We start from the raw sequence: 144,179 nt of genomic DNA, 5'->3' as shown, positions 1-144,179 counted from the left end.
TCATTAATAACACATTATCCTCTTAAAATCTTACATGAATTAAATAAATTATATGAAAAATAGACATAAGTTATAAAATATTACAATGTGTTAAAAACAAATCATTATGATAAATTATTGAGTAAATAAGAAATCAATAAAAAAACTCAAGCAATTAATAAACATGTATAATAAGTATATTCAAACTTTAATTTATCAAAATTATAAGAATATGAAAAGATTAAATGAAATATAAGCACCTTCTTTAGATCGAATCAGCCCCTAAAACTTTGTATTATCATATTTACTTGGTTAATAAAGTATATTCATGTACAATAAACATGTAAGTTTATTATACATGTTTATTAATTGCAATACTTAGTAAACAAGGAAAATAAGTATATTCATGTATAATAAATAAATATTAAAAATAACTTTAATTTATCAAAAATTATAAGAATATTAAAATATTGAAATCATCCTAATCTTTTATAGCTTTATAATACATTTTCCTTAGAAACCTTGTAACAAATTAAAAATATAAGCATAATTACCATAAAGTTACAAATAATTAAAACAAAATCATCATTTATTAATAAAAAACCTATTACATAAACAATTCACTTAAAAGAAAATTAATATATAACTATAATAATTATCCATAAATAATAAATAATAAATAAAATTAAAAAGAACCCTAATAGAATATATATTAGAAAGATTAAAAATAATCCAGTTTATTCAAACATGAAACTGGTCGGCTCACATTCTTGACAGTTCAACCTAAAACCCTATTTATCAACACATTTCTCTCTCTCCTTTGTAAATCAAGTCCTGATGATGAGTCTTGGTCTAGACTCGAAACGTCGACAAAGAAAAATGAAAACTGTGGATTATCCGAGTTTAGATTCTAAAAAACCGAACCACAGAAATCTGCAATCTATTATCAGTATCATCATCCTTGTCCTAAATTTTTGGCTTAGTCATAGCCATAGCCATGCTCTCAATGCTTTTATATTCAACTACTAAGGAACAAAACTTCTTCATGGGCTCAGTTCATGAGTTCCCTTTGGCTCTAACTACCATCTCACAAACTTTTGTTTCACTCTTTGCTTTTCTCCATCACTGCCTCAAGACAAGTCCCTTTTTTATGAATTACAATCTTCTTGACTACCTCTGCCTCAAGACAAGTCCTTTTTTATGAATTATTATCTTTTTGACTACCTTTACCACTAAGACCAAAGTTTTTATCAAGTGTGCACTAACTTAAATCGGTGGTTTTGTGCACTAGGAAGCTTCTCTTAGTAACTAACCACTTATTCATTTCCTTTAGTGTGTTCTTTCTCGTCACATGTGGTTTTCGAATTACCATGAACATTCATTACACCAACGATCTTTAGAGCACGACTAGTTTTTTAATGGGGGTGTACTTGCTTTGATCAAACTTACATTATCATTGGCTTAGGTACATACAATTTCAACTTTTACTTTAAGCAGTTAAACAACATGTCAGCGAGACCATTTTTTTTTATCATTACAAAGAAAACATTTTTCAAGGACCATTCCTTAGGGATCTCATTTTCCTAGATTTATTGCATCTAAATGGGACTTTGTTCTTTACCTTGCTTTGCTTCCTTCTTCATTCTCCACACTTTAATTGCTTCATTGTGCTTGTCATTTGCTTCTTTTGATCATGTCTAAGAGTCCACATTTTTCTCTCTTTGTATTCTTCCGTCATATCAGTCCAAATTTTCTCTCTTGATGAGTATTCTTCTTTTTCATATCATCTCTTTATCTTAGCTACGATCTTTTCATTCACCTAGAATTGTGGAATCACATGCATAAAAATGTTGCTTAATGGGTTAAGTAAAGTCCAATAAAAAAAAATACAACCTTGGCTTGGAACTTAATTAACTATAAGTGAGAATGTTATACCTCTTCTGGAGTTGTCTATAAGTGAGAATTTTTTAAGTTTTAGGCTAATTCTTAGCTTAGAGTTTTAGACGAATTCTTAGTTGGAATTAGGTGAAAAATTTGTGGTCAATTTTTTATTTTGTGCTATTTACACTGGTTTTTAATTGCATATATAGATGCAGCGCCTTCAAAAACTCTTTAAACACTTCTATTGTGAAGAGTTCACTCATCAAACTTGTGATTACAATGAATCCCTACTTCTAAACAAACTAAATCAGATAAACAATAAAACTTTTCAGAACAAACTTGACATTAACTTATTTAACTTATAAAATTCAAAATACATTTTTTTTAAATTACTAAATTCATTTATACCTTCCAAAATTTATTTTAAATAAAAAAAATCAATATCATACTCATTTCATCTATAAAATTAAATTATAGGCTACAAAAAATATGGTACAAAGATTCACTAGTTTTCAATAGTCTTTCATCTATTGAAAAAATTAAAGAAAACATATTTCTCGAAGCAAACAATCTGAGAGGGGAGAGCCTAACCGAAATATTTAATCTGCCACGTGAATATCTAGGATTTTGACAAAAATATAAGAATATGATAAAAGAAATGCATATTTAATTACCTTACTTTTCATATACTTTTCGTGGAATTGCAAGTGCATATTTATTTACTTTATTTTAACCTACTTTTATTGGTGCCACTTGCTTACACGGACAAGACTGAGGTTAATTAAAATAAAGGCTTTGAAATAGTCATTGGTCCTTACCATGTGCGTCATCGGTGACGGTCCTTTGCGCGGAATCTGCATTTCATGGCGCAACATCATTTTACATATATAGAGGAAGTAAAGAACAAAAGGAAATATGTTAAAAAATCTTCGACGAAGTCAATTTTATTATTTAATTAAATTATTTTTATGTTTTTTATTGTTATATAAATTTTATATAAAATAGGGGGCACAATAAATATTTTATAATTATAAAATTTGTCTCAATTATTTCTATAATCTTTTCTATTAAATCTTTATCTCTATTATTTTGTATTTTTCTTCCTTTCTCTTTCTATAATTCGTCCATATCTTTACCAATAATGATATTATGTAGATTTCTAGAATTAATTTATATCATACTAAGGATATTATTTAGATTTATTTATGATTATATCTAAAAGTTCTGAGTTCTTTTTGGCTCTAACTATTAACACACAAACTTTGTTTCACTTTCATTAGGGGAATTTTGAGGTCTAAAATGGGTTTCCTAAGGAAATTAAAAAGTAATAGTGGAAATAATAAAATAAGATTAGATTACATCATCAAATTTTAGAGGAAAAAAAAATGTTTTTGACTCGTATTTTCAACTCATCTCCTTATAGGTTTACTCAAATTTCGAGTGACAGCACTTGTTGGATGCATAATTTGATTCCTCATACAAGGAGTACCTATGTTGCATACTTTCAATGGACCCTATTACATGAAAAATGAGAAATACATGAAAAACATGATTGCAATCACGTTTTTCATGTAGATCTCATTTTTCATGTAGCAGACTCCATTGAAAGTATGCAACATGGGTACTCCTTGGATGATGAATTAAATTTTACATCAAACGAGTACTCCTGCTCGAAATTTGTGTAAAACCTTATGGAGATAAGTTTAAAATACAAGTTGAAAAAATAGTTTTATTATTTTATTATTTTTACTTTTTTACTCCAAAAATGGTGAATCACCCCATGGTTGACATCATCATCTTGAATCTTATTGGTTCTTATAAAGTTTATTTTGATTGTACATTTTTCTTAAGAGGCCCATTTTAGACCTCTAAATTCTCCTAATGTTTCTTTGCTCAATCGAGACAAGTTTTTTTTTATGAATTATCTTCTTGACTACCTTTACCACTAAGATCAAAGATTTTATCAAGTGTGGACTATTTAAATCAGTGGTTTTGTGCACTATGAAGCTTGTCTTCGTCACTAGCCACACCTTCATTTTCTTTAGTGGGTTATTTCTAGTCATACGTGGTTTTTGGGTTCCCATAAACCTTCATTACGCTAATGCTAATGATTTTTTGAGCACCTCTAGTTTTTTTTAACGTGGGTACCCTTTCTTTTATTAAGATTACATTATCATTGACACAGGTACATACAATATCAACATTTACATTAAGCTAATCTAGACTTTATACAACATGTGAGCAAGACCATTTTCTTTTCATCATTACAAAAAAGTCATTTTTCAAGTACCATTCTTTAGGGATGTCATTTTCGGTGATTTATTGCATTTAAATGGGGCTTTATTATTTACCTTGCTTTGCTTCCTTCTTCATCGTCTACACTTTGATTAATTTATTGTGCCCCACATTTGCTTCTTTTGATCATGTCTATAAGTCTACATTTTGTTCTCTTTGTATTCTTCTTTCATCTTGCTCCTAATTGTTTCTCTTCATCAATATTAGTGGGATGAACAAAGTCCAAAACAAAAATATAACCTTGGAATGGAACTTAATTAACTAACATCATGATTTGGCATAACTCAAACTTGAATTGACAATTGATTTTATCTTCATTTACTTTGACTCCACACACTTAACTGGTTTCCAACTCTCATTTGACTTGTGGGATGAATAAAGTCCAAAACAAAAATATAACCTTGGTATGGAATTTAATTAACTAACATCATGATTTGGCATAACTCAAACTTGAATTGAGGATGAATAAAGTCCAAAACAAAAATATAACGTTGGTTTGGAACTTAATTAACTAACATCATGATTTGGCATAACTCAAACTTGAATTGACAATTGATTTTATCTTCGTTTACTTTGACTCCACACACTTAACTGGATTTCAACTCTCATTTGACTTGATATAATTTATTAGCTTGATCTTACACTCTTCTTTGTACAACAAATAAATAATTTCTGTGCAATTAATATTTTACTTAAATTTAATTAAATATCCCAACTTAATTAGACTTTAAATCAATTTATAAAAAAATAACTTTTGTCTAACTTAAAAAATTAAAAATAAAAACCAAAAAAAAATATAAATCCTTTATAAAACTTTGATTTAAAAAAAACAACTTTATTATGCTCCCATTTTACTTTTAGATACCCTACTTTTATATATATATGTTTCCATTTTATTTTTTATTTTTCGATACCCTACTTTTATATATATATAAAAGAATGATACTAAATTTTTAGATAAGAATTTTGCCATCTTTACATCTTACTTTCATAACTTATCCTTTAACCAATTTTTATAGGTTATCCATGTTTGAAGCACTCAAACATCAATTTTTCCTTTAATGTTTGAACCTTAATGCCATATTGTAATTCATTTTATACATAATATTTATTGCTTGTGGCAACTTCTTTACCTCTCACATCAATTCTACTTTTGGTGCAATACTAAAATAAATTTAATTACCAACTTTGACCTTTCTGTGATATTTTTATTTTTCTCAAATTGTTGAACATCCCATGAATGATGAAAATTTGTCAATTAATAACATCAATTTTCAGTTTTCACTTTAAATTTTCATCTTGATTTTTATTCTCAGAAGTATTATCTTGGCTTCTTCTTACCTTTTATTCTCAAAAGTTATCTTGGATTCATTAATAACATTAAATGTCTTGCTATCCATAAATAAATTTATACGTTCCACATGCATTATTTTAGAAGTCCAAGCACGCCATGCACATGAAACCCAACTCTTCTCTGCAATAAACCGCAACCACAGGCATTTTTTTTAATTCAAATTCATTGAAAGAGAATTAGATATACTCACAGGTCTTCAATTTGCATATATTTTTCCTGCCACCATGAGTTCTTCAATTCCACTTCAAGGAAATACCTACAACTACTGCATTTTTCAGCCACAACTTGGATTTGCTTCATTTATGACCACAAATTGGTTTTGATTCCACGAACATGATTTTCTCATGTAGAAGTGCAGGCTTGATCTTTCCATGTTTTATCCATTGTTCTCAATTTTTGTTGAATCACATCCTTCGGCCTTGAAAATCGGTCACTCACTCGGAAACAATATTTCTTGTAACTTGTTGTAGTCGTTACAACAGCCCTAAAATTTCAGCCTACTCAAAATTTTGGAGAACTCCATACTTAACTGCCTATCATACTTTGCTTTGTTGAATTTTCCACGACATATGGGAATCTGGCTTGGGTCTTAGAATCTCTGACACAAGCTCACTCAAATGCCACAACAAGCTACTTTGCACAATGGAATCTACACACATTAGTGAATCAACTAGTTCACATGACAATTTTTAACTTTTCAAACCCACTACATGTTATATTACAAACTAGAATACAATAGCCTTACGGCTCCCATAGCAGGGATCATGGCCCTTACATACAACCCCGATACAAGGGTACAACTAAGGCTTGGTGTCTATCACTTTGACAACCGAACTACCTTGAACAAGACACACTTAATCTACTTGCTAATGTGGTACCCCACAACCCTTTCAATCCATGTGTCTTGAACACATCTGGCGAGTCCTCTTGGCTCCCATTTTTCAAATATGCAATATGCTTCTATCAATGAACACTACTCCTTCAGGTCACTAATCTTTGGCCCAATGTAAACTTCCCTTTAGTTGGTCTTTTTTCCATCAAATATCCCAACACATAGGGTCTTCAACCTTCCCACTACTGTCATTCTTGATGTTCCAATAATTATCATATTTGGGGCTTGGAGGTTGCCCTCTTACCATTAAAGTTTACCTCTTGCAACTAACTGATCTAGGGCATAGGATCTATTCCACTCGGATGCCCTAATTCCTTCAAAGATCAACCTTCAAGGCTTTAAGGTATCCTCCATCTAACTGTCATGGTTTCCTTCTCCAAGCACTGTCATTAGGACTTGAAGCGAGCCACTATAGTCCTCCAACCTTATGCACTTTGGTTGCTCCACAAATCTACCTTCTTGCACTGCTCCCTACACTGCATCCTACACTATTCACAACTTTGTTTGTCAACAATTATCACTTCCCACTTGTAAACCTTCTAGTCACCTTAAATTGTTCATCTTAGGGCTTACATATTTTCCCTACCTTTGTGACACATAGTTTCTCATGCCACTGTCCTTAGGTCTTGCATATCTGCCTAATTACACTCAGAACCTTGATTGATCTAGGTCTCCATAAATTAAGTTCTCAATTATGCAAATTGCATTTATCTTCTGTTGTTCATAATCTATTAACAAACCTCCATAACCAATAGTTTATAATAGCACAGTCAACCCTCCTTTCTTCTGTGTTCCCACTATTGTTGTGGCCTCTTGTATCACTTATACATTTGCATTATACAAACTTAGGGAACATATCTGAGGGTGATTATGTGCATGGAAAGCAACCCCATTTATGGCATCAACGACCATTGTTCAAACCCTTGAACAACTCCTCCATCTTCTTAGCAATCTTCTCCATGACCAACCCTCTTCTAGCAGATCCACGTGACCCTAAAAACCATGACCAATATACCAATAACTCTAGATAATATGTGACCTCACTTTTAGACTTGATTCTGGTCATACTAGCCCACGTAAGCCACTCTTCCTGTTGGACTAAGGTTTGAGGACACTCGACCCTCCTGGTCACAAAAATTTTAGGCCTTAAGACCTTCTACCATGCACATTAGGGCTTGTATCCCTCTACCTGTAATTTGGACAAAGATTTAGGCCTTACATCCCCTCTACTTTACAATGACAAGATGCATCGTACAACAAATCTTCAGAGAATACACAAATGTTATGGTTGAAGAATATCTCCATAAGAGAAGGCATACTTGGATAGAAACCCTCTTCCTGGTTGTGTATCTCCTTGAAAATTATTCCCTTAGGCCTCTTTCCACTTAGACCTCAGGAATTTTAGTTTTCTTTCTAATTTCCTTTTAGATTTTAAACCCCAACTTGGGTCTAAAACCCCTCTACCTGGGTTCTTTTCCCACAAACCCAACTCCTATGCTTGTGGCGTACCTCCTAAGCTACACAATTCAACATTCCCTCTTAGCGAGGGAGGTACTTCCATTACTTGGAAGTAACCATCATCATCGGTGACACTAGCCCCTCTGGCATTCATCATTACAGCATACCCTGTAGAATGGATCACACTATCTCAATAGTGTCCCTACCTCATCAGAACTTTAAGATATCAAACTTCAATAGGGATGATCCCTCAGAAGCTAGAGTCCCTCTCAATCTACACGATCTCCACTGGCTCAACCTGCTTCCATTGTGCACACTCAGATCCAGTGGCCCTTCAAAGTAACTCTGATACCATGTTGATTTTTCCATGGCATATATGAATATGTTTTGGGTCTTAATCTCTGACACAAACTCACTCAATTGCCACAAAAAGCTACTTTGCATAGTGGAATCAACACACATTAGTGGATCAACTAGTGCACATGACAATTTTTAACTTTTCAAACATACTACATGTTTTAACCAAATAGAATACAATAGTCTTAGGGCTTCCATACTAGGGATCATGGCCTATACATACAACCCTAATACAAGGATACAACTAGAGCTTAGTGTCTATCACTTTGACAACCAACCTACCCTAAATAAGACACATTTGACCTAGTTGTTGATGTGGAACCCCACCAAACTTTCATTCCACATGTCTTAAACACGTCTGGTAGGTCCTCTTGTCTCCCATTCTGTAGCTATGCAAACTACCTCCATCAATGAACACAACTCCTTTAGGTAATTTATATTTGGCCCAATGTAATCTACCCTCTAGCTGGTATTTTGTATAGCGTCTTCAACCTTCCCACCACCGTCATTCTTGTTGCTCCAATAATGATCAAAATTAGGGCTTGGAAGATGCCCTCTTACCACTAAAATTTCCCTCCTACAACTCAGTGATCTAGGGCATAGAATCTAGTCCACTTAGTTGCCCTGCTTCTTTCAAGGATCAACCTTCAAGGCTTTAAGGTATCTTCCCTCTAACAATCTTGTTGTCCTTCTTCGGGGATTTTCCCTAGGGCTTGAAGCAAGCCACTGTAGTCCTCCAACCTTATACACTTTGGCTGATCCACAAATCTACCTTCTTGCATTGCTTCCTACATTGCATCCTGCATTGTTCACAAATTCATTTGTGAATAGTTCTCACTGTCCACTTGTAAGCCTTATAGTCACTCTAGAGTGTTGATCTTAGGGCTTAAATATCTTCTCTACCTCTATGACATATAGTTTCTCTTATCATTATCCTCAGGGCTTGTAGATATTCCCAACTACAGTCAGAATCTTGACTGATATAGGGCTCCATAAATTCATATCTCAGTTCTGCAGTTTCTCCCTCAAATTGCACTAATCCACTATTGTGCATAGTATATTAACGAAACTCCATAGCCAACAATTTCTCCTAAATCAATTACCCTCCATTCTATCATCTTCCCAATGTAGTTGCAACCTCTTGTATCACTTATAGATTTTTTCTATATCATCCTTAGGGAACAAATCTAAGGGTGATTTGTGCATGGAAAGCAACCCTATCTAGGGCATCAACAACTATTGTTCAAACCATTGAACAACTCCTCCATCCTCTTAGAAATATTCTCCACAACCATACCTCTTTTTACATCTCCACACAACCATAAAAGCCATGGCCAATATACCATCAAATCTGGAAAATCAGTGGCCTGTGTTTTAGACCTCATTCTCATCATACTAGCCCACATAGGCCGCCTTTCCTGCTGCGCTGAGGTTTGAGGACACTCGGCCCTCTTGGATGCAAAAATTCTAGGCCTTAAGACATTCTAGCATGCACTTTAGCATTTGCATCCCTCATCCTACAATCTCGACAAATATCTAGGCCTTATGGCCCCTCTACTTTCTAATGATAGGATGCATCATACAACAGATCTTCATAGAATACACAACTGCTAGGCTTGAAGAATATATCCATAAAAGTAGGCATACTTGGATAGAAAAATTATTCCTAGTTGCGAATCTCCTTGAAAATTCTTCCCTTATGCCTATTTAAATAGCCCTTTCTAGGCCTCTTATGAACCCTCTAGATATTAGGGGTTTTTTCCACTTAGACCTCAGAAAATTTTATTTTTCTTTTAATTTTCCTTTTAGAGTTTAAACCCACACTTGGGTCGAAAACCTCTCTACTTGGGTTCTTCGCCCACAAACCCTTTTTGTGACCAAACTCCTCACAAACCCAACTCCCAAGCTACACAATTCAACATGCCTATGGTCTCCCAGGGTCTCATCCCTCGTTTGACCAATCTAGGTTTTCCCTATGACCTAGTGAGTTCAGTTGAAAAATAGGGCAGTGTGACTTTGGATGATTTTGTGAATGTTGTGGAAAAATGCTCAATAGAAGGCCTAAAAATTCCAACTGTTTCTAAGAATGGTGAAGAGGAGAATCTCAAGGAAGATAATTTGGAAGGTAGAAACTAACGACCTCAAGAGAATTGTGAAAGACTTGGGGGTGAAGAGAATCAAAGGAATAAAAGAAATTTGTGGAATGATAACAAAAGCTCAATCTCTGATTCAAAAAGTGATGAAGAAGACAACAACAATATGGCCACAGATCAATGACAACCTCTGGTCTGGATGGCACATTCTATTTTGGATATCCAAGGTATTCTTCATGACTTTCCCATCACCTAGAAAAGCATCTTCCCAAGTATGACCCAGACAAAGGGACTGTCGTTAAAGATCATATTAGCAATTTCTATCTTTCATTACAAATGATGAGGGTGCAACATGACGATGTTGCATGCATATTGCTTCCACACACCTTGGAGAATAAGGACACTACTTGGTATCATGCCATACATGTAGCATCTATACAAATTTGGGATGAGTTTTGGAAGGCCTTTCTTAATAAATTTGATGAAGAGAAGACACCTGCCATGCTCCTTTCAGAACTAAATTCGCTAAAGATGGAGAAGAAAAAAAAGTTCAAATATTTCAATCAACATTTCACTATTGTATTTAACAAGTTCACAACTAATGTTGCTCCCCATGATTCTATTAGGATTGATTATTATACTAAAGTGCGTTCCCGAGTTATTGCTATGTTCGTGAAGAGGGAAGAGAAAGAAACATTTTTGGAGAAATTCGTAGAGGCTCTCATGGTTGAAAAGGATTTAATATTCATAGGAGCACATGAACATGAAGCACGAGATGATTCAAAAACTACTAGTAAGAAATCTCAAGCCTCATCCATTAAATTTAATGATAAAGATACCTTTGATTTTGAAGCTTTGGCGAAGTCTCTTAAGCAGTTTACTAATGAAGTGTCTGAATTGAAGAGGATAACAAGTGAAATATCTTCTGCCAACAAACCTTTCAAGACCTTTTTCAAGAAAAGTGGAAATCTGTTGGCTAAATCAACCAAAAGCTCAAATGTGAATATTAATGTTGAAGAAGTGGGCATGGAAAATTACTGCACATTCCACCAAGATGCTCATTTAGGGAAGATGTGCCCATAGTGGGTGCATATTATGATTGCAATGGTGAAATTTTTTCTTGATGACTAGACAATTAAAGGTGGGGCCAAGCAAATGAAGGAATATGAAGAAGAAGCCTCACCTCCCAAAGGCAATGTTGGCTCATCTGTGATGGATTTTGAATTCATTAGAGATGGTGAGGTTCAATCCATTCAAGAAGCTCTAGTTGGTGAGAATCCTCTTGATAAAATTATAAAGACATAGTTAAAGTAATAAAGGACCAGTGGCAAAACCCACCTTGGAGGACAAGAAGGAAGCACAGTTGAGAAGGATTGTACCTCCAAAAGACCCTGTTCAGACTACAACATCCAAAACTTCGACCAGGAAGTCTTCAAATAATGCGTTAGAAAATAATAAGTGTAAGCCAAATTCTCCTAATGTTGATACCAAAACTACTTATCCAATGAACTCACCTCATTTGTCTAAGGATGAAAGTGTATCTTCTGTTATTGGTTATAATATCGTTGAGAATATGAAGAAGTCTCGAGCGAATATCTCCCTCTATGAGCTGGCCAAGCTATCTGGGCAAAGGGAAATCATTTTCAATACTTTCATGCCCATTTCTTCTACCAAAAAAACCTCTACCTCTCCTAAGGCTACTTCCTCTTGTCAGTCTAAAATTTTGGTAAATCTTGAATCAATTGTTAATGTTGCGAATGCTAATTCAAGATCTTCAACTCCTCCTTCCCTACTAATGTTTTAGATTATAATGTGCATAATTGTCTTGTTGACTCTGATGCATCCACCAACGTGATGCCTTTATCAATTTATAAGAAACTTAATGTTGAACCAGAGAAGACAAGTGTGAATATCATCAAACATGATAGATATCATGTTAGAGTTGTGGGGGGATTGAACAACGTACTAATCAGACTATCTTCAGACTTGAGAATACATGAGTTCATAGATATTGTGCTTGTGAATATTCCTAAAGTAAATGGGATTTTACTAAGAAAATACTAGTGTTTCAAGCTTCAAGGGTATTTCACCACAGAGTGGTTCCATTTATGGCTCCCTTATAAGGGAAAGAAAAACCAAATTAGAGTCAATAATGAGCCATACATGAAGCATACAGTTACTGATCTTGAAGTGCCTAATGAACCAATCAACATGATCACTCAAGTTGAACTAGGGAACTTCTTTTTATAACTTGATATTGGTTGTTACCAAGACATGCCATCACCAACCCATTAGATATGTAGTTGGAACTCCTTCCTTTCCCTCTAGCTGATGGTAATGAACTTTACTATATATGTAAACAATTTTAGTTTAGATTCTAGTTTTACTGACATCTGGACATCATACTATGATGGATCCAAAAATCAAGATGGAGCTGGCACAGGATGTATCTTGATGGACCCCAAAAAAACTAAATTTTTAATTTCCTATTGTTTGGAATTCCAATGTAGTAACAACACTACAGAGTATGAGGTGTTGATTCTTATACTAAAGAAAGCCATTAACTTGAAGGTGGATTTTCTAAATGTAATTGGTGACTTTGAGATCATTAGAAGACATGTGTGCAATACTATCCATTGTCTTTCACCTCATTTTAAAAATGACCAACAAGAGGTATGGTGGTTAATTTCTGCATTTAAAGATTTTTGTATCAAATTAGTTCTAATAATCAATAATGTCACAACTAATACATTGGCTAACCCTATTGCTAGTTTTATGCCACTTAGGGGGGACCTTTATATTGAAATAGTTTATAATCTTGTTGTCATGGATACCATAACTAATTTTTGTGTTTTCAATAATGATCAAGAGATCTTAGACTCCCTTTCCAATGCATATGTTTTCAAAGACACGACTATAAACAAAGACAAACATGATAAAGCCTTGTAGGAGGGACGAGACGCATGGATGGTAAACACAATGCCAAAAGTTGTTGTTTGTCTTGAAAAGTTGTTTGACTTACACAACTAGTTTTGAGGACCCCCAAACATAAAGGCTCAGAGTTCCACATTGTTGCATGAGCAAATAAATCTTGGAATGGAGGCAAATCCCAACTTTATCAATCTCAGTACTTGTTGCTTCCTTGAAGAGAGAAAATATTTCACTGAGTTATTCAAGAAATATCGATACGCTTTCACCTAGACATATGAAGACCTAATTGTGTACGATACTCGTACTATCTAGAATGTTATCCTAATAAAGGATGGGGTCAAGCCTTCTCAGCAAAAGTTGAGGAAAGTGCATCCAATGGTGGAACCTTTCATATAGAAAGAATCGAAGAAGTTGTTGGATGCACAGATCATTTTCAAAGTCAGACATTCCTCATGGGTCTTTAATCTCGTTCTTATTAGGAAGAAGGCCATAGAGATTTGTTTTTGTGTTGAATTCTGAAATCTTGACCAAGAATTGAATAAAGACAACTACCTAGTCCCCTCCGTGGAGTAGATTCTTTAAACTGTTTATAGATTTGAGATTTTCTCTCTGCTCGATGGTTTTTCTGGTTACAACCAGGTACTGGTTGTTGAACCAGATAGATTGAAGAGTACGTTCATAACAAAATGTGGGACTTTTACATTTAGATGTATGCCTTTTGGTATTATAAGCCCCAGAGCCACTTCCCAAAGGCAAATGGACATCATGTTCAAAGGGCTAATCGGTCATAGCATGGTGGTCCATGTTGATGATGTGACAATATTCTCAAAGAAGAGATCAAATCATCTATGTTATCTGAAGTATATTTTTGAGCATTATAGAAAATATGGCATATCACTCAACCGTAAGAGGAGCATATTTTTCATCTCCGTAGGGAATATTTTAGGACACATCATAGTAAAGAGTGGTACTACCATGGACCCTGAGCCATTAGGGGATTTTTCAGGTCTAAAATGGGCCTCCTAAGGAAATTATAAAATAATAGTGGAAATAATAAAATAAGATTAGATTACATCATCAATCTTTAGAGGAAAAAAAGAAAAAACTACTTTTTGAACTCATATTTTCAACTTTTCTCCCTATGGGTTTACTCAAATTTCGAGCAGAAACACTCGTTGGATGAAAAATTTGATTCCTCATCCAAGGAGTACCCATGTTTCATTCTTTCGATGGATCCTACTACACGAAAAATGAGAAATAGATGAAAATGTGATTACAATCACCTGTTTTCATGTATTTCTCAATTTTCATATAGCAGGGTCCATCGAAAGTATGAAACATGGCTACTCCTTGGATGATGAATCAAATTTTGCATCCAATGAGTACTCTCACTCGAGATTTGAGTAAAACCTTAGGGAGATAAGTTAAAAATACGAGTTGAAAAAGTAGTTTTATTATTTTATTATTTTTTATTATTTTTACTTTTTAACTCCAGAAATGGTTAATCATCCCCCATTGTTGACATCATCATCTTGAATCCTATTGGTTCTTATAAAGTTTATTTTTGTTGTACATTTTTCTTAGGAGGCCCATTTTAGACCTCAAAAGTCCCCTAATGAAGTCAATGCTATCATGTAGAAATCGTATCCAAATCGAAAGAAGGTGATGCAATCATTTTTGGGTAAGATTAATTTTATGTGCAAGTTCATTTCTAATTATGCCCAAATCATGAAGCCACTACAGAATATGATCAAGAAGGATATGGAATTTCAATGGAATCAAGAAGAAAAGGAGTTTTTTTCACATATCAAGCAAGCTATAGCAAAATCTCCTCTCTTTACAACCTTGGTTTTAACAAATATTTCATGCTATATGCATTTGCTTTAGATTTTTCATTGGCGGTCATTTTAACACAAAAGGATGTCCAAGGTAATGAACAACCTAGATATTTTATGAGTATTGGCTTGTAAGGACTAGAGGTGAATTATCCCAATATGGACAAGCAAGCATATGTTGTGTACAAGGCTGTCAAACACTTCAGGCCTTATATTCTGAAAAATCATGTCATAGTGTTTGTATGCCATCCTGTTGTAAGATCATTGTTTGTGTAGTAGGAGATGGGTGAACACAAGGCTAATTAGATGACATGCGTGCAAGAGTATGATCTGCAATTCAAACCAGCTCACACAGTCAAGGGACATGGCTTATGAAAGCTTTTTGATGAATCTTTTGATCAACTAGAAGAAGAAATGTTGGGGAGGGAGAAAAATATTGAGATGTATCAAAAAAATACAGTACCAATAGCCAACACATCATCATCTTGGTATGTCGATCTGAGGAAATATCTGGAACAAAGTGCTTTTCCTTCTACCTTTTCTACGAAGTAGAAAAGGGACATTAGACTTAAGGCCTCTTCTTATCAAATGATCCATGGAAATTTGATTCGTAAACATCATAACAACGTGTCGCTAAAGTGTTTGGAATCTACTGACGCCAAAAAGGTTTTGAAGGAACTAAATGACAGATCAATAGTTGAACACTATGTTGGTGATAAATTGACACACAAGATTATTAGAGCAAGATATTATTGACCTACATTATTTAGGGACGCTCACGCATATGTGCAAAAATTCTCAATCTGTCAAAGATGTGATGGAAGAGAGTCACGATTAACCATGCCTCTATAGCCTATTGCGGTAGAAGAACCTTTTCAATAGTGGGGCCTAGACATTATCGGGGAGATAACTCCACACTCCTCAAACAAGCATAAGTATATCCTCACAAATACAAACTATTTCACAAGGTGGGGTTGAAGCTCTGCCACGTAGATAAGTCAACAATGATGTGGTAATTCATTTTCTCAATCAGAACATCAAAACCAGGTACGACATTCCTATATCCCTCGTATTTGATAATACAACTTACTTTTCATCATTAAATTTATATGATTTCATTTTGGAGAATGAAATTGTATTGAGCCATGCTATGAACTACTATCTCCAAGGAAATGGCTTAGTCGAGTCTACCAATAAGAACCTCATTCATATTGTTAATAAAATGCTTATTTCACAACATAAAAACTTGCATAACACTCTAACTAATGCTCTATGAGATTATCGGGTCACCCCTAAACTGTCTCTTGGAACTTCCCCTTACTTCCTTGTGTACATGAAAAATGCCATCCTACCACCCAACCTATACCTACCCGCTTTACAATTGTCTCAAGAGTCTCGTGGTAGGTCATTCCCTAGCATACAAAGCAGGATCGACACCCTTCTTAAACTTGAGGAATAAAGACAAAAGGCTCGTGAAAAGTTTTCCCCACACCAAAACTCTAAATCAAGATATGGTTCAACAAGAAATATGCATGAAACAAGGAATTTAATATGGGTGATACTGCCCTAAGATGGGACAAAGCCCATAAGGACAAGGGAAAACACACCAAGTTTCAAGCTCTATGGATTGGTCGATTTCATATCAAATAAAAAATTGGCCAACATTCCTATTTTCTCCAAACCCTAGATGGGAACACTAAATCATTTCCCGTAAATGACCAAGACCTCAAATTCTAATTCACTTAGAAACTCCTGCGGCTATTCACATATCTTTGTACAAATTTATTTCTTGTCATTTCCATTTCATGCATTTTATTTCTTGTCTTATTTTAGTTTCTTGTCTTTTCTTTGTGAATTTTATTTTCAATCTCCCTAAAGGCCCCTGTACATAAATAAAGGCCTTGTATATGAATAAATATCTCTGGAGCATCATTAATAATCCAAATGTGTTGCAAGAACTATGGTAGTTGTTTGATCATTGGCTAGTTGTTGATCTCTTTCTCCTATTTGACCTTGAGCACCTTTACAAGTAAAATATATCCATAAGAAAAATATGGACTAGAATTATGGGGAACCATAATTTTCTGGAATTCCATTTATCCTTAATAACATCTTTACTACTTGAGTTGGCTTCTAGATTCAAATTTTATTATCAATGACTTGACCTAGTGCTTAGAGAAGGGTTAAGGAGAAAACTTATAGTGAGAAAACTCTTTTAAAAAAAATCATTAAATTCATTGATAACAAGGAACAACCTTTCTTTCCCATAAAATAATTTGGGATCCATCATCCGCCTTGACGCAATGAACGCCTAATGAATAATGCTAAAGTGAATGCCAAAGTAAAACTAATTAAATAAATGGTAAAGGATTGAGAAAGGCTTCCTGTGTATAGAAGCAATGCAAGCGACTTCTTTGGGGTACTGAACAGGCTTGTCGGAAACAAAGCAACACTTATGATTCTTTGAGTGACTCCGCTACAAGGAAAAGACCTTCTAGCATAGTTTTTTCTAGAAGCCCCTATAAAAATAGCCCAAACATCCGTTTGTAGTGGAAGTCACTAGCGAAGGTGGGAGGGTAGATGTTTTAGTCGATGTTTTATTGATGTTAATCATCACAGCCTCTAGGCATGGAGGAAGTTGTAGGCTTGCCTTGCTACAAGAATTTAGAAACTAAATAAAATCTCTAGGCTTGCCGTAGTAATGGTTAGTGATTCTCCTATTATGGGAATGGTTCTGAGTTTGTCAAATTTATTTTGGGAGTAGTTCTAAGTTTTTCAATGCTCTTATTCCTATAGATAACACTCTTTAGGCATGAAGGAAGCTCTAGGAGGATTTTCAACTAAAAAAAGTGACGGTTGGTTCCTTTTCTAGTTAAGATGTTGATTTGGTCTAATTATTGTAGTTTGAATTAAATTAAAGCCTTAAATCTTGAAAATATAAAGTCTCCATTTAAAGTATAACAAGGTTGGAGACACTCACAGACATCCTAGGTTTGGATTCCGAAGACATGGTAATTTTTCAAGTTGTTTGGCTACTGAAAGTACCCTTAGGTCTATTCTTAGACCTAGTTATAAAGTGCACTACCTTACTATTGTTTGAATTAAATTAAATCCTTAAATATTGAAAGTTGTGAAATCTCCCTCTAAAGTCTTACAAGGTTGGAGACACTCATAGGAATCTAGGTTTGGATTGGGAAGACATGGTAATTTTGAAAGTTGTTTTCCCGATGAGGGTAGCCTTAGATGTGTTCTTGGACATAGTTATAAAGTGCACTGCCTAGAAAAATAAGTTTTTGCTGTAATCCAGTTAATTTTATTATACAATGTCCCTTTATATGGATTTGGAGCACTAAGTCATAGGCCTGCAATAGGATTAAGTTATAATTTGTTACAAGGTTAAAATATATCAAATTTAAATCCTATTGTATTTAATATATCAAATTTAAAGTCTATGGTTAGGCCAGAGGTCTATGTTGTCATGTAGATGTTCAAACTTACAGAGAATTGAGTTGGTCCATCATATCATTTCCTAGATGATTTAGTGTAACCCAACTACACTCATATGTATAAAAAACCCTTGCAAACAAATATATGGGTGTGAGAAAAATGCTTACCAAAAATTTTACTTCCAATAAATTACACATGCTTTATGAATAGATGGTAGCCAAAAAGAATTTGTAAGGAAAATTTGCCAAATTTTTTCACTCTCATTAGACTTGATCTCTCATCAATGGGTTGTAAAAAAATACAAAAAATACATAATGGTTAGTTAAATATTTTTATGTTACTTTTGTTGTTGATGTTTTTGAAGAGCATCACAACTACAAACTTATTGTACTTTATTTCCATTTGATGATGTCATAGTTGATGAAGGGAAGGATAATGTGAGTTTAAGAAAATCTGAAAGATGGATGAAGTATCTTGGGCATTTGAATGCTAAGTAGGTAAGTAGGTTATAGAGAAACATAGTGATTATGAAAATGTTACAAGGAAAAACAATTGATTTTCTTTTTTATAGAGATTTCCTCTTCAAATGAAACTGAGAGAAATGACAAAGATCACTACATGTTCTAAAAACGATGATGATCTTCATCTTATTCACTAGAAATCTAGATTGGTTTCATGTCTCAACAAATATGACAAGTACTGGAAGAAAGGGAAGCATAAATGAGTTTCTATGTCTATTTTTTCCATTCCAAGTTTGTCACTGATAGCTAGTTGAGAATATTAGAGAGGTTGGTGAGGTACGCTTGCCATAACAATGGATCATGATTTACTGTTTCATGTTCTATATCACATCCTTCATATGCACCTTGTTGCTATGGTAATATTGCTCTTGTTTGTTGTTTTTTGTATTTTTGAACATATGTATTCGATTTGGTATATGGGATTGTCTATCACTTGATGATTTTTGGATTCCATGACACATCTTTTCTCTTCATTGCTAGATTGTTGTCTCTTTGGACTATCCATTTTCACTCATATACATGTGCTGGTATTTTAACTAATATAAAAAAGCCAGCCTTTTTTTCTTCTGAAAAATGGAACTATTGTCATTTATCGCTAAATTATTTTCCACTGTTTATTTCCGCATGTCATAAATTTATGCTAAAGCCTAGACAACCTTTTGAAAAAAAAATTGTGGAGTCTCCTTGTTAATTCAGGTGGTCATCTAGTTGTTCTTAAATTGTAGCTAGGAGGCCCATTTTCCAATTAATTATGATTGAGGAACTAGTTTTTATGACATTGTTTGGCTTTGGGATGAATGTGTAGAACTTTAGATGAAGTCCTTCCCGTTTGGAATTTGTACTGTAGAAAAGGATCGATGTTCAACTATAAATGAGTTTTGTTCTTTTTCATCTGTAGCTAGCCATACTAGTCAATACTCTGCATTATGGTTGTGTCATATTTTTCAGTCAACTTGAAAATGATTCAAAATATAGAAAAAGAGAAAAAAATATATATTTTTATGAATATAAAACTATAAGAAAAATGAAATAAAAACTGTGAGAAATGAAAATAAAATTGTAAGAAAACTGTGTTGTAACTGAAATAACTAACCTGAATATATTGTGAAATGTTTTGTGATGGTTTGTCTCCAGGGTTGGTGAATAGTTTGAATGTTAAACATGCAACTTTAGCAATGGTTGAACTTCTTTTATAGTTTTTTGCACTCGAATTTAATTGGTGGAAATGATGGACATGGATTATAATGGCTTCATATTGAATGTGTGATCTGGATTGATTTGGATGTCATCCAATGGTTGGGAATTTGTTTTTGTTGATCCATGTGCTTTGATATGTTTTAATGGGAAATATAATGAGTTGGGTGTCATTTATTGAAGTTATTGGGTTTAAATGTTGAATAACACAACAAATATGGCTGACATACTTTAAATTTTATCATGTGGAGGTATGGATATGCATTTGGGATACATAGCTTCAGTTCTAATCAGTGGGGGTTGAAGTGACTGCTACTTTGTACTTCCGGAATAGACAATTTTGGAAGGATTTATGGTTTTATTTGTTTTCTAGTTGGGACAATATGGTTTGAACTCTTAATACTTAAGAGACTACTTATGGACAGTTGTGGGCCCAGTCAATGTTTTGGGAAATTTTGGACATACATGAAAAGATATTTGCACTTAATGTTATTCGTTTTTGTTTAAATATTAGTTGCACATCTCTCAATTTTTGGTTACTGGTGAGACCATTACTATAACAATTACTGGTCCGTGCATAACATTAGACATCTCTCCACTAACATTGTGAATATTATGTATTCATGTACATGTATACTCGATGTAGGAATTGTTCAACCAAAAAATTGGTAAAATAATTAAATTTAACTAAAATAATAATTTATGCAGCTGATAAAACAAATAATCTAATATACAAATTGGATGACATATATATGCATTCATCATCTTGGTTCCATCTTCATATTCAATTACAATCTTTGGTATTTTGTCTTCATTTTTCATCTTGTACCTACAAAACAAAAACATTGTTGTAGTCCATAAAAAAAGTAGCTATACATGGGTCACCAGTTGTTGTATTCTTTGGTTTTCTAGGAAATTCTTTCTTGTGCACGGTTATCAACCATTCTTCCATAACATGTTTCCATATCTATACCTTTTTACTCCCCCCTACAACATCATTATCATCATCCTTGTCCTAAATTTTTGGCTTACTCATAGCCATGCTCTCAATGCTTCTATATTCAACTACTAAGGAACAAAACTTCTTCATGGGCTGAGTTCATGAGTTCCCTTTGGCTCTAACTACCATCTCACAAACTTTTGTTTCACTCTTTGCTTTTCTCCATCACTGCCTCAAGACAAGTCCCTTTTTTATGAATTACAATCTTCTTGACTACCTTTGCCTCAAGACAAGTCCCTTTTTATGAATTATTATCTTTTTGACTACCTTTACCACTAAGACCAAAGTTTTTATCAAGTGTGGACTAACTTAAATCGGCGGTTTTGTGCACTAGGAAGCTTCTCTTAGTAACTAACCACTTATTCATTTCCTTTAGTGTGTTCTTTCTCGTCACATGTGGTTTTCGAATTACCATGAACATTCATTACACCAATGATCTTTAGAGCACGACTAGTTTTTTAATGCGGGTGTACTTGCTTTTATCAAACTTACATTATCATTGGCTTAGGTACATACAATTTCAACTTTTACTTTAAGCAATTAAACAACATGTCAACAAGACCATTTTCTTTTTATCATTACAAAGAAAACATTTTTCAAAGACCATTCCTTAGGGATCTAATTTTCCTAGATTTATTGCATCTAAATGGGACTTCGTTCTTTACCTTGCTTTTCTTCCTTCTTCATTCTCCACACTTTAATTGCTTCATTGTGCCTGTCATTTGCTTCTTTTGATCATGTCTAAGAGTCTACATTTTTCTCTCTTTGTATTCTTCCGTCATATTAGTCCAAATTTTCTCTCTTCATGAGTATTCTTCTTTGTCCTATCATCTCTTTATCTTAGCTGCGATCTTCTCATTCACCTGGAATTGTGGAATCACATGCATAAAAATGTTGCTTAATGGGTTAAGTAAAGTCCAATAAGAAAAAATATAACCTTGGCTTGGAACTTAATTAACTATAAGTGAGAATGTTATATCTCTTTTGGAGTTCTCTATAAGTGAGAATTTTTTAAGTTTTAGGCTGATTCTTAGCTTAGAGTTTTAGACGGATTCTTAGTTGGTATTAGGTGAAAAATTTGTGGTCAATTTCTTATTTTGAGCTATTTAAACTGGTTTTTAATTGCATATATAGATGCAGCACCTTCAAAAACTCTTTAAACACTTTTATTGTAAAGAGTTCACTCATCAAACTTGTGATTACAATGAATCCCTACTTCTAAACAAACTAAATCAAATAAACAATAAAACTTTTCAAAACAAACTTAACATTAACTTATTTAACTTGTAAAATTCAAAATACTTTTTTTTAAATTACTAAATTTATTTATACCTTCCAAAATTTATTGTAAATAACCAAAAAAAAATCAATATCATACTCATTTCATCTATAAAATTAAATTATAGGGTACAAAATATGGTACAAAGATCCACTAGCTTTCAACCGTCTTTCATCTATTGAAAAAAATAAAGAAAACATATTTCTCAAAGCAAACAATCTGAGACGGGAGAGCCTAACCGAAATATTTAATCTGCCACGTGAATATCTAGGGATTTTGACCAAAATATAAGAATATGATAAAAGAATTGCATATTTAATTACCCTACTTTTCATATACTTTTCATGGAATTGCAAGTGCATATTTATTTACTTTATTTTAACCTACTTTTCTTGGAATCATGGTTATGCTTCTAAGACCGGCTAAAATAAGAAGGTGCCACTTGCTTACACGGACAAGACTGAGGTTAATTAAAAAAAAGGCTTTGAAATAGTCATTGGTCCTTACCATGTGCCTCATCGGTCACGGTCCTTTGCGCGAAAGCTGCATTTCATGGCGCAACATCATTTTATATATATAGAGGAAGTAAAGAACAAAAGGAATTATGTTAAAAATTCTTGGACGAAGTCAATTTTATTATTTAAATAAATTATTTTTATGTTTTTTATTGTTATATAAATGTTCAATTTATATAGAAGCGGGGGCACAGTAAATATTTTATAATTATAAATTTTGTCTCAATTATTTCTATAATTTTTTCTATTACATCTTTTATCTCTAACATTTTGTATTTTTCTTCCTTTCTTATAGATTTCTATAATTCGTCCATATCTTTATCAATAATGATATTATGTAGATTTCTAGAATTAATTATATCATGACAAATAAGGATATTATTTAAATTTATTTATGATTATTTCTAAGAGTTTTGAATTTCTTTTGGCTCTAAGTACCATCACACAAATTTTGTTTCATTTTTATTAGGGGAATTTTGAGGTTTAAAATGGGTTTCCTAAGGAAATTAAAAAGTAATAGTGGAAATAATAAAATAAGATTAGATTACATCATCAAATTTTAGAGGGAAAAAAAATGTTTTTGACTCATATTTTCAACTCATCTCCTTATAGGTTTACTCAAATTTCGAGTGACAACATTTGTTGGATGCATAATTTGATTCCTCATCCAATGAGTACCTATGTTGCATACTTTCAATGGACCCTATTACATGAAAAATGAGAAATACGTGAAAAACATGATTGCAATCACATTTTTCATGTAGATCTCATTTTTCATGTAGCAGACTCCATTGAAAGTATGCAACATGGGTACTCTTTGGATGATGAATTAAGTTTTACATCAAACGAGTACTCTTGCTCGAAATTTGTGTAAAACCTTATGGAGATAAGTTTAAAATATGAATTGAAAAGATAGTTTTATTATTTTATTATTTTTATTTTTTTACTCAAAAAATGGTGAATCACCCCATGGTTGACATCATCATCTTGAATCTTATTGGTTCTTATAAAGTTTATTTTGATTGTACATTTTTCTTAAGAGGCCCATTTTAGACCTCAAAATTCTCCTAATGTTTCTTTGCTCAATCGAGACAAGTCTTTTTTTATGAATTATCTTCTTGACTACTTTACCACTAAGATCAAAGATTTTATCAAGTGTGGACTATTTAAATCAATGGTTTTGTGCACTATGAAACTTGTCTTCGTCACTGGCCACACCTTCATTTTCTTTAGTGTGTTATTTCTAGTCATACGTGGTTTTTGGGTTCCCATAAACCTTCATTACACTAATGCTAATGATTTTTTGAGCACCTCTAGTTTTTCTTTTTAACGTGGGTACCCTTTATTTTATTAAGATTACATTATAATTGACACAGGTACATACAATATCAACATTTACATTAAGCTAATCTAGACTTCATACAACATGTGAGCAAGACCATTTTCTTTTCATCATTACAAAAAAGTCATTTTTCAAGTACCATTCTTTAGGGATGTCATTTTCGTGGATTTATTGCATCTAAATGGGGCTTTATTATTTACCTTGCTTTGCTTCCTTCTTCATCCTCTACACTTTGATTAATTTACTATGCCCCACATTTGCTTCTTTTGATCATGTCTATAAGTCTACATTTTGTCCTATTTGTATTCTTTCTTCATCTTGCTCCTAATTTTTTCTCTTCATCAATATTAGTGAGATGAATAAAGTCCAAAACAAAAATATAACCTTGATTTGGAACTTAATTAACTAACATCATGATTTGGCATAACTCAAACTTGAATTGACAATTGATTTTATTTTCATTTACTTTGACTCCACACACTTAACTAGATTTCAACTCTCATTTGACTTGATATAATTTATTAGCTTGATCTTACACTCTTCTTTGTACAACAAATAAATATTTTTTGTGCAATTAATATTTTACTTAAATCTAATTAAATATCCCAACTTAATTAGACTTTAAATCGATTTATAAAAAAATGACTTTCGTCTAACTTAAAAAAACAATATAAATCTTTTATAAAATTTTGATTAAAAAAAAAAAAAACAACTTTATTATGCTCTCATTTTATTTTTAGATAGCCTACTTTTATATTTATATATACATATGTTTCCATTTTATTTTTTATTTTTCGATACCCTACTTTTATTTATATATATATGAATGATACTAAATTTTTAGATAAGAATTTTGCCATCTTTACATCTTACTTTCATAACTTATCCTTTAACCAATTTTTATAAGTTATCCATGTTTGAAGCACTCAAACATCCATTTTTCCTTTAATGTTTGAACCTTAATGCCATATTGTAATTCATTTTATACATAGTATTTATTGCTTGTGGCAACTTCTTTACCTCTCACATCAAGTCTACTTTTAGTGCAATACTAAAATAAATTTAATTACCAGCGTCAACCTTTCTGTGATATTTTGATTTTTCTCAAATTGTTGAACATCCCATGAATGATGAATATTTGTCAATTAATAACATCAATTTTCAGTTTTCACTTTAAATTTTCATCTTGCTTTTTATTCTCAGAAGTATTATCTTGGCTTCATCAGATTACCTTTTATTCTCAAAAGTTATCTTGGATTCATTACTAACACTAAATGTCTTGCTATCCATAAATAAATTTATCCGTTCCACATGCATTATTTTAGAAGTCTAAGCACGCCATGCACATGAAACCCAACTCTTCTCTGGAATAAACTGCAACCACGGGCATTTTTTGTTATTCAAATTCATTGAAAGGGAATTAGATATACTCATAGGTCTTCAATTTGCACATATTTTTCCTGCGACCATGAGTTCTTCAATCCTACTTCAAGGAAATACCTACAACTACTGCATTTTTTAGCCACAACTTGGATTTGTTTCATTTATGACCACAAATTGGTTTTGACTCCACGAACATGATTTTCTCATGTAGAAGTGCAGGCTTGATCTTTCCATGTTTTATCCATTGTTCTCATTTTTTGTTGAATCACATCCTTCGGCCTTGAAAATCGGTCACTCACTCAGAAACAATATTTCTTGTAACTTGTTGTAGCCGCTACAATAGCCCTAAAATTTCAGCCTTCTCAAAATTTTGGAGAACTCCATACTTAACTGCCTATCATCCTTTGCTTTGTTGATTTTTCCACGACATATGAGAATTTGGCTTGGGTCTTAGAATCTCTGACACAAGCTCACTCAAATGCCACAACAAGCTACTTTGCACAATGGAATCTATACACATCAGTGAATCAACTAGTTCACATGACAATTTTTAACTTTTCAAACCCACTACATGTTATATTACAAACTAGAATACAATAGCCTTAGGGCTCCCATAGCAGGGATCATGGCCTTTACATACAACCCCGATACAAGGGTACAACTAAGGCTTAGTGTCTGTCACTTTGACAACCAAACTGCCTTGAACAAGACACACTTAATCTACTTGCTAATGTGGTACCCCACAACTCTTTCAATCCATGTGTCTTGAACACATCTGGCGAGTCCTCTTAGCTCCCATTTTTCAGATATGCAATATGCTTCTGTCAATGAACACAACTCCTTCGGGTCACTAATCTTTGGCCCAATGTAAACTTCCCTTTAGTTGGTCTTTTTTCCATCAAAGATTCCAACACATAGGGTCTTCAACCTTCCCACTACTATCGTTCTTGATGTTCCAATAATTATCATACTTTGGGCTTGGAGGTTGCCCTCTTACCATTAAAGTTTACCTCCTGCAACTAACTGATCTAGGGCATAGGATCTATCCCACTTGGATGCCCTAATTCATTCAAAGATCAACCTTCAAGGCTTTAAGGTACCCTCCATCTAACCGTCATGGTTTCCTTCTCCAGGCACTGTCATTAGGGCTTGAAGCGAACCACTATAGTCCTCCAACCTTATGCACTTTGGTTGCTCCACAAATCTACCTTCTTACATTGCTCCCTGCACTGCATCCTACACTATTCACAACTTTGTTTGTTAACAATTATCACTTCCCACTTGTAAACCTTCTAGTCACCTTAGATTGTTCATCTTAGGGCTTACATATTTTCCCTACCTCTGTGACATATAGTTTCTCCTGTCACTGTCCTTAGGTCTTGCATATCTGCCCAATTACACTCAGAATCTTGATTGATCTAGGTCTCCATAAATTAAGTTCTCAATTATGCAAATTGCATTTATTTTCTGTTGTTCATAATCTATTAACAAACCTCCATAACCAACAGTTTATAATAGCACAATCAACCCTCCTTTCTTTCGTGTTCCCTCACATCATAGACACAATTTGTGAATAGAACACTTGTGAGAGCTACATAAACTAATAGGTCAAACATAGTTATTTTTTAGAAAATAGCTTAGAATATATGTTGTCTCTTGTTTGGTTTCCCTTATGGAAAGCTGAAAAGAACTAACATCTTTAGAATGATGTAAATCTCCATGTTATCAATGGAATTTCCAAATTTACTAAAAAGAAATGTTAAAATAAAATGCATAGCTCTTGTAAATTAATAAAAGCAACTTTATTAATTAAGTATTGTATATAGTTGTCTTTTTTCTAAATGAAATTATTAACAAAAAAATGTTTTATTTGAAGAAAAATAAAATTATTAATAAAAATGTTATAGTTTTTATTTAAAGAAAATACTAAATTATAAATAAAAAATATTATTGTAGTCTTAGTTTAAAGAAAAAATATATTTTCATGATGTGTTGGACACTTCTTCATCCATAGATATCGACCTTCAATAAGAGTTCTCGTCCATCAGATATCAACCCTTCAATAAGAGTTCCCAAACACACATGGGCCTTTTAATGCGTTGTTGTTATGACTCTCAACACCACTATATCTACCTTGACACTATAGGTATTACCATATTGCATGCCCTTTGCATGCTGATGCTATTTAAAATGTCACATCACACTCTCTCCAACAACAACAATCAACTTTCCTTTATTTTGGTTTACTCTCAAGGAAACTTTTGGCTACTAATGCCCACCTAATGCGCAACACATTATGATGTTAAACATGATGTGGGAAGTCGGGGCAATTAGTAAGTATATCTCTTGTACAAGGTGATGTTATTGATGTCTAGGATGGAAAATGTCCCTGATTTTGCTTGCATTGAGCCATTATAACTTTGTAGACCCAACTCATTCATTCCTCCATTTGGAAAAGCTCACTTCATCCCCCACCTCCCTCCTACTTTACACTAGAAGAATTGTCCATGCATGCATTTGAACTTTTGCTCCACTTTGCAAATGTCCAAAAGATTTTGCTTAGTGTTTCTTTGCTCTAGTTGTTTCATCCATTTTTCTTAACTAATATCCATTATCATATAAAAAGTCCAAGGATAAGGCCTACTCCACTCTATTATCATGTAAAAGTTCAAGGGCTCCACTTTATTATTATTTAAATGGAAAAGGTTAATGCAAGTTTCATTTTGGTATTGTTTAAAATATTGAACATTAAGAGAGCTTTGCTTAATTAGCATGTCCAAGATCAAGAATAAGTCAAGATTCACTCTGCTATGCTCCCCATTTGACATTCCACACATAATTGCTAGTCTCCCTCACACTCCACACATTTAGTCATGCTCCAATATATTTAGAAATTTTGGAACCTACTTAACTATTCCAAAATTTGTTCGTGCACCAATTTTCTTATAACATTAATTCAAATCATATTTATCTTCAATAAAATTATTGTTTTTTTTAAATGAACTGCAATATTAATTATTTTAACTATATATATATATATAATATTAATATTTTTTATTAAAAAAAATTAAAATAACATTATTACATCATATCTCTCTTTCACCAAGTTATTATCATAATCTTTTATTTTGTTTTTTCATCCTAAATGGCCTAATGATAATATCATAGAAATATAATACATGGTAAAACGGTATTCTCAAATCACAAATGACCACTATTTATTGTATAAGCTTATGTTGAGATCCCTTCGCCATTGATTTAGTCTTCCAATGGAACCTATCACCCAAACAACTAATCAAACTTCGTGATCTACTTTTCGAAAGTACACAAAAATTACCGCTACCCAACATGGTGAGGGGAAAGGAGTCCTACTAATTCAACTTGGTTCGAAAGAATTTTGTAAAACCCTATTATCCTACCCATGAAGAACATCTGGGTTTTGAGAATCTTTCGCATATAAAAGGAGTTTAGTTAGAAATTTAATAACAGAGCTGATAAGCGATAAGAAAAAAGAAAAGGAAAGAAGTGAGGATTCATCAATAATAGATGATGTCGATAAGATGAAGAACATCTCAGTGTTTCGAGATTTCATATAAAAAAAATTAATAATTTTATTTTAATTTTAATTTTTACATTTTCCAAACATTTTTAATAATGATAAAAATCTAATATATTAATCAAATCTCTGCCAGAAGTTGAATTTAAACTGGATTTAAGGGTTCAATTCTATTTTAGAAAATATCTGAGTTTTTGTGTAAAGTTGTTTTTAAAGATGTTTTAAAAAATAATTCTAGTGTAATTTTGAAAAGATGTTGTAATATCTTGTTAGGTTAAATAAATATTTTTAACTTTTTCAAATTAGTTTAATAAAATAACTATCAAATAAAAAAAATAAAAATTAATAATTAAAAATTGAAGTAAAATTATAAATTTAGAGTTGGTCCTTTTTATATTTTAGGTTTAATAACTAATGTTTTTGTTATTGGTATTTTTATTTAATTATATCTATATAACATTAGCCTAAATAATTTTTTAACAAATTTTAGAAGCTTATTATTTAAAATTTACACTTCTTCTTTTAACTTGATAAATCCAAAATTAAAATAAATCTAAACTTCGAAATACTTTACCTAAACCTAAAAACCTAAAACAAATGTACAAAAACTCTCTCGTGAGATAACAGGATAACAACATGTCCGAACCATGTACGCTCACATTCTCTTTAAAAACGAAAACTAGAACAGTTGCAAATGCTCCAGGTTCTTGTTCAGCAAACAAAGAGTTAATTTTTAAAAAATCGAACAGTGATCCATGGATCTGATCACATAAGAATAGCACTTAAAGACAAATGGTGGAAGCAATGGCTTTTGTGGCCTGTATACGAGGCATCGTCATAAATTTGACCACCCCCAACAGATACAGAATCATAGCGTGATATCAAGAAGTTAATATTCTTCTTCGATCATTGCAAATTTAGTCTAGCTTTTCTTTGGCTTTGAACAAGTAATGATACAGTGCAAAGAATCTGCAGAAAAATACATCTTTCAAAAGCCTTCATGGGCTTCTGCGCATATTTTTGCCTAGAGAATTCATCAGATGGAATGTCCGCCAATTTCGCACTGATTGCAGGTACTGCGATACTTATTTTCCTAATCCACTCTGTATAGGCAGCCCGAAAAAGACGAAACTATGTGACACGATCAGTGAGATTATTATATTTATCTACATGACAATCATGATATATTGATATGCCGGGACTCGGAATTACCTCAAAGAACCCTGCGCCTGAGTCACAAAACAAATCAATTTGCAGGTGCTGATCCATGTCGACGTCATCAGTGGCGATCTGATCAAGAGTCATGGTAGGAGCTTCGGAGTGTCGCTGATTGGCTACGACTGCCCTTTTCTTCAGGCAGCTGTGCCAGTGATTCTCAATTTGAGCATCCGTCCTTCCTGGCAAGTATGCTGCTATTTGTGACCACCTGAAAAATAGAATAGAATAATTAATTGATAAACAGTAATCACGGTCACACTATCTATGGTTTAGGTTTTTTGTTTTTGTTTTTAGGAGTGGTGATTTATCTATGGTGTAGGGTTGTTTTTTTGTTTGTGAGATGGTCTGAGTTTATAAGTTTATGGTTGTTTTGGTTCGTCAAATACTCTGATTATGGTTTATGGTTTTTTTATTAAGTGGTTTGAGTTTATCAATGATTATATGAGAAACTAGGATCGCACTTAACATGATTAGATTTTTACTTATTAAATTTACTGATTTAACAATACATCTCATTACAATCTCATTACAATCTATTCTAAGGTTAATAAATTACATTGTGGAAAAAAATATACTACTCGCTATCTATGAGTGAGGTGAAAACAAAATAATAATATAATTTTGGATGTAACCTGTGACCGAGCATGGAATGAAGATTGATGATGAGACTCTCTTCTGCGGTGGAAAGAGTCCCAAAAGTTATTATCATGCCTTAAGTACTCGGTTATCCACCTCAACCTGCAACTCTCGACAGACGGCTGCAGTCCTGCAAAAGCAATACCTAACAAATTATCTCTCGTGTCTGGAGCTTAAACAATACTAATACTATTACACAGAGGAATATAACGAGGGATTACCAGCACTCCGCGCACCTGATGACCAGGATTCACCGAGTCATGTTTCTCATGATATAATCGACTAGCTTCTGATCTTCCTCGGGCGTCCACGGGCCTCGCGTTAGAACATTGTTGTCCATCCTGTTCGAGGCCAATTGTGACTTTATAATAGTTATTTTGTTAATTAAGCAATCAACTCGTAGCACGCTGGTGGGAGTGTCACGTAACATTCGTGTGGGTGTCATAGAGTATATTGTAATTATAAAAAATATATATTAAACCATGCGCTACACGAATCAATCTCAGCGCCTGTTTAACAACCTGTCAATGGAAATTGAATAATAATGACTTTACATGTACGAGTATCGGTGAATATGCCAATATCAGATTAAGGTGTTAATTGATAACCGGTAGCTCTTGGAGTTTACTTGGCAGAGGAGGGATCAAGGCTGGTAGGACCATAACCTATTTCGGTAGCATAAGTGACTGCTAACCAATAAGATGTGTGAAGGTAGCAAAGGCAAAGGTAGGAACTGAACCGGTTGACTGAGTTCAAGAATCCATTAAAGTTGAAACAACGTTCGAGCTATTTGTTTAGTGGCTACTTTCACAGTCTGATTATGTGACATGTGGCATATCTTTACTAGTTGTTTTGACTGCGGCCTTTTGATCTTTATGCCTTTGTTGTCTCTGTGGTGCCTTTCCCATACAAACAGTGATTGCCTTGCTTTTGCTTTTCTAGGCATAGCTGTTGGGTATTTTTAAATGGGGAAAATACCAAAAACCAAACAAACAAACACACAGAGGCAATGCTCTGTTTTACCTCCACAGGATCCTCTTGTGCACAGAGAAGCTTAAAAGAAAAATTCAGTGAGGAACAGAGTATTTCACCACCATAAAATTTCTATTCAAAAATATTTTGCCTCATACATATTCATCCTCTTTTCTGAGAGGGATTCACCAAAATACATGCCGGGTTCACTGCTCTAAATCCCCTTTTACATTCACTGCAGTGAAAAACACTTTACTGCTGTAATAAAAATTTACAAAAAAAACTCACACCCCTGTTCTTGTTTTTCTACACACTGCTGTTCTTGTTTTTCTACACACTGCTGTGTGTTTCCCTTTTCAAAATACAAAGAGCAAAACTCGAGCATATATACTTTGCTCGCTATTTAAAACATAATACATGATTTTCCTTTTTATTGCACCATCGTTTTACGATGCTCCACACAAAAACATTACAATCCATGTGCCAAACAAAACAAAAATACAGAGCACATTTTACACTGCTCCTTCGTCCCTTTTACAATGATCAACACGCTAGCCCTTTTCATTTTTCTTGCTATATATATGAAAACTAAAGAAAAAACATATATGTGAAAACAAAACTACATTTTACGTGCCGTAAATAAAAGAACATAAATATCTACCTACTTTCTACGACACCATTTATCTTGTGCTTAATTCTTTTGCAGAAGGGACATGCGGTCAACGAAGCTTGACTTTTATTCCACGCAAATATTAAATGTTGCCCGTATGCAGGTTTGGAGCAATCGACGGTGGAGGATGAAGAAGCAAATCAGACGGCGGAGATTGATATCGGAAGGCAGTTTAATGCTGAGCTTTACCTCCCGATATGTCAGAGATGCTGATGTCAGGTGAGAGCCACGCGTCTTCACCAAATCGCATCGGAGCGAAACATACGGAAACTGCTTTTCCCTGGATGGTGGTGCGATATGGTCTGGGCGGTTTGTGGTTTTGTTCGGTGGTTTTGGGTGCAGCCGTATTGTCCATGTCCGCCACCTGCAGGTGGAATTAACATTCCAACACTCCCCTTTAATTTCAACTGCTGGGCATTCAATCTTACCCAAACACTTCCTCACATGGAGGGATTCACCAACTGCTTCTGATGCAGTTCACAAACAAACAAAGTTGTCTTCCTCTTAATAGAGGGATTAACCTAAAACTGTGCTTAAGAGCACCTTCCTCATGACAGAGGGATTCACCATAACAATGTGCTGAAGAGCACCTTCCTCTTGACAGAGGGATTCACCATGTGACTGTGCTTAAGAGCACCTTCCTCATGACAGAGGGGTTCACCATTACAATGTGCTGAAGAGCACCTTCCTCATGACAGAGGGATTCACCTGTTATAAAAAAAACATCTTCCTCTTAACAGAGGGATTTACCAAACTATGCTAAAGAGCATCTTCCTCTCAACAGAGGGATTCACTAAATGACTCCTTCAAATGCAGTTTCAAAACAAACAATCATTGCACTGCTGTGTGTGCAAACTCATTACAATGTTCTTTTATGCTGATGCATATTCTCTGCTGCATTGTTGTGCCATCTTCTTTACTGTGTCTACCCCACACTATTGTGTCTACACTTGCACTGCTTGTGCACTTTTCAAAGACAAAATACTCTGTGTTTTCTGGAACAATTACACTGTCCCAATTTACAAATTTACACTGCTGTGTGTAAACATTTCTTACACTTACTGCTGTTGCATATATTGCATTTCAATTCAATGAACAACAAATTCATTACATTTACCTTTACTACTGTAAGGAAAATTTCTTTTGCATGTGCTGCTGTTCAAAACTTCTTGCTGCTGCATTTTTTTTATTTGCATTGCTGTGTGCTTCTCCTTCTTGCCATCTTGCTGCTGTCCATAACTTCTTGCTGCTGCATTGCCTCTGCAATTTGCACTGTCGCTGCCTTTTGTTTCATCATACTGTTGTGTGCCCATACTCTTGGCACTTCATTCTCCACAAAGAAATAACACAGGCTGCTGCCTTTTCTCATGCACCCTTGCTTCACACAATCTTAGTCTTCATTTTTTTACACAATGCACTACTGTGCAATTCCTTTGGCTTTCTGCTGCCACACACATTCTTATACATCCAGTGTGCATTAAAAATCTGTTGTCCCTGTTTTTCTTTATGCATTTCTTTGCATGCTGCATTGCATAAAAAAAAAACATTACATTTTTTTTACTGCTGTGTAACAAAAAATTTCATTGCATTCTCAACCACTGGGCATTTACGCTCTGTTGCGTTTTGCCTTCTTCTCATTTTCTTCTCACTACTTTGCATTTTCATTCCCAATAGAAAACATTTCAATCTGCTGTGTATTATACTCACTCTGCTGTGAGTATATTCTCTCATACTACATAAAAGGAAACTACATTCCATTGCTATGCATTTCAATGCATGTGCACCACAAAAAAAATTTCAAACTGCTATTCATTCTAATCCATGTGCTCCATAAAAAATTTCCAAACTGTTGTTTTATGTTCTGTCTTCCCACTGCTATGAGGGTTTCCATGCTTTGCATCTTTCTTTTATCTCGCTGCTGCTCTTTACATTTCAGCGCTGCCATCTTTTCTTCTTTATGCATTTCTGTGCATATTGCATAAAACAATGTAAACTTTGAAACGGGAACTATAAACTCAAAACGAGAACTCTGGCCCAAAAACCACAAAAACAGTGCTCAAAACGAAAAGTGTGTATACTGGAACGATGTTTTTTTTTTTTAGGTGTCAATTTTGCGGTTGTTTTAAAAATGGCAGCGACTACGAAATTTTCTACGAAATTTTCCTGCAAAATATAGCTTCAGAAAAAAAAGTGTTGATACTGGAATAATGATTTTTTTTTTAGGGGTCAATTTTCATACTTTTTAAACAATGCTAATAAAACCAATTTTTTATGTCTCAAACAAAGTTAACTTTTAAGGAAAAACACATTAATGTTTCTGGTAGAATATCATTTTTCTTTCTTAAGTATAAATTTAACATGTTTTCAACCACAAAACTAAAAAAACATGACATTATGAACAAATTATTTCACTGAATGAATTCAAAAGTCTTTATTTGTACACTGAATAAAAGAGACATTATATCTCTAATTTGATATTGCATTGTAGATATTTAAACAATAAGATTTATCATACTTAAGACATAATCCAACAACATAAAAATGCTTCATAACTTCTCATTTAACAAAATATGGAAAACATCCATTTTATTTGAAGATACGATGCATACATCAGTTATATAAACTGTCTTAAACAATTATTCAAAATCACTCATATTTTCTTGCACACCATCAGAATTCACATCTTCAGATGAGTGACTGGATGCTGACGAAGATGTTCCATATTCTTCTCTGTCATCAACTAGTGCCCCATCTGAGTCCACATGCCTGCCCAAGATTCCAGGTTTCAAAAGTCTTCTAGATCTACGACTGGTTTCAGCAGAGTCCCATGTCAACACTGTTCCTTCTGGTAACAACCTTTTCAGAATCTCTGTCGTCTTGAAGCGAAGAGTTCCTCTCTTTGTTAAATTGAAGTCATAAACAAGTATGTCAACATCCTTCAATTGTAATATGTCTGTGCGGCGACGATTTATATTTGTACCCTTTCTTTTTCTTTTTCCACCATTTTTTTTGTCAACTACCATCTCTGGCTTATACACACCATTGAATGGGTGTGTATTTGTGGCATACCAATGTACTTCAACACCTGTAACATCCTCATTTTCTGTAAAGACCTTTAAAACTTTAGCAACCCAAAATGGATAGCCATTAGGATCTCCATCTGCTAGCACTGCAATCATGCAACCCTCCTTAATATCCTGTACTGAACCCCTATAAAGGTCTTCCATGGCTTCACGTTGTGCACGAGATCTTCTGGAACCTATATACATCTCTCTTTCCTCTGCCTGTGAAGAATTAATAATACCCTGAGATTGTTGTTGTTCAACAATGTTTACTTCCTCATGTTCATTCGACACATTTTGTGGCCAAATAAATGGATTTTTCAAAGGTATATCTTCATTTATTTTTGTCGAAATGAGATCACTTTGATTATTGAAAAACGACTCCCACCAAACTGAATCAGCAATGTCAAAGTACTCATATGTATATCTAATACATTTTTTAATTTCTTCCAGGCAATCAGAATAATTTATAGCCCTGTTCTGTCTACGTGCATTCTGAACTTCACCAACTGATTGTAATGACAATATTTTTGATGCAAATATTGGATGATCTGGAATGAACTTCAAAAATTGCAATCCTGATGACGGTGCCCACTCTGTAGTAGTTGAATACTTCTTGCCCCATATTAGTGTTTTCCCATCAATTTTTTTGATACGAAATTGATGTTGGAAGCTAATGTCATTAAGTTGTTCAATGCATTTCCCCTCACCATATGATCCCAGAATAAACCTTCGCATGTCAACAGTTTCTTCCAACACTTTAAAAGCAGGCTCTGGCATGTATGATTTCTTAATACATTGAATTAGTGATGGCAAGCTCCCAACTTCCTTCCTCCTCAATGTGACTGAAAAACGACTGAACATCTGATCAATATGGTCATGAGTGTGCCCAACAAGAAGGAAACCAACCTTTACCTTTTGAAAAATTCTCAATTCAACAAGCATGTTCAGATACCCAAAAACAATCTGATTTTTGTTTTCACGGCAAGTGTTGTCCAATTGTAGATACAAAACTTCAGGAAGATTACCAGACCAATGAGAAATGACATCATGAATTATGGTTATGGTCAGATTTGCATCATTATGAATATTTGGAGCTGTGAAGTACACCCTTGGCAACATTTTCCCATTGAAGACCATACAACCGACCAAGTGAAACTGAATAAAATTTTCCTCTTGTAGATTTTTGGGTGTGCGAACAAAATGTGGTAAAAGTGTTTTCTTCTGGTCCATACCATCAATTATCAAACCCAAATATTTATTTGGATTATCATAACACTTCTTTCGATGCTTGTACAACTTCTTCCTTTCATTTGTTTGTTGTTCGCGATGCTCCTGAAGTTCTTTGACAATTAAATCTACACAACATAAAAGAAATTCATTAAGAAATATGTTTTCATAGTTGATGACTATACAATTTTAAAAGTAAAAGTTATGAACACTTACCTCTTTCTGAGCCTTCACATTTGTCCCTTTTTGATTTAAGAGAAGCACATGTACTGCAAATCCCCATCCCTGTCTTCTTAGGAATACGAACATTATTGAATTCTTTCTTCCATAGCTTTACAAAATATTGATATGTAATAAAGTGGCCCTGTCCCTCAGCACTTTTTGCATATTCTTTGTATAAGTTGTAGATTTCTCGTCTTGAAAAATTATCTGGAATATGTATTGTCTCTCTATTTGGCATACACTCTCCATGCTTTGAAAAGAAATCTTTCATCCATGACATTGCAGTATTTGATAATGGCCCAAACTGTCTTTTATAACGTACTTCTGAATAAAATGTGGGATCCTTTTCCAAATTTTCTTGAATTCTCGAGAGACGAAAATTCCCAAGTGAATGAAACATTTTGAAAGCTTTTCTACACAATAAAAAATTCCTAATATGATAATCATAACCTGACAATGTAGATTGCATGCAGCCAACTAAATATGAGTTTTGCATGCTTTTATTCATTGACAAATATCTCTTCCTGCTTTCTAATGCAAATGTGAAATCCATACGTTTCAAGCAATTTTTTTGGCAACATTCACTTGAAATGAGAGCGCTGATAGAACTTCTTCTCGTCAGATATTCTGCTCTACCCCTTGTATAACTAGAATAGCTTGCATTGATACGAAAAGGTCTACTCCTACTCCTTGATACAATATTTCTTGGCAACATCTCCATCATTGGATCTTCATTTTTATAAGGACTTTCATCATTAAGAGGAACGTTATCCACACTATGATCTGCTCTGATTTTCAAATTTTGACTGAGAGGATACCCTTCATCTTCCCCTTCTTCAGTGCTACTATCATAGTCCTTAGAATTCAGACTAAATGGAAAATCTGACTCGATGTTTAATGGATATTCTTCCTCATGTACATTATCAGTGCTGCTCTCATAGTCCATAGAATTAGGACTATGTTGAAAATGTGGCTGTTTACTTATTGAAGATGCTACATCCTGTCCTTTGTCACTGCTACCTTTATACTGATTAGAATTAGGACAAACTGCATCATCCTGTTCTTCATCACTGTTGCTCTCATAGTCCTTAGAATCAGGACTAAGAGGACATTGTGATACTCCAATGTTTTGAGAATCATCATCCTGCGCTTCATCACCGCTGCTCTCATAGTCCTTAGAATCAGGACTAAGAGGACATTGTGATACTCCAATCTTTTGAAAATCATCATCCCGTGCTTCATCACCGCTGCTCTCATAGTCCTTAGAATTAGGACTAAGAGGACATTGTGATAATCCAATCTTTTGAAAATCATCATCCCGTGCTTCATCACCGCTGCGCTCATAGTCCTTAGAATTAGGACTAAGAGGACATTGTGATACTCCAATCTTTTGAAAATCATCATCCCGCGCTTCATCACCACTGCTCTCATAGTCCTTAGAATTAGGAGTAAGAGGACATTGTGATACTCCAATCTTTTGAAAATCATCATCCCGCGCTTCATCACCGCTGCTCTCATAGTCCATAGAATTAGGACTAAGAGGACATTGTGATATTCCAATCTTTTGAAAATTATCATCCCGCGCTTCATCACCGTTGCTCTCATAGTCCTTAGAATTAGGAGTAAGACGACATTGTGATACTCCAATCTTTTGAAAATCATCATCCCGCGCTTCATCACCGCTGCTCTCATAGTCCATAGAATTAGGACTAAGAGGACATTGTGATACTCCAATCTTTTGAAAATTATCATCCCGCGCTTCATCACCGCTGCTCTCATAGTCCTTAGAATCAGGACTAACTGGACACTGTGACAATCCATACTTTTGAAATTCATCATCATGCTCATCATCACTGCTGCTCTCATAGTCCTTAGAATTAGGACTAAGTGGACACTTTGACACTCCATTATTTTGAAATTTTCCATCATGCACCTCAAAACTGCTGCTCTCATAGTCTTCAGAATTAGGACTAAGTGGACATCGTGACCCTCCATTCTTTTGAACTTCACCATCACATTCTTCAAAACTGCTACTCTCATAGTCCTCAGAATTAGGACTAAGTGGACATTGTGACACCCCATTCTTTTGAACTTCACCATCATGCTCCTCATCACCGCTGCTTTCATAGTCCTTAGAATTTGGACTAAGTGGAATATGTGACTCTTTAAATTCTCCATCCCCTCTTTCATCAGTGTTGCTCTCGTGGTCCTTAGAATCGGAACTAAGTGGAAGAATTGACTTTCTATTCATAGTGGAAGGATTCCCACTATATTCATCAATATGAATAGAGTTGTTACGCGATGAAGATGTTGATGGTGTATAAACCGAAACTTCACCATCAGAGCAATCCATCACTTTCAAATAGAAAATGTGGAATGACACAAATGGAGTCTCCTGAGCGTATTATATAGCTTAAAGAATGAAATATTCCCTCCAAAATTATTCCCTCCAAAAATTTTCGCGAAAATATTTCCCTCCAAAAGTTTGTTAGATTTATTTACCTTTATTATTTTATTCTACAATTGATTGAAAAACATAAACTAATTTATTTTTATGAAATAAATCACTAAAATTCAAATTGTAAATCACAACTTGTACATTAATTATTCTAATAGTTAAAGTATATCATATTTACTTAAAAATTTCTTTTTTTTCTAATTTTTATAATATATTCTCAAACATATTAATCCCACATTCAATCCGTTGTAAAACAACTCTACAATATTCTCTCTATACTAATGTAAAACAAATTATCCCACATTAATCGTATGGAAAAACATCTTCGTAATTTCACTTATATAATAAATTTCGCTATCACTATTACTTGCCTCACATCTAGGTTTTCTGAAATTCCTTGAAAGACTCGTGAATTTGTGGAGCAGCGATATTGCTATCAACAATATATACAACGAAGAATTGTCGCAATTGAAAGGCAAGTACAATTATTTTTTCGAAATTTTCATATTAAATTACGCTAATGAAAAATATATTTTTTTTTAAATTAAAAAATTTTCCAAGCCAATTTTTTTTTTTATACTACATGGTGAATCGGTAACTGTGAATTGGGCTGGGTGGGGCGGGCGGGCTGGGTGGGCTGGGCGGGCCGGGTGGGCTGGGCCAGGTGGGCTGGGCGGGCGGGCCGGGTGGGCTGGGCTGGGCGGGCCGGGTGGGCTGGGCGAGCCGGGCAGGGGGCCGGGTGGGCTGGGCGGGCCGGGCGGGCGGGCCGGGCGGGCGGGCCGGGTGGGCTGGGCGAGGCGGGCGGGCAGGCCGGGTGGGCGGGGCGGGCGGGCGGGCCGGGTGGGCTGGGCGGGGCGGGGTGGGTGGGATGGGCGGGGCTGGGCGGGCGGGCGGGTGGGCTGGGCGGGGCGGGCGGGCCGGGTGGGCGGGGCGGGCGGACGAGCCGGGTGGGCTGGGCGGGGCGGGCCGGTGGGCCGGGTGGGATGGGCGGGGCTGGGCGGGGCGGGTGGGTGGGATGGGCGGGGTGGGCGGGTGGGATGGGCGGGGCGGGCGGGGTGGTGACCACCCCGCCCGCCCCGCCCATCCCACCCGCCCGCCCCGCCCCGCCCCGCCCACCCGCCCATCCCACCCGGCCCGCCCACCCCGCCCATCCCACCCGGCCCGCCCGCCCATCCCACCCGCCCGCCCGCACGCCCCCCCACCCAGCCCGCCCACCCCACCCGGCCCAGCCCGCCCCGCCCACCCGGCCCACCCGGCCCACCCACCCGGCCCGCCCACCCGGGCCCGGGCCGGGTGGGCCGGGCGGGCCGGGTGGGCCGGGTGGGCTGGGCGGGCCGGGTGGGCGGGTCGGGTGGGCCGGGTGGGCCGGGCGGGCGGGCCGGGTGGGCGGGTGGGCGGGCTGGGTGGGCGGGGCGGGCGAGCGGGCGGGTGGGATGGGCGGGCGGGCGGGTGGGATGGGCGGGGGGGGCGGCCGGGGGGATGGGCGGGGTGGGCCGGCCGGGTGGGATGGGCGGGCGGGGCGGGCGGGTGGGATGGGCGGGGTGGGCGGGTGGGCTGGGCGGGGCGGGCGGGGTGGTCCAGACCACCCCGCCCGCCCCGCCCAGCCCACCCCGTCCATCCCACCCGCCCGGCCCGCCCACCCCGCCCATCCCCCCCGCCCGCCCACCCCGCCCATCCCACCAGACCACCCCGCCCGCCCCGCCCAGCCCACCCCGCCCATCCCACCCGCCCGGCCCGCCCACCCCGCCCATCCCCCCCGCCCGCCCACCCCGCCCATCCCACCCGGCCCGCCCGCCCCGCCCGCCCATCCCACTCGCCCCGCCCGCCCACCCCGCCCATCCCACCCGGCCCGCCCGCCCGCCCATCCCACCCGCCCGCCCGCCCGCCCATCCCGCCCACCCGGCCCGCCCACCCCGCCCATCCCACCCATCCCCCCCGCCCGCCCACCCCGCCCATCCCAGCCGCCCGCCCGCCCGCCCGCCCACCCCACCCGCCCGCCCGCCCGCCCCGCCCATCCCACCCCCCCGCCCCACCCGGCCCGCGCACCCCGCCCGCCCACCCGCCCCGCCCAACCCAGCCCGCCCGCCTGCCCATCCCACCCGCCCCACCCGCCCGCCCCGCCCATCCCACCCGGCCCGCCCACCCCGCCCGCCCCACCCGGCCCGCCCACCCGCCCCGCCCAGCCCACCCGGCCGGCCCGCCCCGCCCAGCCCACCCGGCCCACCCCACCCGCCCGCCTCGCCCAGCCCACCCGGCCCGCCCCGCCCAGCCCACCCAGCCAACCCGCCCAGCCACCTCGCCCGCTCGGCCCGCCCCGCCCAGCCCACCCGGCCCGCCCGCCCACCCCGCCCCGCCCACCCGGCCCGCCCCGTCCACCCGGCCCGCCCCGCCCAGCCCACCCCGCCCAGCCCACCCCGCCCAGCCCCGCCTAGCAATTTTTTTTTTTACTGATTTATGTGTTTTTTTTTTAGGAAAATGGCATCAAGAAAAATTTCTGTGAATCTTTCTGGAGCAAGGAGTCTTAAAGGTGTATCTTCAGAAAGCGTTGGTGAACGAACTCCACCTGAGCTCATACCTACAAATATGTCAACTGTTTTAAGTGATAAGAAGCTAATCTCAGATTGGAAAAGTTCAAAAGAGGTGAAATTTCCATCAAGAGCCTGGTATGTGAAAGAAAGAGAGAGCACAACTGTGAATATATATCTATACATTGATACACGCAATAATACTGAAAATTTGGAGGTGATGGGAAAAGTCATAGATATGTGTTCGGTACCAAACACTGAAGTTGTTTACGTACTTACAAAAAATGCCAAGTCACATGAAAGGATTAAATACCGACTATCATATTCATTATATGATAGGAGAGAGGTATCTACAAAGTTGTGTAAACAAATCGTAAATGATATGACACAAAACACGGTAAGTATTGTTATTTGTATTTTTATTTTGCATTTTGAAAATGTCTCGCTATATTTTTTAACTTTGATTATATTAACATATGATATTTTGTTTGGCAGAATTTTGTTGAAAGCTGTTCAATTATGGTGGGAGGCATTCATTACATAGAGAATGATATCATGAACGTTGTCAGCCATTTTTACTCAGTGTCAGAGGAAGATATGCAAAACATGGAAAATGTAGTAATTGATGATGCTACAAAACTACATCCAAAGAATCAGAAAAAAAGGCCTCTGGTGGATAAATCTAGCAAGGGTAAACAAGTTACTTTTGAAGACGATGAAGTTGACAATGAAGCATATGTTGCCATTACTGAAGATGACATTGAAATTGTGGAAGGTCGTAAAAGACCAAAAGTAACAATGGCCAAGAATAGATCTCTTCAGAATGTTAAGACGAAAAAAAGTAGAGTTGAAGATCTTGAAGTAGTCATTACCAGCAGTCAAGAACCTAGTGAAACTTCAAAAGAAAGCAGAGAAATCATTACACCAGGAGCTGATTTAGGTGATGGCATTATCAAAACAAAACAAAATTCCATTCGACAGAATTTGACAAAGAGAAACCTAGTTGATGGTGGTCGTACATTTCAGTTAAATGTGACACAAACCTATAAGGCAAGTGAAGGACAATGCCAATATCAAGTCAGAAAGCCGCACCATCTGCATGTTCACAACTTGAAGACATTGATGAGGTACAATCCATATGCTCATGTGGTTAGTTATGTGCTTCTTGTTGATCCACTTCAAGTTCCCAACAAAGAAGCATTTGATAAGTCAAAATGTTTTGAATACAATTATTATGTGCTTGGGGGGAACCATTCTGTTGAAGCTCAAAGACAATTGATGGAGGAATATCCTAATAACCCACGTTTTGAAACGATGAAATGTATCATTTATGCTGGTTTAAATGAAATAGAAGCAAAGCTAGTGGCATGGGATCATAATTCAGATAATGAATATAGGATGTCTATGACTTTGGTCCAAAAGGTTAGATTTATTCATAGTGAATTCCTAGAAAAATGTGGTGGGGATAAGATCAATATTACTACAGATTTCCGAAAGGAATGTTGTATGGAAATAGGCTATCAAATTGAAGATAAAGGCAATTCAAAAAATGGAAAAGACAACAGATCTAGCGATTTATTCAGAGGTGTTGATAACATTTTCCAATTGGCATTTAGAACTGGAGATGTTTGGAATTTGATTGATGACATTTTTAGCATGTGGGAAGACATTGGCATTAAAAACCAGAAGGTCAGAAAGTCTAAGCCATTGATATGTAGCAACAATAAATCAGCGCCTGAACTGAAGCAACTTCCAGACGATATGACCATCACGCCTTGGAGGGCGATGCAAGGAGTGAAAGATGAAAAAATTGTCAAAACAATATTATCTCGTGTGAAGTCGGGGGAATTATCATTGGAAGAAATGTATGAAGAATTTCAAAAGTAAGTTTGCTGAATTATTTTTACTTATTTCTAGGATTATAGTTATCTTTTAACTAAAACATGTTGTTATTGGTAGTATTTGTTATACATATCAGTATATTAACTTTTTCTTACTTTATCTATGCAGTCACAAAGTTTACATGAAAATTCAGGAACAAATGGTTAAATTGTTGAATGAAGATAGTTGGGATGATGTTGTACGCAACTATCCAGATTCAAGTTCTACATCAACATTGAAAGCTTTTTATCTTGCATTTAAAAAGGTAACTTGATTTATACATTCAGTTTTAATCATCTGTGTACTATTTTTAATTTAAATTAAAACTTACACATACATTTGTTTGTTTGGTAAAAGATGAAGAAAGAAGATAATGGAGCACCAGACAGTTTCAAGACTTTTATTGAAAAAATAAAGATTGAAAGACTGAGAAAGCAACGTATTAAGAATGTTGAACTTGATCCAACTCTTAATCATTTCATTTGGAATGGGCTAGACACTATTCAATATCAAGTAATACAAGGCGACTGTGAAGACATTGCGAAACTCATACCAAAAAGGGATTATGCCCTCGTTATTGCAGATATTCCCCATGGTTTGAATATTCCAAACATTTGCTATGATAATGACCCTTATACTTATCAAGCTTTTAATAAAGTGGTGGCGAGATTTAAGGAAGTGACGTCATCACCATTATGGAGATTTGTGACATTTCATTCAGACACACAGTTGGCAATGTTATTGTCAAGCTTCAAGGGGAAAATAAATTCAAGGATGCAGCTTACATGGTAAGATGTTTAAAGGTATATTTGATTAATGTTGAAAAATTAATTTATGTACAAGTTAATTGAAATTTTACTATTTTATGTTACAGGCAAAAGTCAAATCTTCTTGACAATGAAGATCAACAATTTATAAATGACTGTGAGTTCATTCATATTGATAGTTGGGAAAAAGATGATAGCCATATGTCTATGATTTTTAATCGGGTGGACAAAAAGAGTCATAGCCAAATACTGTCTTATGATGCTGTTGTGAGAAAACTAACATATGAAGACAAAGAAATGAAAGGAGAGATAGTTAACATTTATCAGAAACCACAATTATTGATTAACTATCTTATAGACATATGTTCAAATGAAGGAGCTTGGGTTCTGGATTTATTTTCTGGCTCAGGTACGTTTTGCCACATGGAATTGAATTTCAATATGTTCTTTTTTTTAATTAATATGTCATTGTACTAATTTACTTCATTATTTTTTTGTGCTTGATAATTAGGTACAACACTAGCATGCTGCCTTCAAAAAGGAAGAAATTGCATTGCAATTGAGAAAGATCCATTACAATGCAATTTCATTCAGCAAAGAATTAATGCTCTCCAATTTCTTCCAGATGCAATGCAAGAAATTGGGTTGAAGAAAGGGGACTTTAGTGAATCACGTGTGGCAAAAAAGGCAAAGGAACCCCAACCACCATTACATGGAATGTATGGAAAGACACATATTGGGGGATTTGCAGACATGAAAGACCCATTAGAAGAGGAAAATGAGCAAAATGAGCAAAATGAAACAGAAAATATTGTGGAAGAGGACAATGATGAAACTCTAGAGGACGAAGAGTTTGGATTACGTGACATTCTTGATTAAATTTAAGTTATGCTTGTAACTCAAGCTTTGCAATGTTTTGACTTTGACATTTTATGAGAAGAATAAACACTCAATTAGGGTTGTTATACGTTCAATATTGGTAATATGTGATTATTGCATTGATTTTTAAGTTAATCATTTTTTTTGAAAAAAAAGTAGTTATTATTATCCTTTTGACATGAAATTCATAAAAAAAACTATTATTTGACCATTTTTAGTTAATATTTTTGTATAAAATTTGTGATTTTGACATGTTAATTCTAGCAAAAAATTATCAAAACGTTTAGTTTTTTTGTTATATTTATGTTAAAAATGGTTATTGTTTATGTCCATTGTTAAAAAATGTTGTTTTTTAGAAACAATTATTTCATGTCGATTGAAAAATTAATTAAGGGGGTTGAAAAGATGTCTAAATATGTAGATTATCTAAAATTCAAACTATCGACTTTATAATTTAAAAACGCAAAACAATAAAAAGCCCACTAAAAAAAAAAAAAATTAAGATAGAGAACAAGAAAATATGAATACAATGACGACTTCAAAAACTATCAAATTTAGAAAATAATTTTTTACATTTCACACACTAGAAAATTTAAAGTCAAAAAATAGGTCTTTTAAAAAAAGGGTGTGATGCAGAATACACACTTTTTAAAATCAGGATGAAAATCACTACCATTCACCGAGCCTCACCCACTTAATGCACATGAAAAAAATTAAAGTTCCAAAAAGCATGTTCTTAAAAAAACATGTGTATTCTGCATCAACACTTTTGAAAATCGGGTCATTTTTTTGCCACCTCTACAAAACGGGTAACAGTATCAGTTCCCGTTTCAAAGTTTACATTGTTATAAACACAAAGCAAAAACATTGCTGATTTCATCACTGCTGCATATTACCTTTTAGAGGGATTAACAAAAATTTCATTTGCAACTGCTGCGCTGCAATACATCCTCCATCAACAAATGACTGTTAATATAGTTCAGCAAACAACAAAAAATTACAAGCTCCCCTTTAATGTATGCTTGTCTTCTTTTGGGAGACTCTTCTCAAAATAAATTTAGATCCACTGGGGAGTTCAAGGGGTTTTCAGATTGCCTTTCCTTCCTTCTCCATACTTGTGTAACTTTCTTCTTTTGCATGGGTCTAGCTTGCATAGGAGCCCATGTTAAGTTACAGTCTCGTGCCATATGCCCAATGTTATGACACTTGAAACATTCAACATTGTTCATGAATAACATTTCATGATTTCTTCTAAAATTGTTTCTTGGAGGTTGTCGAAGACCACAACATCTATCTTTATGAAATGCTCTACAGTCTTTTGCCATATGACCAAAGTTTGAGCAAGCATAACAATAACCATAAAATGAACTTTGGTACCTGGGAGATGGAGGTTTCCTTGATGTACTTCTGAAGCCTTGCTGCCTTGAGATCCTTTGATGATCACCATTGCCTCTTGCCTTTTTGTCATCAACTACATTTCTTCTTGGAGCTGGTTTTCTACTTGGAGGAGGATTTCTTCTATTGCGGCCTTCATTTTTCTCCTTGCCTTTGCTGGAACTAGGAGCATCACCATCTCTTTCTGGCTTCTTCACATCTCCTTTGCTTAAAGCATCCTCATGCTTGTTTGAGGGTTCACCTACATACCCAAGTCCTGATTTATCAAATGGAGATCTGTGATAGCTGAGCATATCATCCAAGGCTTGAGAACTCTTCATGATCTTGTTCATCCCTTCAACCTTCTTCCTGAGGAGGACAATCTCTTCTTCTAACTTTTCACATTCATTATTTTTCTTTGCTAGTTGTCCCTCAGTTTCTTCCTTGCTACGAGTAGCTTCAGCTGCTACTATTTTGAAGGAGATAATATCTGTCTTCATTTTGGAGATTTCTACTTGACTGCTCTCCATTTTATTTTCAGCTCCTTGTGCCTGCTTCCTGGCTTCTTGTAGTTCGGACTTAAGGGAGGAGACCTCTACCTTGTACTGTCCAATCTCTTCTACAAGATTTTTCATTTTCATGTGCCTTTGTTCAAGTTGACTTGTCAAGGCATCTTCCTGCTTCTTTGCTTCATTCAGCTAATTTGTCATGGATATGACTTCTTCATTATGTTTCCTCTTGCATTGATCAAGCTCCTTCTTGAGCTTGGCAAGCTCTTCATGCCTTTCTTTTACTTGAAGTTTGATGAGGTCAACCATCTCATTCTCAGCTTCTATGATGGGTTCTTCTTGACTCATTGTCATGGTCAGTGCTCCCTTTGCATGAAGGTCATGCAGTCTGTCCCATATATCTTTTGCTGATGTATATTTTCCTAGATTCCTCTTCAGAGAATCAGGGAGTCCATCCAAGATTAGTTTTGCTGCTTGTGCATCATACTCCATGGATTCTTTATCCATCTTGCTGTCATCAATCACTGACTCCCAGACTTCAATCCCCTCAAACGTTAGGAAAGCCCTCATCATTATTTCCCATACATCAAAGTTTCCATCAAACTTTGGGGTTTCAAATAGAATATATTCTAATGGATTGCCTTCTAGTTTAGTAGAGGGGGGAGACACATTTTTAACAGGCTTGGAGGCTTTCTTCTTTGACCTTGCCATTCTTATCTAGGCTTCAAATACTTGACTGTGTTTTCTTTTAAACACTGACTGTTTCTATAACAGTAACACAAAGGAAAGCTTGAGGAATACCTTAATCCTTTTGGCTGTGGCTTCACACTGCTGGAGAACCTTCACTGCTGCAACAAGATTCCTTCCTTCAGCATCTTTGAGCCTTCAAAGAGCCTGGACTAGCTCTGATACCACTGTTGGGTATTTTTAAATGGGGAAAATACCAAAAACCAAACAAACAAACACACAGAGGCAATGCTCTGTTTTACCTCCACAGGATCCTCTTGTGCACAGAGAAGCTTAAAAGAAAAATTCACCGAGGAACAGAGTATTTCACCACCATAAAATTTCTATTCAAAAATATTTTGCCTCATACATATTCATCCTCTTTTCTGAGAGAGATTCACCAAAATACATTTAACAACAAAAACATTTACTTTTTTTTTCACCTGAGAATTTACTGAGCTGGGTTTACTGCTGTAAATCCCCTTTTACATTCACTGCAGTGAAAAACACTTTACTGCTGTAATAAAAATTTACATATGCATACAAATGCGCTCCACCATTTTCTTTATGCACTGCTGTGCAAAACCACACATGGTTTTTCGCTACTCCTCCGTTCTACGATGGCCAACACATAAAAAAAAATTACATCACAAAAAAAACTCACACCCCTGTTCTTGTTTTTCTACACACTGCTGTGTGTTTCCCCTTTTTCAAAATACAAAGAGCAAAACTCGAGCATATATGCTTTGCTCGCTATTTAAAACATAATACATGATTTTCCTTTTTACTGCACCATCGTTTTACGATGCTCCACACAAAAACATTACAATCCATGTGCCAAACAAAACAAAAATACAGAGCACATTTTACACTGCTCCTTCGTCCCTTTTACAATGATCAACACACGAGCCCTTTTCATTTTTCTTGCTATATATATGAAAACTAAAGCAAAAACATATATGTGAAAACAAAACTACATTTTACGTGCCGTAAATAAAAGAACATAAATATCTACCTACTTTCTACGACACCATTTATCTTGTGTTTAATTCTTTTGCAGAAGGGACATGCGGTCAACGAAGCTTGACTTTTACTCCACGCAAATATTAAATGTTTCCCGTATGCAGGTTTGGAGCAATCGACGGTGGAGGATGAAGAAGCAAATCGGACGGCGGAGATTGATATCGGAAGGCAGTTTAATGCTGAGATTTACCTCCCGATATGTCAGAGATGCTGATGTCAGGTGAGAGCCACGCGTCTTCACCAAATCGCATCGGAGCCAAACATACGGAAACTGCTTTTCCCTGGATGGTGGTGCGATATGGTCTGGGCTGTTTGTGGTTTTGTTCGGTGGTTATGGGTGCAGCCGTATTGTCCATGTCCGCCACCTGCAGTTGGAATTAACATTCCAACAATAGCTTGTACAGATTTGATTTTCATGGTATGTATTTTATATTTTTTTTGGTTGTGTTATAAGATTCATATAAATTTAGTTTGTTCATTTCTCTGTCTGAAAGTTCTTTAATCACAGTTATTCTACAGCCATAAATTACTTCAGCCAGGACGTTTATCGAAGTTCGTCTACCACCATAAAGCATAAAGTTTTACAGCTAGATGGCCCCTTGAATAGTCATTTCCCTCTGTGATATTTCAATAGGTGTTTGAGAATAGCATCTATCAATGAACTTTCAAGGTGAGGGTAAAGTGATAGGAGGTGTGAAGTATTGCGACTTTCCTTTTTAATCGGACTACGTGAGGCTTATTTAGCACTTGATTGGAAATTATAGGCTTTAATCTGTTTAGGATATTTAGAGGAGCAACGACAGAGATAAGAAGTGTGGAGCACTGCGACTTTGCTACGTAATCGTACTACATGAGCCTTATTTAGGACTTGATTGGAAATTATAAGATTTAGCTCATTTTTGGATATTTAGAGGAGCAACGACAATTTGAATTTCGGGTTCCAGTTATATACCATTTTTGAGGAATGCTGAAGAGGAAGAAGAACTAAATTGGAGGTTGGGGATGAAATTGAATGAAGCAATTCGACCCAGATTCATCGTTGCTTTCTTCTATGCGTAACCCAACTAACATGGAAAGAAATGGTTTTAACTAATTAAAAAATTGCTTCTCTTGAAAATTTAAGGCGTTTTCATTTCTTAAATTTGATTAAAATAAAACACATTATGGTCTGTAGTGGTTTGTTATTAGGGAAACCAAACTTAGGTAAAATTAAATAATTTTCATCATCTAAAAGTAAGTTATCATTGCCTATAAAATTCAAAATTACAAGAAGGTTCTAAAGCTTATGGTATGTTGATGCAAATAAAACTAAAAGACCAACACAAAAGGTATGTAAAAGGATAGTAAACATAAGTTGTCTTGTAGTTTTTAGGGAGTTTGATTCTTCAATAGCTATTGGTTCTTTGTTGTTTCTTGGCGAGCAATTGAGGTCCAAAAGGAGGCACAAATGAGCTTTAATGTGTTGCAGTTGTTTGTCCAGGCCTCATGCCAAGAGTTGAATTTCATATAGCATTAAGAGGATCTCCTCAGCTTCATTGCAGTGCAACAAAAACTCTTTCCAACAACATATTGAGGTGTTAATATATTTCTATTGTGTACGGGCATTAGATAAATTGCCCATGAGTATGTCCAACACTAGGAACTCTTCTCACCGACAATATCAGTATTTGACAAATATCCTTGCTCACCAACTATGTTCCTTTCAATTTCAGTGATTTCATCTTGGACGTGTTGGGGTGTGTTGGCTCTAAAGAGCTTATCCAAAGACCTTTCCTATTGTTGGACTCTAGAGTTACCCATGTCCCTGTAGTATGTTGCGCTATGCTGACTCTTGGCTCTCTGGTGTGGCATAGTCTTTAGCAAGTGAAGAATATGGAAATAAACAAGAAGAGAGGTCTCAGTGCTTGGAAGGGGAGTAGAGAAAATCAGGGCAAGACCACGATGGAGGTCGACGAGGAGAGTTGAGGGACAACAAAGGAGTGAATCCTTAGGAGATTTAGAGTGTGGTGACATGGGAAAGAACCATGAAATTAGAACAAAGCGATAGGAAGTCCACCAAAAATGAACCAAGGAAGAGCATAAAGATACAGAGCAAGAGAGAAAAAGAATGAACAAATGTGAATCCCAATTGAAAACTTGAGAGAAAAGCTCAGAGCCAAAGGAAACAACTAGACAGAGCCAAGGCTCTTTGACAAGCCTTGTCTGTAGTAAACACATAGTGTGGGAGTCAAGAGCCAGTAGTGATTGCGAATCCTTGTAATTTTGAAACCTATACTGTAATTTAACCTTATTCACGTGTAAGAATACACCTATGCATCAATTAATCCTTCGCCTCAAAGAGTTAATGAAATGCATGGGAAGGAGGAGGAGAGACAAGCCCAAAAGTGATGCTTGCATACCTCCTTTAACCACTATAATCATTGTACTGACAACAATGACAAGATGCATTAAACTTAACTTGCCACCATGACCTTCATTCATGATTTCTCTATGTGTCAACATTAGGAAATATTGTTAGGTAAAACTTTGACGCGATGAAAGAGTCAAAGTAGCTTGGTCAAATAGTGGTGGTTTTGGGAACATGGTTTTGGTTTCCCATAGTTTTGTGCATGTGGATTTCATGTAATCAAGCTTTTAAAAGGCTTGGGAATAATTCATTGTAATGTGCTAGAGATGTGAAAAGCTCATTTGGCCAAATTTGGCCAAGGGACACTAATAGAATATTTTGCTAGTTTTTTTCCTCAAATTGGGATTTTCTATGATAAACTGTATGTTTATGTGTGTTTTTTGTTGTTGTTGGTTGATTCTAAACTTCTCTCAGTGAATTTGTATTTCTCTCCACTAAATTTAGCATGGTATCAAAGCTAGGTCAAACTCGACTCTCTAAGGAGAGTGGTTTAATATAGGGAGATAGGAAGAGTTTGTTGGGTGTGAGGATATTCATCAGAAGTTGTTTCCGTGATAGGAAATTTCATAAAGAGGAGACACACCTACATAATGAGTGTATCGAGGATCTATGATTCTTAAAGTTGTGAGGAGAATAATTGTGTGAATTTATGATAGTAGTGGTTGATAAAATAATTTTTAAAAGGTCGTGGAGTGGATGTTCTACCCTCCCTAATGGATGATGCCATGATCATTGCCAAAGAAGGCAACACCAAAGGGATAATATGACAAGGTTATTTGTGCCATGGATGTAGACAAAGTGTTTGATGAAATGCTTCAATGAGAAGATTTATCATGGATTCATAGAATGTGGTTGTGCATGGATGAGGAGAGAATTAGGTGTGATGAGATGAGAATATGGTGGCATAAGTGTCGAAATAGAAACAACAATCAAAGAAAAGTTATGACGGAGTCAAAATCTTTTTCAATTACATGTAAATGGGCATACAGTTGTAAGACCTGGTATGGCATGCATACCCTTAGGAAATTATTGGTAAAGTATGGAGTTAGACCTAGGTGAAAATGGGCATGCCAAGATATGGTATACCCTGGATATAAACTTTAAGGGGTGTAGGCCTAGAGGTGAGTGGTGCTGACTCACTTGGTTGATTCAAGGGAAACCCCTATTCAAGGTTTAAGAGTGGATTGTTAGCTAAAACTTGACTTGTTGAAAGAATCAAAGTTGATCTATAAAATAGTGGTGGTTTTGAAAACATGGTTTTGGTTTCCCATGATTTTATTCCCATAGATTGCATGTAATGAAGTCTTTAAAAGGCTTCGAAATAATTCAATGTAATGTTCCAGAGATGTGAATGGTGAAGGCTCACTTTGCTAAGTTGGTCCAGGGGAAACTAATATGATATTTTTCCACTCAATTTTTCACTAGATTAGGATTTTTTGGGATAAGCATTGTGTTTATATGCATTTTTTGTTGATAAATTTCTCTCTCTTAGTTAATTTCTCATGGTAAGTTTAACAAAGATGTGATGGAATAGTAATAGGTGGGGAGGTGTTGCACCACACCCTCCTCCACTAAGGCTTGGTGGGACAATGGCCATGCCCCACCCCCCGCCCCACACCTGGGTCCTCAGCAACACCCCATTCGAGGAAGAGAAGTCCCCCTAAAAAAGGGCTAGGCATGCTTCTTTCAGGTCAGAAGGAGGAAACAAATTGGTGGCCTTTAATATTGCAACGAATCAATGTCATCCTCCTCAACCAAGGCAAAATCTCTGTCTTGCCCTTCAGTAGGGCCTTCATCATGCACCTGTTGCTTTCCTTTATCTTTGTCTTGTACTTGTTCAGCTGAAGAAGAAGGCAAAGCCCCTTTCACCCCAAGTTAAGATAGCATTTTCCTGTGGTCCGGTGAAGAAAACGAGACCCCTTCCACCCCAAGTGGAGATAGTACTCGTTTGGCAGCTGCAAAAAGTCTCCTTGTGCCTTTCTCATAAGTGACAAACACTGGCACACCTGTAGTTTAGTATCATGAACATTTGGCTGGTTTGAAGGCCCTCCTTCCTCATGAAGTACCGATGGAGTCGCCTGAGGGCTTTTGAAAACCTCATGTGCAATGATGGTATCCCATGAAATATTCAGCAAGCTTAGCTGATTCAAAACAAGAATTTTAATCAATGAGAAATGGTAAATGCTACTGAACTGCTGAGGAAGAGGTTTCCTTTGCACATATAGATCCATATTCTCCATATTACTGCATATAAAGTATGGGAGGCTCATCATCCTCACTCTTGTGAAATGCATCAACAATCTGACATGGTATGTATATAGACGGGAAAACCTCCCCTCACAAGTAAAATACTTGATGATGAGTTTCATGAGTGAAACATAAGTATCCTGCAAGTATTTGAAAGGAAAGACCCTGCTGATTTGCCTCTGATAACTAGCCTTGATGTAAGGCTCATAATGCTCTCTGCCCACATGTTGCCCCTTATTCCATTATTCACCCACATTAGGGATACCTGTTGTTGCTACAATGGTTTCAGGTGTCAAGGTGAAAGAGACACCAGCTAGGTTCACCTGGCCATTGTGAAGATGAAGAACAAATAACCTAGCAAGCTCATGGTGATATTTCACCCTCTCCACCATTTCACAAAACTGGTAACAAGATTGATGTTTAAAACAGGTTACTGCAAGAGGGCAAGCAAGTAACTCTGTGAGAGTGGTGGGCTCCTCCCGGATATGTTTTCCTCCTTTATGTGGTTTTCTTGGTACATGAGCCTCTTGGGAAGAATCACTAACAGTTTCATCATCCCTCTCATATGCTGAGTCTGTCTCCATACTTACAAATTTGGAGTGAAAAATGATGAGTATGAAGAGATTTTTAAAGTATGAGGGTGAGTAGGGTGACTGCTGTTTTTCTTTTGGGAAATGAGGGATTGACTGATATTATGACTGTAAATGAGGGTTCTGATGGTGGAAGGAATGTTTGAGGGTATAGGAAATGGGAATTATCGTTTTGAGAATGTATAGGGTTAGGGTTTTATAATAGGGAATGAGTGCTAATAATTTTTGGAGAGGAAAAGAAGAAGGGATTTAAGGAAATTTAGTGTAAGGGAATGGGGTGTAGGAAGATGATCACAGGGGAATAAAAACAGCAAAAAACAATGCCCTATGCAAATTTTGCAAGACAATTTAGAGACAGCTAGGGTTTAGTGTTTTTGACATGAAAATCACCACCACTAATGAAAAACTGATTATTAGATAGGATGAGAGGCTTCACTTACTTGTTGAGAGGTTAGTTGTGAATTTGGAGGCAGAGGAAGGTGATGAAATTTGATTTGAAGCTCAACAGGTAGGTGCGTAGCACTGCCTACTAGGTGCGTAGCGCACTTTGTATGTGTAGCGTATGACCAAATCTCTGTGCAAAACCTGCGTCGGGTGCGTTGCACTGGTGCCCAGGTGTGTAGCACCGATGAAAATTCTAGTTTTTTGCTAAATTTCGCCTCTTTCTCCCAAAACCCAATTTTTTCCTTTTAGCTCACTCTCTTTCACAAAATCAAGGCTTTCAAACACAAAGAAGAACTTTATATCCCCTTGGTTTTAATTTTTCATTTACAAACCCACTTTTCCAAAGTCTCATTCACTTTGCTTTAAAAAATCTGTTTTTCATTTTACAGTTTGACTCTTCTTGATCACTTGATGAACTGATGCATTGATGTTTTTGTTTCTTGCAGTGGCTGGAGTTGGCAAGGTGACCAAGGGCAGTAGCTGGAACTTATTACATATAGAAACATTGAAATTACATAAAATTTGTACATGAAATGGAAAAAACCCTGTTTTCTCCTCAAAACAGATTTTTGAGGTAAAAACCCTTTATGAAGCATATCATCAATGAATTTGTAATTTTATGAACTTATAAAACCTCCTCATGTGCCTGCTGACCTTTTATTGAGTTTTTCATGACCATGGTGGCAAACCCTAGACCTAGTGAGACCTAAAACCCTAAAAATGATTTTGGTAAATGGAATGAAATAAAATGACAGTAAATGACCTGAACATGTGAAAATAGGCTAGCATGTAAATACTTAATGAACCACTACCATCAGTTGATCCATGACCTAATGGAATGCAGCTGATCGGATGGGACACCTAACATGCATGCAAAAAGAGAAATTTGATCACTGATGGAGGGATGAAGATACCGACACTAACATTGAATCGATGCGGATGCCATTCAGAAAATTGATTTTCCTCATAGTAAGAAAGAGATCCAAGCATTTAACGGTAAGATGAAATTCTCACGTTGTTTTGTGCCAAATCTAGCTGAACACTTGAGGGAAATTACAAATATGTTGAAGAAAGATAGTGTGGTCAAGTGGACTGAAGAAGCCACGAAGTCTTTCAACTTGGTAAAGTTGGCTCTTTCTTCAGCCTTGATTTTAATCAGCCCGGATGATTCCCAGGATTTCATATTATTTTCACTCGCTTTTGAACATACTATGGCAATCGTTCTAATGCAGAAAAGAGACCAGCTTGAAAAGCCAATTGCCTTTTTCAGCAGGACAATAAGAGATGCAACCTTAAAATATAACATTATTGAGAAGCAAGCTCTTGCCTTGGTGAAAGCTTTGAAAGATTTCCGGGTATATATTCTGCACTCTCATATTTTTGCTTATGTCCCTAATGCAGTCGTCAAAGATTTTTTGGTACAAACAGATCCGGAAGGTAGGCGAGGCAAATGGATCGCATATTTTTTAGAATATGACTTGGAGATAAAGCCAACAAAGCTAATCAAGGGGTAGGGTCTAGCAAAATTGATGGCGGAGTCTAATTTGCATGCCTTGGACATAAACCTGATTGCTGCTATGTTTGAAGAAGATGAAGATAATTTACTTGTTCATGTATCTAATTTTTTTTTCCATTCTCCTTGGTATTCAGATATTGTATATGTGCTCCAACACCTTTCACCACCACCAAGGATGGATAAAAATAAAGGTAGAACTCTAAAACTAAAGGCTGCTAGATTTTGTATTATGAACAATGCACTTTATTGGAAAGATCCTGGAGGTATTTTGCTGAATTTTTTGGTCGAGGAGGAAGCAAAAAAATTCATGAATGGTTTTCACAAAGGAGACTGTGGAGGTCACCTATTTTGGAAGACGACGGCTAAAAAATTTTTGAAAGCAGGGTACTATTGGCCTACCCTCTTTGCTGATGTTTATAAAACTATCAAAAACTGTCATGAATGCCAGATTTTTCAGGGAAAGAGAAAGTTGCAGCCTCTACCTCTCAAGCCAATCAAAGTTAGGGCTTCATTTCAGCAGTGGGGCCTAGATTTTATTGGAGATATTCATCCCACATCTTCAGCTCAACACAAGTGGATCTTAACAGCGACAAATTATTTCACAAAATGGATTGAGGTGATCCCCACTCGGCAGGCTACAGACTTGGTAATAATTCAGTTTCTTGAAAATAATATTTTGTCACGTTTTGGCTATCCTAACAAACTGATTATAGATAACGCAACAGCTTTCAAGTCCAAAAAGATGATTGACTTTTGTAGCAAATACAAAATTACCTTGGGACATTCTACTACATATTATCTGCAAGGTAACGGATTGGCTGAATCTTCAAACAAATCATTGGTCAACATCATTAAAAAGCTGCTAGAAACAAACAAAAAGAGCTGGCATAAGAAATTGGTTAATGCACTATGGGCGGATAGAGTAAGTCAGAAGAAGTCAATCGACATGTCTCCTTTCGAGATTGTATATGGTATTGACACGGTGTTCCCGACATCTCTCGCAGTCCCGGTTGTAAAACTTCTGCAGGAAGCTGGCAATGAGGAAGATCATTTTCAGTGGAGAATAAGCCAAATGATCCATTTACATCAGACAAGAGAGAAAGTTTTTCAGAATACCTTCAGGTTGCAAGAGAAAATTAAGAAGATTTATGATTGGAAGGCAAAGGCAGACAAATTTCAGATTGAAGACATAGTGCTAAAGTGGGATGCTAGAAATGAGGATAAAGGCAAGTATGGCAAGTTCGAGAATCTGTGGAAGGGACAATATAGAATTGCTGCATATTGAGGTCAAAATGCCTTCCTACTCAAAGAAATGAATGGGGAAGATTGTCCAGGAGGACCAATCAATGGCCGGCTTCTGAAACAGTATTATCTTTGAGAAATTTTCTGTTGTCATATTTTGTCATTGTACATACAATTTATTTCATTCATTGCAAAGTTTGTATTGTCATCATTCATCCAATTTGGGGTGCGAAGTGAAGGCTATAAAGTTGAACATCTGGCTTCAGCCTTTGGTTATTTAGTGTTAGTTGTTTGAGTCTGTTTTGAGTCAGTTTTTAGTCTTTGTAATTAAGTTAGTGTTGAGTCAAGAAATTTGTTTTAGTATTCCGAAGTTATTGACTCCATCTTGCCTAATGGATGAAGGCACTTATCTACTTTTCCAAATATCTATGGTTCTTGGCACCTCCCAGGAGCTACCATCCCCATTGGAGCCAATGTTAGTGTCGGTATCTTCATCCCTCCATCAGTAATCAAATTTCTCCTTCTGCATGCTTGTTATGTGTCCCATCCGATCAGCTGCATTCCATTAGGTCATGGATCAACTGATGGTAGTGGTTCATTAAGTATTTACCTGCTAGCCTATTTTCACATGTTCAGGTCATTTACTGTCATTTTATTTCATTCCATTTACCAAAATCATTTTTAGGGTTTTAGGTCTCACTAGGTCTAGGGTTTGCCACCATGGTCATGAAAAACTCAATAAAAGGTCAACAGGCACATGAGGAGGTTTTATAAGTTCATAAAATTACAAATTCACTGATGATATGCTTCATAAAGGGTTTTTACCTCAAAACTCTATTTTGAGGTGAAAACAGGGTTTTTTTCCATTTCATGTACAAATTTTATGTAATTTCAATGTTTCTATATGTAATAAGTTACAGCTACTGCCCTTGGTCACCTTTCCAACTCCAACCACTACAAGAAACAAAAACATCAATGCATTAGTTCATCAAGTGATCAAGAAGAGTCAAACTGCAAAATGAAAAACAGAGTTTTTAAAGCAAAGTGAATAAGACTTTGGAAAAGTGGGTTTGTAAATGAAAAATTAAAACCAAGGGGATATAAAGTTCTTCTTTGTGTTTGAAAGTCTTCATTTTGTGCAAGAGAGTGAGCTAAAAGGAAAAAATTGGGTTTTGGGAGAAAGAGGAGAAATTTAGCAAAAAACTAGAATTTTCACCGGCGCTACGCACCTGGGCACCGGCGCTATGCACCTGCCTGGCACTACGCACTTGCCTGGCGCTACACACATGGCACAGGTTTTGCACTGAGATTTGGTCGTGCGCTACACATACAAAGTGCGCTACACACCTGGGAGGCAGCGCTACGCACCTGCCTGTTGAGCTTCAAATCAAATTTCATCACCTTCCTCTGCCTCCAAATTCACAATTAACCTCTCAGCAAGTAAGTGAAGCCTCTCATCCTATCTAATAATCAATTTTTCATCAGTGGTGGTGATTTGCATGTCAAAAACACTAAACCCTAGCTGTCTCTAAATTGGCTTGCAAAATTTGCATAGGGTATTGTCTTTTGCTATTTTTATTCCCCTTTGATCATCTTCCTACACCCCATTCCCTTACACTAAATTTCCCTAAATCCCTTCCTCTTTCCCTCTCCCAAAATTATTGGCACTCATTCCCTATTACAAAACCCTAACCCTATACATTCTCAAAACCCTAATTCCCATTTCCTATACCCTCATACATTCCTTCCACCATCAAAACCCTCATTTATAGTCATAATATTAGTCAATCCCTCATTTCCCAAAAGAAAAACAACAGTCACCCTACTCACCCTCATACTTTAAAAATCTCTTCATACTCATCATTTTTCACTCCAAATTTGTAAGTATGGAGACAAACTTAGCATATGAGAGGGATGATGAAATTGTTAGTGATTGTTCCCAAGAGGCTCATGTTCCAAGAAAACCACATAAAGGAGGAAAACATATCCAGGAGGAGCCCACCACTCCCAGAATTACTTGCTTTCCCTCTTGCAATAACCTGTTTTAAACATCAGTCTTGTTACCAGCTTTGTGAAATGGTGGAGAGGGTGAAATATCACCATGAGCTTGCTAGGTTATTTGTTCTTCATCTTCACAATGGCCAAGTGAACCTAGCTAGTGTCTCTTTCACCTTGACACCTGAAACCATTGCAGCAACAACAGGCATCCCTAATGTGGGTGAAGAGTGGAATAAGGGGCAGCATGTGGGCAGAAAGCATTATGAGCCTTACATCAAGGCTAGTTATCATAGGCAAATCAGCAGGGTCTTTCCTTTCAAATACTTGCAAGATACTTATGCTCCACTCATGAAACTCATCATCAAGTATTTTACCTGTGAGGGGCGGTTTTTCCGTCTATATACATACCATGTCAGACTGCTGATGCATTTCACAAGAGTGAGGATGATGAACCTACCATACCTTATATGCAAGAATATTGAGAAGAGGGCTCTATATGTTCAAAGGAAACCTCTTCCTCAGCAGTTCAGTAGCATTTACCATTTCTCATTGATTAAAATTCTTGTTTTGCGTTAGCTAAGCTTAATGAATACTTCATGGGATACCTTCAATGCACATGAGGTTTTCAAAAGCCCTCAGGTGACTCCATCGGTGCTTCATGAGGAAGGAGGGCCTTCAAACTAGCCAGATGTTCATGAGACTGAAACTACAGGTGTGCCAGTGTTTTTCACTTATGAGAAGGGCACAATGAGACTTTTGTAGTTGCCAAACGAGTACTATCTCCACCAGGGGTGGAAGGGGTCTCGTTTTCTTCACCAGACCACAGGCAAATGCTATATGCACGTGGAGTGAAAGGGGCTTTGCCTTCTTCTTCAGCTGAACAGGTACATGAAAAAGATAAAGGAAAGAAATAGGTGCATGATGAAGGCCCTACTGAAGGGCAAGACAAAGATTTTGTCTTGGTTGAGGAGGATGACATTGATTTGGGCCCTCAAAGCTCAAAACTCAAAGATATGATCATCAAAGAAAAAGAGGCTAAAATCCAAGCCTTGTCACTTGACCTTGAGAGGGCCAAATGGATCATTAACTTCCTTGAGCAAGAGAACAAGCGACTGGAGGACAAACAAACTATCATGGAGCTGCAAACAATTAGAGAAAACAGGCAAGCAACAAAAAGAAGGAAAATCAAAATGACACCCCTTGAGCAAGAAATTGAGGCTGACCGGGAATCATGGTTAGAGAGGGCAAACATTCACTTGGAGAAATTTCTTGAGAAAGCTAACAAGGAGAAGAAAATGTTGTGCCATATGGCCTATCACTACTTAACCTGGAATAAAATTTGCAAAACAAGGGTGAAAAGGTTAAATAAACCAAAGAGAGCTTTGAGGAGCAAAAAAGAGCAAGATAATCTCAAGATCTTGGCTGAAGCATCATTGGCCCAACATAGCACATAAAAGGATCACTCATGCCAAATTTCAAGAAATTTGGTGAAATTTTTGTCATTTTTTGAATTTTTTGAGGCATAAAACAATTTTTTTCGGTGGCGCTACGCTTTTGATGGGAGCCTCCATTTGCAAAAAAACTTTACATTTTTGGAATCACCATGAAAAATTATACATGCTCAGAAATGGCTGAGAAGTTTTAACAAGTTCTAGACCTCCAGAAGGGCCAAAAATACCCAGAAAGTGCCCTCTCTGCCACTTTTTTGCCACACGGGAAGTAGTCTTGGGAGATTACATTTTTGGAGGGGAAAATGGACTCCAAATCAAAAAATTTAATTTGTCCAAGAAAGTAGACTCACCAGGCTTTCCAACGAGCTATTCTGAACCTGATTTGGACTTCGAGAAGCCTTCCAAAACTGGCCTAGAAAAAGCACTACGCATAGGACTAGTGGTGCTACACATAGGAGAAAAATTTGCCAGTTTTGCCTATTTGCTCAGAATTTCGCCTAGTTTTCTACCAATTTGACTTTTTCTTTTCTCTTTGGTAAATTCATGATGTAATATGATGTAACTTGAAGTACCATGATGTAAAAATGATGAAAAATTACCTAAGGAGGTAGATACATCAGTTAGAGTTGTTTTGATGATGAATGAATCAGTTTCCATAGTTTTAGAGACAAGCTGTTCGATTGCCTATTTTTCAATTCCTAGTTTAGATCCTGTTGAAACATATCCTTGACTCATGGATTCGACCCCTGGTGGCTAGCATAGGTGGTTTGATGCCTATATCTTGTACTTTCTTAGTCATTTGTCAAGGTTGGACTCTTGTGGATGCATTGAGCTACTTTGTACATCACTTCTGCAGTTTGGCAAGTAAATAAACCAGGGTTTTGCAACATTTTGTGAGATTCTTGTGGTAATGTGAATTAGTATTGTTTTATTCTCTATTATTCAATTTATCTTATGTTTATATGTGCCATCATCTCTCTTATTCTGCATAACTAAATGAATCAAGATTAAAGGGTGGAATCCATTGGTGTTTCAGTGCTCTACCTTGGGGTTTATTTAGTTCTGAATGTTTTCTACTGTTTGAAGAGGAATCATGACATTTGCATGCCCTATCCAACTCCTCACCAATATTTAGACTCACCATTACATTCATTTCAAAGTGCTAAAACACTTGCCTACCTCACCCCACAGAAACTTCTGCAAATCTGTGTTGATTTCCCAGACCCAAAGCTGCCTTTCCCATTTGATCCAGCAACCAATCATTAAAATCAATCAAATTCCTCTGAGCAAACATACCTAGCCTAAAATTAGTATTCATATCAATGATCTCAAGCCTTATTTGCTATATTTTCATTGAGATTGATAAGGAGAGAGCCCTCTCCCGACCTGGTAGGGCTAGCTACCAGGTTAAGCTTGGTTTGTGGCTATCCTAAGATTGCATCCCTTCAGCCTGAGGTCGATCTAGGCTCTAACAGGTGCCATAAAATTTTACTTCCTACTTTACCAAGAAACAACTCTTGATCCCATGCTAAAGCATCACCCTAAATTTATTTTTTGATCCACTATGTTTCTTGCCTAGTGTGCATTAGTATATCCCACCAAGCTAACACCATTACCTAGAGCATATATGATCCAATACTCGATTGTGCCATGTAAAAACCTCAACACATGTGTTACCGCTATCCAATGCAATCTCCTTCATTCCACCATCAACTAAATGAGAGAGTTTACTGCATAGTATATGTTTGGCCTAACGTTGGTCAGATACATGATGGAGCCTATCAACTGTCTATACAAGGTGGGATCAACCTTTGTTTTCTTGGATGCATTTATCTTCCTCCAATTTGTGATCATGGGAGTAGACATGGCTCTGCAATTCTCCATTCCGAATCTCCTTAGGATCTCTATACAACATTTCCCTTAACCAAGGAAAACCTCTCCATCTATCTACCACACCTCCATGCATAAAAAATAGTGTACGAGTCCCAAATCCTTCATCTCAAACTCTGATTCAAGGCCCCTCTTGCACTCTTCGATGAGCTCTAATGAACCTGTGAAGAAAAACTCATCCACATATAGGGCAAGAATGAGTACATCAACCCCAACCACCAAGTAGTACAGGTTCACATCTTCCTCACTCTTCACAAATCCCATTCCCTACAAGTATCTATCGATGAACTCATACCATGCTCTGGGAGATTTCTTGAGCCGGTACAAATCTCTCTTCAACTTGATCATGTCGCTCTCTATGTTATATTCCAAAAAGCGCTCTAGTTGTTCTATATGCACCTCCTCCAATTCACCATTCAGAAACATTGCCTTGACATCCATCTGATGGATTTTTCATTCAATTTATGTTTCTAATAAGATCACGACTCATATAGAAGTGTACCTAGCCATAGGAGAAAGTGTCTCCTCATAATCTATTCCCTCCTTCTAAGAGAACTCGTTGGCCACGAACCTAGCTTTACATTTTTCATTGATGCTATCTACTCCATGTTTGTCGTATAGATCCAACATGATCCAACCACAGCCCTATTTGTCAATTTCAGTACAGCCTCTCATACATCATTATGAATGATCAATGAGTACTCCTTAACCATTGCATCTCACCACACCTTCTCCTATGTAGCATCTTGATAGCTGGAAAGCTCGCTATCTACCAACTAACTAACTAGTTCCATGTCACCAGTGTACCTCTCTATTTCCCTCTTCTCTCTCGTGTATGCCATAGACGTCCCCATAAATTCCTAAGCATATTTGAGTGTAGCTTGAACCTCATAGTTCTTCCTACCAACAGTGGAGTTAGGAATATCCACCTCCATGTCCTATTGATGCATCTCCCTGATCTGCTACTCCATACTTTGTGAAGCCTCAGTAGCACTCACACCTAAGCTCATGCTCGTAATGGTCACTGTACTCATGCTCTGTTGTTTCCCCTGATTATGCTTCTTTACTCTAGGAGCTTCTGTTGGATTCTCACTTTGATATTGAGTTGTAGATAACTCTTTAGACCTTTTGAATGCCTTATCCTCCATTAACATGACATCCCACCTAACTATAATCCTCATGGCTCCTAAGAAGATCGTGTATGCCTTTGATGTTTCGTTGTAGCCAACAAGGTAACCTTGCTATGTGGTCTAATCTAGCTTAGAACGTGTCTCCCTTGGAATGTGACAACATGTTAGGCAACCAAATATCCTGAAGTGGCTTACATTTAGCTTTTTCCTTGTGAATACCACCTCGAGAGTCATTTTCCAAGCGCTCTATGTGGGACCCTATTCTGAATATAAATTTGTTTAATGCATGCATCGTCCCACAAATAGCGTGGGAGATCCTAGTTATACAACATCATTCTCACTGCCTTTGAAATAGACTAGTTCTTTCTCTCAGCAACCCTATTATGTTGTGGGTTGTAAGGAACTTTCCACTCTCTCTTTTGTTCCTACTATGATATAGAATTCATGGAAGTCCTTGTTGGTGTACTCACCTCCATTGTTTTCCCAAAGAGTCTGGATCTTTATCCTTAATGCATTCTCTAGCACTAGAGACTTAAACTCCCAAAAGCAACTAAACACCTCATCCTTGGTCTTCAAGAAATATATTCATGTCTTACTGGAGAAATCATTGATAAGAGTACAAAAGTACTCATACCCCCGAAAGATTTCATCAACATGGACCCACATATGTCTGAATGTATAAGGTTAAGTATCCCCTATGATCTAGTGTCACTCTTTGGAATAATTTCTTTAGAAAACTTCCCCAACTCACATCCTCAAAACACATCTTCATGATTTGTGCTCACCTCCAGAACACTTGTCACGGACTCATATAAAAATCTAAGTGCTACATGATAAATATGGCCCATCCTCCTATGTCATTTCTCCCCTTTCTCTCTAAGACTATTGTTGCTAACTAGTGCCTTGGGCGTGTCCATCTACAACCAGTCTAATTGGCTTCTCCTCACCTCAAAAGTTATAGGTGACTTCAAATCCTTGTGTTGTAACAACATTATGTCCCCTCTAAATATGACATCATAAAATTTGTCCCGAAGGATTGATACAGAGATAAAATCCATCCCCAATATTGGCACATGCAACACATCATGGATATGTATATGCTTTTCGTTTTCTCTCTGAAATGGAACAATCCCTTTGACAACTGGGTTGCACTTGGACGTGTTCCCCATTTGAATCTGGAACTTGATATCCTCCTCCTTGTAGTGGGAGAAGTACTCTCTAACTCCTGTCATATGAAATGATGCTCCATTGTTTATGTAACATACACCCTCTAAAGTCGAGCTAGACATGTAAGCTATTAAAGTGGACTCTTGATCCATCCTAATAGAGAGCTCATCTACATTTGTTGACATTGCAACTAGATTATTTCCATTCTTCTTCCTCTATGGGAAATCGTTGACATAGTGGCCAAATTCGTGATAGCCATAGTACTTTACCTTTGATAGGTTCTTCTTCATATTCTCTCCCAGTGAGTTTGGTCCCTCATTGGAACCGTTATTCGCTTTCTCTTTTCATGCTAGGGCAACGTTTTCCAACTCCTCCTCAACCTTCAGTGTCTTGCTGCTATTGCTAATCCCACTAACGAAGCTGATCCTAAGCTCTTCTTCAGTGAATTTGATCCAAAGGCATTCCCAATCTAGAAGTTTGTCTCACCCATTGATCACTTGGACAAAAATAATCCACTCCTTGGAAAATCCATTGGGTTTTATTCACACCTCCTTCTCATCATTGGGCTTATCACCTCCCTCAGTTAGCTCATCTCTAGAAAGTCGAAGTCTAGTGAGGTAGAAAATAATGTCTTCTCCCATATTCTGCTTGATTGCCCTGAGCCTCTCTCTGAGGATCAAATTTCTATTTTTTGTAAGATCCTGGCACAATTTTACGATGAAATCCAACATTTCCCTTATTATCCCTGTCTCTAGGATATGTGGAACAATATGATCCTTGACTCCATCAAGAATCATTCTATTTGCTTTGGCATTCTCCTTCTTATAGGTAGTTAGTTACTGTGGATATGTCGGTATTGAAAACAATGTTCTCCGCAAATTCCTTCAAAACATGCTTTTCCAATAAGAATGACATTATGGCCTTCCAAACACCAAATTTAGAGACTCTATCCAACCTATCCTGATCTCTCAGTCTTGTTGGGACCATCTCTGGAAACTTTGGAAATTCAACAAACTCAAATAAACTTGAGAATAATTGAATAAATTCGAACTGGGTTAAAACCCTCAGCTTTATTTTCCTGCGTTTTGTACAGATCCTCCTTCTACCCTAAGATCCTCTCTGATACCATGTGAAATTTTAAATTTTGTTGTAGTTGAATATTTATTATTCACATATCAATTTAGATTATTTGTCTTCTGCGAAATTCTGGTGACAAATATTGAATAAAACACTACTACAACTTCACTGAAAAATAATTAACCAGAGGAACTAAGGAAATAATGCAGACACAAATAATGAACACCATTATTTTCAGACAAATGTCCTTACAGAAATCCTGGAAAGAAAACTAGTCTACATATGAGGGTTTTAATTATTAAATTCTTCAACAAAAATATTACAATTGGTTTCCATAAGATGGAAAACCTTTAGAAAATTATTATGATCACTTCTAGAAGTCTCCTTAGCCTCCTAGAATCCATTCAACCTACTAGAAAAAAATTTGGCCTCCCTCTGAAGTTGGTTTTGGCTCACACATGCAACCTGGAAGAAAACTTGTCCCTCCTGCCAACTCGCACTGGCTGGGAAAATTAACTCAGCCTCCACTAGAAAATCTCGACTTCGACTGGCAAATCGATCCTCTTGTGCAGATAGATCTCTCTTTCAAAGTTACCTTGCTATGAAATTTCTCCTCCTTAGAGTAATTCGCACTGCCTGCTAGGGTAAATCACACCCCTTACTAGAGCAACTTGCACCACTGGAAAATCAACCGCTTTCTATAGAAAAATCAATCTCCAATTCTCCCTAGAAATCACTGGGAAGAATATCTACGGTAATCTCTTCTAAAACCCCTATTGTTGATGTCCATTTGTTAACTCTATGCCCTTGCTATCTCTACAAGTATGTGTTTTGATGTGTTTTCCAAATTTTGTTTGATTTCCTCTTATAATCTCTCATTGACGAATCAACGTCCATGATCAAATCATAATTGATGGCTAAGATCATCTTAACCCCATCAAGTGACTTTTCCTGATGTCTTTAGAGGAAAATTGATTTACCCCAATTACTGTTGTGTAATTAAGCTTATTTCCCTAAGTTAGTCTTAGGAAAATTAATAACTGCTTAATTAAATCTAATCAAGGCCTTTTCTCATGAAATCTTTTTTGGGTATCCGAGAAAATGTGTTCCCTCACATCATAGACACAATTTGAGAATAGAACATTTGTGAAAGCTACATCAACTAATAGGTCAAACATAGTTATTTTTTAGAAAATAGCTTAGAATATATGTTGTCTCTTGTTTGGATTCCCTTATGGAAAGCTGAAAACAACTAACATCTTTAGAATGATGTAAATCTCCATGTTATCAATGGAATTTCTAAATTTACTAAAAAGAAATGTGATCCAGGTGGATATTGGTGGCCACCTGCCAAGTCCACCTAAACCCCCACCATTGTTTCTCTCAGCATTTTCAGTTCCTTAATTGTAGCACAACTTACTATTTTTAACAGTTTTTCGGGTCCTGAACTTTTGGAGCCGTTTTGAGGCCCTAAACGACATTTTTTGGGAAATCTGGGGGCAACATGGGTCCATGGATCCATGTTGCCCTTCCCAAAGTGGTAGTGCTCGGATAGATCTTTCTAACGAGCTATTGTACACGTCAAACGGAGATCATATGCCAAAGTTACGACCGCGGGAAGTTGATGTACCAATTTACCCAAACGGGGCCCACAGTTTGGCGTTTCATCTCCTAGGGTTAGGTTTTGGAATGTTAAGGGTTTTCCATTGTTTCTCAACAATAAATAGGCCTTCGAGCCTCATTGTAACATAGTTCAGAGGCATGTAGCCACCACATCTCTTCTCAGAGATAAGCTACCATCGCCCTAGCTGGTTTATTTCCATTTCTGGTTGTAAGCATATTTCAATATTTTCCATTAATGAAATGAAGTATTATTTCCGCTGCATCTTTGTGTATATGGTTATCTCTGTAATTTGTTGCGTTCCTGTTTAAATCTGGATCAGAATGTTAAAATAAAATGCATAGCTCTTGTAAATTAATAAAAGCAACTTTATTAATTAAAAATTATTGTATATAGTTGTCTTTTTTTAAACAAAATTATTAATAAAAAATATGTTTTATTTGAAGAAAAATAAAATTATTAATAAAAATGTTATAGTTTTTATTTAAATAAAATTATAAATAAAAAATATTATTGTAGTTTTAGTTTAAAGAAAAAATATATTTTCATGATGCGTTGGACACTTCTTCATCCATAGATATCAACCTTCAATAAGAGTTCCCATCCATCAGATATCAACCCTTCAATAAGAGTTCCCAAACACACATGGTCCTTTTAATGCCTTATTGTTATGACTCCCAACACCACTATATCTACCTTGACACTATAGGTATTACCATATTGCATGCCCTTTGCATGCTCATGCTATTTAAAATGTCACATCACACTCTCCAACAACAACAATCAACTTTCCTTTATTTTGGTTTACTCTCAAGGAAACTTTTGGCTACTAATGCCCACCTAATGCGCAACACATTATAATGTTAAACATGATGTGGGAATTCGAGGCAATTAGTAAGTCTATCTCTTGTACAAGGTGATGTTATTGATGTCTAGGATGGAAAATGTCCCTGATTTTGCTTGCATTAAGTCATTATAACTTTGTCGACCCAACTCATTCATTCCTCCATTTGAACAAGCTCACTTCATCCCCCACCTCCCTCCTACTTTACACTAGAAGAACTGTCCATGTATGCATTTGAACTTTTGCTCCACTTTGCAAATGTCCAAAATATTTTGCTTAGTGTTTCTTTGCTCTAGTTGTTTCATCCATTTTTCTTAACTAATATCCATTATCATATAAAAAGTCCAAGGATAAGGCCTACTCCATTCTATTATCATGTAAAGGTTCATGGGCTCCACTTTATTAATATTGAAATGGAAAAGGTTAATGCAAGTTTCATTTTGGTATTGTTTAAAATATTGAACATTAAGAGAGCTTTGCTTAATTAGCATGTCCAAGATCAAGAATAAGTCAAGATTCACTCTGTTATGCTCCCCATTTGACATTCCACACATAATTGCTAGTCTCCCTCACACTCCACACATTTAGTCATGCTCCAATATATTTAGAAATTTTGGAACCTACTTAACTATTCCAAAATTTGTTCGTGCACCAATTTTCTTATAACATTAATTCAAATCATATTTATCTTCAATAAAATTGTTGTTTTTTTAAATAAACTGAAATATTAATTATTTTAACGATATATATATATATATATATATATATATATATATATATATATAGATATATATAGATATATATATATATATATATAGATATAGATATAGATATATATAGATATATATATATATATATATATAATATTAATATTTTTTATTAAAAAAAATTAATAACATTATTACATCATATCTCTCTTTCACCAAGTTATTATCATAATCTTTTATTTTGTTTTTCATCTTAAATGGCCTAATGATAATATCATAGAAATATGATACATGGTAAAACGGTATTCTCGAATCACAAATGACCACTATTTATTGTATAAGCTTATGTTGAGATCCCTTAGCCATTGATTTAGTGTTACAATGGAACCTATCACCCAAACAACTAATCAAACTTCGTGATCTACTTTTCGAAAGTACACAAAAATTACCGCTACCGAACATGGTGACGGGAAAGGAGTCCTACTAATTCAACTTGGTTCGAAAGAATTTTATAAAACCCTATTATCCTACCCATAAAGAACATCTCGGTTTTGAGAATATTTCGCATATAAAAGGAGTTTAGCTAGAAATTTAATAACAGAGCTGATAAGCGATAAGAAAAAAGAAAAGGAAAGAAGTGAGCATTCATCAATAATAGATGATGTCGATAAGATGAAGAACATCTCAGGGTTTCGAGATTTCATATAAAAAAATTAATAATTTTATTTTTATTTTATTTTTCCATTTTCCAAAATTTTTAATAATAATAAAAATCTAATATATTAATCAAATCTCTGGCAGAAGTTGAATTTAAATTGGATTTAAGGGTTTTAGATATGGTATATATTTCAATTCTATTTTAGAAAATATCTGAGTTTTTTGTAAAGTTGTTTGGTAGATGTTTAAAAAATAATTCTAGTGTAATTTTGAAAAGATGTTGTAATATTTTGTTAGGTTAAATAAATATTTTTGACTTTTTCAAATTAGTTTAAAAAAAATAACTATCAGCAAAAAGAAAAATTAAAAAATTGAAGTAAAATTATAAATTTAGAATTGGTCCTTTTTATATTTTAGGTTTAATAACTAATGTTTTTGTTATTGGTATTCTTATTTAACTATATCTATATAACATTAGCCTAAATAAATTTTTAACAAATTTTAGAAGTGTATTCTTTAAAATTTACACTTCTTTGAACCTGATAAATCCAAAATTAAAATAAATCTAAACTTCCAAATACTTTACCTAAACCTAAAACAAATGTACAAAAACTCTCTCGTGAGATAACAGGATAACAACATGTCCGAACCATGAACGCTCACATTCTCTTTAAAAACGAAAATTAGAACAGTTGCAAATGCTTCAGGTTCTTGTTCAGCAAACAAAGAATTAATTTTTAAAAAATCGAACAGTGATCCATGGATCTGATCACATAAGAATAGCACTTAAAGACAAAATGGTGGAAGCAATGGCTTTTGTGGCCTATATACGAGGCATCGTCATAAATTTGACCACCCCAAACAGATACAGAATCATAACGTGATATCAAGAAGTTAATATTCTTCTTCGATCATTGCAAATTTAGCCTAGGTTTTCTTTGGCTTTGAAGTTTGAGCAAGTAATGATACAGTGCAAAGAATCTGCAGAAAAATACATCTTTCAAAAGCCGCCTTCATGGGCTTCTGCGCATATTTTTGCCTAGAGAATTCATCAGATGGAATGTCCGCCAATTTCGCACTGATTGCAGGTACTGTGATACTTATTTTCCTAATCCACTCTGTATAGGCAGCCCGAAAAAGACGAAACAATGTGACACGATCAGTGAGACTAGTATATTTATTTACACGACAATCATGATATATTGATGTATTGATATGCTGGGACTCGGAATTACCTCAAAGAAACCTGCGCCCGAGTCACCAAACAAATTATACAAATCAATTTGCAGGTGCTGAATCCACTTCGACGTCATCAGTGGCGATCTGAGGAAGAGTCATGGTAGGAATTTCGGGGGTCGCTGATTGGCTGTGATCACCTACCTTTTCTTCAGCAGCTGTGCCAGTGATTCTGAATTTGAGCATCCGTCCTTCCTGGCAAGTGTTTTGCTTTTGGTGACCACCTGAAAAATCGAATAGAAAAATTAACTGATAAACCGTAATCACGGTGACACTATCTATGGATTAGGTGAATAAAATAATAATATAAATTTGGATATAACCTGTGAACGAGTATGGCAGGAAAAGTTTCCACACATAATATCACGCATTAAGTAGTTTATCTACCTAAACAATACCAATACAGCTATTACACAGGAATATAATAAGGGATTACCAGCACTCCGCGCAATTGATGACCAGGAAGCACCACCCTCGTTTCTCATGATACAATCGTTTAGTATCTGATTTTCCTCGGGCGTCCACGGTTCCCTGCTGTCCAGGTTTGAAATATAACTAGTATAAATTTATTTATTTTAAAACCAGTATAGATTTATCTATTTACCTAAGGATTTAATTTGAGTCTGAACGATCAAATTTCTTTCATTTTCAAACTTTTTTAGAATGAAAACATACAAGTGTTATTTTATTATTGTTTAAATTGTATTTGTGAATATTAAAGAGAGTATATATATATATATATATATCCAAATAATTTTATTAAAGATAAAAATTAATTTTTTTTGAAAAAAATAATTTTCATCATATATATATAAATAATTTTTTTTAAACATTTTAGTCACATGTATATCTACATTTTATCATTCAATTTAAAATATTTTTTTATTATTAATATCAATTTAAAATATTTTTTTATTATTAATATATTTTTATGTGTTTGTGAATATTAATTCTTGGATTTAAGAGAAATCGCGGGAAAGGCTTTCAAAAAGTCCCCTTAAAGACTACGGCTTTTTACACCAACGTTTCAAATCCCAAATGGATCTTACTGTGGATTCTCCCGTCAAAAATTAAAAAAATATTAATTCTTTTTAAAATATTTTCTTTTATATAAATATATATGAAATTAATATCAATATAAATTAATTAATATAAATATTCAAATAATTTATTTAAATTTCTTGTTAAAATGCTTTTTTCTTTTAAATATATAATTTAAATATTTTAATTTCACATTCTTGAAATAAACTTCTAAACTCTATAAGCTCAATCATAGTGCGATATGTATGTCTATGGAGTATTGGAGCAGCGAGCAACAAGAGCGTTGGTGTAGCGAACAACGAGCAGCGAGGGCGTTGAGTGTTGGAGCAGCGAGCAGCGAGAGCATTGGCGCAACGAGCAGTGAGGGCTTTCTCTACGAGAGTGTGGGAGCAGCGAGGGCTTTGAGCGTTGGAGCAGCGAGGGCTTTGAGCATTGGAGCAGCGAGCAGCGAGAGCGTTGGCGCAACGAACAGCGAGCAGCGAGGGCTTTGTCTGCGAGGAGCGGTGAGCAGCGAGCAACGAGCAGCATGGGTTGGTCTGCGAGGAGCGGTGAGCAGCGAGCAGCGTGGGTCTGTCTGTGAGGAGCGGCGAGCGGCGAGTAGCGAGGGCTTCACCAGAGGCGGGCGGCGAGCAGCGTGGGTTTCTGGTCCTCGTCTTGCAGGCACAGTTCTTCCTTGACAGCGGTGAGGGTGCGGGATCTCTTGAGGCGAGTGGCGCAAGGCGAGCAGCGAGGGTTTCTCCGGCGACTCCGCGCAGTTCTTCTCCCCAGTCCTTGTCTTGCAGGCACAGGTATAGTTCATCCTTGGCAGTGGCTCGGGTGCGGGCTCCCTAGAGGCGAGCGACGTGAGGCGAGCAGCGAGGGTTTCACCAGAGGCGAGCGGCAAGGTTTTCACCGGCGAGTTTTTCTCCTCCGTCCTCGACTTGCAAGCTTAGTTCTTCCTTGGCAGCAGCGTGGGTGGGGGCTCTCTAGAGGCGAGCGGCAGAGGCGAGCAGAGAGGTTTTCTCCGGCGACTCCGCGGGTTGTTTTTCTCCTCTGATCAGGCTTAGTTCATCTTCTGATCTTTTAATTTTCTCTAAGCGGGGGCGAGGTGGCTGCCCTTGCTGCCTCTGCCCCTTGCTCCGATGGGTTTTCTCCTGCTCGGAGGCAGCTTGGTTTTGTTTTGGCCGCGGCATATCCTTTGGAGCGTTGAGGGAGTAGGGCGCTCTGCACTGATTCGTGCCGCAACTATGGATGTTCCTGCTGGTCTTTTTTCTGCAGGTAGATGTGGAGGATTGAGGCAGTATTTCTACCTCTATTTTTCATCTGATTTGGGTGGAGAGTTTGAGGGGTGGGGAAAGAGTGGCTACTTTTGTTGCTCTCTTCCTCATTTCATGCCTCTCCGTTTGTATTGGGTGGACAGATCTAGCGCTTTTTGTTCTCATCTTCTTTCCACAGAAGCTTGTCTGCTTGGTGCTTTGTTCTTCTACACCTTATAGATGGGTTGTCTCTTCAAGACTGTTTTTTCGGGGGCGCAATATATTGGGCACTGTTAAGCAGTTTTTTCGGGGTTTATACCTTTATTTGCTGCCTTGTCAGAGGGCATATCTTGATACTTCATTTGGAGTATTTTTGTCTATGGCTCAGTCCATGTTTCTACATATGCTTGAGACATCTGCAATATGTAATTCTCCTTTTATGAATATATACAGCTTTTTCTTCCCGAAAAAAAAAAAAAAAAAACAAAACAAAAAACTCAATCACAGTGCCTGTTTAACAACCTGTCAATGGAGATTAAATAATAATGAGTTTACATGTACCAGTATCGGTGAATGTGCCAATCTCAGATTAAGGTGTTGATTGATAACCAGTAGCTCTTGGAGTTTACTCGGCACATTTTAAGGGTGGTAGGACCATAACTTATTTCAGTAGCATAAGTGACTATGCTAACCAAGAAGATGTGTGAAGGTAGCAAAGGCAAAGGTAGGAACCAAACCGATTGACTGAGTTCAAGAATGAATTAAAGTTGAGACAATGTTCGAGCTATTTGTTTAGTGGCTACTTTCACAGTCTGATTATGTGATATGTGCCATATCTTTAATAGTTGTTTTGACTGCGACTTTTTGATCTTTATGCCTTTGTTGTCTCTATGGTGGTTTTCCCTTTCAAACGGTGATTGCCTTGCTTTTGCTTTTCTAGGCATAGCTGGTTCATACAAACTTGATTTTCATGGTATGTATTTTTTTTTTTTTGTTGTGTTATAAGATTCATATAAATTTATTTTGTATTTTTTTTTATAATGTAAAAATAATATATATATATATATATATATATATATATATATATATATATATATAAACATTATTTTTTTAAGGATTTGATAAATGATCATGATTAAAATGAATATATATATATATATATATATATATATATATATTAAATTGTATTTTTGAATGTATAAATAGATTCAATTTTCAAATTAAAAAATTAGTACAAAATAAAATAGCTTAAATATGCAATTCTACAAAATATTTGCTATAATACATAATATAATATAATAAAGAGTCAAAATGTAATATAATATAATTAAAATGCTATAACAGTAAAAAATTAATTTGTCAATTACTTGTATATAAATTCTATTTATTATTGTCTGTCTCGGTAGCTCAAGTGGCGGTTGCAGTGGAATGAAGTCTCAGTAACTCAAGTGGCAATCGCAAAGGAATGAAGTCAGATCTTGCGTGAATAATGGACATGTATAACTCGAAAATCAAAGTCCTACCAAGCTTATACAAAAAATATAGATTTATTATTATTATTATGATAAACCATATAGTTGACAATGAAATAATTTAGTCAACATGAGCATTGAGAGATTTTATTTATGTATTACATTCTCCATATTAAAGTTTTTTATTTCTATTAATATATATTTTGAATACATTTCAATATTACTTAATTGTATATATTAAAATATTTTATTATGATGCAATTAAATTTTGTAATTACTATTAATATTTTTTAAATGTTACATATTAATTTTATGTTAAGAATAGAAGTAATTACTCATCACTCTTTTATTATTCTTATAAAAAATGGGATTTTTTTTATTTTCAATTACTTCTCTACACAATGAAATATTTTATTATGATTCATGTATGTATTTATGCTTTTTCTAAAATTAATATTAAACTACTTATTTACCTATCTAATTGAAGTATAAAAATATAAATAATATAATGCTCTATATCCTTTTTTATTCCAGAAATGCTCTTTTTTTGGTGTTTGTCAAATTTCATGTAATCAACACACAGCATAAAGCATAAAGCATAAAGTTTTATAGCTAGATGGCCCCTTGAATAGTCATTTCCCTCTGATATTTCAATAGGTGTTTGAGAATAGCATCTATCAGTGAACTTTCAAGGTGAGGGTAAAGTGATAGGAGGTGTGAAGTATTGCGACTTTGCTTTTTAATCGGACTACGTGAGGCTTATTTAGCACTTGATTGGAAATTAAAGGATTTAATTAGTTTAGGATATTTAGAGGAGCAACGACAGAGATAGGAAGTGTGGAGCATTGCGACTTTGCTATTTAATCGTACTACGTGAGCCTTATTTAGGACTTGATTGGAAACATTTAGCTCATTTTTGGGAGCAACGACAATTTGAATTTCAGGTTCCAGTTATATACCGTTTTTGAGGAACGCTGAAGAGGAAGAAGAACTGAATTGGAGGTTGGGGATGAAATTGAATGAAGCAATTTGACCCAGATTCATCGTTGCTTTCTCCTATGCTCAACCCAATTAACATGGCAAGAAATGGTTTTAACTAATTAAAAAACTGCTTCTCTTGAAAATTTAAGGTGTTTTCATTTCTTAAATTTGATTAAAAAAAACAGATTATGGTTTGTAGTGGTTTGTTATGACGGAAACCAAATTTAAGGTAAAATTAAATATTTTCCATCATCTAAAAGTTATCGGTGTCTATAAAATTTCAAAATTACAAGAAGGGTCTAAAGCTTAAGGCATGTTGATGCAACTAAGAACTAAAAAAAGGGATCGGCAGCTAGGATCACGGGCGGATCCTCGCACAGGGCACGGGTAGGGAGCGAGTCATTGCTGTCAGTGTGTAGCAGCAGGAGCAGGAAGGGCTCATCGTCTTTGACTGGCAGCTGGAGGGGTTTCGAAAGAGTTTTTCACAGTGAGATCCCTCCAACAGGTGTAATCCCTCCATCAGCAATCGTAAAGGCTGACCCCGCCTTTCTAGTTTTTACCAGAGTAAGGACAAAGTTTGTGCTGGCTTTTAGCACTGTTTCAGGTGTTTATCTTGGAAGGCTCCCGTAACAATGGTAAACCCCAACGAACTGGTCGATTTGGACCCAGAGGTGGAAGACATTCTCTCTGTTTGGGGGAAGGAACCGACAATACAAAATGTGGAGCGTTATTTTGGGGGGTTCGAATACTCCAAGTCAATCCCGGTTTCGCAAGGAAATAAGGTCTTGTCACAGCAAACTGGTAAGGTCCAGGACAGTTTGGCCATCCAGGCTTGCAGACAAGCTCTCCAAGAGCAGCCAGCCAGTGAAGAAGCAACTGATAGAGTGTTCACAGCGGGTCATTCACCCAGGTCAAAGGGCAAAGCAGGGGCCTCTCTGGCGAAAAACCATTCTCTTTCAAACGGAATCGAAGTAGGAGGGCGCAACGGTCAGGTTGGCAGCCATGAGGGAGAGCCGGAAGGCAACAAGGTACTGCTGGCTGGGAGACTCAAAACAGATACTCCTATACCTAAAAACGCTGGGCTCTATCAGTCTTTTCCGGAGGAAGTGAAACAATCGGTCCCGCCTTTGGAGGATCCAGAAAAGACTGGTTATGTTGAGGAAGCTAGGGATTCAGCGGAGGGATCCTGGAAAAAAGGGGGAAAAAGGAAAAATCAAAGGCCGATTGGATCCCAGGAGTTGGAGGGCAACCTGATCCTCGGAATGGAGGTATCTATTGATGAAACCATAGTAATGGCAGAATGCTTGCTGGTAGGTAGGGTAAGAGGTAAGAAGTTTTCGTCAGGCTTTTTGCAGTCATGGGGAGAACATCGTTTTGTCCATGACAGACCCCTGGGGTTTGAAGCCTTAGCTCTAGCTAAGGGCTGGTTTATGCTCAAGTTCGAGGACAAGGAGGCAGCGGAGTGGGTGCTCGGCAGGAATTGGAGTATCGATAACTTACCAGTCCTGTTGAAAAAGTGGAGTCCATTGTTTGATGCTTTCAAAGAAAAATCCGATGTTTTCCCGGTTTGGGTAAGGGCCCCGGGACTTCCGTCGTTCCTTTGGACCGAAGCAGTTTTCAAATCCATTGGTAACAGATTGGGAACTTTCTTGGAGGCAGATATGTCATTCTTGCAGACCAAAGATAGAGCAATGGCACGCATTCTGGTGAGTCTTAATCCCAGCAACGGTCTTGCGCAAAAAATCAATCTCCAATACAAAGATTTCGTGTTCGAACAGTTATTGGACTACGAGCATCTTCCCTTTCGATGCTATCAATGCCATGAATATGGTCACTTTGTCAAGGATTGCACACAGGCCAGAAGAAGAAGGCGTAGCCGGAGGACCCCCATACCAAGTCAACCAGGTTTCAGGCATGGACTCGCCTCTCAAGAGGAAAAAGGCATGGCAGATCAGAACGCGGAAGTCTTGGAATCGAAGGGGGGACAGAACGCAGAAGCATCGGTGGATTCCCAGCACCATGAAGCGGTCAAGGATCCAGCGGATGTCATGGAGACGGAGGGGGGACAGAACGCAGAAGCACCGGTGGATTCCCAGTCCCATGAAGCGGTCAAGGATCCAGAAGCACGAATGGAGGATTCTAAGGAGGAGACTGCAAGAGATCCAAGCGGTGATCAGCCCGAAGCTTCAGTACCTGAGAAGGATAATCCTCCTCCCTCCACTTATCTTTTTCCAGGGCATTTATCTGATAACCATCAAATTTCCTCTCCTATTCATTCTTCTCCTAATCATGGTTTAAATAATATCACTGATCTTCTTGCGGGATCCCCTGTCATCGACCCCCTTCCGGATGCCATGCCTTCCTTAGATTTAAATAGTGATGATAAGTGGCCTCCTCTTGGTCATTCGGTTCCCCAGACTCCTTGTCCCTATAATCTCAGGTCAATGGCTGGGAAGTCCGGGTCGTCCGTTTCTGTAGGTGGTTTAGGGGTTATTGTTATAGACATTTTTGTGCCTCTCAGCATGGAGCATGAAATGTCAATAATTACAGGGATCCTCAGTCCCTAAACATGTTGTTCTTACCCCTAGAAGAACAAGGTCAGCAAACCACAGCACTTCCCATCAGTTCTCCACCTGAAAACACTCAGAAACAGGCTATTTTTGGATCATGTCAGCTGCTCCACTGAGCATCTGCGCTGGAATGCAACTGCTCCTCCTTGTACCTGCGCTGTAAGTCAAATTTAATGAAGGCTACCTGCACTGGGCGAGATTGGCCAAGTGGCACAGTCATTCTGCAAGGTGTCAATTGCCCAGGAAGCTTCCAAACTGACACTTGGTTCATGGGATTCGCCCTGTGATGAGTAAGAGGTACTTGATCTCCATGTGTAAGCAAGGATCTCCAAGTGGACTCAAGAACTGAAGTTTAACTGAAGAGGGAGAGGACACTAGTCAGCTCCATGCCAGCCTCAAGCTGATTCATCCTCTCTTCTTCTCTCCTATATATAGAGCTCTTCTATGAGGTCTAAGGAGGCTGGAATTTTGTGTAAAGCAAGGAGGTGCTGTTGGTTTACAGTTAGAGCTATTGGGTGATTGCTTTCTAGAGGTGAAGAGGAGATTTCTTGCTGCTGGGGAGGTGCTGCTGGATTGGAGCCATTGATGGTTGTAACCTTCTCAGAACCCTTTTACTTCTATCAATAAAACTTTGAATGTTCTCCTATATACTTGTATTGCATTGATGTATTGTATTTACTTGTATATCTGATTCACTCTAATCCATGCATCAGTTATGAGTACATGTTTCTTGTAGTTTCCCTCTTTTGTTTGTGCAGGATCTGTGTGTAGCTGGGCCGGCAAAGGGAGCAAAGAGCTGGGAACAAGAGACAAAGAGAGAGGACAGGATCGACAAAAGCGAAAGACACCGGTTGGTTAATCTTTTCTTCCTTCTCTGTACTTTCATAAAGGAAAATAATCAAAGCTTTACTTTCAGTTGTTGCTAAGGACTGTCACCCTTAGAGTAGGGATAGGGTCATCCGAGTCAGATACTTTTCCCCACAACAAACTGGCGACTCCGCTGGGGACCCTAGTATCTTGTTGGTATTTGTAGTATCTTTGCTATTCATTTCCTGAACCAAAGAGTACCGAATCGAAAAGCTTTTGACTATATCAAAAGCGAAGTAGAGGGCCTGCTACTCTTGCTCATTTACTGAGCAGATTCATGATTTGAAGAGCTGATCTACAAAAGACTCTTGTACTCTTTGTGATAGCTTTTCATCCTCTTGATAATCCCTTAGCTTGTACTTGACCTATAGCTTTTTATTTCAGCAAAAACAGTGCATTTTTGAGCTTTTTATGACCCGGAAATCCTTGTAAACGCAACTCTCGTGTCTCAGTGCAGGCTGTCCACAGGCAGTCTGCATTTCAGCGCAGGTACTCCCTTCGGGAACTGCGCTGAGAGTGAACTTGACAGACCAGAGCCTGCGCTGATCCAGTTAGGCTATGTCTTCCTGAGGTTTCCACTGTGTCTTAGCCCTGTTTTCACTGTTATTTTTGCTGCTGATTGCTGGTCATTGTACTTGTTGTAAACCAACTTTCCTTGTCATCATTCCGCCTCAGTTGTGTGATGAAACTGTGAGTGTTCTTTCAGTATTTCTTGCTTCAGTTACAGTTTCCCATTGTGAAAAGCGAACCAGTATAGCTGTGGCCTCTTAGATCCTGAACTGTAAAAGTGTCTTTGTGATCTTGAGAGCTAGTTTTATTACTGTTCATGGCTGTTTGAGTTTGTTTGTTTTTCATTTTATGGTTTGAATCTATACATTTCCAGTGTCTAAACAAGTCGATCTTAAGGTGTCTTTTGATTTTGGACAAGCTTGTTTATTTTTCGCTTGAAATTAGATTCAAAAGTCATACAACAGTTTTCCTTTCTGTCTTACATCAACGTTAAGGATAACGAAAAGAAATACATGCATTGTGCATATTTGCATTTGACTGTGTGCTTGACGATTTAGGAAAATTTGCATTTTAGTGTGTGTTCTATGATCTGTGCGAAAAGTTGTGTCTTTCTTTTCCCTCAGTAGATTAAGGTTTTCAAAGTTGAAAGATTGAAAAGTTTTGCTTCTCATCTTAGATTACATTTAGGAAGTTGTATATATACATCTCGTGGTGATCCTTAAAGGCAAACTGCTAAGCAAGATCAAAATTAAAGTAAACCCAATTTACATAACAACGCTTTGTAACATAACGCAAACATCTAGAGGTCTAGGTAGAGACGTGTTCCGGCGTCGTTAAACGTAGTGACTGTCGATCTCTACGAAGGTGGGTGATTCCTCCTGAGAGTCGGTGGCACTAATACGGACTTGTGCTCCCGCGTACCGTCGCGTATATTGGGAGACCCCTATAGGCATTTATCCTTTATCCTTAGGAAGCCGTGTCGACCGCCCTACTGATCGCGATGCAGTGAACACAGCATTCACGAAGATCGAACACCCGTACCGTAAAACGTATTCTGTGGTTTCGCGAAAGGTTTGGCACACCCTCTGCCTAGATCTCCAGAGCAGTTTCTTTTGGCCTTTTTCAAACTCTATAACTGAAAAAGTCCAACCGAGCATTTGTCACTTCGGGCTCGTTAATACATCGAAGGCGACTAGAGTCATCTTTAGCTTTTTCTCGACTCTTAAAACATGAAAAAGCAAGTTTGTGTCTAAAAGCGTCGTTAATAAAATTTATTTTAAGCGGAACATAATCACCTGTTATTCCCACGTTGATCTTTCAGTTGAAAAGTATGGAGCCCACCAACCAAGGAAGTAACCTTGGCGGAAGTCCAAATCCCTTCTCCTCTTGGGGAGATGTTGGTGCGCCTCATATGGCAACATTGTCACTTCCAGGATTGACAATCGGCCTACCTGTATGGCTCTTTTCAACTAATGTAGTCCAGATCGCCACTAATCCTGAGCAGTCGAATCAACAGTCAGAACAATCTAGAACTACCCACCAGCCTTCCACTTCTTACGATACTTCCTCTGATCCTTCATCTTCGCGAGGTAGAGCTGGCAAAAGTCAGCCTCCCAAGGAGAAGAAGGAAAAGAAGAAGAAAGAAAAGAAGCAGAAGGAGCCTATGGCGAAGGCGACTGGGGGCAAGCAGAAGAAAGTTGACAAAAACCCACACACTGCACCGACCGGGCCTAAATCGCCATGTGTCATTTGCAAAGGGACCTACTTTCATCGTGATTGTCCTTGTATTCCCCGGATACTAAGGGACTGGTCCCCAAGGTTGCACAATCTGGTAGCATCAACCTCTGATAGTCATGTTGATTGCAGTCCGTCAACTAGCAAGAGTGAAGGACGAAGAGGGAGACCAAGATCACCCTGTGTATTGTGTGAAGGCGAGCATGCCATCCACAAATGTCCATTCTTAGATGAGGCAAAGAGAGTTTTGGAAGATCGTCCGGTTTCACCGTTACGACTTCCTCCTGGATACCAAAAACTCGCGCCTAATCCCTTGATAGTTGAAAATCCAGCCGACCCGCCCAAGTGGTCAGCTGAAGCGTCGGTCATTGAGAATGAACCTACTGAATCCAGACCAGGCGAAAGTCTAAAGGTCGAAACGGCAGTTGACCCGGTTCTTCCTTCAGAGGTTTCATCGTCCAATGACTCCGTCATTGAAGACCCATCTTCAAGTGACACCGTCGCCGAAGAGTCATCTTCATGCGACACCCTCACTGAAGAGAATAAGGATGACACCATCCAGGTTCTTTTCATCAGCACCGACTCTGATGAGCGTCAGGGCAATGCGCCCATTCCTTTATCGCAGGAAGGAACATCATCAGGGTCATACCCGGCCGTATATTCGGTCCCACCACCAAGCAACCTGGTTGTATCCTTTGATTGGAATCAACTAGGCAGACCCCGGTTACCAGCCAGTATACCATTCAGAATCATTGTCCAGATCTATAGAATGATTATGGCTGGTACTATCATTGATGAAGGGGCGTCTGTGAGTATCCTTTCCTCTATTGCTTGGAAAGCACTGGGTTCCCCAGCGCTTTTACCTGAGTTAAGAAATCTCTTAGGTTGTGATAAAGGAACCAGTCGACCATTAGGAATCCTCCCCAATGTACCTGTTACATTGAAAGGGAAGACCGTTAATATGAACGTGTTGGTCGTTCAAGGACCCTTGGATTATAACCTACTCCTTGGACGCGACTATATTTATTGCATGGGAGCGATAGTCTCCTCACTCTTTAGAGTAATGTGTTTTCCACACGAAGGAAGGATGGTCAAGCTCGTAGACCAACTTTCGTTTCCGGGATCTCGCATCGCAAATAGTCAAATACCAATCCTAAATGGTCTGTTCACTCAAGATACGCCTCCGCCCCCAGTCCTCCTTCCCGATGAGTGCGAGTGATTCGGAAAGAAAGACTAGGACCCAGGGGGCATGCACCCTGGTCTGCTTCGGGCAGAAGAAACCCTGGGTATAAGGAAGAATTTCCGCAAAAGAATATGACTAGTCCGTACCCCATCCGTGGGTGGGAAGGGGTTGTTCTGGAATAGTATTCTTTTGTTAAAGTTATGTGTTTGGCAAAAGAGTCATTCACCTTTGTCTAAATAGGTGGGCACTGCCCAAGTAGGAATTCCCTTTATTGTAACAAGTAGTAACCATCCTTGGGGAAAAGCAAGCCTCACCCATTAAAACAAATGTTTTGAAGGATAAGTAGGGGCAGCCTCCAAAGAAGGAGACTATATTGTTGTGACAAGGGGTAACCATCTTTGAGTAAACCCAATGATAGACATCGCCGAAGAAAGAGATTGATTTGCGGCAGCAAATAGAACCCTCTTCGGATAATAAGAAAGAAGCAAGCCTCCCTCAATAATACCAATGTTTTGTCTTTGAGTAGTGTTCTTCTCTTGTCACAAATAGCTGTTCGTTAAAAGTTGGGCCGACGGGAAGCCTGAGTACCGCATAAGACCCCTTAAAATAACGAGAAGACTAGTATCGTTAACATTAGATTGGCAAGATGACAAGTAACTGTGAACACCCAAAGAAAAGCAGAGGTAGGGGAGAGGAGGGGCAGCCTCGAAATTCTATCCTATACCTGGGGGCATGCAAACTTTTGGAATGTAAGCAAGGGACGACTATTTATTTTTTAAATTTTTAGGTCCTCCCTTTAAACCTGTAGGTCTAACCCTTTAAACTCGTAGGATTAGCCGTTTCCGACCTTGCATGAAGAAAGCCTGTGGGGCAAAGGTAAAAACTTGCCAAAATTGGAGCATAGCTTCGTGAGATAAAGCTCCTTAAAAAATAGTTATCTCACAGGAGGCGTTCTTATTATGACTGGTATATCGAGCAGTTTTAGCACATAGTTCATGCTCGTTAAAAAATAAACGCAAGATCCGAGCAGTTTTAGCACATAGTTCATGCTCGTTAAAAAATAAACATGAGTTATGAGCAGGCTTTCCTTTAGAGTTCAAGCTCATTCAAAAAGAAAAATGAACCGGTAAATAACCTTTTGAGATCGTAAATTCATCAGCCATAAAAGCCTTGGTCGTGTTTGTGTACCGTCACCTCCACTGTTCATTTGGCCGATCATTCACCTCCATTTGTGTGTTTACCTCTTTTGAGAAACAGCTGCGAAGAGTGATTTCACCTAGCCATCCTTGTGACACTGCCGTGATTGGAAAATTCCAACCTGTACCTGGAATCTGCTGCTATCCATGTTTATCACTCGTTCCTCAAAAGACGAGTCTTCTTTGAGCTCTTTTCACTGACTCGTAAAATATGAAAAGTTTGCCGAGTTTTGGCCTTCCAGCTCGTTAAACGACCGGAAGAGCTATCCCTCCTCTAGATTTTAATCTTTTTGGACCTGAGGGATTATTGCACAAAAAGATCGAGCGCTTGTCTTGTTCGGCTCGTTAAAAGTACCGAACACCCATCCCTTCTGTATTGTTTTATACTTTTTCGGACTTAAGGGATTAGCTGACGAAAAAGGAATTATGGAGTTAACTTTCTGTACCTTTTCAGACTCTCTAAAAATGAAAAGGACCGAGTTATCCTTGTCGTTAGACTCGTTAAAATCATTAAATAGCGACAAACTTGTCTTTAGACGAGAACGAGTTTCCCTATCGCTAGGCTCGTTAAATCATAGCGATGGGCTTGCCCGAAGGGCAGGTTATAGAACAAGCATATGTTATCCTCCTCAAGCTTGACAAAAATAAAGAGGTACTGGTCAGAAATGACTGGGGAAAAATTGGGAGAACATCAAAGCCTAATGGTAGCAAGTCGCTCTTGAACATGACACTTTTCCTCCGTACCACATCGGGTTGGGTTGTTTCATTCACCGGTCTCATCACCATGGTCCTCGCCAAACCATCCACATTCGGGGTAATGCTACCGATCCATAGCATCAGTGTCGTTATATGTTCAAGAGAGGTCATTCTGAAAGTGTCAACCGTGTCCCATCCACTGCCGTACATTATCCTTCATCCATTCATGATCGCCACCCTGAATCATATGTCACAGTTTGTTTTCACCTCCACTAAAATCATTAGCTCCGTTCCGTGTCATTGATGTGGGATTCATTAAGGCCCTCCTTTGACGGATCGCTTCTTGTCGACTTCAGCTCATTATCCAAGAAGTTAATCTAGGAACAACCCCATCAGTACTTTGAAGCTTGCATGCATCAATGGCAAGTTTCTCACTTCCGGCGACAGGTATACATCAATGACCTTCGACCAGAAGATTTTGCGTGGCGTTCGACGCCAAGTCCTTTATTCACGCCACGTGAATTGTATTGCAGTACCTTGAGGGTCATTATCATTATCGGTGATTCCTCTCGCGCTTGTTAACGGTTTTCATTATTGGCCGGTAATCAAGCGATGTCTTTCCATGTTCGACTTCAGCGCAATTCTCACATGGATCAACTTGTACTTAGAGTGAAGATCGAACGAGTTTGAAGACCCCGGATCTAGTTTCATCCATCCGGGCTGCGATATATATTCAGGAAATATAAAAGCATTTGTCATGTACATCATTGCAGCAGATGATCATCCTATTCAAAGGATGATAATTTCAGCAGAAAATTATCAGTCTACCATCAGACGATCGTCTGTTATATGTACCAAAATGTATTTATAAAGCTGAGCATGGGAATGCCCGCCTCAGCTAGATCATGAAAACAGAATGAAAAATAATGTATTGTATTATATTGTATTACAGGGCACCTCCTCAGCACTGGAATGAACTTCGGACCCTCTAGATAAAGCATTTCACCCGATAAACGGCCTCATACTTTAGGGGGCAACTGTTATAGACATTTTTGTGCCTCTCAGCATGGAGCATGAAATGTCAATAATTACAGGGATCCTCAGTCCCTAAACATGTTGTTCTTACCCCTAGAAGAACAAGGTCAGCAAACCACAGCACTTCCCATCAGTTCTCCACCTGAAAACACTCAGAAACAGGCTATTTTTGGATCATGTCAGCTGCTCCACTGAGCATCTGCGCTGGAATGCAACTGCTCCTCCTTGTACCTGCGCTGTAAGTCAAATTTAATGAAGGCTACCTGCGCTGGGCGAGATTGGCCAAGTGGCACAGTCATTCTGCAAGGTGTCAATTGCCCAGGAAGCTTCCAAACTGACACTTGGTTCATGGGATTCGCCCTGTGATGAGTAAGAGGTACTTGATCTCCATGTGTAAGCAAGGATCTCCAAGTGGACTCAAGAACTGAAGTTTAACTGAAGAGGGAGAGGACACTAGTCAGCTCCATGCCAGCCTCAAGCTGACTCATCCTCTCTTCTTCTCTCCTATATATAGAGCTCTTCTATGAGGTCTAAGGAGGCTGGAATTTTGTGTAAAGCAAGGAGGTGCTGTTGGTTTACAGTTAGAGCTATTGGGTGATTGCTTTCTGGAGGTGAAGAGGAGATTTCTTGCTGCTGGGGAGGTGCTGCTGGATTGGAGCCATTGATGGTTGTAACCTTCTCAAAACCCTTTTACTTCTATCAATAAAACTTTGAATGTTCTCCTATATACTTGTATTGCATTGATGTATTGTATTTACTTGTATATCTGATTCACTCTAATCCATGCATCAGTTATGAGTACATGTTTCTTGTAGTTTCCCTCTTTTGTTTGTGCAGGATCTGTGTGTAGCTGGGCCGACAAAGGGAGCAAAGAGCTGGGAACAAGAGACAAAGAGAGAGGACAGGATCGACAAAAGCGAAAGACACCGGTTGGTTAATCTTTTCTTCCTTCTCTGTACTTTCATAAAGGAAAATAATCAAAGCTTTACTTTCAGTTGTTGCTAAGGACTGTCACCCTTAGAGTAGGGATAGGGTCATCCGAGTCGGATACTTTTCCCCACAACAGTTATGGTCTCCCATAGCTTACCTAAAAACAAAAGGGGCAGAATCTCGGATCTATCAAAGGCTAAGTTAAAAGCGAAGATGGATGTAGCTGACAGGAAACAATATTCAATTCCTGGGGTACTTAGAGCAGTGCAGAACCCCGTCTCAGTAAACAAATGATCCTGTCTTCATGGAATTGCAGAGGTTTGGCCAGCAAACCTAAAAAACTGGCCCTTAGAGATTGGCTCCTCTACTCCAAATCCGACATTATTTTCCTTCAAGAAACTATGGGAAAAGGGTTGGAAGTGGAAAATATGTTAAACTCCATTCTCCCAGGTTGGAAATTCACCAATCGACTCATCAGGCCATTCCGGGGGGTTGGCAATAGGCTACAAAGAAGGAAGAATTAAGGTCATGAACCTATGGGGGTCGAAACAAGTAATGGGTATGGAGATCATTTCCCCGGATTTTCCCTTTCCCTTTTTGATTGTTAATATTTATGGCCCCTGTCAAGGAAGGGAGTCATTCTGGAATGAGTTGTTGAACAAATCTTTGATGAAATCACCCCTACTGATTGTGGGAGGTGATTTAAATTTTTCAATAGGGCGCGCAGAAGCATGGGGCCCTCCAGCAAGGGAAGACCCCCTGTCGGACTTCTTCCACGGCCTTCTCTTGGATAACAATCTCATAGACCCGACCCCCTCTAAACTGAAACCTACCTGGAGGAATAGAAGGATTGGGGAGGATCGAATTGCAAAAAGATTGGACCGGTTCCTCCTCTCTGAAGGTTTAATCTCAAAGGCTCCTATCTTCAAGCAATGGGTGGAGGAAATTGGCAATTCTGACCATTTCCCTATTTTCCTTGATATCTCCTGCCCTCCCCCTAAACCTCCCTCCCCCTTTAAATTTAACTCTTCATGGCTACAAGATCCCTCCTTCAAAAATCTTTTTGTGGAAACATGGATTCATCCGGACAGGGATGCAAGGGAGGACAAAAGTTTTTTATTTATGGAGAATCTCAAGAGACTGAAGAAGGCAACTATTTCCTGGGCAAAGGATAGGAAATACAAACAGAATGAAGAATTACATAGAATCAGGGAGGAGTTGAAAATTCTGGAAAGCATCGAGGAGGACGGCTATATCTCGCAGGCAACCAAGGATAAAATTCTTCAATTGGAGAAGCTTCAGAACAAAATTCTTTTGGATAAGGAGGAAGAATGGAGGCTCAAGAGCAGGGCTATATGGCTGAAAGCAGGTGACGAGAATACCAGCTTTTTTCATAATTTTGCAAAAGGGAGAAAATCTGTTAACACCATTTGGAGTCTAAAAGATGAAGAAGGCAGAGAGGTAAATACTTTCACAGGCCTCTCCGGTCTTGGACAGAGACACTTCCAGAGTCTTTTCTCAGATTCGGGAGAAGCCACAATAGCTGAGGTTATTAGAACGGCACGGTGTTTCCCAAGATTTGTCGAAGAGGATGAAGCAGAGGACTTATCAGCCCCTGTTACCAAGGATGAAGTTGAAGCTTCCATGAAACTCATGGGCAAAGATAAAAGCCCTGGGCCGGACGGGTGGACTATTGAACTCTTCCTCTCTTTCTTTGATCAAATAGGTTCTGAAATAACTGATGTAGTTGAAGAATCAAGACAGAAAGGAGAAGTTTACAGGCCCTTCAATTCAACATTCTTAGCCCTCATTCCTAAAAAGGATGATCCGGAGACCTTTGATGACTTCAGGCCGATATCTTTATGCAACTGCATATACAAAATTATTGCAAAGGTGATAGCTATAAGAATTTCTCCCATTCTGTCAAGGAATATCTCTATGGAACAATTCGGGTTTTTGGACGGAAGACAAATCCATGAGGCCATAGGAGTAGCACAGGAAGTCATTCACAGTGTCAGGCAGCAGAAAAAGAAAGGGGTGGTCTTCAAAATTGATCTATCTAAAGCCTATGACCGAATAAACTGGATTTACCTTCGGATGCTGCTAACTCACTTGGGCTTCAACTATTCTTTCATCAGCTGGATAATGGGCTGTATCTCCAATGTCAGCTATGCGATACTTATTAATGGAGCTGCATCCCCTTTTTTCAAAAGCCAAAGAGGATTAAGGCAAGGATGTCCCTTATCACCTCTTCTTTTTCTTCTAGTGGCAGAGGGCTTAAGCAGGTTGATTCACAAAGCCAGAAGAGAGGAGAAGGTAAAAGGTATTGAGGTAGCAATTAATCTTTTCATTACCCACCTCCTTTTTGTCGATGATATATTGCTTTTCACTAATGGATCTATCAATGAAATTAAAGAGCTTAAAAGCATAATTGATCTGTTTCTAAAAGCTACAGGCATGCAGATTAATCATAGGAAATCCCAGGTATCTATGGCAAACATTGAAAGAAGGGAAAGATCCTTGATGCAAAATCTCTTCCCCTTCCATCATCAACAGCTGGAATCCCCTTTTAAATATTTGGGTTTTTGGTTAAAACCTTCAGCATACAAGATAGAGGACTGGAACTGGCTCATTGCTAAGATTGAAGCTAGAATTTCACACTGGAGTCATAAATGGCTGTCCAGAGCAGGCAGATTAACCCTTATTAAATCAGTTCTACTAGCCATCCCTGTCTACTGGGCAGCCTTAACTTGGGTTCCAAAAGGTGTGATGGAAAAAATCAGGAGGATCTGTAGCAAATTCTTATGGACAGGGGCTAAAGAAAATTCTGTCCTCCCATGGGTAGCTTGGGACAAGCTGGCAAGACCCAAAGATTGGGGAGGATGGGGAATAAAAAGGCTCCCCGAGTTTAGCCTTTCATTGGCAGCCAAATCAGGTTGGCGGCTTATTTCGATGGAGAATCTTTGGACCAGAGTGGTCAGAAGAAAATATATCGACCCTGTCCCAATGGAGGACTGGATCAGAAGCCAGGAAAAGAGGAAAAAAAATGTTTCAGTCGTATGGAAAGCAACGGTGGAAGCTTTCTCTGTGATTGAACAAGGGCTAGCGTGGAAGATAGGTGATGGAAGTCATTGCAGGATTGGAAGGGATCCCTGGGTAGGCTGTAATGAAGCTTATGCCCTATCCCCAGGCTTACTCAGGCATCTTGAACACAAGGGCATTTATACTTTAAACCAGGTGGAGAAAATTGGTCAATTTTCAATATGGGGACAGGCTTGGAAGAGTGCAGAAGATCTGGGATTAAATATCAGGTGGAAGAACGAATGGTGTTCTTATATCCAAGAACTTCACCGTTCTAATGTCAGGCTCAAAAATGAATCAGATCTTTTGATATGGGCGCAGGGGGAAACAGGAGAATATGCCCCTAAGGATGGTTACAATTTCCTTATGCAAAAGAAAGGTTGGGGCAATCCAGATTGGTGGTCGAAACTTATCTGGAAGCTTAAAGGACCTGCAAAAGCCAAGATTTTCCTCTGGTGCATGCTAAAAAGGAAAGTCCCAACCTGGGATACATTGCGAGCCAGATATCTAGTTGGACCAGGGAGATGCCCTTTGTGCAAATCAGAAGAGGAATCTATTAACCACCTTTTTATCACATGCGCTGAATCAAAAAAGATTTGGGGGGAGCTATCTAGTCTGCTCAACATCAATGCACAGCTGGGTGATGATCCTTTGGAAGCGGTTTGGAGTAGGTGGTGGCAAACCTACAAGGAAGGGAATATGAGAATCCTTCCTCTTATTTATTTCTGGGGAGTGTGGATTGCGAGAAATAAGAGCCTGTTTCAAGATAAAGACATCCCCGTTGCAATTACAGTGATAAACTGTGCAGTTATCTACTCTGCCATTCCTGTTCCTGATCTCAAAACTCCTCAAAAATTATCAAAGCCTGTAAATATCCAAGAGGGTATTCCCTGGGCCTTTTTTGACGGGGCCTCTCAGAACAACAAGGCAGGGGCTGGACTGTGTATTCACTTTAATCAAGAACATTCTCTTAAAGCCTCTGTAGGCCTCGGACCAGGCTCAAATAACTTTGCTGAGATTTCTGCTTTACGCTTTCTTCTATGTTTGCTTCTTCAGCGAAATATTCACTCAATTCAAATTTATGGTGACTCTTTGAACGTAATCAATTGGGTGAACGGAAATGCTGCATGTCGAAATCAAATCCTGAAGATTATTCTTGAGGAAATACAGCGCTTAAAGTCATCTTTCAATGTCTTCATCCTATGCCATGTATTCAGGGACAGAAACGAGGATGCCGACAGGTTCTCTAAGGCTGGTGTACAACAAGTTTTGGGAAGCTGGTCAATTATAGAATACAGGCAGGGGCAGTCCATCGTTTCGACAGACCCTCCTTTCGAACAGCCTCAGTGATAGTGACACTCTGTCTCTATACGCTTTCTTGGTCTTGGATATTTCTTCATATATGTCTTTGTTCCTCTACTTCATGTTTTAATATGTGGACAGTTTTTTCATAACGGAACTCCATTATATATACCGCATCATACTGATCTTATCATCTCGCCTGAAGTTCTGAAAACAGTTTTGTAAGAGTGTGTTTTTTCCTCTCTGTAGGAGACCTCGAACTGAAAAAGGTTTCTATAGTTTTAGTGCTCAAAGACTCGCCCAAGGAGGAAGACCAAACAGGTAGCTATATGTCCATATCTCCGGAGTGTTAGTTATCTGAACTCCTTTCTAACAGTCAATAAGGACTGTGTTTTTTTTGTGTATACTACAGCGCAACAATCTTGCATCAGGTCTGCAAGTGGATCACTGTATGTATCTTTTTATTTTGCTCAATAAAAAGTGGTTTTTTTCTTCGGAAAAAAAAAAACTAAGAACTAGAAGACCAACACAAAAAGGATAGTAAACAAAAGTTATCTTGTAGTTTTCGGGGAGTTTGATTCTTCAATAGCTATAATTGGTTCTCTGTTGCTTCTTGGTGAGCAGTTGAGGTCCAGAAGGAGGCACAAATGAGCTTTAATGTGTTGCAATTGTTTGTCCAAGCCTCATGCCAAGAGTTGAATTTCATAAAGCATTAAGAGGATCTCCTCCTTAGCTTCATTGCAATGCAACAAAAACTCTTTCCAACAACATATTGAGGTATCTATATTTCTATTGTGTACATGTATTAGATAAATTGGCCATGAGTATGTCCAACACTAGGAACTCTTCTCACCTGCAATATCTGTATTTGACAAATATCCTTGCTCACCAACTATGTTCCTTTCAATTTCAGCGATTTCATCTTGGACCTGTTGGGGTGTGTTGGCTCTAAAGAGCTTATCCAAAGACCTTTCCTATTGTTGGACTCTAGAGTTACCCATGTCCCTGTAGTATGTTGCGCTATGCTGACTCTTGGCTCTCCGGTGTGGCATAGTCTTTAGCAAGTGAAGAATATGGAAATAAACAAGAAGAGAGGTCTCGGTGCTTGGAAGGAGAGTAGAGAAAATCAGGGCAAGACCATGGTGGAGGCCGACGAGGAGAGTTGAGGGACAACAAAGGAGTGAATCCTTAGGAGATTTAGAGTGTGGTGACATGGGAAAGAACCATGAAATTAGAACATAGCACTAGGAAGTCCACCAAAAATGAACCAAGGAAGAGCATAAAGATACAGAGCAAGAGAGAAAAAGAATGAACAAATGTGAATCCCAATTGAAAACTTGAGAGAAAAGCTCAGAGCCAAAAGGAAACAACTAGATAGAGCCAAGGCTCTTTGACAAGCCTTTCTGTAGTAAACACATAGTGTGGGAGTCAAGAGCCATTAGTGATTGTGAATCCTTGTAATTTTGAAACCTATACTATAATTTAACCTTATTCACATGTAAGATTACACCTATGCATTAATTAATCCTTCGCCTCAAAGAGTTAATGAAATTCATGGGAAGGAGGAGAGACAAGCGCAAAAGTGATGCTTGCATACCTCCTTTAACCACTATAATCATTGTACTGTTAACCATGACAAGATGCATTAAACTTAACCTCCCACCATGAGCTTCATTCATGATTTCTCTATGTCTCAACATTAGGCAATATTGTTAGGTAAAACTTTGACACGATGAAAGAGTCAAAGTAGCTTGGTCAAATAGTGGTGGTTTTGGGAACATGGTTTTGGTTTCCCATAGTTTTGTGCATGCGAATTTCATGTAATCAAGCTTTTAAAAGGCTTGGGAATAATTTATTGTAATGTGCTAGAGATGTGAAAAGCTCATTTGGCCAAATTTGGCCAAGGGACACTAATAGAATATTTTGCTAGTTTTTTTCCTCAAATTGGGGTTTTCTAGGATAAACAGTATGTTTATGTGTGTTTTTTTTGTTGTTGGTTGATTCTAAACTTCTCTCAGTGAATTTGTACTTCTCTCCACTAAATTTAGCATGGTATCAGAGCTAGGTCAACCTCAACTCTCTAAGGAGAGTGGTTTAATATAGGGAGATAGAAAGAGTTTGTTGGGTGTGAGGATATTCATCAGAAGTTGTTTCCATGCTAGGAAATTTCATAAAGAGGAGATGTTAAACACACATGGGCAACCAGCATAATCTAAAGGATAAAACATGAGAGTACCATTTTTATTAACAAATGATTTACATTTATAGTACATGTTGTGACCATTGGGTTTCACATCCCAAGGTCTCTTGGACTCCTTTTGTCCGTTAAGCTTCCACACTAACCCATTGAGGATTAGGCGTCCAACATTCCCCCCCTTAGTCCGAAGGGTTATGTATGAGTCCAAGAAGAGAGCTGTAATACAAAATGTGCAAAAATGCATGGCAGCACTAGGCTGAATGTGCTCTCTGAAATGTTGGTATAAAGGGCGGTGGTTTAAGGATGACCACCAACACTGGAACGCTTAGTGCAATTCCCAGAACTCTTCCAAAACTGGCAAGAAGTTGAAGTCTTCTGCTAGAGGAAGTGCTCCTATTGTTTTGAAGAGGGAAACCTTAAACCATGAAAGGGAGGTCTCACCCCGCATAAAAGGGAGAACTTCAACCTGAAAAGGGAAGTCTCAACCTGTGATGGTTTAAGGATGACCAACAACTCTGGAATGCTTAATGCAATTCCTGGAACTCTTCCAAAACTAGCGAGAAGATGAAGTCTTCTGCTAGAGGAATTGTTCTCAATTTTGTTCCTGGAATTCTTCCAAAACTGGCAAGAAGCTAAAGTCTTCTCCTAGAGGAAGTGTCCCAGATTACCAACTAAAGGCATGCTCACGGGCATCTTTGTCTCTGGCTACAACTCTGAAACTAGTGTGACAGGTTGTGGATCAGGCTCGCTTGATGTGACTTTGAAGCTTGTAGATGACCATCATTTCCCCCCCTGTCAGATACAAGGTGAGATGATGGAGAAAACTCAACTGCAAGATTGTTCAATACTCTGGAACAACTTCTGACATGGGTTTGGAATATCTTCTTGGCTGTTGATGCCCATTGCCAAGAAGCGATCCATCCAAGATGAATCTTGTTCTTGCAGGACGTTTATTTCTGAAGCATCTGTGTGAAGAATCACTGGTTTTATGATAGTGCTTACATGGATGAAGATCAAAACAGTGATCTTTCAAATGGCCAACTCGGTCACAGAGTTGGCATTTCAAAATTTGTTGTTGTTGTTATTGTTGTGGAAGAGGGGCAGAATCTAGAACAAATAGAGGTGAGTTGTTATGAAGAACAGGTGAAGATGAATTATCCTCAAGAAATCCAGCAGTTTGAAATTGAATTGGCTTTGAGTAGTCTAGAATATGAAAGGACAAGTCCTTGTCATATCCAAGACCAGTTCTGTGCTTGTTGTGGACAAGCTCTTCCCAAGGTCTGATGATAGGCTTGGGAAGTGCAAGCTGAATTTCTACATCTGCATGTATAACTGGTGCTTTATTGGGTACTAAATCTGAACCAACTGTAACATTATTGACTTGCTTATGATGGGTTATAGTCTCAATGTTTTGAACAGAAACATGTTCAGAATGACTCTTCTGTTTTTGTTCTTCTTGCTGTAGCTGAGTTTCAAGCTGCAAAAAATCAATTTTCTCTTGTGCATTTTGTAGACAGAGTTGAATTTCTGTGAGAGAAAATTTGTTGACTTTTAATGTTTCATGATTAGTAGACAATATGAGAGTTTTGAGGAACTCTAATACTTCATTGATTCTAGCGATTTTTTTTTCTTCAATGTCAGATTTACACCTTAAAAACTGATCACAACTACTACTTAGTGCAGAAAAGTAATACCCACTCACAGTACATAGAAATATCCTTTGTAAATGTGCAACAAATGAATCAAGGAATCAATGCATATATATGTAGACAGAGACTATAATGAGTTTTAATACCACAACTGGGGCAGCAACAACTGCAAACTTGCTTGGATCCTTCAAATACTCCTTCCCTTTTGAATCAGAAAACCTCTGCCGCTATTCTATATTTCACAGTTTCTTTCTATTGAGGACTTCATCAATGGTCCTTACATATATTTCGCAAATTTTACAATTAACTCTCGCGGTTTCCTTAAAATAAAGTGAAGAGGTTTACTCAAGCTTGACCCACAATAGTTCCACTTCTTCTACAAGAAAGTAGTTCAGATCCCATAAAATTTTCCAAGGGTTTCAGAGAGTAACTCAATAGTGAAAATGACGCTCTGTAAGTGCTATTGAGCTACCAAATAGTGTGAGATTCCCGCTCGAGCTTTCAAGCTGCCATACCCCAATGTTGTCCGTTTTCGAAACCACTGGTGCAAATATCATTAAAGGTTAAAGGAGGACTTTAGTTTTACTTTAAAGAAAAAATGAAGGCCTGTAAATGCTGGTAACTTCACAGGAAGATGATCAGGGTATTGACCAGCCCATAGCCGGTCGGAAAGCGTATTTTACAATTTCTGACATTTCCAAAGCGTTCCTATATTTTCGACTGCACATTCAACACCGGCAAGAACAATTTTTTTTGCGAGAGGATGAAAAAAATATAATAAGAAAACACTCAAAGGTTGAACCACTGTTTGTATTTTGGTTTTCCGACGTCCCTAACAATATGGCCTACTTTTTACAGTCTGGACCTTGAAAAAGGGCAGTCTGGACCTTGAAAAAAGGCTAAAGCAGTGCTGCCCGTAAATTAAAAATAATGGCCACTAATGGCGAGGGACCGTGATCGTTCAAATCAGAAAATGCCTCTACAATTATGTTTCCCCTAATTTCCTCCGCAAAATGGATAAGAATGATAGCGGTTCCGTGGAATGATACTATGTGTGCGGAGCTCCGGATCAATGAATCCTTTTGTCTCATTGAAATCGAGTTTCAATCTCGTAAAAAGCTCAAACAGCGTACGCAGCTTCCACTGCAAATGTGGAGGTCTTCATATACTCAGTTCGGCACATATACATGGTTCGAATCGTGAGCACTGCGATCAATCAAAGAACAAAAACACCAGCGCAATACTCGTTGCTTCAACGCTCAAAATATTGTACCATAGTTTAATTCTCGCCCTGCAAACTTGTAACAGAGGCTTTGTATACGTTATAAAACAGAGGAGGTGGTTGGGACCGGTGGTATGCGGAGGAGTATGTGTTGCGGAAGTTATCAGTGTGAATACCATAACAGAACGACGTGAATACCATATTAAAATAGTGTTAATACAATAGCGTTCAACTTATCACCAGAAACTTCAACAGATAGCCAAAGAAACTTCAACAGATAGCCAAAGAAACTTCAACAAATAGCCAAAGAAACTTCAACGCATAGCCATACCAGCGTAAATACCATGATTACAAGTCGTCCAGCTGATCTCAAGGGCATTCAACTCAGTGATTCAGAGGATTCTCCAGGCCAATGCTAAAATTACCATGTCAGGCCAACGCTTCTTTTATGAAACGTTTATGAACAGTCAGGATAGCTAGAGAGCATAGGTAATGCAAGGGTCAGGACTGTAAATGTGGAATATGGCAGACAGAGGGCGCAGGTGATGCAGAAGAGAGTCTTAAAATAGCCAGAGTCAGGTGCAGCATATACAGTGCCAGAGGTCAGGTAGGAGAGGCAGCAGATTTCTGGTAGACAATGAATTAATGGAGCGTTACAGATAATGGGCAGAACTGGCAGGTCTGCACACAATGGTGGCAATTCTGCTCAATTCTGATTAGGAGAAAATCAGAACTGACATATATAAAGATCACAAAACAAGTGGCTCAAATTGGAGCAGGACCAACAATCGCCTGCTTTGATACCATGTTAAACACACATGGGCAACCAGCATAATCTAAAGGATAAAACATGAGAGTACCATTTTTATAACAAATGATTTACATTTATAGTACATGTTGTGATTGTTGGGTTTCACATCCCAAGGTCTCATGGACTCCTTTTGTCCATTAAGCTTCCACACTAACCCATTGAGGATTAGCTGTCCAACAGGAGACACACCTACATAATGAGTGTATCGAGGATATATGATTCTTAAAGTTGTGAGAAGAATACTTGTGTGAATTTATGATAGTAGTGGTTGATAAAATAATTTTTAAAAGGTCATGTAGTGGATGTTCTACCCTCCCTAATGAATGATGCCATGATCATTGCCTAAGAAGGCAACACCAAAGGGATAATATGACAAGGTTATATGTGCCATGGATGTAGACAAAGTGTTTGATGAAATGTTTCAATGAGAAGATTTATCATGGATTCATAGAATGTGGTTGTGCGTGGGTGAGGAGAGAATTAGGTGTGATGAGATGAGAATATGGTGGCATAAGTGTCGAAATACAAACAACAATTAAAAAAAAGCTAAGATGGAGTCAAAAGCTTTTTCAATTGCATGTAAATGGGCATACAGTTGTAAGACCTAGTATGGCATGCATACCCTTAGGAAATTATTGGTAAAGTATGGAGTTAGACCTAGGTGAAAATGGGCATGCCAAGTTATGGTATACCCCGGATATAAACTTTAAGGGGTGTAGGCCTAGAGGTGAGTGGTGCTGACTCACTTGGTTGGTTCAAGGGAAACCCCTATTCAAGGTTTAAGAGTGGATTGTTAGCTAAATCTTGACTTGTTGAAAGAATCAAAGTTGATCTATAAAATAGTGGTGGTTTTGGAAACATGGTTTTGGCTTCTTTTGATTTTATTCCCATAGATTGCATGTAATGAAGTCTTTAAAAGGCTTGGAAATAATTCAGTGTAATGTTGCAGGGATGTGAATGGTGAAGGCTCACTTTGCTAAGTTGGTCCAGGGGACACTAATATGATATTTTGCCACTCAATTGTTCACTAGATTAGGATTTTTCGGGATAAACATTGTGTTTATATGCATTTTTTTTTGTTGATAAATTTCTCTCTCTTAGTTAATTTATTATGGTAAGTTGAACAAAGATGTGATGGAATAGTAATAAGTGGGGAGGTGTTGCACCACATCCTCCTCCACTAAGGCTTGGTGGGACAATGTCCATGCCCCACCCCCTGCCCCACACCTGGGTCCTTAGCAATACCCCATTCGAGGAAGAGAAGTCCTCCTAAAAAAGGGCTAGGCATGCTTCTTTTAGGTCAAAAGGAGGAAACAAATTGATGGCCTTTAATATTGCAACAAAAGCTTTGTAACTCCTAAGGACTTCAACTTTAATTGTCAAATCAGAGTTCATACAAACTTAAAAGGGCTCGACACTCTATGTGCAGCGGGCACTATCTCTTTCTTTATTGAATTTTATGTAGGTGGAAATACTGAAATCAAATATAGATGTAAAGTGAGAAAATTGATTAATTTATGCTACAAGAAAACTAAAATTGCAGGAAATAACTTACTGCAAGAATGATAGCACGAAAACCTAGACTATTTGAAATAAAGGAAGGCACACTACACTATTTGCAATGAAATTAAAGCACAATTATTCTATCTTGCAAGGAACGGAAACACACTACTAAAATGAAAGCGTGCAAATAGAAAACCCTAATTTTACAGGAAAAGCAATTTCTATAGCAAACCAAATAAGAACATCTAAAAGGTCTCTCTACCTCCAAGTTCCATTCTCAGGGTTCTAAGAGTGTTGTAATATATTAAGGAAAACAAATCAAGAGTTTATTGAAAATATGACCAAGTTTAGAAGGAAGGTTACAAACTGCTATAGGGGTCCCTATTTTGCTACATGAGATAGTCCAACAAGTAGGTGACCATGCTAAATGCAAGTGTGGCGGGCAAGGAATCTAAGGAGAAGCTGGAAGATGACAAAATACACTTGTCCAAAGCATCACAATATTTTTTTATAATGTTAACCTAGTAAAATGCAAGTCTGTCAGGTTTCTTGTAGCTGCAAAACAGGTTATAGTGCAGGGGACAGTAAACAATGAATAATTAATACAAAATGAATTAATAGCAAAGGGAATGAGTTAAATGAAAAGTGAAAGTTTCATTTAACTATTGTAACTACTACAACTATTATAACTATGTGCCACAATAACCTGCAAGAAAATACTTTATAAAACTATCTAATTAACTATGCACGAATGCTATAAACATGAGTACCTATCATAAATATTTTGCAGAAATGCATAAACAAAAATAGTATAAGAGGGATATTTAGCACTTGTGGTGGGCCCTAACCCAAGGAAGCTAAAAACCCTTAGAAGAAAGCCATACTAGGAGCTAAAATAGGATATTAATTCCATTAACTAAAAAGTTGTTGGTACATGTCAGAGTTACAAAACTTGCTTGAGTACACTAATCTATAATTCTCCTATTTTTCACATACTTCCCTATATTTTTGTTCCTCTCTACTAGGTTACTCAAGCCTCTTATTTATACAAATGAGTAGGGGCCAGCCTCCTTGAGGGGAGGAGTGTTTTTCCCTCCAAAAATCCCTAAGAAAAGGTATCTTTCTCCCTAGGCTACCTTGCAACAATAGGAAGAGGAATTAAATGCCTTAGCTAGCCGAGTTGAAGCTCTCTTGTAGAAGGGAACAAGCCTCACAGATATCTCTAGTTGGATCTCCTCAAAATTTGTGCAAAATCTCTTCAAATCCTACACAAGAAGCATCTTAGGTACATAAAAAATGAAAAACCTCATTGACTCTTTTAAAAACTCATTAAGTTAGGAAAGTGTGTTATTAAGGGCAAAGGGTAGGTCTAACATAACTTATATGTGCCTAGGAGTGGTTAGATGGGCCTTATGTTTTACCTATTTGCGATACCCATCAGCCCCCCCTGTCCCCACCCCACCCTACTAGGATTGTTGCTCACCCTTTGAGCGACTTGCTCTTCTTCCCCTCTCTGCTCTTTCTCATTAATCTCTCTAACAACTTGTTTGACATCCCATGCTAAGCTAGAGGTGGTTGCATTTCCTAGGTGGAACACTACATTTTCTTCCATGGAACTACCATTCCATAGATTCATCTTCCTGAATTTGATGTTCATGGAGCCCCAACGTTAAGGGTGAATTGAACGTAAGCCCAATCCATTGGACTCCAACCCTTTGAATAATCCTTTTTTACAATGGATTCTTGGCTATTGCTGCATATAACCTATGATGTGTGTGATATTCTTTGATTTTTATGCTATGTTGCAATGCTTTCCATATTCTTTTGCAAGCTTGTGATCTTCCCTCCCGTAATAATCTGAAAGCATCTTCCAAGTGGAGGATGAGCTCCACTTATCTCTATTTGTAATCTTCCACTACCTGGGGGTATTCTAGTAGAAGGGCATGAATTGAGGTGATGATGAATGAGTTTGTGTACTCAAGCTTGATCCACAGTGGCTCTCTTAGCTCCCAATCCATTATTTTAATTACCTCTTTAGCCCTAACTTCCTCATGCCTTAATCGGAATGTTAGGCCTAACAATTTTGCATCACCCAAGTATGGGTTTGGATCCCATATGGTCAAATATGTAAGCACAAGTTTGTGGAGGTAGAATTCAACAACCTTGGTTTTTTCCTCCATAACACATTGTAAGAAAAAATTAACGAACTCCTTGGTTTCTTGCAGATGGATGGTCCCTCACTATGCAATCTAATTGATCTAAAATTTGCACCACTATTCTTTCAAAAACAATGAGTAAACCTTTGAAGGTTTTCTATAACTAATTGCCTCTAAGGAGAGGTGTGCCATAGTTCCTAGAGTTGTTTCCAAGGATGCAATCCGAGTGTCCTTTGCTTGTAGAAACTCGTGTGCTTATTGTAATCAGATTCTCAATTGTGTGTTCTCTTTTTTAAGTTGTCCCCTCCTATTTGCTTCATCTAGCCTTAAGAATTCCTTCTTCTCTCATTTTGTTCATTTCATCATCTATTTTATTTACTAGATGCCTTGAGATATTCTCCTCCGCTTGTGAGTTTCTACCTTTACTTTATCCACCTCGAGTAGCAAGTGGGGTAACAACTGTTCAAGGAGTATATTTCCTAATGTTACTATAGGAGGGGTTGTTATCACCAATAAATTGGTCATCTAGCCTAATTTAATAGATGGATCGAAGTACAAAAACCAATTTTACCATAGTAAATTTGATTTCACTATGAGAAATTACTTAATAAACCACCTTTGTTAAGTAATTTATAGTTAAACCGATGAAGAATAATTAAATAAATCATTATTTATTTGATTTTCTTCTAGGAATAATTAATTAACCCACTGTTCTATTATTATTCCTTGTCATATTTGACACAATTATGAAAAAACAACAGATAAATTATTAATTATCTTATTTTTCTCTAGGAATAGTTAATTAATCACTAATTAATTATTATTCCTTGTCAAATTTGACTAAATCCCTTAGGAGTAATTAAATAAATCATTATTTGTTTATTATTCCTTAACCAATTCCTTGAGATGATAAATAAACCATTTATTTATTTATTATCTCTAAATAAAAGTTTAAATACTTTTTCCCTCCTAACCAAATATAATAAAATATTCCAAGTGGTTATTCCAAGAATGTGGTTAATAATATTTTATTATTGTTTATTATTCGAGGATAACTCAATATTTTGTTATAAATAGAAGGGTTTTCCAGTCATTATTAATTTTTTATTATTTTCATTGTTGCACTCATTGTTGTAACTCTGATTATTTTCATTGCCGCACACCATTATTTGTTGGGTTTACACATTATAGAAGAGAGAGACTCTACATAAGCTGAAGATGTTTGAGGATAGCCAAGAACCCATCCCATAGAGGGGGACTGGTAACATTTATTTGTTCCCTTCACAGGTGTTATAATAAAAACTATTCTTTGTATATCTCGTTTCCATTGGATGATTGGAGTTATTATTGTTTCTTTTTGTTGTTTAACTATGATTGTGGCATAGATCAGGACTTTGGCAGGTTTTGTTTCTATCAGTTGTTGCATATCTACAATGTTTAGCAACCATTTATATTGTTGAGATTGTTTATCATCCGCAATATTAAGTGGATTCTTTTCATACATCTTTGAGAAGAAAACACTACAATAGGGGTATCATCCTTCAACGACCAAGAGAAAAAGGAGGGGCTTCCTTGACTACTTGGTTGCATTTTTAGTTTTTTTGTGATTCTATAAACTATTCTTGTAGAAGGAAAACCTATTCTTGTAGATGGTTAGCCTACCCCTATGATTGTACTTGCTACTTTGTTACTTCAGGGGGTGCTTTCATTTCTTCTAACTATTACTTTAGTTCTTGTAACTCTTATGTTTCTAGACTAGGAGTTTCTTGAATAGTAATAGAGCTAAAGAAAGGGGTTTTAGCTTGCCACTGGACTTTATCCTTGTCCTTTTCCTTCTGGTGTACACAATTTTTTGAACATTCCTACTTGCTTTTGGTTTGGTGGGAGTGTTAGGGCCTTCTAAAGTGGCTACAATCTCCTTCTCCTCTTCCTCTATAGTTTCATCCTTTTTCTATTTTGTAGGGCTAGCCACTACCTTCCCTTTCCTTTTCTTGGTTGAAATATTCTAAGGTTTGTTAAACTCCACCTGGGACTCTAGGAGGGTTTGTCTATCCATGTCCACAAAATCCATCCAGGGGATGGGGCGTTGAATGTTTTTTAATGCATCTGACTATCAACTTAATCAGCTCGCGATGGGCTTAATAATTATGTTTTCCTTCTTTAACCTTAGTTCTCATTTATTTGAGAGATAGAAGAAGGAATTAGGGGATGCTCAACAACACATGGGTTGGAAGGTGAGATTGAAATATTAGTTGATAAAGCAATCTGAATCGGTAGGAATGCACTATGTTGAACCAATCCTCATAGGAAATTATGTATTTGATAATATGGTAGGCTACCTCAACCCAAGGGTAAGGAAGACTCTCCCTTCTAATTATGTTCTTATCCTCACCATGTTGTTCATTGGGGAGGAAGAATCCATTCTTGGAATTAATAGCCTCTTGTCTCTTTTCTTTATTCCAATGTATCCCCTTAGGGAGAGTGGTGACTTTATTAATTGAATCTTCAATAACATATATTACTACTCCATTAACTACAATGACCAATCCTTGGCCTTCAGGTTTTTGTAAGTTCATTGCAAATTCCAAAGAAACCTCATCATTGAACCCTGCAATCTTTTCAAAGAAGCCTAATCATATAGTTTTCCAACATAACAACAACCTCAGGATTTTGATGAATTCTAGTTGTATCACTTGGCTCCCTTCTGTTAAATCCACCCCCCATGTTGTATGAAAAAGTATCCAAAGGTATGGGGCTTGATTAAATAAGGGTTTAGGCAAGAAAGAGCATTGCTTATCTGTTGTTATAAGATACAAAGTTTTTGTGGCAACAGGGGGATCTTTTTTTTTGGAGCCATAAAAATACAATGTCTCAACTATAATTGAAAAAATAACATAACTTATCCTTATTTCTCCATAATCAGACCAAGAAAATATGTACGAAAATTGATAAAGACCTAATGGACTCTCTCCCTTCCCTTAATTCATCATTCTGGAACAAAAATTCTAAAGAATTGACTAACAATTTTCAACAATTATTCGACAAGTTGATGTCAAACAAGAGTTTAAATGATTTTTTTTAGAGAAACAACCTCTTTCAACCTACTCAGAGTTGTTTGTGAGTGATTTTAGTGGAACTTTGCGTTCGTGTAGCAAACCCTCTATCTTTAATAGCATCCTGCAGTCTGTCTCAGGTAGCTCTATAGGTTGATCCTTGTAACCTGTAGCTTCTTACTGTAGCAATGACACTATTTTCATGGGCTTATTAACACTAGTTTGCATGCACAACATTAAATTGAGATAGGTGGTGAGATTGAGTCAACTTTTTGTTTAAGTGGAGATGATTCGAGGGGTGGAGAAGGAGGGCTCAGCATGCAACACTGAGTTGGCCCACTTGCCCTCATAGAATTTCATGTAACCCATAAATCCATGTCATCCAATCATTAGTAGGTGACAACAACCACCTTTTTGAAATATATCTATTTTGTCTCATTCACTTTTCCCACACGTGGGAATAACTTTTGATAAAGTGAAGATTGACTGCTAAACTAGCCACGGTTGTTGCTAATCTAGCTAGTTATTTAAACTGTTCCTTTTTGCACAAACAACATTTTCTCTTATGCTCGAATGAATTCATAAGGTAAGTGTCAGAGATTTTCATTTATTGTTCTTATCTTTCATGTTTCTTGAGGGTGATGTCCACTTATAGGTGTCTTAATTGCACTATGTGGTGTATGAGGTGGTCTTGTAGTAGCCTAGAAGAGATCTTGTAGTTGCTCAAGTCTATTTATCAAAGATGGAGTGAGTTTTTTGTTGATGTTGTTGACATGGATTTGTTTATCTTTGTTGGAGGATAAGGTCTTCTTCATGATTACTTACGTTGTTATGGAAGATGAGCTAGTAAGATTTCTGTAGGTTGCTATAGGACTATGTAGTCTCCTGTAGTAGTCATAGAGGTTCCTCATGCTCACAAAATATCCTTTTGAAGTGGTAGATCGGCTTGCTAATTCATGAAAAAATAAAATTTGTTGTGGTTGTGGTGAAAAAAGTGAAAAATTGAGTTATTGCAGGGTAAAATATCGCCAATAGTAGGGAAGAAAGTAGGTGATGAAGCATTAGGATGAAAGGGCTAAGTACTAGGGTGCTTCTCATGTCTTTCTCCAACTTAGATGCCAAAAATTTCCTTAACCTCTAAATTTTTCTCAAAACTAGGTCTTCCTATGGCCTTACAAGAGTTTCCTATAGCAATTCAAGGAAGCTGAAAAAAACATATGAAAAAGAGTAGGTGATGGAGTTTTGATGTGGTGGATGATGGAAGAAGGTGAAAAATGGTGCAGGGATGCCATCTGGGTACTCTTGGAATGCTTGAATCGATGTCTTGGACTGATGATGCAAGTTGAACTATTCAACCTATCTTGTTGTTTTTTTCTGCGATACGTGCACACGAATCAAAGTGAGACAAGTACTTTTTTCTCTTTCATCACTTTTTCTTTTTTTCTTTTTCCTTTTTTCTTTTTTCTCTTTTTGAGGCCTATTGGCTACCTCATGGATGTTTTCATCCAGTCAACCTAACCTAAGTGCCTTGGAAGGGGTTCTCCTATGGAGTTCTTTTTTTTTTTTTCCTTTTTGGAATTATAGACTACGTCATAGAGGTTTTCAGCTAGTTAATCTACCTCAAGTGCCTCAAAGGAGGTTTTCACTTGAGGTTGTTTTTTCTTTTATATTTTTCTTCTTTATTTGGTCAAGAACTAAATGGATTGGAAGTTATGGTGCTCTCAATTAGATTCAGTTCCTTATTTGTTTAATTGGTAAACTCAACCTTGGAGAGGGGATTCTTGTTTATTTTCAATCAATATCCATTTACTATAAGTGGAACTTGTTCCTCATCTATAGTCCTGATTTTGACTAAGCCATTATCATAGCACTTTTCAACCAGGTAAGGCCCCAACCATTTGGTCATGAGATTTCCTTTAAAATACTTAAAACTAGAGTCATACAAGAGGGCCCAATCTCCACCTTGGAAGGCTCTAGATTTAATTTGATTTTCATGCCAAACTTTCTCTGCATCTAGACTACTTCAGTGTGTAACAAGGCCTACATTCTATACTCATCTAGCACATTCAATTGTTGTAACCTATTAGCCTATTCTTTAGTCAAATCAATATCAAATTGGGTTGTTATCCTCAAGGTGTCATACTCAAATTCAATGGACAATAAGCCTTCTTACCGTAGAATAACTCATAGGGGGTGAAACTACTAGAGGTTTTCTAGGTGGTGTTGTAGTCCCAAATGGTGTCAACGAGTCTTTTTGCCTGATCATTTTTGTTGTTATTGCTTACTTTGGTAAGATTTCTCTCCAATGCTCTGTTGGCGACTTACACTTGCCCTTTTTCTTGGGGGTAATATGGAGTGGACTTTTGATGTTGCATGTGGTGTTGCTTCATTATCCCTTTAATCAGATTGGAGGTGAAATGGGAGCCTTAGTTTGTCACCAATTCTCTTGGAAAAACAAACTTGTAGAAGAGATTCTCCCTTAAAAATTCATCCACTTTCTGTTCTACTTATTCTTTCACTGCCTTCACCAAAACCCACTTGGTCAAGTAGTATGTGCATACAATGATGTACTTCTTCTTCCCTGATGGGCGATCAATATGACAAATGAAGTCCATACCCCTCTTCTCAAATGGCTCGAAAATCACTTCAAGTTAGAGGGGCATATTGTTGGGAAATCCATAGAGATGATAGCCAAACAATTTTCCTTATTATGACATTAACTTGTGATGTTTTCATTATTAGTATTAGTTTACTTAATTATCTTTTCTTATCATTAAGACTAATGCCAAAAAAAAAAAAAAGAGAACACAAGATATAGGCACACTGCCAGGGAAAAACCCCCCTCGAGGGGAAAACCCAGTCACAAATTCTTCCTTCATTAGATTCAATATAAAATGACCATGACATTTACAAAACTAGTCTAGACTCCTTCCATCAATTCATCCTCCTTTCACTGTGCTTGCATTGAATACTTGTCATTGTATTTTCACTGAGACATCATCATTGTCACTATCATGACACCGAGATCTCCTCGTTGTGATTCCATCGAAACCTCATCATTGTCATGACACTGAGATCTTATCTCTGTGAAGAAACCAAAACCTTTTCTATGATGGCATTGAACAACTCTCCTGAGAAAGCATCGAAACCTTCTTCCTAAGATTTCACCAAGATCACGTCCTTAAGATAGCACTGAGACCTTGACTGTGAGATAGCACTGAGATCTATGAGACAATGATATTGGGAACTTTCCTCCAAAATATTCTTTGTTGTGATCATCTTTGTGATATATCCAAACTCCTATCATGTAGTAGTACTGAAATAATATCTCTGAAATCTTATCAAATTTTCTTGAATTTTTCTTTATGCGAAGTCCATACTCCTTTATATAGTTGTTTCTCCTTGAAATTAGGCCGACATGAATATATAGAGGGAAGCCAACTTGAAGACTTGGATGAAGAGGCTAGGTGATGACCTTTTACTGAAGAGGATGACTTGATGGATGAGTCTTTGACCACATAATAAATTAATTTAACAATAACCTAAAGCCTACAATGGAGATTGACCTATAATTTACCTAAGCATGAAAACGATGGTTTAATAATTCAATCCAATTTAATAATAAAAAATATTTTCATTTTCTTTTGACAAATAAATTACATTTTGACTCAAGTACAATAATGAAGACCGAACCTAGTTATATTTTCCAACCCTCCCTCTTAACTAGGGAGGTATTCATATTGACATATAATCACAGAGGTACATGGAAGATATCAACACATCATCTATGAAAAATTTTAGGCACCGCAATGCCATGGACTAGATTCCTAACCAGGGAAATCTATCCATTAGTCTCTCAAGAGGCACTGCAATGCCATGGACTAGATTCCTGACTAGGGAAATCTATCTGAGTGGGAATAAGATGGACTCAAGATTTCAGCCTCTCTAGGTACCATCAAGCATACTTGCTAACCATCAACCTAAGGATCTAGGTGTGTGTTAGAGCTCAATGACCAACACCACCCTTCCAACTTCGGGACCTAGACATCAACACAAAGTGATGGCCATCTGTCTTCCCAGACAATGCTTCACTCACAATGCCTCAACACCCCTTGATCCAACAGATCAAGGACCACAAATCTCTCCCGATCAAACTAATCGATAACCAACATGCTATCAAAAACCTTTGAGAGATTTAACTATACAAACGCAACCCCAATTAATAATATACTTTCACATATTTATAAACAAACACAAACCTTCAGGGTCTTTTAGACAATAGATGTTGCTTCTCAACACAGTAGGACTATCAATCAAATCTCTGATAGAAGATTCCTTAATCATACACTTTCCTTTCCTACTTCACATGCAGCAACATATCCTTCATTCTCCAATCAAAACTATGTTCTTCCTCTCAACCAGGGAGATTTCCTTTATCTAGGCTCCCTCTTAACTCAGGGAGATTTCTTCTATCCAGGCTCCCTCTTAACTCAGGGAGATTAGCTTCTTCTTTACAACATCAAAGAACATTTCATGGCTTCCATCCTTCTTATCAGAGTCATACATATATCATGCTTATCACATCAACTTTACTTATGATCATGTTCACTGTTAGGCCCCTATACTACTAATGTAACCCCTTATTGTTATTAGTATAACCCACTTATTATATTGATGTACCCATGTAGTGTCCATATTGTTACTATTATGCCACATAGAAGCCCACCATTGTTACTGTTGTGCCCTACAATATTATTGTTATGTAGGCTTTGATTGTATTGGGACCACTTAGACTCCTATATATAGAAAGGAGGTATTTTCATTTGTATCATACAAGAATTGTTCATTTATGTAATGTAAAGGAGGTTTCCCCCTCGAAGAGGCTGGATTCTAAGGCGTTGATCTCTCTTTTCTATCTTTTTGTGAGCTGGTTTCATAACATTTGGTATCAGAGCTTTGGATTCTAGGGTTTCGCTGCTCCAAACAGGTCATCGTGGAATTTTCGCTATAACTTTTTTTCTGTGACGTTTCAGAAGTCGCAAAAAAAAACCCATTTGAGAAGAATTGGCGCTAAACCTTGGGTCTGAATTTCAGATATTTTAGCGCGATATTTTCGGAGATATGATCTGCGGAAGTTGGTCTTTTTGCAGACTCATGAATTACACTCAAAACAAGTGACCTGGGGAAAATCGTCATAACTTTCTTTCTAAGCATCGGATTGAAATGTCGTAAGAAGGTACAGAAAGAGGACGGACTGTAGTTTCTGTTTATATATTTTTCAGAGTCAAAGGTTGAAACAGTGACACGTGGCACTTCATACAACTTCGCTCCACTGAACTAGTCTATAATCAGGTCACTGCGGGAGATTGTGCATAACTCTTTCTTGGAGAATCCAATTTGGATCAGACTTGTGGCATTGGAAAGAGGACACAGAGGACTACTACAGGTCACAATTTCAGAAGTTAAAGATCCGAAAGTACAGAGTTACAGTCGTTTCAAGGTAGAGCTCCTAAAATCAAGAAAAAGCAAGATGAGGAAGTTTGATGGCAAGGATCCGGTAAATTGGATACTTCAGATGGAGCAATATTTTGATATACATGGTGTAAAACTGTTACAAAAGGTATGTATTGCATCTTCATATTTAGAACCAGATCAATTTTTATGGTACAAAGGGCTTTGTTCTCGTAAAAAACTTGTTACGTGGTCAATTTTCACGGAGGAAATGATAGCACATTATGAGGATATAAAGAGAAACACCTTCTTTAGAGCAACACCACAACAATTGGAAAGAGTAAAAGGGATTTGTGACATAATGGAAAGCAAAATTATGGAAACCAGGAAGCATACCCCTCACAACTATAAAGATGGAAGTGTTGTTTCTCCCAGCCTTCCACAACCTACAAGGGTTACACCACAACAATTGGAAGTAAAAAGAGAAAAAGGGCTTTGTTACAATTGTGATAGCAAATGCACTAAAGGTCATAGGTGTGCTGAGAAGAAATTATTTTACATAGAATATGAAGAGGAGGAAGAAAAGGATCAAGAAACATCAAAAGAAGAGGATATACGTCAGGACACCACCCCAGAGAAAGAAGAAATGAATCAGACCATATCTTGTAAAGCATTGGCAAGAATTACCACTCCTCAAACTCTCAAGATAGAAGGACATATCAAGACGAAAAAGGTGCAAGTGAAAGATCACATCGAGAAAGAAGAAATGAATCCAACCATATCTTGTAATTCAATGGATGAAATTACCACTCCTCAAACTATCAAGATAGAAGGACACATCAAGAAGAAAAATGTTCAATAAGTGAAAGATCACATCGAGCATCAAGAAATGAATCCGACCATATCTTGTAAAGGACTAGAAGAAATTACCACTCCTCAAAATATAGACAGACATATCAAGAAGAAAAAGGTTCAAGTAGAGAAAGACCATATCGAGCATCAACAGCAAGTTCTCCAACTTTTAAAGGATAACGCCACTTCGGTGCAAAATCAAATGAAACAACAGGTAGATCAACATCGTAGTGAAAAATGTTTTGATGTGAGTGATTGGGTATTTTTACTGCTACATCTCAAGCAAGCTATTTATGAGAAGGAAATCTTGGCAGTACTACATGCACTTAAAAAATGGCGACCTTACCGAATGGGAAGACGCTTCAAGGATGAGAATGTGGAAGCATTGTTTTGTGCTATTTATATTATCCAACCAAATTGGATAAATGAAGCAACAGATGAATGGAAGAAGAACGAAGAAGTATGGCCACTTATTCAAAAGTTGCAAAAGATTCCAATTCAAGCAATATTGCCAGAAATTGAAGAGGAAGGAAAAATCATATTGGAACCTGGAGCAGTCACAGAAACAAGAACCCGACAGCTACGAAATCGATCAATTTCAGAGTATCTCATCAAGTGGAAGAACTTACCCGCTGAATATTCCACATGGGAGGACAATAATTTTATATAGAAGCATCAAGAACTACTCAAGCGTTGAGGACAACACTTTTTGAAGGAGAGGGGCATGTTAGGCCCCTATACTACTAATGTAACCCCTTATTGTTATTAGTATAACCCACTTATTATATTGATGTACCCATGTAGTGTCCATATTGTTACTATTATGCCACATAGAAGCCCACCATTGTTACTTTTGTGCCCTACAATATTATTGTTATGTAGGCTTTGATTGTATTGGGACCACTTAGACTCCTATATATAGAAAGGAGGTATTTTCATTTGTATCATACAAGAATTGTTCATTTATGTAATGTAAAGGAGGTTGCCCCCTCGAAGAGGCTGGATTCTAAGGCGTTGATCTCTCTTTTCTATCTTTTTGTGAGCTGGTTTCATAACATTCACCAACTTGAAGATGATTTACCTGCACAACTTAGATTTCTAGTATAACAAAAATTATAGAACCATGAAGTTATCCATATCAAAATTTATAATAGTAGAAGCATTATCATAATCAACAAGAGGCTATATTTCAACTTCTTTCCCAGGTTTAGTTACAAACCCTAAATCACATTCATGGCTCATCAAGATTTCAAACTCATTATTCTAGGGTTCCAATATTCTTTTACCAACAAATTCATTCATATATAAAACCCTAGAAACAAATCAAATCAATGAATCTAACAAATTTAGAATTCATGTGTTAGATTCCTCACTAAGATTTCATACATGACCTTCAACAATAAAAGTCAATCATAGCTTAATCAACATCATGATGAGCATCTACTAGAGTTTGATGTAAACCCTACATTTCCATTTACAAATTCTCAATCACTATATAAATTCCTAGATTCTGGATTTTCATATCACGCATATTAGAAAATTTAATTATTACTAGGGTTTACTGCAAAACCCTAGATTTACCAAACATCATTATCCTAGAGCATCAAACCTTGATTAGGGTTTGTTGCCAAACCCTAGGACTCATGATTTAAGTCAACACATATATCTAGGAATTCATCACCATATCATAAGCACATATGTTAGGCAATGCTAGACATATACCGTCCTAGACGAAGCTAGGGTTTCAACCAGTGGAGATGTACCTAGCGCTTCATTCCTAGGATTCTAAATACATAACAAGGGTTTTTCTTATAGACCCAACCAACCCCTAAATATCTAGGATTTCGTAACATAGCAAAGCAATCCCTACAATACCAAAACTTTCAACGATTCGAGATCTCAGACAAACATCATTAAACCCTAACAAGTTAGGTTTTCATGATCATACCAAAATCACAAACATAACGTCATCAACAAAAACTTCAAATAGCATTTCACAATAACCTTGAGAAATTTTAGGGTTTCAAACATTGACATTATCATACCCTTAGATTAGGGTTTTCCAGAGAACCTATCTAGGGTTCTATAAAATCAAATAAGAATATAAGGGGAGGTACATTTATCGAGAGATGAATCACCCTAAACAAGAATGTATATGATTCAATATAGCTGGACATAACGATGTTATTAATAGTAATATATGAATAAGCATTTATTATAAGGAAATCAATGTTTTGTAATTTAAAATATACCTTTGTTTCTTGACAAACCTTATAGGGACTCCTTGAAGTGCCATGATATTTTGTACCTGTAACAAATACTTCTAGACATAATATGAGATACCTAGAATATGATATTAGCTCTCAATCTATAATGGAGGATGGAATCCTTTATATGAAAATCAAGTTTATCTTTCCTTCCAATTAATACTAAGATTTTACTTGACATCCTAGATTTCTTTATAAATCCTAGAAGGTAAGGTTTAAGGTTCTTTTATCTAGGCTAGAATTATATGGACCATGAAAGATTATAAATATTTGTACCTTGAGTTTTCATACCTTGAACTTCTTTAATTGAGAGATCAATGATTTATAGGACTTGATGCTCTCCTTGGAAACTGTAAACACATTGTTAGAAGACTAAAGCACAAAGATCACAATACTTGTGTTAGAAGTTGTTCTCAATCTTGTTGAATGTTGTAGAGAAGGCTTGGAAGAAAATATTTGATCACTCTGAATTTAATCCAAACTAGATCACTGTGACACTTGAGTTGACGTGATGCCTTTCGTACTGAGGTTACTGAAGTGACACCGAACTAAAATGTCACTCAAACTGTGAGATGTAGTTGCACTGATTCATGTATTGCCAAATCTCTGGAGGCATCAAACTGTAGTATCATCGAGCTTATAATAATACGAACTATGGGAGGCATAATACTGAATTGTGTATATATAATATCGAACACAGATATCTTATCTGAGTTCCTTGTAATGACACTAAACCCTTTGTCTTCTCCAAACTTCTAATATTTGTTATCTTTCTTCACGAAATCATATTACTTCAATGGTACGAGGTCCTATTTCTTTGTTACTGTGGAGGCAATGACCTCTGGACTTACTCACAAAAAAAATGTTCACACCGAAGTTTATCTTTTAGCATCATACCACTGTAATAGCGCTAGCATCGAGATACTAGACAATCAAATCTTCATTGATGTGATAAAAACGATTCATTCTTTATATTGAGCTCATATAATAGTAACGAAACATATCATTGGGATTTTATGCGAGTTTACTTCTGTGTCATATCACTGAAACTTGCTCTCTAGAAATCCTTATTCGAAATTCTGTGATTGTATTGTGAAGTCCTCATCCTTGCAATGGCACCAAACTTGTATCATTGTGACTTTTAGGATGTTTTGAATTCCTTTAGACTTGATCTTTAGTATAGATGCACCCAAGTGATTTTCAAACTGCCCTTGACCATAGCTCTGATCCCATGTTGGGAAATCCATAGATATGGAAATCAGTTGATTTCCCTTATTATGGCATTAACTTGTGATGTTTTTATTATTAGTATTGGATTTCTTAATTATATTTTCTTATCATCAAGATTAATGCCAAACAACAAAAGAAGAGAAAAAAAAGATATAGGTACGCTGCCAAGGAAAAACCCCCCTCAAGGGCAAAACCTAGTCACAAATTCTTCCTGCATTAGATTCAACATAAGATGACCATGACCTTTACAAAACTAGTCTAGACTCCCTCTATCAAGTCATCCTCATTTCACTGTGATTGCAATGAATACTTCTCATTTTATTTGCACCGAGACATCATCCTTATCACTGTCATGACACCGATATCTCCTCACTGTGAGTCCACTGAAACCTCATCATTGTCATGACACCAATATCTTATCTATGTGAAGACACTGAAACCTTCTTTGTGATGGCATCAAAATGTTCTCCTGAGAAAGAACCAAAACCTTCTTCCTGAGATTTCATCGAGACCTTGTCCTTGAGATAACACTGAGGCCTTGAGTGTGAGATAACACGAAGATCTCTGAGACAGTGATATCGATACCTTTCCTCTGAAATCTTCTTTGATGTGATCATATTTGTGATCTATCCAAATTTATATCCTGTAGTAGTACCGAAATACCATCTTTGAAATCTTATCGAACTGGATTCACCTTTCTTTATGTGAAGTCCATGCTCCTTTATATAGTTGCTTCTCCTTGAAATTAGGCCGGCATGAGTATATGAAGGGATGCATCCTTATATCAGGGTGACATGAATATAGAGAGGGAAGTTGACTTGAATAATTTGATGAAGAGGCTGAGTGATGACATTTTGTTGAAGAGGATGACTTGATGGAGGAGTCTTTGACCACACAATAAATGAATTTTACAATAACCTAAAGCCTACAATGGAGGCTTGACCTATAATTGACCCAAGCATGAAACCCATGCTTTAATAAGTCCATTCAATTTAATAATAAAAGTTATTTTCATTTTCTTTTGACAAATAAATTACATTTTGACTCAAGTACAATAATGAAGACCGAACCTAGTTACGTTTCCAACACATCCCATCCTTTCGACTAAGTTTTCCCATCCTTTGGTACTCATTAGACAATGAAGTATATCTCTAGGAATCCTTTTGAAGGATTGTCGAAAAGTATCTTGCTTGCATGATTTTGTAAGTTGCCCTCTTTGCATCAAAATGGCCCACACAGTATACAGCATGGAAAGCTAAAAGGATTTCATAAACTACATCCTCCCTCACACATCTTCTCACAATCTAATTAGCCCCAACTTAGAGATGTTTCCCCCAATCCAAGTGTAGGAAATATTTCTTTTAACAATCTTACTTTCTCCTTTGAAGATGGGTGAGGAGGGAATCAATCAGTAGCTAGGAAATTTGCAACGTCTACTAACCATGGAGATAGAAGTGGTATGGAAAATAGATGCTCATAAGGGAGTTCATCATCTATCACTTCATCTGCAGACAAGGTTAGTCTTGATAGAGAATCTGTAACAACATTCTCCTTTCCAGGTTTGTTAACAATAATCAATCAAATTGTTACAACAACAATAACCACTTAATTACACTAAGCATTCACCTTTGATTTATTCATTAAGTACTTGATTGCTACACGAAAAGAGTGCACAAAGACTTGATAACCAGTGATGTAATGTCTAAATCTATTTAAAGAATGTACAATTGAAAGGAACTATTTTTTAGTTGTTGTATAGTTTAATTCATCCTTGGATAGAATTTTGCTAATGAAATAAATTGCATAGGGGAGTTTACCTTCAAATTGTCCCATAACTACCCCAATTACCCTATCTTATGCATCTATATAAATATGAAAGGGAAAAGTCCAATTTTGGCCTTTGAGGATATGTGTTATCATTAGTTTTTCTTTAATCTCCTCAAATTCTTCTTGACATAAATCTGTCCAATAAAAATTGACATCTTTGGTTAGTAATGAATATAGAGGAGAAAATTTTTTAGTAAAATATTAAATGAATCTTCGATAATATCTAGTAAGGCATAAAAGACATATAACATTTTTTCTTTTTCTTTCGAGGAATAGGAACATTTTTTATGTTGGCTATTTTATTAGGGTCCACTTGGATTCCTTTTTTAGAGAGGAAATTCCCTAAGACAATTCCCTCATTCATTAGAAATTTTCACTTCTCATGGTTCAGAGAGAGGTTCATCTCCTCAAACCTTTGCAATACCTTGGTAAGGTTTGAGAGAGCCTCCTAGAAATCATCCCAATAGGGGGTGAAGGCATCCATGTAGATTTCCACCAGGTCATGCACAAAATCATAGAATATACTAAGCACAACCCTTTGGACAATGGTAGTGGCATTGCACAAGCCAAATGAGATGAATTTATAAGAAAACATACCACAAGGGCATGTGAAGGTGGTATTATGCTAATTCTCAGGATTGATCTGGATTTGGTTATACCCATTGAATCTATCCAAAAAGGAGAAGAAATTTTTCCCTACAAGCACATCAAGAATTTAGTCAATGAAAGGAAAAAGGAAATGATCCTTCCTGATGGATTTGTTGAGTTCTCTGTAGTCAATACGGATTCTCCATTTGCCATTTTTCTTAGAGGCAATGACCAGGGGAGACACCCATTCACTATACAAGATTGAATAGATGAATCTTGCATCTAACAATTTCTACAATTCTTCTTTCACAATATCTTTCAATGCAGGGTTAATTATCCTTTCTAGTTGGCAAACAAGTTTGTAATCCTCCTTGTATATATATGGTGAGTGCACACATAAGATGTACTAATTTCATCCCCTTGTAGTCCCATGCAAATGCCTCAATGAGCAGTTGGTTTTTTTTATCAGCTAAGAGAAAGGGGTCGATTTTAAGTGTTTTATAGGGGTTGATTTCTACTCTTTTTACATTGCTTTGCTCAGAACCAATAGCCAACAAATATTCCCATGGATTGTCTTATGAACAACTAGGTTTCCCTGTGGAATATTTTTCTTTTAAGCATCAATACTCATGACATCAAGATATTGGTTTAGCAAAAATTTAATAATTAGATTATCTTCAACAATTTTCCTACTACTAATGGTGGTTTCTAATGTAAATACATGGTAGGATGATGCGAGACAAGTATCGTCTTCTTCTTCTTCTTCCTATACCCAGGTAGGAAAATCATTATCAACCAGAGGTTGAACTAGTTGGTGGAATACAAGTTGTTTTCTTGATTGTACATTGGTAATGGTCATGTTCTTAGCCCCATAATCAATGTATGCATCAATAGTGCCTAACTAGGGTCATCCTAAGATGAGTGGATAGTCATTAAACTTGGTATTGGGCTAAAGGACAAGGAAGTTTTCGGGATACTCCTAGGAATCAATAGAGACCAATAAATCTTCTCGTTGGACATAATGTTGTCATTAATTGGCACATGTGATTGACCTTGGAGATTGATGTTGTATATTCATTGACGTCATGGAAAGCATCAATTTGGTTGTTTATGTCATTAGTAGAGAACCATCATAGTAGAAGAATAATTGAATAATCCTTAAAACACTATGACTGTAGTTGGTGGATGTATGCTTCAACAACATGTTGATTGAAGGCTCTTTTCCCACAGAAGATAAGCTTTGATGCTATTGCAGTTGGATGGTACTCAAAAAGTCATTTCCAATAGTATATGATAGTCTGAAAAACTCCTAAGGGTTGTGGAGTTATGACCAATTGAAGGTTCGTAGGGTTCTGGAGTTGTTCCACACTATCTAGTGTTTTTTAATAGATTTCAGTGTTAGTGAAATTTACGAATTCAAACAATGAAGTATAAAGCTCAGGAGAGAAGGCACCCTGAGAGAAAGTCCCACAAGTTGACACATAATCATTCCCTTGGAGTCATGAAGAAGCATTGAACCGCGAAGGGAACTATCTTGATACTAACTTGCCCGAGAGACAGAACATTCCTTGTTAGTTGCCATAAATATTGACATCCTGCCCTAAACTTTGTTTTAAATGTTAAGTTAGGGCAATATTTTATATATAATGGATGAGTCACAAAATAGGAGTGGGAGACAAAGTTAAATCATGACACAGCACAAGGGCATGTGGCAGACAACTGGACTAATGAGGAGACAACATGTGGAAGGAAAGATGATGTGGCAGTCTAGTGGATGACCTGTTGTTTTATTATTTTTTGGAGACAAAGTGGGTCAAATTCAAGTAACATGTGGCACCACTAGCTAAGTGACAAATGGTAGTCTAGTGACAAATAATGATTTCATCTCGCCTCGAGAGATCCAGGTAGAGGAAATGAACACCAACGTCCATGTAAACAGAGATGAAGAGACAAGCTGAAAAGATTCACCTAAGCGGATTCCTAAAATATGTAATAGGGATAAGGGTTGCCTTGAGAACCCTAACCTGACCTATACACTTAAAATTATTTACCAAATAATAAAACAAAGAAATGGAAAGAGAAAATAAAGAAAAAGAAAAAACTAAATAATAGAATCTGGGCACATATATCATTTAAAAAACTAAATAGAATTTGAGTGCATATATCATTTGCCTCTTGTTTGCATGTACAACTTAGTATGTAGAGAAGGTATTGTTTGTGTATAGATATAATCTATGTATGTGAATGATGAAGCCATGGAGCATTGTTAACAAGGACATTATTTCTCTCATCCCTGCATCTGCAATTATTCCAAGAATACCATCACATTGTGTTGTATCAAAGCATTAGTCTCTCAAAGAGTAAAGCTGATTATCCAAGCAAATAGATCAGCAAATAAATAGTTCAATGAGAGACTCACATATCCTTCATTTCCAAATCAGTGTTGTGATATGCTCATGTTCTTTTGTCTTCCCAATGCATATGCCCAAGCTTCAATATTAGCTTGTTGGTAATTTTGGGTTATGGTGAGCATATCAAACAAAATATAGAGGTCATTAAGCTGCAAATACATATCACATTGAGCAAAATGAACATAGAGGTATATGTGGATTATCTATAGAGTATGGAGTCTGCAGAGCCTGTGACACCTTCATTATGTGTCAAGTGAGCACATAACCCTTCAACAAGTAAATCCATGAAGACTTCTCCAATGCCTCATTTCTTCGTCGTCGCACAAATTAATAATTGATAAAATTGATTATCAATGGTATTTTTTATTTAGGTTAGCTTACTCTAGGTAAACTTGATTGTATCAAGTTACTGATGGTTTTTAGACTTTTTTTATGAGAACCCATTGTTTTATCTATGGTATTCATCTCTAATGTAGTGTATTTAAAGGAAAAAGACTCCTAGTAAATTAGTCCTTGTGGCCATCAGAATCCCAGACACCACCACTTCTCTCGGTTTAGCCATCCTAAATAGTAACAACTGCTATTAAATTTATGGTCAAAGTTGTTTTGTGTGGATCAAAATTAGTGAATATCAAAGCTAGAGTTGAACATGGATGACCTGGTAAAATATTCATGTAGATCAATTATAATTGTGCTTAGAGTTATTGTGTGTTTATCATATCCATAATAAAGAGTAGCCCAAGTAACTAAAAGGGGCAGAGCAGTGGAAAGAAGCTTATGGAGAAACTAGCTCTGCTATTGACTATCGATTTGTTAAAACCCTATTCCCAATAGTCATTTAGTTTTGAGTCCTGAAAATTCGTCTTTTCTCTATCTATAGCAAGGAGATGGGAGAACAAAAGCAATATGTATCATTTTAAGTGCCTTACACAAATGTATGTGTATGAAGAAACCACTACACAAAGCAAAAAGTTAGGAAGGTCCTCGACGCAGCCAAATTATGCTGGTTCCTAAGGTTCATAACCCTGCTATGAAAAATATGACCTATGGAAACCCATAAAAAGTTATATATAGAAATTCTAGCGTAGAAGAAAGTCACACGCTCCAAAAATTGAATGACACAGGTTGTTGATTTGAAAATTGCACTCAAGTATCCTAGATGGAATATAAACATAAATAGTGTGAGGATGAATTTGTGGAAGGTCACTGCAAGATTAATGGTGGGCTTGGATCTTGCGATGTAAGTAGTGGTGGTGAGTTATGGCTACATCCGAGATTAAAAAAAAAAAATAACATTGTGGTCAAGTTGGGCCATAGCAGATTCTCATGAGATTCAGTTGCGGGGTTTTTCACATTTCTTTAGTGCATGTGCTCCAATGCTTGGTTGTAATTGATGGAGATCACAATGATGCTACGAAAGCTCAAGAAGCCACAACAGAGGACGTTGTGGATAACATTATTAGTCCACCAATGCGTGAAACTATTGTAGAAGATGTCGTGGATAACACTATTAGTGGACTAGTGTGCAAAACTGCTGACAATGGAAGAAGAGGTGGAAGCAACAGTGTGATGGAATGTAGAGATCATGGTACAATGCGTAATAAATGGTTGTCCTTGGTTCAGATTAGAGAAGGTGTTGCCAACATATTTGTAAGCATGGTGTAAAGCTAGGAAAATGAAAATGGCAAGAAAAAAGAGATTCATTATAGCATGACATGGTAAAGAGGGTTGTGGATTTTGGTGTATGGCATTGATTGCTGCTCACAAATGATGAGGCTATTACATCACCCCTAGATCTATTTAAGGTCATATTTGAGAATTGTGTCTAGGCTAGTGCAAATAGTGTTGAAAGTCCAGGTCAAGATATGGATCTGAAAATATGTAGCAAGAGAGAGGGGTTGCATGGATAAGAGAAAGAATGAAATGGAGTCTATGGTGTTGATGTTTAGAGAAGGAGCCAACTTGTGACGAGAGTCAAAGTGGTGCGTGACCACCCTAAGGGTTTTAGCTCCAAGTTATCAAATCCTACCATAGGTAAGTGTATTCCCAAAGAAGTTGTAAAGCTTGTTGTTCAAGCATACATATTGTGCTGGAGCATGTGATGATTCAAGTTGTGGAATGAACCACTTGGATAAAGATACAAGAGTGGGAGGTGTACTCATATCCCAGCTTGAGGTTGTTGGAATTGTAGCAAGAAAAGGTTTCATTTGACTGGTACCTTAGTAAAATGGAGAAATTTGATTTTCCACATCAACAAGATGACTTGGATTGCAGTTAGCTAGAGTGACATGGCTTTGTCTCCTAGTTAAATTAGTAAATTCAAGTTATATGCTAGAAGCAAAGTTGTGCATGGATTGATTACTAAAATTTAGCAATGTAGTGGATTTATTGTTAGTTAAACTCAGTTAACTGAGCTCTAATCTTTGGTGGAGTCAGTAGGAGTTCAATTGAGTAGTTATAACAGTTCTTAACACACTAACATCTCAATTAACTAATCAATTTACTAAAAGTAGACCCAGTCATGCATGGAATTTGAATTGCCTAGTTGAGTGGAGGAAAAAGGCATCAATGTATTTATTATTGTATACTAAAGAGTGTATACAGTTTGTATGCAGTAAGTGATCAAGAGATCAGAATTGCAGTGCACGGTGTGCTTCAGTATTGAAGCAAGAAATTATAATTGATTCATATTCTCATCTAAATTAATGCAAAGAAACAGATGGGGTTTCCCAGTTGGGTTCCCCTGTAAAATCCTTGTGTTCCTTGTGTTTTGATGGTTGCATGTTATTGCATGTGTTTCTATCGTGTGTTTTCCTTTCCACATAATAGTAGAAGAAATTTTTGTCTCTTGATTTCAACTTGATTTCATTAGCAGTAGTAAACTTCTTGTAATTTCTACATGGTATCAAAGAATAAGAAGACTACATAGAAACCTCGTTCTAGATCTTCTATTAGATAAATTTCAATTTGCATAGTTTTTGGAGTAGATTCTCTCCAATGTAGGAAAAATGTCTTTCAGCGGATTGAGGCTTGAGTATGCATTGAAGGGAACTTTGAATTTTTCTGCTTGGAAATACAGGATGGAAGTTGTCCTAGATAACAATGGAGTATGGGAATATATACAAACTGATATTCTAAAACCAACAACATCATATGCACAAGCACTTGCTCAATGGAAGTAAGACACAAAAAAGGCCAGTAGGATTATTCTGGAGGGTGTCAGAGATCATGTGGTTTTTAACTTGCATGGAAAGGAGACTCCTTTTGCAATGTGGAAAACTCTCACAAATCTATTCCAGAGCAGCAATGATGCCAGGAATTTGGCACTGAGAGATAAACTCAAAAGCATTTGAATACAGAAAAATGAAACGATTCATCATTACCTATCAAGATTCACTCAGGTTCGAGATGAACTTGGAGGAGTAGGAGAAAATGTGCCATCATCTAAAATTGTGATCTTAACAATCCTTAGCCTTTCGAAATCCTAGCACAACTATCAGGATTTAGTTAAGGGAAGAGACGAGCTACTATAGTGGGAGAGACTTTGGTTTGATTTGGTGCAAGAGGATATCAGAAGAAACACTAGAGATGGTGTCACATCCATTGCAGATGAGGAAGAAGATTGTGCTCTAGTTGGCAAAGGAAAGAAGGCCAAAGGCATGAAGGATCAAGGTGAGGCAGAATCCAACCAAAACCATGGCAAGAATAAAGACCTCAACAAAATTAAATGCTTTCAATGTCATGAGTATGGACACCTTACAACCAAGTGTCTGCATAGGAAATCTAGTAAGGAGCCTGCAGCAGCAGCAGGAGGAGATGCTCTTGCATCACAATTCAAGTTGGATTTCACCCTCATTTCTTACATCGCAAGCGGAATAAGAGGGAGTGAGTGGTACCTAGATTTTGGTGCATCATATCACATGATAGGAAGTAAGGAGTTCTTCAACAGCCTAGAGGAGAAGGACTTACAATTACAAATAGAGCTTGGAGATGATATAAGGTATAGTACCAAGGGGATTAGCACTATCACCTTTAAGAGGGGGTCGGACTCCCATCTTCATTTGAAAGATGTAATGTATGTGTCTAGTTTGAATAAAATTTAGTTTTTGTAGTTGTACTTGAAGACCGTGGATATGGTGTGGTCTTCAGTAAGGGGAAAGATTATTTGAATCATGTTTCTATTAGACAATAAAACAAATTGGTGTTCGAGTTAAAATCTATACAAGCTAAAGGTATATTTCACCATACATGCAGCTATACCTCCAGGAGTGAGGTGGGGCAATGTAAAGTCTTGGTCCCATAGTTGCAAAGATTTGGGCAGGATCCATAGGAGAGCAGTAGCAGTTGCAATATACTCTTCTCATGGATCATTATCCTTGCTACAGGGGCCCACAGTATTCAGTAGCACAAAGATCAGAGTTAGTTGATGCAATCAGATCTTGCTAATAGTAGTCAGAGACTTAGGAGACAGTTGCAACTCAAAGACACAATTGGTTCAGTATTTTGGATGCTTCTCAATTGTAGTTATTGCAGTAGCAACAACAATAATGAGAGGGAGTTGTGTTACAGTACATTCCTACGGGAGTAGGATTGGGGTTGTGCATAACCCTTTTCTTACTAAAAGGGAGTGTTGAAATTGTAGCAAGAAAAGACTTCATTTGACTTGTGTCTTAGTCAAATGGGGAAATTTGATTTTCCACATCAGCGGGATGACTTGGATGGCAATTAGTTGGAGTGAAATGGCTATGTCTCCTAGTTAAATCATTAAATTCGATTTATAGGCTAGAAGTAGAGTTGTGCATGGTTTGATTGCTAAAATTTAGCAATCTGGTGGAGTTATTGTTAGTTAATCTTAGTTATTGAGCTCTAGTCTTTAGTGGAGTCAGTGGGAGTTCAGTTGAGTAGTTATAATAGTTGTTAACTCACTAATATCTCAGTTAATTGATCAATTTACTAAAAATGGACCCAGTCATATATGGAATTCAAATTGCCTAGTTGAGTGGAGAAAAAAAGCATCAATGTATTTAATATTGTATACTAGAGTGTATACAATTTTTGTGCAGCAAGTGAGCATGAGATCAGAATTGTAGTGCAAGGTGTGCTTCAGGATTGAAGCAAGACATTGTAAATGATGCATATTCTCATCTGAATTAATATAAAGTAGGCAAGGGGTCCTAGTTGGATTCCCCTGTAAAACCATTGTGTTCCTTGTGTTTTGATGGTTGCATGTTATTGCATGTGTTTCTATCGTATGTTTCCCTTTCTGCAGAATAGTAGAAGAATTTTTTGTCTCTTGATTTCAGCTTGATTTCATTAATTTAGCAGTAGTAAATTTCTTGAAAAATCTACAGAGGTTGGTTGTTGTAAAGCCTTAAGACTTTGATCAGGCATGCATTTAGTGTAGTGGTGCATGGAGTTATCAAGTTGTGGAATGGACCACTTTGATAGGTACTAAGGTGGCAGGTGTATTGATATTCTAGTTTGAGGGGGAATGTGAGAATGTGAAATGGTTGATGAAGCATGTACCCAAATAGATGGTAACCATTTTATATGGAATTTGATAGAGTGATTGGAATTAGGTTAATATCCTAGATTCAAGTTTAAGGGGGGGATTGTTAGGGTTTTGGGCTTCAGGTTTATGAGAACCCTTGGTTTTTCCATGGTATTCATCATATTTAAAAGTGGAAAGGTTCCAAATAAATTTGTCCTCATTCCCAAGAAACAATGTCTTTAGAAACCACCACTTTGTAGGTTTCACATTCCTAATTATTTACCCATATCAATAGGATCATTGGCTAAGATCACTTGTACATGATGAATGCAATAAGCATCGATGAAAGGTCTTAATGGCAACCCCATCCAATGTCAAAGGTCGCACAAAGACATGGGCCTGGAATCAAAATAGTAGCAATGTCTCTTGCCTCCAAACTCACTCAACAAATCAACCTCCATATGTGGCTTCACTTCCATTAACCGAGATGGACTTAAATTTTCTTTTCCATAAACAAATGGTGTGCGCAACTCACTTTATTTCCAATTTCTTTTGTTGGAGATAGATTTCGTAATTGCATAGTGAACACAACTCTTCCAATGCGTTGTTTGAAGAAAATGAAAGGGTGAGACCACCTCACCTCTTGTCACAAATGATCTCGAAGAGCCTTCAAATGTCAAAGCAGGGATACATGACTCAATCCCCCTTTACATCTATGTTATCGAAGGGGTGATTGAAAGCCCTCTTCCAGTCGATGCCAAGAAGATCATGATCCTCAATCCAGATGCATCTTTTTAATGTGATTTTTATTTAGTATGTGTTTTTAAATGTATAAATGAATGGTATTAGCGAAATTCCTCAAACACTCAAATTATAGATTTTACAACTCAAATTTTTTATGTTAGCAAATTGTTACCAAAATGAAGATTAAAAAAAAAACATGGAAGATTTAAGCTACCACATTTTATTGGTTTATACAATCAATTGATGTATACATAAGAAATTAATATATGTTGTTATAAGAGATTTTTAAGATTTTTTAATATTTTAATTAATTAGGTTTTTACCATTTTTTTTTTACATTTTTTTTTTTTTACTTTTATTTTATTAAAAATTATCACCAAAATCCTATTAATAAAATCTCAATTTTATATCTATATCATCAAAACAAAATTTTGGAATATTTTAATTATGTTATCCAAACAATTAAAATCTACAATTATATAATTTTAATTTTAACTTTAATCGTTAAAATTTACAATTTCAAAATTTCTAATAAGATTTGTGACTAAACTTATTAAAATTATTTAACATTCAAATTACACTCTTTCCAATTATATAATATAATTGGAGAGTTATTATATAATAAGAGAATTGTTTTATCAAATTTAAACATTGACCTCTTTAAAAGAATATTAGTCTTTTAAGTGTCAAACAATGTTTTAAATTATATATATATAAATTGAATTTAACATAATAATAAAATAAAATAATATAATATTTAAAAAATAATTTAATTAAAAATCACTAATTATGAAATATTATATAAAATATGAAACTCAAAATTCAAATCAATATTGTTAAAATATTATCATTACTACGTTGATAATTCTTTCTCTTTTCTAATTCTCAATCAACCAACGTTATCCCACTCACGGTATACATTTGATAAATTGTACTATCTATAATTATCTCTTTCTATTTCTCAATCAATAAAGGGTACCCACTCAAAGTATACATTTAATAAATAGTATTATTTGTAAATAAATTTATTTTTTAATAAAAGAAATAATTATTTATATAATATTTAATATTTATTTTTTATAACGTCGATAAAATTTAATAAATTATTTTACAAGCAGCTTAAATTTTGAACATCACAATTTTTTCTATATCTCAATTCTTCTTATCTCTTTCTATTTCTCAATCAATAAAGGGTACCCACTCAAAGTATACATTTAATAAATAGTATTATTTGTAAATAAATTTATTTTTTAATAAAAGAAATAATTATTTATATAATATTTAATATTTATTTTTTATAACGTCGATAAAATTTAATAAATTATTTTACAAGCAGCTTAAATTTTGAACATCACAATTTTTTCTATATCTCAATTCTTCTTAAACCAATTTATTAAACCCTAAACTTGGCACACACGCATATTAGAAATGGAAAAATAAATTAAAAAATAATTATTTTTTTAGTTTAAATTGAAGCACCATTCAAGAATCAATGTTCAACTACTAAATAAAATTTATAATATTTTTTAATAATAGATATTTTAATAATTAATTATTATTAATTTTAATAAATATTAGATATCACTTTTTAGATTAACTGATCAATGACTATTTTTTATGAGAAGTAGTTGTAATTCATTAATTTCTCATGATTTTTGAATAGTCTACTTAGTGTCAATCATCACTTCCAGGGCTTGCACCCAGTAACCAGGATTTCCCTGAAGGTCACTCATCCCAGATCGTGGCTCAAGCATGTTTAACTGTGGAGTTTTCTCCACAATCAAGGCCACTTAGCTTGCTACCCATTTGCAAAACCTTAGCAAGTATTGTGCCAAGGTTTTGCAAATGGGGTAGCAACCTAAGTGAGCTTGATTGTGGGGAAAACTCCATAGTTAAGCTCGCTTGAGCCAGAGGTGATCTGAGATGCATGACCCCCTGGGAAGTCTCGGTTACCGGGTGCAAGTCCAGAAGTGATGATTCACGCTATGTGATTCATTTCATTAGTTTCAATCCCACTTCTTCACCCTTGTGCAAGCCCCGGAAGTGATGATCGATTGATGCTATGTGATTCATTTCACTAGTTTCAATCCCACTTTTGCAAACCCCGGAAGTGATGATTGATTGACGCTATGTGATTCATTTCACTATTTTCAATCCCACTTCTTCACCTCTATGCAAGCCCCGGAAGTGATGATTGATTGACCCTATGTGATTCATTTCACTAGTTTCAATCATATGAGCATCATCGGATGCAATGAGTGCTAAGTGGACTATTCAAAAATCACCCGATGCAATGAGTGCTAAGTGGACTATTCAAAAATCACTGATGCAGATCCCAAAAAAGATATCTAATATAATGCATTGCGAGACTATTCAAAAATCACCAGATGCAATGTGTGCTAAGTGGACTACTCAAAAATCACCTATGCAAATCCCAAAAATTGATATCTAATATAATGCACTGCGAGACTATTCAAAAATCACCAGATGCAATGAGTGCTAAGTGGACTATTCAAAAATCACCTATTCAAATCCCAAAAATTGAGATCTAATATAATGCAGTGCGAGACTATTCAAAAATCACCCGATGCTAAGTGGACTATTCAAAAATCACCAATGCAAATGCCAAAAAATGATATCTAATATACTGCACTAGGAGGCTATTCAAAAATCACCAAATGCAATGAGTGCTAATTAGATTATTCAAAAATCACCTATGCAAATCCCAAAAAATAATATTTAATATACTTAAATTTAATAAATATTATTTAAATATTTATATTAAAAATGAAAATTAAAAAATTATTATTATTATTTTTAATAAATATTATAAAAACAAACCGTTATTATTATTTTTAATGGATATTATTTAAATATTTATAGTTTTAAAACTATAAATAAAAAATAATATCTAAAATATTTTAACTATAAATAAAAATTATATAAAGAAATTTTCAAAAGCAATTTAATTGGAGGTTAAATTTTATAATTTTTTCAATCTAGTGCACAGTGCTCATGTAATTAAAAATTACGTTGAATTGATATTTGGGAATTAGAATTTGTTAAATGGGAATATTTCTTTTCGTATTTATATTTATTTAGGTTGAGGATAGCTCCTGTTTTCCAGCTTTAAACTTGAAACTAGATGAAGCGTGAACCTCATTGAATCTACGCTTCAAAGTACTTAGGAATTTTCAAATTACCAATAAATTTGACAAGATTAAAAATTATCCATTGAAAAAAAAATACAAAATACCTGTTAAATTCAACGGCTGCCAACCGCAGTGCGTTCTTCCCCCTGCTAAGAGCTTCGATTTCCGAGAGCAGTGCGTTCGCCCGCCTGTCATGATCTTCAACCTCCGAGCGCAGAGTGTTCGCCTGCCTGTCAATAGCTTCGGCTTCCGATCGCAGTGCGTTCGCCCGCATGTCAATAGCTTCGGCTTCCGGTCGCAGTGCGTTCGCCGGCGGTTCGTTTACCCCCATAAAATTCGCCGACTGCTCCTCGTTTGCTCGCCCGAAATCTTCATCCTCCAACTGCGGTTCGTTTGCCCGCATAAAATTTCTGGACCGCTGCTCGTTTTCCTCCTCCAACTGGTGTTCCTTTCCCCGCCTGAAATCTCCAACCTCCCATTGTCGTTCCTCCCCTCCTTCAAAATATGGGGCCTCTACTTGCAGTTCATTTTCCCGATTAAGGCTTTCACTTTCCAAGTGCTGTTCGTTTCTCAGCCTGAAATCTTTACCCTCCACCTGCAACTCCTCCAACTCCTCTTTCCACAACTTCAAATCTTGAAACAAGTTCAATTCTATCAAATTGCTGGGAGTAGGTTCAGATCTTGGTGTTCGAAGATTAGTTGCCTGTGCCAATCCCCTTATGCTCTTAAGCCTGCAACATCCAGAAACCCGGAGATGCACCAAAGATATCAACGTTTCAACACCTGGCAACTCCTCCACTGTTTTACAGTTTCTCATGTCCAGTTCTCTAAGTTTTGCCAGACCACAAAACCCTGTTATTTCCTTTAATACATCACATCCATTCAAGTCCAGCAATAATAGTGTTGTGGGCAATGTTCCAACCGCCTCCAGTTCTAAACAATCGCTGATGTCCAGCTGACGCAGGTTGGGGCAAACGCCTTCAGCAAATGATAATTCTTTTATTCTTGTGCCGTGAAGGTCTAACTGTTTGAGTCGAAGAAGCATGCCCTTGTGAATAGAAGAGTCCATCAATCGGCGCTCACTCTGATGTGGTGATGCATCTTCTACCTCAAAGTTTTCCACTCTGCCGAATGGCACTTCTCGCAGCGGACATCTAGTTACTTTTAAAATTGTAAGACTCTTTAACTCTCTTGAACTTGCTGGTAAATACTCTATTCTTCCACAATCGATTTTGAGATCTGTCAATTGTTTCAACTCTGCAACTGAGGCCGGCAAACATTTCCAATTCCCGCCAAAGAGTGTCAAGTGCTTTAAGCTCTTTAGCTTACCAAGCGACGGAGGCAGCATTGCCATAGAGGATTCCTGAAAGGATACTTTCAGAATTTCCAAGTTACTTAAGTTTCCAATATCACTTGGCAATTCTTCAAGGTTTGCATTCCACAAGGAAAGGTTTTCCAGGGACCACTGACGTGTGACCTGAGGAGGCAATACTTCTACTTTCTGACAATCTGAAAGGTCTAAGCTTTCCAGCGTTCTGATATTTCCTAGAGTTTCTGCACCGAGGATCAACTGCGAGCAGCCCTTCAAATAGAGATGTTTAAGTCCAGTTAAACTCCCGAAGGAATGTGGCAGCGTTTCCAAACGGGAGCACCCATACAAGCTAAGATACTGAAGGTTTGTAAGATTCCCAAAAGAGTTTGGCAGCGTTTCTAAATCGCAGCTACCAGTCAAGTTAAGATGTTGGAGGTTTGAAAGATTCCCAATCGCATTTGGCAGTGACTTCATGCTTAGGCGCATTCTCAAATGTTTCAGGGAGCGGAGAAGAAAGAATTCTTCTGGCAGTGCTTCGATAGTGCATCCCAGTTCAATCTTTTCCAGGCGCTTCAACATCCCAATAGACCTTGGCAACTGTAAATGGGCTACATCAATATTCAACTCCCTCAACTGAATAGGTACCTACAATGAATTGTTCGTTTTAAATTTAAAAACCTCTACTTGCTATGAAAGGAGAAAAATACACAAAATCTTTTAATCACTGAAAAGAACCATAACGCAACACACAAACATTTAATTACCGAAAAGAACCAGACCGCAACAAAAGAGTTACCTCACTGCCACTCTCCCACAGTATTTCCAAGTGGCTCTCGCCGCCAGAGATTTCTAAAACTCTCAAGTTCTTTATTGGAATACTGGAAGGCAAAGAAAAGTAGCGACACGGCCGATCAGAGGAAACAACAACTTCTGAGCTCCCAAGATGTGAGGAAGAAGCAATTTCCGAAACACTTTCCGAGATCCCATGTGAGAAAGATACACTTTCCGACACACCTTCCGAGAAATGTGACGAGATCCGATTGAAGGAAGAGAAATCCCACCGGAGCCATAGAAGATTTGACCATCTCAAGTGATTGGATAGGCTTTCACACCATTCACCCTGAACTCTCAACAGCTGCAAGCCGCGCAGATGAACAAAAGGATTGCCGATCTCCAGAGGATTTTCCAAAGAAATGCCTGATGTTTGCAAGTTAATTCCGCGTACCTAAATTGTTTAGTGAAAACTGTTAGAAACAATAATAATTCAAAAGATGAAAAACAGATTAAATTGACCATAAATTTAAGAACAGTAACCGAATGTGTAGTGGTTCAAACACATACCGATGATTGGTGGAACACATTACAGAAGGCGTTGTCTGTTAAGCGCCAAAGACGAACCTTAGGTTCTTTCCCTGCCAAAGCTCTCCCCAAGTCTCGAAGATGAGAGTGCATTCTTATACAGTTTCTGTTGTCGACCTCTACGAGATACTTGTTCTCTAGGTTCCGAAAACCGAGGGATCCTTCCCAGTTAGATGCGTCCCATATTTTGATGGCCTTCTCTCTGTTTTCTCCTGTGAAGAAACAAGCAATGTCTAAGAATATCTCTCTCTCTTGCTCATCAAGGCTATCAACGCTAATTTTAAGTCTGCCTTGTATATCCGTGGGCAGTACTTCAGATATTTTTTGTAACTGGGCTCTCCAATACCCTAAGTCCGGGCTTTCCGTGTAAAGAAGAGCCCCTACCACTTTGAGAGATAACGGCAATCCTTGGCACTGATCCAAAAACTGGCTAACAACTTCTTCAAATCCTACAACAGGGTTAGGCTGCCGAAAAGCGTGCAAGCAAAAAAGCTCTCGAGAATCTTCTCTATTCAGACCTTTCAGACTATAAATAGACTTCGACTTCATTGCGTATATTTCAAGAAGAGCCTTATCGCGAGATGTAACTAAAATTAGGCTACATGAAATAAGGGTATCCTTCAGCGGCGAAAATAACGCCCGCAGCTGCTCAACAGAATCCACATCATCTAGAATTACGAGGACTTGAGAGGTTGGGACATAACTTTTTAACATGGCTATGCCTTCATCAATGCTATTCACTATCTGAGCCTGTCCAGTCAAGTCCTCATAAAGTTTACTTTGCAAGGATGTTAAAGAACCCTTAGAGGTAGCTTCTCTCACGTCGAACAAAAAACAACATCGATCATAATCTGATCTCTTACTGTTAAACAACAATTTCGCAAGAGTCGTCTTTCCAACTCCACCAGTGCCTGCTATCCCTACAATCTTGGCTTCGTCACTGGGATGTTGTGATAGCACCGTCCATTCAAACTCTTGTAGTTTTTCTTCTAACCCAGTTTGATATGTGGCCACCTCCAAAAGGGGTTTTCTGGCCCTTTTCTGCACCAAGTGCAAAACCCTATCCACGAGCTCCCCCTCGTCCCTGATTATTTACAGATACATAACTAAAGCTGTTGAGAAACACGTTAAAGAATTTAAAGGTCAATCGGGAAAAAGGAGTTAGAAATCTTACCCATTACACTCCTGCAGTTCCAAACCGCTTATATCTGCAACGCTAGAAAGGGCCTGTCTCCATTTTTGAACAGTCATAGGTTCGTATCTCTTCTTCTTTTCGAGCTGGCGAAGGGCTTCAGCATACTTTCCGCAATTGCCTTCATCCTGCGTCCTCCGAAGCTCAGAAGGATTAACATGGTAAAAGACAGGGATAATGGTCGCCCCTGACTTCAGCATCAACAGGAGCTCGTTGAGACACCACTTTGACTCCGCATATCGCGGAGAGAAAATAGCTACATGAACAGAGGCCGTTGCAATAGCTCCTTCAATTTGACAGGTTATATTTTCCCCTTCCTGCATTTCTCTCTGGTCTAGAAAGACTCTGAATCCAGAGGAACGGAGCCGTCGGTAGAGATGACTGGCAAAGGTTTTCTTAACATCCGGCCCTCTATGATTGAGGAAAACATCGAAATTGCTGTTGGGAGTTGCAGAGGACGAGGAAGAAGCCAACGTCTGATTAATCGCCATTTCTTGTATTTAGGACTGATAAATTGCACTGTGCACGGAGATGAGAAGATGAAATGCCAAAAGGGGCAGACTCAGTGTGAGAAGAGGAAGGGATTTGAGCGATCAGTTGATCTGACAAGTACTAAACTGCTTGCTAATAAAAGTAGTTAAATATCAACTAGGGTTTGCATTCACCGTGGTAAAACGTAGAATTTGCTGCCTAAGTTCGAATATCACAACTTCATCGAAGAATGTAACTCAAAACCTTCCCAAAAAATAACGTATTTTATTCAAATATGTTTTTTTTAATATCTTTTAACCGGGCCACCATGTCATTGAAAAACAGGTTCAGAGTTTGACTGAAATATAAGATATGTACCCTTAAATTTGATGTATTATCCAAAAAATGTATATTTTAATTACTCTATTATTAAAAATACTTTTCTCGGAATTGCAAAAGATTCTCATGGTTCTGCTCGTTATTTTTTATTCAAATATGTTTTTTTAATATCTTTTAATCGGGCCACCATGTCATTCGAAAAAGTTCAGAGTTTGACTGAAATATAAGATATGTACCCTTAAATTTGACGTGTTATCCAAAAATGTATATTTTAATTACTGTATTATTAAAAATATTTTTCTTGGAATTGCAAAAGATTCTCATGATTTTGCTTTTAAACACCTTAGTAGTTTAACGAGATTGTTTTTTGCCTGGAAAGTCATGGAAATTTTCAAAAATTGGTAAGGATTTTTGTAAATATAAATTATAGTTGTTAAATTTTAAAATTTTAAGTGTTTTAAATTTTTTAATAATGTTAAATCTGTTCTCACATTAAAAACACTGTCAAATATAATCTTTAAAAAAAAAATCATTTTTTTTAATTAAATTCGCAAACACTTTTTTAATTAAATTCCAAACACTTTTGACCTCCGCCTGCATAAACTACTTTAGACACTCAGTTATAAATGCAATATTGCCACTGAAAGGACTCCGACAAAGACTTGATATTTTTATGCGCGTGGCAATTTCTCAAACACTTCTTTCGCACTTTCTTTCATCTTCGCGACGCTTTCGTATTGCAATTACAGAGTTTTTTTCAATTATCCACTAACTTCCCTCTTCACAGAGTATTTCATTCATGCGTTCTACCGTGGGAGAATTTCCCGTGCCTTTCTTCACATGTATACTGCATTTTCTAATGGTGGAAAATTACCGAATTCACTTATTTTTTTCCTTTTCATTTCTCAGCTTATTAAATTTCTCCGCACTTCCTTCCCCGACTTTTCTTTCTCACTCATTCAATTATTTCACATAGGCATCAGACAATCCCTGTGAATCTTGGCGGTGGACGATCTGTTGAGTGACTAAGTATTATCGTTTCCGGTTGAATCTTTTTAGTGGAATAATAATTGTAATGACTTTTATATAAATTTTTTTCTTAAATAGATTTAGGGTAGTTTATATATATTCCATTAAATATTTTTGTTTAAACAAATTAAAATGTTTACCTAACATATAATTACAAAATGAATTTAGGGTGATTTCTATGTATTTTATTTATTATTATTATTATTATATCACTTTACATCTTATTATTATATTTTTTTCATACTAAATTGATGTGCTTTTTTATGTCACTGAGTTAAAATGTTTAACATAACATAACATTACAATATTTTTCATACCTCTGAACACATGTTAGAAAATTGAAAGAAAAGAAATGAGTTAGATTAATTACAAGTGAGCAAGCTACATGTGGAGGTTGCACAAACTGAAATGTACACTCTAAATAAAGATGATTTAATAAATACATCGCAATAGAATAGGGAGGTGAGAACAAATTCCTACAAACTAGGAACTAGTCCTAACTTAAGGAGTTAGGTTACAACCATGTAACCATTTCTCCATTAATACAATACAATATTAATTATTTTTAACTCTCCCCCTTAATGGAGAAAGGATTATCATGAAGTCCTAACATCCCCCTAAACAATTCAAATTTCACTTTCCCAAGAGGGTTTGTAAAAATATCAGCCATATTGTCACATGTTTTATAGTATTCAATAAAAATTTATTTTGACTCGACCTTTTCTCTAACAAAGTGAAACTGAATATATATGTGTTTCACGTTCTTATGAAACACTAGGTTGTTCACTAGCTTAATGGAACTCTAGTTGTCACATTTGATGACAGTCACTTCTTTCTGCTCTTCTCCAGCATCATGGAGAAGTCTTCTTAACCAGATAGCTTCACATGTCAATGTGCATACTACTTGGTACTCGGCTTCAGCTGAAGATAAGACACAGTGCTCTACTTTCTACCGCTCCATGCTATGACCCCAGATCCAACACTAAATGCCCACGATATATCGTTGATCATCCAGGTTACCTCAATACACTTTTTGCTGCTACCCAATGAATTTCAAGAGGTTTCGACATAAACTGGATCAACAAACTAACAGAGTATGCTAAGTCTGGTCTAGTTGTATTCAAATATATCAGACTACCAACTAGCTGCCTGTATAAAGTAGCATCCACCTCCTTAGAGCCATCGTCTCTGCATAATTTCAGGTTCTGCTACAAAGGTACTAATGTTGTCTTACACTGTTCCATTTTGAACTTTTTAAGCAACCCTCTGACATACTTCCCTTGAGTAAGGAAAGTTTGCCCAGAGTCTCTCCACACTTCTAGACCTAGACAATAATGTAAACTTCTGAGGTCTTTCATTTCAAAAACTTGTGACATCTGCAATTTGATTTCTTTGATTAATGCATCTGCATTACCTGTTATAATCATGTCATCCACATACAAGGAAATCAAAATTATCTGCCTCTGTTCATCATACATGGTATATAGATTTGGATCATTCTTACTCCTATGAAAACCATGCTGTAAGAAAAATGAATCAATCTTCTCATACCAAGACCCACGTGCCTATTTTAAACCATAAAGGGTCTTTTTCAATCTACAAACTAAATGCTCCTTCCCTTGTTTAACAAACCCTTCAGGCTGCATTAAATAAACCTCTTCCTTTAAATCACCATTTAAAAATGCAGACTTAACATCTAACTGGTGTATCTTCCACTGATGTTTTCTACCTACTGCAATTAACATTATAATAGTATTCAGTTTGGCTACAAGAGCAAAGCTTTATCCATAGTCAATTCCCTCTTTCTGTGAATAACCCTTTGCTACCAGTCTAGCTTTAAACTTTTCTATACTCCCATCTGCATTAAATTTAGCTTTGTAAAGCCACTTGCAACCTATGTGTATTTTTTGTTCAGGAAATTCAACTAGTTCCCATGTATTATTTCTAATAATAGATTCAAATTCTTCATTCATTGCGGCCCTCCACACATGAGATTGACTAGCTTCTTTACAATTTGTGGGCTTTGTAACATTTAAAATGTTTGACATTAAACCAGAGTCTTTTAATCTAACCAATAGTTGATTCTGGCTACCTGATCTTCTCGGTAGGGGAATCTCCTCAAATGTGTCTGCTTTAGACCTTAGAGGGCTTGACTTACTGATTACATCACCTGCTTCTTCCTCTTTCTGTTTCTGTTATAGTTGCTATTGTTGTTGCTGATTGTCCTCACTGCTTTCTTCCATCAAAAATGGAATGTGCCACTCTTCAAGGCTATTCTCCTTATTTCCTTCCTCATCCTTCTCATGAAATAACACATCTCGACTTGCAAGCACTTTATGAGTTAAAGGATTAAACAAATTATAGGCTTTAAACTCAGTGCAATCTCCTACAAAGATGCATTTCATGGCCTTAGGGTCTAACTTCTTCCTATCACCCTTGGGAATATGGCAAAGGATTTTGACCCAAAAACCCTTAAATGATTCACTGCAGTCTTATATCCATAAAATGCTTCAAAAGGAGTTTTAAATTTAAGACATTTAGTTGGGCTCCTATTTTTCAAGTATACTGCAGTGTTGATGGCTTCAGCCCAAGAACCATTGGATAGACCCTTACCTTGAAGCATACTTCGTGTGCACTCCACAAGGGTTCTGTTCTTTTGTTTAGCAACTCCATTCTGCTACGGAGTCTAAGGTACTGTGAATTGTTGAATAATCTCATGATTCCTGGAATATTTCATGAACTCTCCCAAATTTTATTCTCCCCTTTGATCAGAGTGGAGAATCTTAATGAATTTCCCTGTCTTCTTCTCCACCATATTCTTAAATTCTTTAAAGCATTGAAATGTCTGGCTCGTTTTTCTGATCAATTATACCCAGGAGAATCTAGTGCAATCATCAGTAAAGAGTAGAAAATAATATGCACCACCTAGCGACTTAGCCTGTATAGGTCCACATATATCTGTATGCACAAGCTCCAAAATATCTATTTTCTTCCTATCAACATTCAAAGGAAACTCCTCCCTATGCATTTTCCCTAATGCACATCCATCACAATCTAAATGAACATTCTAAAAAGCAAGAAGTCCATCAACCATACCTTTTCTTTGTAGCAGCATGAGATCTTGTAGGTTAAGATGACCGAATATCTGATGCCAAATATTCTTGGCTTTTAATCTTGTTGAAGCTAGAGCTTGGTGTGGCATGCTCTTGTCGTTCAACCTATATAGGCCTCCCACGCGCACTCCTGATGCAACTTGTTCCTTCTTGATGTCCTTTATGACACATTATGTTCTGAAGAATTTGACTTGCGAGTCTTGATCTGCCATCATTGAAACAGAGATCAAGTTCTTCTTGATCTCGGGTACATACATCACATTTTTAATATATTTGATCTTACCATCAAGCAACATCACCAGAATATCACTGTACCCCTTAATCTGATAACCTTTTTCATCACCTAGATATTTGTTAGCTCCACAAGTAGTTAGCTTCAAAATTTTCGAACCAATGCCTATTACCTGTCATATGTGGTGACATGCTTGAATCTACGAACCATGTTTCAGCCTCATCCTCTTCAACAACTGAAAGAGCATAATCAGCTACAAATAATCAAAGATCATGACTGTGACCTTCATTGACAAAGTGCCCTGTGTGTTTTATTTGTTTATTTCTAGCCTCATCTGTTTATCTCTTAAAACAAAACTTAGCTAAATGACCGTTTTTCCCAAAGTAAAAACATTTAATGTTAGATTTGTTACCTTTGTTACTTGGAGACATAGTTATAAATGATCTCTTCTAAAAAACGCCACCGCCTTTCTCTCCCTGTGGTTGTTTCCCTTTGTATGGCTTCTTCTTCACCATCAAAGCAAGATTGGCACTCTGTGGTCTCAAATTATGCTGCCACTTTTCTTATTGTATTAGGATTCTTGTTAGCTCTTCAAATGCAGGGGCTTTGTCCCTTGCAGATAAGCCTATGTTGAACATCTAGTATTCATCTGTCATCTCGTTCAATCTAATTGTAACAAGATCAGAATTAGACACCTTCTCCCCGATGTCACCCAATCTGTCCTTCAGGTCCTTGACCTGTGCAATGAATCCAACAACAGAATCATTCTCCTCCATCCTCATGGAAAAAAAATTGCCTTTGAGTGACAAGACGCGATTTTTGTTCTGCGTCTGGTAAAGGTTATTGAGTGTAGTCCATATCACACTGGATGATATATAGTCTTTGATATGTGGGATAATGTTGTCTTTAACAAACATCTTCAATAAGACTTTCACCTTATTCTCCCTTTTATCCCAATCCCATATTAGTGCTTCTGTACCACTTTCCAAAATGGTCGGCCTCTGCTCATCGCCACTGACAATTGACCATGCACTCTATCCCTCAATCAACATCTGTAGCTTGAATTTCCAATTGGTATAATTTGTCCCATCGAGTTTGTTAGTCTCGTTGAGATAGGATTCTGTGAAATGGTTCATTTTTGACAGACCGGATTCCAGATCCCCCGATCTTCGGTTGATTGTAACCAAGTGAACAATTACAAGCTACAATAAAAAAATATCAACACATACTAGAACCTTTAAATGAATCACAAATCTGCGACCATTCCACCATGATGTTTGTGTCTGAAACTCAAATCCATCACCAATCTGGTAAGATCTCATGCACAAAACCATAAAAAAACATCAACGCTCCTTCACACTGAAGAACTGTGATTTTTGGGTGCAATGATCAACATTGCTCTGAGGAAAGGTCGATCATCACTGGTTCCACGCCAAAATCCACGATGATCATCGCTTCTGTTATGCCAAAAAACACAGTGATTTCCTTGTTCTCAGCTGGAGATACGCTAAGACCTATGAGAAAGAAAATTTCCCCTGTGAGTAATGTATGTCACTTCCGAGCACTGAGGCTCTTGTGTTTCCACTGGGCCATTGTAGCCGCTAGGGATCTAGTGTAGCCAATAAGGCTCTGTAGGCAGACCAGGCTCACCAAATCTAAGCCTTGATACCATGTTAGAAAACTGAAAGAAAATAAATGAATTGAATTAACCAACAGTTCATAGATGAGCAAGCTGCACCTAGAGGCTTCACAAATTGGAGCGTACGCTCTGATTCAATTAATCAAAGATGATTCAATAAATACATCACAACAAAATAGGGAGGCGAAAACAAACTCCTACAACCTAGGAACTAATCATATCTTAAGGAGTTACATTACAACCATGTAATCATTTCTCCATTAATACAATATAATATTAATTATTTTCAACTACACAATCATTGCATACCCATCACTTAACTCAGTAAATATTATTGTTTCTTGTTATTACAAGAATTATTTTTTTGTTTAAATACCATATCAATTGTAATTATTCATATATTATTCTTAGATTACATTGTTGAAATTATTTTTATTTCATGCATTTTCTATTTTTTTAGTTATGGAGTGCCTTCTATTGGTTTTTTCATTTCTTGGTTATGTGGTTGCTTTGTGTCTGTATTCTTCAATGAATATGACCATTTTGCATGCATCATCTAAGTTCTTTGCTTCAAAGAGGGCTACTTAGCTTTATTTTAATGTCTCTATGTAAGTGCCTTTGGCATTTCATTATAGTTTGATAATCCTCAAGGGCTTTATTTCTTGCACTTTATAATTTAATCTTGGAAATTTTCCTTTTTTGTGGCAAAAACATTGCCATTTGATCAAAAAAGCATTTTCATTTCATCAAGGAACTATTTAAACTATGCATATACTTTTCCCACCACATTAATGCATGTTTAATCATTTAAAGTCTTGCAAATATATCTATTGCTAATCTTTACACTACTAAATACCAAAGTATACATCTAGCTATTAAAACTAGATATCAATCCTTTCATCATCCACTTTTCCATCATAAGAAACAATGTAAATATTCACTTCAACATAAAATGGAGTGGAAAAGGATGTAGAATTTTTTTTTTATTAATCAAGACTTGAAGCTTTGATCCCTGAATATTCTTCTTCATTCCTAGATTCTAATACTAAGTATTCTTCCTTTTTAATCATCATCTTAATGAGACGGGTCATATGTATAAGCATGGCAATCAGTTACTAAGAAAAGGAATGAATGTCAAAATGTCACATAACCATATGCCATATTTCCATGTTTGGGCATGAGGTGTTGTTTTGTATATTGGGTATGCTATGCCATTTTGTTAAAAATACATATAGCTGAGACAATTTTGACTCTCTCTCTCTCTCTCTCTCTCTCTCTCTCTCTCTCTCTCTATATATATATATATATATATATATCATGTCACATCATCTATGAATTCAAGATTTGTTTATTTGATGTTGGTGTTAGATTACTAGGTTGAATATGCATGTATGTGTTGATGATGCAATATCACTTATGGTGAAGTGAGCACTCTCCCACCTCCATCTCTCTCCCCACCCCCCACCACCCCCCTCCTCCCCGCTCTCTCTTCCCTCCAACTCTATATCTATCTACCTCCCTCTAGCTTCCATGTTATTTTCTAGTAGTGCAAGAACTGATTACTAGAAGAAGCATTCAAAATCAACCTTGTTCTCTATGGTTGTTGAATTTGGCCATATCACTTTTCTCTAAGCTTGAAATCCAAGCCACAGTGAGAATGACCATAGGACATATAGTGAAATATTGAGAGGGTGCATGGTGGTTTACATTAGAGGATGAAATATAGCATTGTCAAATTCCCCCAACCAAAAATATCTAGGATTTTGACATATTTTCAGAGATTCCAGTATGTTTTATACATTGGCCAACAACAATGGTAATTCCACTTAGATTTCTTTAATCCACCCATAAAGGAATATATCCATTACTAAGAAATGTATCCAAGTGCTTGCCCATTGTATTTTTGTTGAAATCATATATACAAAAAATAAATGACATGAGGTTTACATAAACAGGTGAATGGATGGGTGAGTGATGGGTGAATGGACTAGTGTTTACATGGATGGGTGAATGGATGAGTGAGTGGACTAGGTTATGAAATATGGTGATTGGACAAAGGTTATCAGTAGCTATAGACTAGGAGTTACATAGAATTTCTCTCATCAATATCCCATCAACGATCCAGATCTATAGAGGTAATGTGTGGGACTCCTTGAGGCTATATTTATTGGTCTCAAATTTATATCCAAATGTTAACATGTTCTTTCCTAAGAGTTATATTTGTCCCTCAAACTCATAAATACTTTCTAGAATGTTCTCTTCTGAGAGTTTCCGAGGAGATACATTTGTCCCTCAAACTCATAGCTAGTTTCTAGCATGTTATTTCCTAAGAGTTTCCTTGGTCCCTTATTGTTGTTCATCAAAGAGTGATACCAATGAACCTAAAATTGGATCACTTTGCTCCAAGACCTATATGACAAGGAAAATACTAGTTATTTCATAGATCCTAATTCTAGTTCTGATATGACTAATTAACTCCCATAATTTCCATCATTGATATATGCAGGTAAGAACATGTACTATTTTGAATGAGATATTTGTGGATTATGAGCTTCAGTTGGTTGATTACTCTAAAGCATGCTCTTCGAATAAGACAATTTTGTCCCTTATGGACCTCATGATGTCATGGTCTCTTAGGCCATGGAAATTTAAGGAACTAGAAACTTTACACATAAAAAAGCTTTAGATAATGGGGTTGTGTTTAATAGTCCTAATAGAATTGTGTTGCACCCAAGTCCTATCTTGTAGGTGAAGTCTTGCTAGCAGCAATAGGCCATTTAGGCTATTACCTGGTGGCCATATTCAAAAAGGGTGATGGAATTCATGTGACTATAGCCAATGTAATTGTAGGAAGGAGTAATGGGGGCATTAATGGACTCAAGGAGAGGGTTTTCTTAGAACTATCTAGTCTTCTGGAGGATTAGGTTAGATGTGCTGTTGTGCTAAAACTAAATAGTCTACGATTAGGTTTCATTAGAGAAAACTTGTAGTTGCAAGATAAGTAAGGTGGTAGGATTACACATACAATGGATCAACAAGGGAGGAAGAAGCCAAATTTGGTTAAATCTTAGGAAGGTGGTCTTTCTTGGGATGTTCCCTCAAATATTTTGTTATGGATTGAAGAATATAGGCATAAGAACACGTATGTTCTCATACACAGGAACATATGCATGCTTCTACTTAGGGACACACACATTCTTGAGCACATGCATGCTTAACATAGGATTGCACATGCTTCTATGCAATAACACACATGCATTCATGAGCACATGTACAATCAACTGAGGAACAACCACATGTTTCTTAAAAAGTTGAATTGGCAAGTGTGTGTGGTGGTTTGGTGAGCGCGAAGGTTGTAGAATTAGGAACACACGTTCATGTGTATGTGCATTCCTTAGCACCCCATTACCACTCTTTTTACCATCATCGAGTATTCTATTAATTTTAAAAGTATTATATTATGATACTAATTGTGTGTGTGCAGGGATATTATGTCCATATATATCAACATATATGTATACTATGCCAGTATATATAGTAACAAATATATATCCCCATTGTGTGTGTACACAAAACAATGTAAACTTTAAAAGGGAAATTGTAAACTCAAAACTAGAACTCTAACTAAAAAACCAAAAAAAAAACATGAAAAACAACATGAAAACTAAAAGTGTTGATGATGGAATAACTACTTTTTTTCCTAGGGTATTTTTTCCAATATTTTTTAAAAATGATAGTGAAAACCTATTTTTTTGTGCAAAAAACAACCTGAACATGAAAAGAATTGATGTTGAAATAAAGTCTTTTTTTGGGATAAATTTTCAACATTTTGAAATAACGGTGTAAAATATAAAATATCATGACTCCGAAAAACCTTAAAATTTCAAAACAAAATGAAAACAATAATAATAAAATCAAAGCCTTAAAATTTCAAAACAAAAATAAAAACAATTAAAAAAAGGACAAAAAACAAAAGTTAAAGAAAATAATAAAAATATATGTTAGTAAAAAAGGAAAAAAAAAATCAAACATAAAAATGTAAAACAAAGAAACAAAAAATAAAAATAAAAACTAAATAAATATTACTTTATCAAAACAATTAAAAAAAAAAGCCAAACAAAATAAAAATAAAAATAAAAACATTAAAATTAATAAATATATAATACATTAAAAAGACACATTAAAAAAGTCAATGAAAATAAAAATAAAACAATTAAAAATTAATAATAATAAATCAAAATCAAAATTAAAATTTAAGAAATAGAAAGATTAAAATAACAAAAAAAACCATTCAAACAATAAAAACCATAAAAACAAGGGCTATATAGTAGCTAGTACTTCTCATTTAGCTTAAATATAACTTGGATAAATAAAAAAATAACAAAGACAAAAAATTCATCACATAAATAAAACAACTAATAAAATATTATATTGTTGAATGCCATCACCAAAAATTAAGAAATATGAGTAACTAATATTGTTTATATTGACATACATATACATACAAGTGAGTGTTTGTTTTTTATTATTAATATTTATATTTTTTATAATTAAATTTATTAAAATGTGTTTGTAATATAATAATAAGACATTTTAAATTTAAAATAGTGTGAAAAATTATAGTTCATGAAAATAGAAATAATAGAAAAAAAGAAAAGAAAAAAATCAAAAGGTTAAATAAAAAGGAAATAAAATTAAACAAAAAATTAGTAACTAATAGAAATAGAAGTTACTAAACAACCCATAAGAAGACCTCAACCAATCACCTTACAAATAAACAAATTTAAATAATAATAATACAAATTTGAATTCCCAATATTAAACTATGGATAAGTGCCATAATTTTTGGGTCAAAGACAACTTAAGGAATATGAGTAATTAATATTGTTTATATTGAGACACATATATATATATATTTGAGCTGTTGTTTTTTATTATTAATATATATAATCTTTTATAATTAAATTTATTAAAATGTGTTTATAATATAATAATAAGACATTTTAAATTTAAAGTAGTGTGAAAAAATTATAGCTCATAGAAATAGAAATAATAGAAAAAATCAAAAATAAAAAATCAAAAGGTTAAATAAAAATGAAATAAAATTAAACAAAAATTAGTAACCAATAGAAATAGAAGTTACTAAACAACCCATAATAAAACCTCAACGAATCACCTTACAAATAAACAAATTTAAATAATAATAATAAAATAAAAAATTGAATTCCCAATATTAAACTATGGATAAGTGCCATAATTTTTGGGATAAAGACAAACTAATAGCCAGTAAAAGACAAAACTGAATGAATTGGGTATAATAAAACATAAAACTATTTAAAATTAAAAAAAAATAACAATAATTTTAAAA

The 144,179-nt window shown here is 36.9% G+C and overlaps 1 protein-coding gene across 5 annotated transcripts; it reads right to left on the bottom strand.

Annotated features, from left to right (window-relative positions):
* Positions 1-30,087: 30,087 nt before the first annotated feature.
* On the bottom strand, positions 30,088-132,585 carry LOC149214010 (uncharacterized). 5 transcript variants are annotated; one of them, XM_089392178.1, is made up of 7 exons: positions 131,971-132,585; positions 130,779-131,880; positions 130,234-130,662; positions 128,230-130,082; positions 72,125-72,222; positions 71,688-71,912; positions 71,146-71,570 (listed from the first exon to the last, which is right to left on the bottom strand). In XM_089392178.1, the coding sequence occupies exons 1-6, from the start codon at positions 132,477-132,479 to the stop codon at positions 71,731-71,733; spliced, it is 4,173 nt and encodes a 1,390-aa protein (XP_089248304.1). In that variant the 5' UTR covers positions 132,480-132,585; the 3' UTR covers positions 71,146-71,570; positions 71,688-71,730. The 5 variants fall into 5 exon arrangements, with proteins under 5 accessions (XP_089248303.1, XP_089248306.1, XP_089248304.1 ...); XM_089392179.1 differs by having other exon boundaries at positions 72,125-72,219; XM_089392180.1 differs by lacking the exons at positions 71,146-71,570; positions 71,688-71,912; positions 72,125-72,222 and adding exons at positions 30,089-30,415; positions 30,525-30,738.
* Positions 132,586-144,179: the final 11,594 nt, after the last annotated feature.

This window comes from Pinus tabuliformis, chromosome 1_1, assembly GCF_031772625.1.
Source record: "Pinus tabuliformis cultivar Carrire ecotype Pingquan chromosome 1_1, CPIR1, whole genome shotgun sequence".
Classification (NCBI taxonomy): Eukaryota; Viridiplantae; Streptophyta; class Pinopsida; order Pinales; family Pinaceae; genus Pinus; species Pinus tabuliformis.
The sequence above is the reverse complement of the archived record's forward strand: the minus strand, read 5'-3'. Positions and strand labels throughout refer to the sequence as shown.

Bases quoted from the DNA above. Each gene is read 5' to 3' on its own strand.
- LOC149214010 (XM_089392177.1), bottom strand. From the start codon at position 132,479: ATGGCGATTAATCAGACGTTGGCTTCTTCCTCGTCCTCTGCAACTCCC. The intron at 131,881-131,970 runs GTAAGATTTCTA...GTAAATAATCAG, and splicing joins GAACTGCAGGAGTGTAATGG to GGACGAGGGGGAGCTCGTGG. The intron at 130,083-130,233 runs GTAACTCTTTTG...AATTCATTGTAG, and splicing joins TGTGGGAGAGTGGCAGTGAG to GTACCTATTCAGTTGAGGGA.